Genomic DNA, 144,179 nt, shown 5'->3' with positions numbered 1-144,179 from the left:
AGGAGGAGGAGGAGGAGGAGGAGGAGGAGGAGGAGGAGGAGGAGCGTAACAATGACCAAGGCCCCATTCTCATCTCAGGCTGGCAGATGGGACCCTGCAAGAGGGACCCATGAAATGGCACGGCCCTTCCATCGTTATGGGGTCTCGCTCACCATGGCTTTGATCTCCCTCTCTGGACCCACAAGAAGAGGCAACAACGCGGCCCAGGAAAAAAGAGACGACGGCTTTGCAAGGCTTAAAGAAACGCGGACAGATGGTTTCACGTTTGCTCAATTGCACGAGCCAGGAGACCAATAATCGGTGGGCTTTCTTAGCTCGGCGGAAAAAAAAGCACCCAGTGGTGAATATTCTTTTATTCCCTGCCAAAAGACATCCCCCACCCCACCCACAACACACACTCCCACTCAAGGGTGTGAAGCTTCAACAGCTGTTGCTTGGTGGAGGCCATATTGGACTCGCTGGTGCCAACCACAGCGGGAAGATTACAAATTTGCAATTCAGATCGCCCCACGCCCTCCCTTCCCTGCCCCTCCTCCCCAACTCTCATCCTGCAAGTTGGCTTCGTCTAGGTTGACTGTAATTTAAATAATAAGCCTCCTCGGTATTTCTCCAAAATAAAAAAGGTTTTTCTCACGGTTGAAAGTAAGACCCCCATCAAACGATCAGGGTTTGCTCGGTTCTCTTGAAAAGTGGAACTTGTGGGGGGCGGGGGGAATCTGTTGAATCTACGCAGAATTCTTAGGGAAGGGAGGAAACGTCACAATAAGAATGGTCTCCTGGCGGTATATGAGGAGCTGTGCTTCCCAGGTCTGCATAAGGGGTTCATATTCTGCTTTCAGAAGGACTTTTGGGGCCTCCAAGAAAAGAGGGGCTGGCTTGAAGGCATTGCAAATAGGTAGTAACATACCTGCTTCTTGTGTATGTTGAAGAATTTTTAGGAAGTGAAATTCACAGAACATAGAATAACTGAGTTGGAAGGGACCTTGGAGGTCTTCTAGTCCAACCCCCAGCTTGAGTAGGAAACCCTCGACCATTTCAGTCAAATGGTTGCCCAGCCTCGTCTTGAAATCCTCCAGTGATGGAGCACCCAAAATTTCTGGAGGCACATCCTTCCACTGGTTGATTGTCCTCACTGTCAGGAAATTTCTCCTTAGTTCCAGGTTGGTTCTCTCCTTGATGAGTTTCCATCCATTGCTTCTTGTCCTACCCTCAGGGCAATGGTGGGATTCAAGTAATTTAACTACCGGTTCTCTGTCCTAATTATTTCTTCCAACAACCAATTTGCCAAACTGCTCAGAAAGTTAACAACCGGTTCTCCCGAAGTGGTGCAAACTGGCTGAATCCCACCACTGCCTCAGGGGCTTTGGAAAATAGCTTGACTCCCTCTTCTTTGTGGCAGCCCCTCAAATATTGGAAGATGGCTATCCTATCACCCCTGGTCCTTCTTTTCATCCTTACAGCCTGAGCCGCGGTGTGGCTCAGGCTGTAAGAAGCCTGTTATTAAAACACAGCTGCCTGCAATTACTGCAGGTTCTAGTCCCACCAGGCCCAAGGTTGACCCTTCCATCCTTTATAAGGTAGGTAAAATGAGGACCCAGATTGTTGGGGGGGCAGTAAGTTGTCTTTGTAAATATACAAATAGAATGAGACTATTGCCTTACACACTGTAAGCCGCCCTGAGTCTTCGGAGAAGGGCGGGATATAAATGTAAATAAATAAATAAATAAATTTTCATCAAACTAGAAACACCCAGTTCCAGCAACCGTTCTTTATATGTTTTAGACTCCAGTTTCCTAATCACCTTTGTGCACTTTTCAGAAATGAAATTCCAGGCGCTAATGATATGGGTTAAGTATAGCTGCTTGATCAAAACAAATCTCTTAAGCTCGTATATTTATGCATACTTCTGCATGCTAATTGTCATTACTGTGCACTGAGAAGCCAATTACGGCAAAACTGCACGTCCATGCATGTCCATCTAAGAATCCCAGGCGGTTGACAGAACTCCAGATCAATTGCAAGACTTCTATGTCTTTTGGCTACTGCAAGGAGGAGGTACTCAAACGGACCACGTATAATTATTTGGCAGCTTTTTAGTATTTTGCTGCTGTGAATTACCCAGCCTGGCAGAAGACGCAAGGAAATCTACATTTTTACCATCGATATCTACCTACACATTTGTGGTAATCTTAATTTCTTGCTTATAGCAATAAAAGAGAATATTTTTAGTTTAGGGTTGAACTATGTGGTCCTTGGTACTCTCTGAGCTTGGTGGTTTTCTTGCTGACATTTCATGATCCAACTAGGTCATCAGTGCTAGAAGGGGGGAGGAGGAGGAAAAAGGAGGAAGGAGGAGAAGGAAGAAGGAAGAGGAAGAAGGAGGAAGAGGAAGAAGGAAGGAAGGAAGGAAGGAGGAGGAGGAGGAGGAGGAGGAGGAGGAGGAGCTGTTTTTAATATCTCTGCAAGACATGCATTCACAGTGCTTGGATGTCCCCATCGAAGGTGCCATCTTGACTTTTTGACCCCTTCATTCTGCAGATCGACAGACGCAGCTTCTCTGCAGCGCTTCCTGAGCTCTGCTGGATGTTGATTTTCAGGATTCTCCACATGAGTTGAATTATTAGGAATTAATTACAAGCGGTTTGTGTAAACGTGCCTGCTGCAAAGAGCGCAACGAACATGATTACGATGCATGGCTGTTCCATATTTTATTAAGTACTAATGTGGTGTCGATATTCTGCTATATCTCCATTCCAATTTTATATAGGGGTGAGGAAGATTAGAATAGTTGGACGCCTACAAAATTCCACAGTTTAGGAAGGAGAAATTTTGATAGACAGCCCCTTCTGGCTGTAGGGATCCAAATTCTATTTTGTCTATTCTAACTTTGTGGAACTTTGGACCAGAAAAACAGCCGATGTCTCTCTTATCATAACCTTGGATGTGCTTCTTTTCTTGTATTCTTCATATCCTCCAAAGGAGGAGATTCCTACGGGCACAACTGGGGGCCCTGTTCCTCAATGCTCACTACCAGCAGATGGACATCTCAATATCCTCAATGGGACTGTCCTTGCTTGGGTTCTGAGCCCAAGGTGGGATATGTGTCAATCATCTTGATAGACTGACCCTTATAGCAGAGGCCCCCAACCCATACCATATATCTGATATCAATATAGTTGAGCATGTCCAAAGGTATTTTACGAGAAGAGTTCTCCACTCCTCCGTAACCAATAAAATACCTTATTCCACCAGACTTGATATCCTGGGTCTAGAAAACTTGGAACTTCGTCGCCTTCGACAGGACCTGGGTTTAGCTCATAGAATCATCCGTTGTAATGTCCTTTCTGCCAATGACTACTTCAGTTTCAACTACAATAACACAAGAGCTACCAGCAGATTTAAACTTAATGTCAACCGCTCCAGTTTAGATTGCAGAAAACATGAATTCTGTAACAGAATTATCTGTGCTTGGAATGCATTACCTGACTTTGTGGTCTCTCTTCTACAGAGGAATTATTGAGTCTGTCATTTGCACCTCTATAACTGTCTGGTTCGGTTCTGCAACCCAACAAGAAAGACACAGACTTCAGAGGATAATTAGAACTGCAGAAAAAATAATTGCTACCAACCTGCCTTCCATTGAGGACCGGTATACTGCACGAATCAAGAAGAGGGCCGTGAAAATATTTACAGATCCCTCACATCCTGGACATAAACTGTTTCAACTCCTACCCTCAAAACGACGCTATAGAGCACTGCACACCAGAACAACTAGACACAAGAACAGTTTTTCCCCGAAGGCCATCACTCTGCTAAACAAATAATTCCCTCAACACTGTCAGACTATTTACTGAATCTGCACTACTATTAATCGTCTCATAGTTCCCATCACCAATCTCTTTCCACTTATGACTGTATGACTATAACTTGTTGCTGGCAATCCTTATGATTTTATACTGATATATTGATCATCAATTGTGTTGTAAATGTTGTACCTTGATGAAGGTATCTTTTCTTTTATGTACACTGAGAGCATATGCACCAAGACAAATTCCTTGTGTGTCCAATCACACTTGGCCAATAAAAATTCTATTCTATTCTATTCTATAATCCCAAAAGCTTTAACCATAAACTATCCACTATTGACCTCACCACATTTCTAAGAGGACCATAAGGGGCGTGCATAAGAGCACAAACGTGCCTACCGTTCCTGTCCTATTGTTTCTTCCCCTATATATATATATATATATATATATATATATATATATGCTTATACTACCTTGTTTCTCCTCATATATATGTTTATATATTATATAATTGTTTGTGTTATGCTTGTGTATATTGTTATGACAAAATTAAATAAATAAAAATAAAAATAAATGAAACCTTTTGGGGACCAGGAACCGGTTCCATAGAGAAAGGTTTTTCCATGGACCGGAGGGAGTGTGGTTTCAAGTGCTGCCTGCATCCTTCTCTCTCTTTCTCTTTCACCCTCTTTCTCTTTCTCCCTCTTTCTCTTTCTCTTTCTTTTTTCTTTCTCTTTCTACCTTTCTCTTTCTCCCTCTCTTTTTTCTCCCTCTCTCTCCCTCTCTTTCTCTTTCTCCCCTTTTCTTTCTTTTTCTCTTTCTTTTTTCCTCTTTATCTTTCTCCCTCTTTTTTTTCTCCCTCTTTCTCCCTCTTCCTCTCTTTTTCTCTTTCTCATCTTTCTTTCTCTCTTTCTCTTTCTCCCTCTCTTTCTTTTTCTCTTTCTCCCTCTCTTTCTTTCTTTTTCTCTCCCTCTCTCCCTCTCTCCGTCTCTTCTCCAAACATCTTTACCTCTTGATCTTTTATGCCCATGGTGACTTTATTGTCACAAACGTCACAACTCGTATCCCTTTCTTGGATCTGTCAGGGTATCATAACCACCGACTTTGCACGAGGGAAAAGAAAGAGACAATTCCCAGGCAGGGACTGATGGAGAACTATCCATAAAACGAAAGTGTTGATGCTGGAGCTGGCAGGAATCGCCTCTCCTGCACTTCAAGGCTCTGACAGATGGATTGAATGATGCTGCAGCTTTCAAAGCAAATGCAATAACACTTCCAAATATTGCAATCCACAGTTCGCTGACCCCTGACTCTCGAAAAGGTGACCGCGATCCTTTCTCCCAGAGAGCAATATCTGGCCGCCTTCGGGATGATGCTCAAGGCACCGGAGCCTGTTCAATGACACCTTCAGGCACCTTTAGCAAAAGTAATAAAGAGGGGTGGTTTTTTTTCTTAAATGGATGCCGTGGGTGAGTTTAAATTTTAAATGGGAAAAAAAGGAGGAGGAAGTGGGTGGATTTGCTTTCCCTACTGCCGAAGGGTTACGGGGTACGAAGGGTTGCAACAGTTAAATTTTCCAGTATTTGAGGGGCTGCCCCAAAGAAGGGGGGGGGTCAACTTATCTTCCAAAGCACCAGAAGTCAAGAGAAGAAACAATGGATGGAAACTAACCCAGGAGAGAAGCAACCTGGAATTAAGGAGAAACTTCCTAACAGGGAGGACAATTAACCAGTGGAACAGCTTGCCACCAGAAGTGGTGGGCGCTTTGTCACTGGAGGGTTTTAAGAAGAGACTAGACAGCCACTTGTCTCAGATTGTATGGGGCCTCCTGCTTGAGCAGGGGGTTGGACTAGAAGACCTCCAAGGTCCCTTCCACCTCTAAGCGAGACAGTTATTAAGTGAGCTTTCTCCTGTTTTATGACTTTCCTTCCCACTACTGTACAGCCATTCTTGTAGCAACTTCTGGGAATTACAGCGGCAGTGAAAAAAAATGACTGATGACCAGCCTCACACTTATAATACTTGCAGCATCCCTGTGGTCACCTTCCGAGCCTTGGAAACTGGCATGTACTTATGTCGGTTGCAGTGTTCCCCCCCCCCCGGGTCACGTGATCCCCTTCGGCGACCTTCTGACAAGCAAAATCGGTGGAGGAAGCCAGATTCACTTAACAGCCGGGTTGCTGACTTAGCAACTGTGGTGATTCGCTTAAGAACAACACAACCGAGGCAAGAAAGGGGCAAAATTCACTGAACAAATGTCTCACTTAACAACAGAAATGTTGGGCTCCGTTGTCGTAAAACGAGGACTTCCTGTATTTAGCAGACGGAAGCTACGTGGGGATGACGGCTGTGGACGTGGGGATTTACTAGAAAGCATTATTTTTAGAGGGATTCTTAATTTTCATTCCTTTAAAAATGCTTTCCGGCAGCGAAGTTCGGTTACGGATCTGCTGTATCCTTGAGGCAGATGGCAGCTGAAGGCGTTATTTCCCCTAAATGCTACAGGCCCCACTTCGGAGAGTCCCCACAAGGTATCAGCAGAGGGGATTTCTCAAGAAACACACACACACACACACACCAAGACAACACCCCGCCCCAGCAACCCCACTCAGGAAAAGCAGCCATCCTTGCTTAGCCGATCGGGATCTGACATCCTCCGTTTCCCTCAATAATAATTCACAAGAGAAACGCTAATTAGCTGGAAGGTAACAGAAGCCAAGGACTCGCTTTGTGGTGTCCTTTTCAAAGGTGACCTCGCAGGAATCTCGCAGGAATTGGAAAGAATTGCCATCCCACCGTTCAGAAAAAGACCCTAACAAAAAATAGGAATACTTCGTTTTGATTTCTGCCATCCATCTCTCTCTCTCTCTCTCTCTCTCTCTCTCTCACACACACACATTCATTCATTCATTCACTCACTCTTTCTTGCTCTCTCTCTCTTTATCTCTCTCACTCTCTCTCTCTGTCTCTCTTTTTCTCTCTCTGTCTCTCACTCACTTGCTTTCTTTCTCTCTTTGTCTCTCTCTCTCTCTGTGTCTCTCTCTATGCCTCTCTCTCTTGCTCTCTCAGTCTCTTTGTGTGTCTCTCTTCCTCTCTCTCTCTCTCTTCTCTCTCTCTCTCTCTCGCTTTCTCTCTTTCTCTCTCTTCTCTCTCTTGAGCTCTCTTCTCTTTTTCTCTCTCTCACCCTTTCTTTCTCTTTCTCTCTTTCCCTTTCTTTCTCTTTCTCTCTCTCTTCTCTCTTGAGCTCTTTCTCTCTCTCTCTCTCTTTCTCTTCTCTCTCTCTCTCTCTCTCTTTCTCTCTTTCTCTCTCTTCTCTCTCTTGAGCTCTTTCTCTCTTGAGCTCTCTCTTCTCTTTCTCTCTCTCTCCCTTTCTTTCTCTCTTTCTCTCTCTCCCTTTCTTTCTCTCTTTTATCTCTGTCTCTTTCTTTCTTGCTCTTTCTCTCTCTTCTCTCTCTTGAGCTCTTTCTCTCTTGAGCTCTCTCGCCTCTTTCTCTCTCTCTCCCTTTCTTTCTCTCTTTTATATCTGTCTCTTTCTTGCTCTTGCTCTCTCTTTCTCTCTCTCTCTCTTTCTCTTCTCTCTCTCACTCTTTCTCTCTCTTGAACTCTCTCGCCTCCTCTTTCTCTCTCTCGCTTGCTCTCGCTCTCTTTTATCTCTCTCTCTTTCTCTCTCTCTATTCATCTCTCTCTCTCTTTCTCACTCTCTCTCTCTTTCTCTTTTTCTCTCTCTCTTGCTCTCTCTCTTGCTCTCTTACCCACGCGCACACACACACAAATCCCCCCACAATCCAACCAAGTGTTAATACGCACATCAGGTACCCATGGCAACCCCTTCCCTACCGCATCCGATGGAGGCGTCCTTGACGGGAGGTTTCCTTTGGAACTAATGGCTGGAGAAGTAATGGGCCACAGCATTGTTTTGAGGCGGGGGGGGGATGATTCATTAAGGAATACGGTGGGCTTTGACCATTTAGACTTCATTTTGTTCCCCTTAATCAGAAGCAGGGAAGGGGATTCAGGCCCCCTTATTCCCTGCCTGCGTCCTTGTACCCACTTTAATCTATCAGTGGCAAACACAGACTTCCAACAGCTACTAATCCAAACATATGTTACACAACAGCTCCTCATTAGGGTTGGGTTTTTTCCTCCCCTTCTTTTAATGGGAAGCAAAACCTGAAGTGTGGAAGAAACAATGCAGCTCCGGGTGGGAAGGTTATTATGGGCTGGGCTTTTAGTCGTAGTATATTCCCAGGTGGGATGGGTTCACCTTGGGGAGGGGGAGGTCTGTTTTCAGCAAATGCATCTCCCTCGTCTACAAATCGTGCCATTACAGTTACAAGCTATTGTAACCCCACTTCTTAATTTGTGCATGTGTGTGTCGGGATGTGTGCTGGACATGGGTTTCCTGCCTGAGCTGGGGGTTGGACTAGAAGACCTCCAAGGTCCCTTCCAACTCTGCTTTCTTTCGTTAGAGCCCAATACGTATTTTTATGAAGTTATGTGGACTGTAGTTATATTTTCCCTTTTGCACCAGATTCTTTTAATTGGTTAATACAAGAAATATTGGTTTTTGGATTATTTGCTGCCCAGTGAATTGGTTAATACAAGAAATACTGGTTTTTGGATTATTTGCTGCCCAGTGTACTTAACATTTCTATATGGTTCATAGAGACACAGCAAACCGCTCCACCAATTAATTGTTCTCACTGTCAGGAAATTTCTCCATATTAGTAAGGTTGACTAAGTTTCCATCCATCGTTTCTTGTCCTGCCTTCTGGTGCTTTGGGGAATAGCTGGACCCCCGTTCTTGTCTGTGGCAGCCCCTCAAATACTGGAAGACTGCAGTCATGTCACCCCTAAGCCTAAACATACCTCCTTTTAAGGGCGAAATTCAGCAGGTTCTGGAGAACCGGTAGCGGAAATTTTGAGTAGTTTGGAGAACCAGCAAATATCACCTCTGGCTGGCCCCAGAGTGGGATGGGAATGGGGATTTTGCAGGATCCTTCCCTTGCCACGCCCACCAAGCCATGCTCACCAAGCCACACCCACAGAACCGGTAGTAAAAAAAAACCGAATTCCCCCGCTGCCTCCTTCTCTTAGCCATTCGGCGTACATATTTAGCCTTCAGACACTCTTATAATCTTTGTGGCTCTTCTCTGCACTCTTTCTAGGGTCTCAGCATCTTCCAGTGGGGAGTAAAAATTCCAGCTTCAAAGCAAAGAGCAGCTATTCTCATCCGTGCTTTGCATATCAACCAGATGAGGAATTAAGTAGCCCCTTGGCAATGAAGAAGGCAGTCTTAAATGTACGGACAGACAGCTGCAATCTAGGTGTCAACCGGCTGATGATGGCATAAACGTGTGTTACTTGAGATGCAGAGCAATCCAATTTCCCAACCCTGAAGGTGAAATGACACCACTTATCTCCTGTAATCTAAATGATGTCTTAAGGCTCTCAAATGAGGCTCAGTCTGTTAAGCACAAGAAAAACCAAGGAATGAATTTATGGCGAGTAAAATGAAGCTCTTGTTTGGTTCACCCAGTTTCCTCTTGGAAAAGGAGACCCCGTTTGGTTGTTTACATTGATCTATAATTGGGGAAAAGGAATGACTGCTTACTTCAACTCTCTCCATACTTTTTATTTAGGAACTCAATCTTCAGGCAAGTCATCTTTATCCTTTACCAATTCCTGAACAGAATAATCTAATGCCGTCATCACCTTGTACAAATGTGACAGTTGGACCCAATGGTGTTTTTTCAAAAGGCAACTGGACGTTGTTTTTCCTTGAAGAGGTTTTGCTGCTCATCCAAGAAGCTTCTTCAGTTCGTCCATCCTCCATCATTCACCCTGAACTGAAGAAGCTTCTTGGATGAGGAGTGAAACCTTTTCAAGGAAAAAAAAACCAAGAAAATCCAATTGCCTTTTGGAAAAAAAAACACCTTTGGGACAACTATGACCGACCTGGATGATGGAGAACCTCCACAGCCATTTAACAAGTTAGAATTTTATTATTGATAAATTTGACATTTCTGTCTAGACTATGAAATGCATTTGGGGTAGTTTGATAAATCAAAATATGCAGTCAAATAAGCATCGCAAGAGGGAGTTACACAGATTAAAAATGCATTTCAGGAACCAGCTAAAAACACTCCCAGAAATATCAGCTCATGACATCTTTCTGTGTGAGACTCTAGATTTCAGATTTAATGTGAGATCTCACAAGCTATAATGATATGGTAGACTTCAGCAATACACACACACATACATACATACATACACAGAGAGAGAGAGAGTATATAAAATTATTATTTTACTTAACAATCAGGTGTTATGGATGCTTGCTGAGGGTTCCACAGATTAATGGGCAATTATGGGCAGTGTGTAGTTAATTAATTTAATTTAATTAATCCTGTAATTGTTTAATAGTGGGGAAAGGCTATTGAAAAAATGAAGGGTTGGAACATGCAAAAGCGACTTCCATTCCATTGCTATCGTTCGGTTTGGGTTTCTATTGACTTTACCAACCCATTCGCGATGGCCAAGCCCCCTCAAACCTTCCTTCCTTGTTATTCATTTATGAAACACACATACCACATTAATTCAGGTGGTTTCTAGGTGGCTTACAACTTTAATAGTCATAGTAATAAATTACAGGTGGATAAAGTGACAAATCCATCCTAAACATCTGGCAGGCTGTGTCACAAATCATAGCATTGTATATTTACATATAAATGATATATAACTATAACATCTATAACTTATAGCAACTCAACAACTAAAATAACAACTAAAATTTCCATTCCAAGTTTTTAAAATTTTCTGGAAGACTATAAAAGGGGACCTATCCTGCCCCCAGAAGGAGATACAGTTCCAGTTGAAGGGAAGCCCTTCTCTTGTTAATATAATATAATAATAATATAATAATAATAACAGAGTTGGAAGGGACCTTGGAGGTCTTCTAGTCCAACCCCCTGCTGAGGCAGGAGACCCTACACCACTTCAGACAAATGGTTGTCCAATCTCTTCTTAAAAATTTCCAGTGTTGGAGCATTCACAACTTCTGCAAGCAAGTCATTCTGCTTATTGATTGTTCTCACTGTCAGGAAATTTCTCCTTAGTTCTAAGTTGCTTAGAACTAAGTTGCTAAGTTGCTAAGTTGTTGACCTCCTCGTAGGTGGGGAACTTGGTTAGGTGTTGGTTGGTTGTCTGGACTGGGAAAGTACTGGTAGATCTTTTCAAGGAAAGATAGACCATTAGATGCAGAGGTGCCAAAACTGGGTAAACACCATATCTGAACGTTAGCAACTTTAGGATGTGCGGACTTCAGCTCTTGGAATTCTCCCATCACAAGTTGAAGTGAAAGACATGGAGTTGAAGTCCACACATCATAAGGTGGCTGAACAGTGTCTGAAAGTCTTGAAAGGTAGCAACCAGGTACAATTTAAGATTCTGGTCATCACCTTTGAAGGCCTACAAGGCATAAGGCCAGGTTACTTGTGGGACTACCTATCTCCAAGGGTTTCTTCCGTTCCACCAGGTCCAACATGCAAAGCATATTTCAAGTCCTCTTGAATCAACAATGCCACCTTGCTGGGCCAAGTAAGTCTGGCTTCTCTTCCCTATGCAGCAAGCTCACCCCTAAGATTCAGTCGGCCCCAACATAATTGATCTTCTTGAGGGCATCAGGTGTTAAGAGCAGGACTGAATGGATGGAAACTAATCAAGGAGAGAAGCAACCTAGAACTAAGGAGAATTAATTTTCTAGCAGTGAGAACAATTAATCCGTGGAACAGCTTGCCTTCAGAAGTTGTGGGTGCCCCATCACTGGAGGTTTTTAAGAAGAGACTGGACAACCATTTGTCTGAAATGATATCGGGTCTCCTGATTGAGCAGGGGGTTGGACTAGAAGGCCTCCAAGGTGTTTTCCAACTCTGTTGTTCTGTTATGCTGTGATCCTTCCTTCCTTCCTTCCTTCCTTCCTTCCTTCCTTCCTTCCTTCCTTCCCTTCCATCCTTTCCTCCCTTCTCCATCATTGGAGGTTTTTAAAAAGAGATTGGACAACCATTTGTCTGGGATGATCCAGGGTCTCCAGCTTGAGCAGGCGGTTGGATTAGAAGACCTTGAAGGTCCCTTCCAACTATGTTTTTCTGTTAGAGCCCAATACGTATGTTGGTTTTTATGAAGTTATGTAGACTGTGGTTATATTTTCTCTTTTACACTGGATTCTCTTAATTGGTTAATACAAAACGTATTGTTTTTTGGATTGATTATTTGCTGGCCAGTGTTATATACTGAAGATGGAATTCTATATAAATTTCCTAAAGAAATTAGCTCCCAATGCCTATTTTGCCACACAGGCGGTGCAAAGAAGTGGTCCATTTTCCTGCATGTGAAGTACAGCTGCCACTCCCACCAATCTCTGCTTCTTCTTCATATCCTTTTTTTAAAAAATCCTTTCCTGCATTCACGAAATCTGCATTTCACTTCCCTGAAGTGAAATGAGTGATAGGCAACATATATGCCTGTCATTTGCTCATGGACAAATCCCATTTTATGCCCTGGTTTTTTTTTTTAAAAAATAGGAAAATGTTGTCCTTCTTTCCCCCCAATTTATTTTAAATTGGTCCCCCAATTTAGTTTGCTGGGGGGGGGGGTTGCTTAGGAAAAACTGCCAGTAAAAAAAGGGTTCTGATTTTAAAGGTTTCCCCAGGCCTTTACATCTCTATCCCCGCCTCCATCCCCTGTAGAACGATGCACACAGTTCCTAATAAAGCCTCCCGTTATTTTTATACCGTCAAAATGCCCCTGGGATTCCTATGGAGCCCTGAGACATTTCTGAAAACAATAATGCTAATGATTATGCTAATGCAAATAATGATAATGTTGATGCTTTGCAGCACACCAACTTCCCATCTCATTCAATTTCATTAATTAAAATGCTCTAAAGTTAGACGCAGCGAAGTCTCCAGCAGACACTTAGGACAGAATTGTTGATGTATGACACCGATGGTAAACAGGAGCCAAATATAGAAAAACAAGGACGTCAGCCTGACAAGCAAATCTGGGTTAGTCTGCTGTGTTGTGAGAATGGGACCTTAAAAAAGCAAGGCAGGAAGAAAATGGACTCATTTTGAGCTGTGAGGCTGGAGAAGACTCCTGCCTGTTCCTGGGACAGCAAAGATGACCAACAAGCAAACACTGGAGTGCATATCACAAGACATGTCCCTGGAAGGCAAAACCACAAAACTGAGTCACACTTACTTTGGGAATTCACTGGAGAAAGCAATTAATGTATGTTGGGTTAGATGTAAAAGGAAACCAGGCCAGCAAAGACCAGGGTGGTTGGACACCATCGAAGCTGGACACCAGCCAGAATATAGAACTACTCAAAGAAGTAGTGCAGGATTGGAAGATGTGGAGAGACCTGGCCCATAGAATCACCAAGAGTCAGACACAGCGGAATAGATAATCACCTCCTCGTCCTTCTCCTCCTCCTCCTCCTCATCGTCATCACCATAGAACAACTCAAAGAAGCAATGCAAGGTCAAAAGATGTGGAGAGACCTGGCCCATAGAATCACCAAAAGTTGGACATTGAATGGATAATTTCCTCCTCCTCCTCCTCCTCCTCCTCATCACCCTAGAATAACTCAAAGAAGCAACGCAAGGTCAGAAGATGTGGAGAGACCTGGCCCATAGAATCACCAAAAGTTGGACATTGAATGGATAATTTCCTCCTCCTCCTCATCACCCTAGAATAACTCAAAGAAGCAACGCAAGGTCAGAAGATGTGGAGAGACCTGGCCCATAGAATTGACAAGAGTTGGACATGATTGAATGGATAACCTCCTCCTCCTCCTCCTCATCATCATCATCTTCATCATCATCATTATCGACATCACCATAGAACAACTCAAAGAAGCAACGCAAGATCAGAAGATGTGGAGAGACCTGGCCCATAGAATAGAATTTTTTTATTGGCCAAGTATGATTGGACACACAAGGAATTTGTCTTTGGTGCATACGGTCTCAGTGTACATAACAGAAAAGATACATTCATCAAGAATCATAAGGTACTACACTTAATGATAGTCATAGGGAACAAATAAGCAATCAAATCATATTAGGAAACAGTCAATGTAAATCGTAAGGATACAAGCAACAAGGTTACAGCCATGCAGAATCACCAAGAGTTGGAAGAATAGAATAGAATAGAATAGAATTTTTTATTGGCCAAGTGTGATTGGACGCACAAGGAATTTGTCTTGGTGCATATGCTCTCAGTGTACATAAAAGAAAAGATACGTTCATCAAGGTACAACATTTACAACACAAATGATGGTCAATATATCAATATAAATCATAAGGATTGCCAGCCACAAAGTTACAGTCATACAGTCTGAACGGATAAAAAATCATCATCATCATCATCATCTCTATGAAAATGCCTTCAAAAATATTGGACCGAGATAAGGAACACTCAGGTTTAAATTCTCACTTAGTCTATTAAAAATGTCAAGGTTTCCCTGTCCAACTCATCTCCGTTTCTTGGCTGAGGGAGCCAGCCTTGTCCAAAGACAATTTCTGTGATCTTGTGGCCAGCATGGCTATATGCCAAAGACACACAAAACACTGTTATCTTCCCACCAAAGTGGTACTTCTTTATCTACTCGCATTTGCATGCTTTCAAATTGCTAAGTGGGCAGGAGCTGGGAGCTCACCCCATTGTGCAGTACTCGGGTCTCGAACCTGGGCTGTCAGTTTTCCAGCCGACAAGCCCAGTCTCTTTAACCACTGAGCCACCACATCACTAATACTGGCCAGTTATTCTTCCCCATCCCATTGCACCTGAAGACTATTGCTGGAAAGATAAAATCAGGGCAGTGTATCCTCCACGCTGATCCTATTTCTCAGGGGAAAGATTAGATGGACCTGAGCCATGCAATCCATCAGCCAATTAGGATACATCATTTTTGTTTTATTTAGGCTGAAATGTTGATGCGCTGATGCTATTAGAATGTGTATCATCTGGACCAGCCATCATTCCAAAACAGCATTTAAATGTCTTGCTGAAAGGCATTTGTAAAAAGGTCAACTGACTTCCCTCCCTTACTCACTGTGCGCAGTCCAGAATAAAATTACGTGGATAAAACTCAACATTATTTGTTGAGCATTAAGTTCTTCGATATTATTAGTGTATTCCAGCCAGGGAAACGACCCGAACAAAAAAAAAAACAACGAAACAAAAACCCAGCATAATTTCATGCCAATTATGGCTGGTGAGCAGAACAATTTACCCTGAAAGCTTCAGGTTGACCGCACGCCTTTAGAAAATTGGAAGGCAAACTCATTTCTTGCAACCAACCCAAAAGATTTCAGGAATTTTGCACGCGCCAACGCGTGAGATCATTGCACCCTCCCCCATCCTTGACTTAGCGGTTGGGAAGGCGGCTACGCCAGACGTTCCCAAGATCGGATTTGATTTGTCGATTCCACTCAAATGGAAGTGCCTTCCTTTCAAAGAGCTGATTTGTTAAAAAGGGCTTTGGGAGCCTGCCCAGAAACCCATCACATCATTTGATCGATTCAGAAAGACCTGCATCAAATCAACCCGGCTTCCGTTTTGAGGGCTGATTTGATAGCGTCGCCTTCAAACCAAACATTCAAATCAGAATATTTTCCAAGGTTGAAATCCAGCAGGTTCCGACAGGTTCTGGAGAACCGGCAGCGAAAATTTTGAGTAGTTCGGAGAACCGGCAAATACCACCTCTGGCTGGCCCCAGAGTGGGGAGGGAATGGGGATTTTGTAGTATCCTTCCCCCAGGAGTGGGGAGGGAATGGGGATTTTGCAGTATCCTTCCCCCAGGAGTGGGGAGGGAATGGGGATTTTGCAGTGTCCTTCCCCCAGGAGTGGGGAGGGAATGGGGATTTTGCAGTATCCTTCCCCCAGGAGTGGGGAGGGAATGGGGATTTTGCAGTGTCCTTCCCCTGCCACGCCCACCAAGCCACACCACACCCAACAAGCCACGCCCACAGAAGCAGTAGTAAAAAAAAATTGGATTTCACCACTGATATTTTCACAGCTCCAGAAGACACAATGAAAGTGAGATGCGCTTAAAGTATCAAATCTGGCAGAAATGGCAAAAATCTCTGCTTACTTGAAAGACTATACACAAGAAAAATATATTTTAGAATGGAAAATGTGGATTGATTATATTCAAAATAAGTATCAGATAAAAAAATATCAAATAGCATATGAGTAAATTTAGGAAATAATTTGTATTAGAAATTAGTGTGAATAAGCGTGGAGAGACTAGAGATTATAATTTAGGATTTTAGATTATGATTGTTAGTTTTGATACCCTGCATTTTGTTCTGGGAAGTCGGGGTGGGGGGTGGGGGGTAAAGGGGAAGGGAATTGGGGGGTTGAGGTTAGTGATGGAGTGATGGTTAATGTACAGGGATTATTGAAGATGTATAAATATAATTAATGTAGGGTCGGGTCTGACCAGTTGCCATTTTAGAACGGTGGGGAGGGAAAAAAGAGAGAGTAGGAGGTAGGAAAGAGGAGAAGAGGAAGGAAGAGGGGTAGAAGAGGGAGAAGAGTGGAGGGTGGAGGGAGGAGAGGAGGTAGATAAGAGAAGGAGAGGAAGGTTTGGAAAGTAAAAGAAGGTAGAAGAGGGAAGAAGGTTAAAAAGGGGGGTGGTGACTGGGCAGGCCCGACTAATTGTATATAACTGTACATTGGATGAATTATTTGATAAGATTGTAAAAATAAAACTTTTTTTATAAAAAAAAAAAAAAAAAGTGAGATGCGCTATGAGGAACTGCCATCCCCTCTTCTGCTAAATTTAGCAATGAGGTGGAGCTGATCTTAATTCTGTAAAAGGAATTGCCTTGTCAATCCTCTCCCACCCCCACCAGATCTTCCCAAGAGTCAAATAAGTCAGAAGGTCTACTTACTGTATAGATGGAACTTCACCCCAAAATCAAATTATGTAAATATTTGAGGTTTTTTCAAAATACTAATGTCTACCTCCAACATTTCAGTCAGGGGAACAGAGTAGGGTTTTATGGATTTTTACATTGTATATTTTTAATGTTGTATGTCACGCAGAGTTACCTGTGTGTGTGTGGTGGGCGACCATAAAACTTTCATCAATAAATACAGAATAAATTTCAGAAAAAAGCAGGCTTTTTTGCAATTGCTATACAAATTTACTCCTAAATCTGGCAAATGTCTACGGAGATTCTCAGTCCTCCAGGTCATGGCTATCCCAAAGGGGCTTTTTTTCAAGAGGTAACTGGATTTCCTTGGTTTTTTTCCTTGAAGACGTTTCACTTCTCATCCAAGAAGCTTCTTCAATTCTGACTGAAGTCTTCGGTTCTGACATTCAGAGTATATAAACAGAGATCAACTCTCCCTTCCTTCTAGCACCGAAGGTGTTACCTAGTTTGGTAATGAAATGTCTGGAAGAAAACAACCAAGCTCCTAGAGCACCGTGGACCCCCAATATCTCAGAGGTGTTCTCAGGGATCTTTGAGACAGGCAGGCCTCTCCCACTCAACAAACAGACAATGATGGTGAGCATTTGGGTAGTTGCTAGGAAACATCTACCATGACACACAGAGCCCATTTAGCTATTTAAAAAACCATCGCCCGAGACTTCTCCCTTGAGCCCAGCATATAACGCTCATGTTACCAGAGTGCGACAGTGTAAAAAGGTTCTATTAGCAGATTTCACAGTGAGATGAATGATAGAAACACTATAAAGTGGAAACTATTTAGAGATGAATTTGAATGAGATGGAATCTTGAAAGATATAGAAAAACCATTTATAGTTGATTGGGATACAGATGGATTAGATAAATAGGAGATAGAGAGAAATAGGGTCAAATGGACAGATGGATAGATAGATTAGATAGATGAGGGAGGGAGGGAGGGAGATGGATAGATGGACAAATGAACAAATGGAGAGACAGATTAGATAGGAGAGCTGGATGGATAGATGGACGAATGGAGAGATGGATAGATAGATGAGACAGATGAGAGAGATGGATGGATGGGTGGATGGATGGATGTGTAGATGGATAGATTAGATAGATGAGAGAGACAGAGTGAGACAGAGATTGGATGGATGGATGGATGGATGGATGGATGGATGGATGGATGGATGGATGCAGTGGTGGGATTCAGCTGGTTCGCACCACTTCGGGAGAACCGGTTGTTAACTTTCTGAGCAGTCTGGCAAACGTGGTTGCTGGAGTAAATCATTAGGGCAGAGAACCGGCTGTTAAATTAAATTACTTGAATCCCATCACTGCATGGACGGATGGATGGATAGATGGATAGATGATGGATAGACAGATGTATCGATAGACAGACGGACAGACTGCACGAGTACTCATGCATTAGGAGCAAGGCCGGCTTAGTCAGGATTTCCATTTAACCGAAAAGTTCACTTTTCCTGTTACCCTAATAAAAATTACAGTCAATCTACCATCTACTTTCAGCAGCCGTAGCTTCACCTAAAAGTGTTTGCAGAAAACAACGTCTCACTGAGATTAATGAGTTTAGTCTCCAAATAAATACGTTGTACGGCAGGCAGACAACCGGTTCACACATGTACATTGATTGCTGGTAATCTGCATGTGTGAATGAAGGCCAAGGGCTCCATTCACGACATTGTGAGATTTCACGCCATGCAGAATTTAATGCTTTTCAACAAAATTGTTGCATATATTGAAGTGGAAAGACAGCGATCGGTTATCCTGAGCATCTCCGAGGAAATTATGAAGTTCTCCCCAAAAATATTAAAACACAATTTATGCATAATATGGAAAGGACAGAAATCTACCCTATGGGCTAAAAGACAAATAGAAATTATGAAAATAAAAAGAAATTAATAACTGCAAAAGAGATACAAGGTCCTATCCTGGTAGAATGTGAGGAACTAAACATGAAATGAATATAGAAGGACCTGGGAGAAGAGAAATAGGTCAACAGCTAAAGGGGCAATTGTGTAAGCACAAGGCACGTGTTCCCAAGAAAGTGCCTCATAAAGTGGGATGCCATTCTCTTCCTTACACTTAGTTGACAGTGATACACAAAAGAACAACTCAGAAGGTTACCAAAAGAAGAGATTCCTTCAGGAACGCTCCAGGACTTGACTTCAGATGTCCATGAGATCTTGGATGAATGAAGGTGACCCAAAATGGATTAGTATTAGTTGACAAACTGATTCCATGACTCTATTGGCCAAACCTACTTTATATAGAAATAGAATAACAGAGTTGGAAGGGACCTTGGAGGCCTTGTAGTCCAACCCCCTGCCCAGGCAGGAAACCCTACACCACTTCAGACAAATGGCTATCCAACATCTTCTTAAAAACTTCCAGTGTTGGAGTATTCACAACTTCTGGAGGCAAGTTGTTCCACTTATTGATTGTTCTAACTGTCAGGAAATTCCTCCTTAGTTCTAAGCTGCTTCTCTCCTTGATGAGTTTCCACCCATTGCTTCTTGTCCTGCCTTCAGGTTTTTTGGAGAATAGTTTGATTCCCTCTTCTTTGTGGCAGCCCCTGAGATATTGGAAGACTGCTATCATGTCTCCCCTGGTCCTTCTTTTCATTAAACTAGGCATACTGAGTTCCTGTAACTGTTCTTCATATGTTTTAGCCTCCAGTCCCTTAATCCTCTTTGTTGCTCTTCTCTGCACTCTTTCTAGAGTCTCCACATCTTTTTTACATCGTGGCGACCAAAACTGAATGCAGTATCTTTGTGGACGTTGCCTGTGTGGAACTAATTACATCTTTTTGTGGCCACTTCCCAGTCATAGTCAATACCCTGAAAAGGTTGTAGGAGATTTATCAACAATCTGATCAAAAATATTCTTGGTCACGGAAGACATTTTACTTGTAAGGACAGAGATAGACTCAGATCTGCACCCAAACTGCGTATCTCCAGAAGTAGCAATTCCCACTTTCTGGGCAGACAGATAAGAAGAAAAGTTATGAGTTCAAGCGATATGTATACATTTACATTAATGCGTTTGCAGCCGGTGGAATTGCAATAATTGAAGGCAGGCACATTTGAATTCATAGACATGATTCAGTTGATATTTCTTGTACTGGCAATTTAACAATCCCGAGAGATACATTCTTTGTGTGTATTAACATAAAATTCCCTGCTGCTTTTGCTAAAAGGTGCCAGTAGTATATATTGTTACTAAATACTCACAAAAGGAAGGAAATACATATGTATGAAACGGCCTTTACTCAAATAGTAGCAAACTCTCAGTCCTGGCTTCAGAGGTGCCTGCAAGGTTTGGTCTAAAAAGTCAAGGAGGCAACTACAGCAGTGGGATCAAAGCCCCGTCCATTTTTAAAATGTATTTATTTATATTTTCTATTTCTAACCTTTCCATCTCCCTCGGAGGGAGACTCTTGTGCGTGTCACACAAAGTTGGGCTTTGATCATACTTTGTATGGCTGCCATCTTGATTTTTTTTTAAAAAACCACCCTCTGCAGATACCCACATCTAGTTCTGCCATAATTTCAACATCCTCTTAAGTCACAAGGTCCCTTGGACAATTGAATCCATGCAGGCATCTGCGCCAGCATGACCTTGGTAGATAGTCGATTATCCTCTGCGAGAAGATAGTGAGCAAAGTGAAGTTCACCAACTCCTTCAGTCAATGGTTGCATTATTATTTTCACCATTATTTAATCTATTGATTAAGAAAATCTACAGGACCACCCATCTCACTCATAATCGTTACCGGCGGCTTCTAGAAATAAAATCCCAATACAAGACCAATAAACCTCCACCTTCTTGATGACAACAATCAAACCAACCACTTGTTGGGCTTCATATCACCCTGGCTTCCCCAGGCCTGCTGGCAAAAACCAGATCTTCAGGTCCTTGCAAAAGAGTGCCAAGATGGGAATCTACCTTATCTCCAGATGGAAGGAGCCACCGTGGACAAGGCCCTTCTCCTTGGACTAGATGGACCTGCCAATCTTCATTGCAAACTGCTTTTCCACAGTTTAATGTGTTCTACGTTTTGCACCCTGGGCCAACAGAGAATATTTGTTGACTCTTTTCTATCTGACTTCCCTTTCAAGAACACTTGAAAAATCCGGTCTGATTTTCCCTAACTTCCCCAAATGAAATCTAATTTCATTTAGATTTAGATTTCAGCTAAACTCACCAAAGGGGCCCTTCAGTCTTCGACTACCAGCTCTGACCATTCTGATTTTCTTTTTCTATGCATCCCTGAATTCAGCTTCTCTGAAAACATTTTTAAACTGAAAATAATTTGTGTTGTGATCACCAGAGGGAGTATTGAGAAATTTATTTTATGTGATTTTGGAAGCTCTACTTTCATACAAGCGTGGGCTTCTCTTCGGAAGACCTGTTGTCACATCGACTCCTACTCAGTTTGCCATCAGCTTCACCTCCAAGATATTTTCCAAGACTTTTTTGTCTTAAATGAACAAATAAACTCCCTTCTATTAGTTTTGGCCGGTGGTGAAATCCAATTTTTTTTACTACCGGTTCTGTGGGGGTGGCTTGGTGGGCGTAGCAGGAGAAGGATCCTGCAAAATCTCCATTCCCTCCCCACTCTGGGGCCAGCCAGAAGGGATATTTGCCGGTTCTCCGAACTACTCAAAATTTCCAATACCGGTTCTCCAGAATCTGTCAGAACCTGCTGGATTTCACCCCTGGTTTTGGCCCAACTTCTGTAGTCATATATCAGACCCCTTTTCCATTCTGTCTTCTGCAAGACTATCTCACCCAGTTTTGGGTTATCTTGCAAATTTAGCCAGACGTCCTTCCACCTTTTTTCTAACACATTCGAACAGCCTTGCTATCAAACTCAAATTAATTCTTTGTATTGGTAGAATAGAAAAGGCAGACAAACAGAGGAAAACACGGATGTTTTGATATTAGCATACCAACAGAGATGTGTGAAATTCATCCATCCAGTAACAGAACTAGATGGATCCGCCTTGGGCCAGGAGTTGGACTAGAGGACCTCCAAGGTCCCTTCCAATCCTATGATTCTATGAGAATGCTAGGTTTTTTTTGTGGTTGTTGAACATGTTGGAGGACTCCACAACCAGAGGTGGGTTTCTGCAAGTTCTGACCAGTTCTGGAGAACTGGTAGTGGAAATTTTAAGTAGTTCAGAGAACCAGTAGTAAAAATTCTGACTGGCCCTGCCCCATCTATTCTCTGCCTCCCGAGTCCCAGCTGATGGGGAGGGAATGGAGAATTTACAGTAACCTTCCCCTGGATTGGGGAGGGAATGGAGAATTTAGAGTATCCTTCCACTGCCATGCCCACCAAACCATGCCCACAGAACCTGTAGTTAAATTTTTTGAAACCCACCACTGTCCACAACCCTCAATTTTCCTCTGAACTATACCAAATGTCCCCCGGGATATTCTGTGAGTAGCTTGGAAGTTTCTGGAAGTATATCATCTGAACCAGAAGCAGGTCAAGGTGTTCCAGACATGATATTCCAGATAACATGGATCCATATTCTTCAGAACATTCTGTTCCTAGATCAAGAAATGTTCTACACACGTGAAGAAGAGAGGAAAGAGAATGGAGAAGGATCTACAACATTCCAAACCAACGCCCAATAAAATATCAATTCATTATGTTCACTTTATTGGACATACCAATATTCTATATTGACGGAGCAAGCAGAAGATAAGGGACCTTTTGTCATATGGTTAAAATAAGCGGAAACTAGAAAAATAACCTTTAAAAGCATCTGAGGGGGACAAAAAAAACCAAAACCAAATTGCTGCAAGTCGTTTGTGGTGACAGCCGATGATAAATATAATTGCAATGTACATCAGTACATTGAATCGAGCATTTAATAAGTAGATATAAAATCTGCTCTTCTCTGACCTTTTTCTACCCACTGGAGGACATGACCTATAGAGTCTCATCAAGTCTGAAAACGACGTGTTCCATTTTTTACGCGATCAGAAAACAGGCAATCAAAACAATATACCATTTTGTCTTTTCCAGTCTTCGAAGAAGATGGATTCCACTTCGAGGAAACCCAATACCCCAAAAAATGTTCCTGGTTGAGCGACTGAAAAGCCAAAGAAATGGATCATTCAAAATACAATCCCAGGACAAATTCAAGGTTTTTGTTTTTGTTTTGATCAATGAAAGCCAAAAATGTCACTTCTTTCTAAATGACAGTCTTGGAATCCGAGACCAAAGTCCGCATCTTGTAGGAACGGTATGAAATTCACATGCTTGTCATGCAGATGGAAACAGCTTCTATGCGATCATGAGTCCTTCCATAACCTCCAAACCGTTCCCTAAAGCAAAGCCAACCACAGTTAAAGGCTCTTGTAACCCTTATGTAGCTATGGCACCTATATTCCATAGGCAAAGCCAGGGATGCTAAGTGTTTATTGATTGAATATTGCAAACATTCGGAGGCTAAAACTAAGCCAATAAAAGCAACTGAATACCCACGCTGTTGTAATCCCATGCTGTTATTCTTACCATTTTGTGTTCTTTCCCCCCTAATTAAACTCTCCCGACTGTGCACACACAAGATCTCAACAGATTAAAAATAACAACAGTAAAGTCGCAACACCTGTGCATTTTTTTTAAAAAAATGACATTTCCAATTATTGCCAGTGGCTTCTAATAGGGAAAAAAAAACATCACATTCATTTCCTTGTTTACTTGATCTATCTATCTATCTATCTATCTATCTGTCTGTCTGTCTGTCTGTCTGTCTGTCTGTCTGTCTATCTATCTATCTATCTATCATCTATCTATCTATCTATCTATCTATCTATCTATCTATCTATCTATCTATCTATCTATCTATCTAAAACAATGCCCCAACGTTGCCCCACTCTAGTCCCCGATCCTCTCCAGAGCTCCACATTTTGTAAAGTCACTCACCATGAGTAAGCTGAGAGCAGATTCCGACGTTTTCTGCGTAGCCATTTCTTTCATATAAATCCTCTGCTCGATGCAGCCAGCGCTGGGCCTTCCTCTCAAGGGCGAAGTGTCCAGCAACACACACACATCAGTCTGGAAACACAAACATCCAAAATCAAGCTCAGAGGGGGAAACCCTTTCGGGAAGGAAACCAAGGTGCCTATGAGACCTTCAAAAAAAACCAAAAAAACCCAAATCCTGCAAAAGAGAAACGCAGCTAGGCCAGATAGGGAATAAATCAGGATGCTGGCAGAAGAAAAATAACCACCACAGACCAGCCTCTGCAGGATGTTTTTTAAAAACACAATTTGCACACAGGCAAAGGAGGCGACGACGACACTCCATCCTAACACCTACCTCATAGATCAGGTTAAAATTACAGAAGAGCTGACTGCAGAGCTTCACATTCTCCTACGATGTGGGATGCGAAATTGAGAGCTTTGCCCTGTCAGAAGGAGAGCAGATGTTGCTCGCACCACCCTTGAGCTTCTCTTTTGCAAAGGTGCAACGACACCGACCCCCTCCCCACTTTCCAAAAATGAGAATCTACTGCTCGCAAAGCCAAGGTCTCCTTCTCTTCCCCAAAGCAACGGTGCCTCCCTATTTCCAACGCGAGCATCTGCATAATTCTGGGATGAGCAATGACAGAGCAAAAGCTCAGAGCAACAACAATTACCTTTATAACACAGGGACGACAACTGGGGTTCAGGGTTGACCCCTTTCACCTTACTGGAGGAAAAAAAAAGAAAGAGAGGAAACTATTTTGCTTTCCTGAAATGAATTCAGCTCCCCATAGAGCTAACATGCTCAGGAGAAACCTGTAATTACACAGCCTGCCCTTGTTAGCGTTCAGACCACAACTGGTTGCAACACACACACACACACACCCCAGCTGCAGCATTGTGTCTTCCTCTTGGGCTTCCAAACAGAAAAAAAATCCGTGAGAGGACTAGAGAGCATGAAAGGCACCAAGATCCATCAGCCCAGATCCAAAACTTTTCATTTGGGACACAGAAATAGGTGGGGAAGGAGAAGCAGCAGCCACAAAAGGACCTGAAATGAAAAGGACAGAATAACAGAGTTCAACAGATTAACATAATTGGAAGGGACCTTGTAGGTCATCTAGTCCAGCCCCCTGCTCAAGCTGGAGACCCTCTTACCATTTCTAGCAAGTGGTTATCCAGCCTCTTCTTGAAAGCCTCCAGTGATGGAGCACCCCACAGCTCCTAGAGACAAGCTCTTCCATGATGTAAAACAGAAGAGAATAACAGAGTTGGAAGGGACCTTGGAGGTCTTCTAGTCCAGCCCTCTGCTAGAGCAGGAGACCCTCTGCCATTTCAGGAAACCAGCTGTCCACTCCAGCCTCTTCTTAAAATCAAAAAGGTGATAGAGCACCCACAACTCCTGAATTAATTGTCCATGGATTAATTGTCCTCATTGTTAGGAAGTTTCTTCTTATATCCAGGTTGCTTCTCTCCTTGGTTAGTTTCCACCCATTGCTTCTTGTCTTGGCCTCAGGTGCTTTGGAGAATAGCTTGACTCCCGCTTCTCTGGGGCAGCCCCTCAAACATTGGAAGAGGCTATCATCGTTTCCATCACCAATCTCTTTCCACTTATGACTGTAACTTTTTGTTGCTATCATTAAGGGTTAAATTGCAACCTATGACCATCATTTGTGTTGTAAATGTTGCACCTTTGATGTATTTTTTTTCTTTTTCTTTTATGTACACTGAGAGCATATGCACCAAAGACAAATTCCTTGTGTGCCCAATCACACTTGGCCAATAAATTCTATTCTATTCTATTCTATTCTATTCTATTCTATTCTATTCTATTCTATTCTATTCTATATCACCTGCTATCATATCCAAATCCTGCAGCTGTTCTTCATATGTTTTAGCCTCCACTCCTCTAATAACCTCATTGATTCTCTTTTTAAAAAAATAAATAAATTCAGTGATTTATCCAAAGCTCTTTTTTTAATTTTTACCTCAAAAAGGGTTTCCATAAGAAATATTTGCCTCCATGTTGGGAACACTGAAGAAAATAGGAATTGCCTGTGTTAATTGGTCGGCAGGTGAGACCCATAAAAGTTAATGGTCTTTATGGCCCTCAGGTGTGTTCCCAGAAAGAAGCCAACCAATGAGCATCTGGAGGGGGTGGGACTCCAATTCCCAGAATTCCAGACTCAGCTTGGGCATTGCTGAGAATTCTGGGAAGGGAAGTCCTCTTTTTTTAATTTTTTTTATTTGCATTTATATCCCGCCCTTCTCCGAAGACTCAGGGCGGCTTACACTGTGTTAAGCAATAGTCTTCATCCATTTGTATATTATATACAAAATCAACTTTTATTGCCCCCAACAATCTGGGTCCTCATTTTACCTACCTTATAAAGGATGGAAGGCTGAGTCAACCTTGGGCCTGGTGGGACTAGAACCTGCAGTAATTGCAAGCAGCTGCTGTTAATAACAGACTGTCTTACCAGTCTGAGCCACAGAGGCTCAGCATCTTCTATTGGAAGTTGGTGATTACCAATGTTCTTATGATGTTACCATCAAAAATTAGAAAAAAGAAACAGAACACTGTATTTTCTCCCAAACCAAGGACTTTTTTTTTCATTGTTCAGCGAAGATATATACAGGTAGTCCTCGACTTACAACCACAATTGAGCCCAACAATTTTTGTGGTGACGCAAGACATTGGTTAAATGAATTTTGCTCCATTTAATGACCTTTCTTGCCACAGTTGTTAAGTGAATCGCTGCAATTGCTAAATTAGTATTATGGTTGTTAAGTGAATCTGGTTTCGTCATTGACTTTGCTTGTCAGAAGGTCACCAAAGTGGATCCCATAAGCCCAGGACACTACAACGGTCATACAACGGTGAGTCAGTTGCTAAAGATGTGAATTTTGATCACGGGACAAAAAAAGTGACTTAAGAGGACTGTTTTTCATACTTTCAGCGTTGTGGCATCCCCTGTGATCTCCATCATCAAAATTCAGATGCTTGGCAACTGGTTCATACTTATGACGGTTGCCATTTCCTGTGCTCCCGTGATCTCCTTTTGCGAACTTCTGACCAGCAAAGTCAACGGGGGATCCGGGTTCTCTTAACAGCCAGGTGACTCACTTAAGAACTGCAGTGATTCACTTAACAACGGTGGCAAGAAAGGTCGTAACATGGGTCAAAACTCCCTGAACAAATGTCTCACTTAGCAACTGAAATTTTGGACTCCATTGTGGCCGTAAGTGAAGAACTATCTGTATTGAATTTTTAAAAATTTCTTTTTATCTTACTAACAGGGTTGGAGTTGTTTTTTTCCTCTTTACAGATAATTTCTTTCTTTTTTTTTACATTTACAGATATGCAATCCTGCAAAAGATCATCATATCATCTCTCTAGAAAACTTGAAGGTTTATTAGTACATTGGGGGAAATACTTTAATCCGTGTAAAGTCACTAATTTGCAACATAAAACCAGAGAATTAGTAAGCCAGCAAACCGGAGGGGAGAAATTAATACTATGGAAGGTTTATAGCCAGGGCCTAAACAAATCGTAACTATTTATCACTCACAGCATTAATGAATCGCCGTATGATCTTTAAATGGCATAAAAGGTTTTTGCAGGATATGAACGCAGAAAATGGGACACATGAGACGGATTCTATTAATTTTAATTATTAGGAATGAAATATAGGCAATCCTTGACTTTCAACCACAACCGAGCCCAAGATGAATAGAATAGAATAGAATAGAATAGAATTTTATTGGCCAAGTGTGATTGGACACACAAGGAATTTGTCTTGGTGCATATGCTCTCAGTGTACATAAAAGAAAAGATACGTTCATCAAGGTACAACATTTACAACACAATTGATGATCAATATATCAATATAAATCATAAGGATTGCCAGCAACAAGTTATAGTCATACAGTCATAAGTGGAAAGAGATTGGTGATGGGAACTATGAAACGATTAATAGTAGTGCAGATTCAGTAAATAGTCTGACAGTGTTGAGGGAATTATTTGTTTAGCAGAGTGATGGCCTTCGGGAAAAAACTGTTTTTGTGTCTAGTTGTTCTGGTGTGCAGTGCTCTATAGCGTCGTTTTGAGGGTAGGAGTTGAAACAGTTTATGTCCAGGATGCGAGGGATCTGCAAATATTTTCACGGCCCTCTTCTTGATTCGTGCAGTATACAGGTCCTCAATGGAAGGCAAGTTGGTAGCAATTATTTTTCTGCAGTTCTAATTATCCTCTGAAGTCTGTGTTTTTCTTGTTGGGTTGCAGAACCGAACCAGACAGTTATAGAGGTGCAAATGACAGACTCAATAATTCCTCTGTAGAACTGGATCAGCAGCTCCTTGGGCAGTTTGAGCTTACTGAGTTGGCGCAGAAAGAACATTCTTTGTTGTCCTTTTTTAATGATGTTTTGATGTTAGCTGTCCATTTGAGATCTTGCGATATGATAGAACCCAGAAATTTGAAGGTTTCTACTGTTGATACTGTGTTGTCAAGTATTGTGAGAGGTGGAAGTATGGAAGGGTTTTCCTAAAGTCTACCACCATTTCTACGGTTTTGAGTGTGTTCAGTTCCAGATTGTTTTGGTTGCACCACAAGGCTAGTCCTTCGACCTCTCGTCTATATGCGGATTCGTCATTGTCTCGAATGAGACCAATCACTGTTGTGTCATCTGCGAACTTCAGTAGCTTAACAAATGGATCATTGGAGATGCAGTCATTGGTATACAGAGAGAAGAGAAGTGGGGAGAGCACACAGCCTTGGGGGGCCCCTGTGCTAATTGTACAGGTATTTGATGTGATCTTGCTTAGCTTCACCTGCTGCTTCCTGTTTGTTAGGAAGCTTGTGATCCACTTACAAGTCTGTTCCGGTACCTGTAGCTGGTTTAGCTTAGTTAGAAGAATGTCTGGAATGATGGTATTGAATGCTGAACTAAAGTCTACAAAAAGGACCCTTGCATAGGTCTTTGGAGACTCAAGATGTTGTAGGATGTAGTGCAGAGCCATATTAACAGCATCGTCTGTTGATCTATTTGCTCGGTATGCAAATTGCAAGGGGTCTAAAAGCGGATTCGTGATGGTTTTCAGGTAGGAAAGCACTAGCCTTTCAAAGGTTTTCAATGTTGCTAAGTGAGAAATTCGTTAAATGAATCTTGCTCCATTTTACAACTTCTCTTGCCACGGTTGTTAAGTGAAGCCCTCTCAGTTACGTCAGTCACACGGTTGTTATGTGGCTTCCCCCATGGTCAGAAGGTCGCAAAAGGGGATCACACATGACCCCGGGATGCTGCAACCATCATAACTATGAGACTGTGGCTAAGAGTGTCAAAACCAATCCCTTTTTTCAGCGCCGTCGTAACCGCAACAGTCATTAAACGAATTGTTGTAAGAGGAAGACTACCTGAAAAAGCAATCCTGATTCCTCAAACTCATCTCCAACGTTGCTTGCAAGGGAGAGATTTGCATTTTTCTGGGCCATCCATTGACCATGTTGTACATGAACTCTGGATCGTCCCTTGAACTTCCTCGCTATGGGAAGAATCCAAATTTAACTCCTCCAGAGCTCACAGGATGCTGTCCATCAACTCCAATCCTTTTCTGACTCTGCGCCAATCTCCTTTTGCCTCGCCCATCAGAGCAGAGGAGCTGTTTCCAACCACCGGGGTTTTTTAGCCATGGCGCTGCTAAAACAGGTGATTATCCTCCCCCCCACAATCGGTATGGAAATTCCTATTAATGGCGCTATAATGCACGTGGTGTAGAAAGCGTCGGGGGGGGGGGAGATCCAGGCATTTTATTCTATTCTTCATTCCCCCCACCCACCCACCCGCATCAATCACAGCTGTGTGGTTCCTGAATGTGAGCAGCAAGACACCAGCAAATGCCCCCCACCCCAATTCTCCCCCCCCATTCCGCCTGGGGTTGACGGAATCTGTGCCTGTGGGAAATCAATCAAGAAGCAGGATTTGCTTTGTACGCAGATTACCAGTCGATTCTCCAGACAGGGGGAAAAGCTGCTATTCATCAGGTCTCAGCTGCTCTCAACATCTGGCCACCTTGTCAGAAGCAAAACAAGAACCAGGCCTGGCTAGGAGTGGCATCAGGAGGCCTCCGAGGAATAAATAGCAAAGCTGGGAAGAAAACATAATAAAGCCACTGGACAACGGCTTCGGCTCTCCTGAGTTCATGACGTGACTAGAGAGGGAAGCAAGATCAGCGCAAAGGATTTGATCTACTTTATGGCAGTAATTGTGTCCACACAGCGTATTAATCCATGCTTCTCAGCCGTGGTGTGCTGAATTAGCCCAATGCCTGAGTATGTACAACTCCTTGTGGCATAAGCTAAGCAGCCTGACTGAGTTTGTGCCCTGGAGGTTTGCACAATGCAATAGCAGTAGCACTTATACCACTTCCCAGTGCTTTTACAGCCCTCTCGAAGCGGTTTACAGTCTCAGCACATTGCCTCCCAACCATCTGGGTCCTCATTTTACCCACCTCGGAAGGAGGGAAGGCTGAGTCAACCTTGAGCCGGTGAGATTCGAACTGCTGGCAGTCGGCAGAGTCAGCTTGCAATATTGCATTCTAATCACTAAAGCACGATGGAGAGAGAGAGAGAGAGAGGGAGGGAGAGGGAGAGGGAGAGGGAGAGGGAGAGAGAGAGAGAGGTGGATGGATGGATGGATGGATAGATAGATAGATATGATAGAGATAGATAGATAGCAATATCACTTAGACTTATATACCGCTTCATAGTGTTTTTACGGCCCTCTCTAAAGAAATACTGAATTCTAACCACTGCGCCACCACAGCAATACACTACAGGTAGTCCTTGAGTTCCGTAATGATTGAGCTCAACATTTCTGTCGTTAAGTGAGACATTTGTTAAGTGGGTTGTGCCCTGTCTTACAACCTTACTGGCCACCGCTCTTAAGTGAATCACTGCAGTTCTTAAGTGAGTCCCATGGACGTTAAGTCAACGCGGCTTCCCCGTTGTCTTTGCTTGTCACAAAAGGGGATCACATGACTGTGGGACAACCATCCTAAATGTGAGCCAGCTGACACCAAGCATCTGAATTCTGATTATGGAACCCTGGGGATCCTGCAAAGGTTGTAACTGTGAAAAACGGCCCTAAGTCACCTTTTGCAGCGCCATTGCAATTTTGAATATCACTCAACGAACTGTTATAAGTCAAGCACTGTGTTGTGACTCCGGCCCCCAAGCCTGTCCTCATGGAAGAGGATGACTCTGAGAGTGATGGGGAGGAGCCGACAAGGCCTCCCTCTCCAGGACCCTCCTCTCTGGCACCGGCCCAGGTTCCAGCTGCTGGCCAGGAGGAGGAACTGACAAGGCCTCGCTCTCCAGGACCCTCCTCCTCCCTGGCAACACCTCAGGTTCCAGCTGCTGAAGATCAATCTTGGATTGACCCAAGGCAGCGACGAAAAGATAAGCGTGTGCAGCAAAGGAAGAGGTGTGGCAGGCCCAGAGATTGCTGAGTCACTGAGCCACACCCCACAGGGGATAAAAGCGGGTGGAGTTGCCATCTGGCCCTTGTGACGGACAAAAAGCTACCAAGTGTGAACTGCAGATCGGTTGTTTGGGAGTTAAAAGGCCTGGACTGTGCAAAGGATTTTTCTGTGAGCTCTTGGCAATGGATTTTGGACATGTGGGCTTCTGTCTCCGTAAGAGATAAGGAACTCGGAACTTGGCAGGCCTTTGCACTGTCGCTGCCAAGTCTGTCATCCACTACAGAAAGTCCGGTCTGTTGTAAATATAAAGGACTGTGGGACACGTGTCTCTGCATCTTCTCTGTGAGGTGGGGAGGGGGACAGAACAGATTGCCTGCATAGACACGACAAATTGTTTGCACAAAACTTGAACGTCCACGCGCTCAAACAGGTCTATAAATCAAATAAACCACATTTAAACCCATCAAGTTTTGAGTCCCAAAGTCTCTCACTAACCCGGTTAATTGTGCCACTGACTGCCAAACAGCCAACAATGTTTTGGCCTAGAAGAACCAAAACCAGGGTTTGTAACCTAAACCAGGGCTCTCCAACCTTGGCAACTTTAAGACTCGTGGACTAACTCCCAGAATTCCTCAGCCAGCAAAGCAAAGCTCCTGTGCCAGCCCTGCAGGAGTGGGATTTGGGGGCTCTCCAAACTGCACAGAAGCTTAGCTAGAGGTTCTCCCGAACCCCTGCGAACCCCCAGCCGCATCACCCAGTGGTGAAATCTGAACTGGTCTACTACTGGTTCCCTGGCTGCACATGCGCGCTGTGCATTTTTACTACCGGTTCTCCAAACCACCCACTGCCATTGCTAAAGGGTCAGCTGATCCAGTCCGAACCGGGAGCATTTCACCCCTGGGCCCACCCCTCTACAATAGTCTTGCTACTGTCGAGATGTATAGTAACGAAGTTCCAAAATTTTTCTCCAGTTTTTTTTTTCCATTAGTCCCCAAAGGAAAAATTCTAGTTTCATTTCTATCTCCATTTTCAGGATTTTCTGTATTAGGGTATGAAATATATTCCAAAGTTTGTTTGTTTTTTGGCTTAAAGCTAATTGTTGACCAAGAATATAATTACTGTTTTTTTTTTATTATGGGGGGTGTCGGGGTGGGGGGTGTATTTATTTTTTAATGGACTCCTATTGTTTGCCAAACACCAAGCGGATCACGCACAGCCTCTGTAATTCACAATGCATCCCAGCCAATCAGTCTGTTCTTGTTTTCTAAATATAGCCGAATGGTAATAATTTGGTTCAAAAGCAGGAAAAGTGGTTTGTGGGCACAAGGCCATCTACATACGGAAGGATGCAGGAGTGAATTACCATAAACCAACATCCGAATAAACATGCAACGTTTACGTCCATTTTTTTCCACTGCAGAAAAAGGGGGGGGGGGGAAAGCTCGTAGCAACCTATCGAGAAGGCAAGAAGCCTGCATTAGTATTCAGAAATAAATGCAGCTGGAAATAATAATTTTCAAATTGCTTTATTAAAAGCAGACTAAAGACGGAGCTAGCCAGGATTGTCTTGCCGTGGCAAACAATTTGCAAAACAATGATAAGTTTTAATCATGCTACAAGGCATTTTAACAATAATCGTCACTATCGATGTCGCTTTGGGACAATTCATTTTCTTTCATTTTATGCCAGAACTGCTGCTGCAAAACAAACAAAACAAAAGCACCACTGATCATCATTTGAGCCATTTCGGGTTTTTAATGATCCACGCTGCCTTTCATTTTCATAGAATCTGGGAAACAGAACTTCTGGACAAACAGCACATGAAATAGGGAAATAGGTAAAAACTTGGTCCGGAAAGTTATAGATGAAATGAAATTTTTTTGTTGTGGTGGGTTTTGTTTTCACACAGCTGACATTATCTATATATTGTATCATTCATTTCTGGATGTCTGTTTAATAACAGACCCGTTCTGTCGCATAAAGCTGAGACTGTGTTACTGCAATGCCCTCATTGTGGGGCTGTACTTGAAGACTATCCTGAGGCTTCAGCTGGCCCAGAATACATCAGTTTCAGCCATGAGCAGTGGTCGGTATGCAGCCAGTTCTAGCAGGTTCGGGCGAACCGGTAGCGGCAGCTGTGGGAGGCTCCGCCCACCCACCCAGATGTCATCGTATCCCATCTTTGATGCTCTGTGCATAGTGTGGAAGTGCGTGCTCACATTTGCGAACCAGTAGCAAAAGTAAGGAAACATCACCCCTGGCCATGAGGGCTGCCTCAAAGGTGTTTTTTTTTCTCTCGTGACACCTCTTCTTTGAGAGCTGCACTCACGACAGGCAGTCCTCGACTTACGACCGCAATCGAGCCCAACCTTTCTGTGGTTAAGTGAGACATTTGTTTAGTGAGTTTGGCCCCATTGTACAGCCTTTCTTGCCACCCTGGTTTAAGTGAATGTGGGTTTGCGCGTCAGAAGATCGCAAAAGGTGACGACACGACCTTGGGGCACAGCAACCGTCATAAGTACGAACCCGTTGCCAAGCGTCTGAATTCAGATCACCTGACCATAGGACGAGAAATGCCGGAGCAAGCAGGCTTTTCATCGGGATGAAATTTGGACCCGTCTTCTTATCTTCATCCCAGCTTCTGAAGATTGCAAGAATCCATTCCTTTCCACCTTCCAAAAATTTGGGAGATCGAAAGAAGAGTTTCCCATCTTTGGGGGGAGAAATGAGATCTTTTGCCGTATAAAACTGTAAGCCGCCCTGAGTCTTCGGAGAAGGGCGGGATATAAATGTAAATAAATTTTTAAAAAAGTATAAAAGATGGATGGCAAGAAAGAGGATTTTGAAGCGGGAATGTCATATTCTCCCTAGAGTTAGCTTTATATTTTGCCAAGCCAGCTTCGTATCGGAGCTCAGCATGTCGGAGGCTCTGACATGTTCGTATGTGTTAAATGAGTCAAGAAATTGCATTTTACTCAAGCAAAGTTGATTGGACTTAATGCCTTGCTGACATTTCTGGTTCACGGAAGGCAGCTTTAGTCTTGAGGTGCATCTAAGATGCCAACTTTAGCCAGAAATCAGAGGAGGGGGCTCTTGCAATGGAGAATCAAAAGAGATCAGCAAGGAGTTACAGGAGATCCTCGAATTACGACCACAACTGAGCCCAAAATTTCTTTTTATTGCATGAAACATTTGTTAAGTGAATTTTTGCTCATTTCATGACCTTTCTTGCCATGGTTGTTAAGTGAGTCATTTCAGTTGTTAAGTTAGAAACACAGCCGTTAAGTGAATCGGGCTTCCCCATTGACTTCGCTTGTTGGAAAGTTGCACAAGGGGATCACGTAACTCCGGGACACTGCAACGGTCATAAATATGAGTCAGTTGCCAAGCACCTGAATTTTGATCACGCAACCGTGGGGATGCTGCAATGGTCGTAAGTGTGGAAAACGTCCATGAGTCACTTTTTTTCAGTGCTGTTGTAAATTTGAACCTTCACTAAGCGAACTGTTGTAAGTGGAGAACTATCTGTGCTTTCACATTCAATGGGAACCATCTAAATTTGATTGCTTAGTTCAGAATGATTTTATAGGCAGTGAAAAAAACAAGAGGGAAAGGAATTTTTTTTTTTAATATAATTTTTTTTTAAAATATAAAATTTTAAACTGCTCATACAGTCATCACGCAAATGTACACATATTCATATTATATTATACAGTTGAGTAATTGTAGTTTAAGTGGGGAAATGGGAATGTGAATAGATAAACTAATATATGTATGCCGATTTTTTTTTAAACATCGCTACAGTCAGGACAGCTGGTGGTAAAATGCTTCTTCCAATCTAGAAAAATGGGTACTTTCTAATTACTCATCCTTGCAAAAGGTAACATACCAGGAAAATATCTTTGCACTGAGTTCATCTTTGCACAATGACAGCATGAAATGATGAATCAATTGCAACCCACTCATGTTAACAACGTTTTCTGCGGTGTACTAATATCAGAAAAAGAATTAAAAACTAACAGGCAAGATTATAGTAGGAAAATGCTAGCAGCACCTCTTTGTACCTCTCCTAATCTAGAGGGAATCTAATAATTCTGGGCAAGGTATTATTTGAATGCATTTCTTATTCAGAAGCCTATTTTTCCGTGTGACCTTTCTAAAAACTTGCCAGAGGAAAACCGAAATGGATGCCATGCGGTAAGATCAGCTTTAGAGTAGCTCTTTCTGAAAGAAATAATAATGATATTCACTAAAATGTCAGTCAGTTAAATCAGTTTATAAACTGGAATTGGGATTTCGTTCACCTGGTCCACAGGTCCCATTTTGCTCATTTGATGCTACTTGATACAAACAAGATTCAGCAAAAAAAATTTGCAGATGTCCTGATGATGGATTGGAAGAAAGGATTTTTTTAAACGTACGGTAGGTTTATCCTGCCAATCAAAGATGTTTTTCGATGATGATGAATGATAATGATGACAGAATAACAGAGTTGGAAGGGACCCTGGAGGTCTTCTAGTCCAGTCCCTTGATTAAGTAGGAGACCTATCCCATTTCAGACAAGTGGCTATCCAGTCTCTTCTTAAAAATTTCCAGTGATGGAACATTCACAACTTCTGGAGACAAGTCATTCCACTGATTAATTGTCTTCACTTTTAGGAAGTTTCTCCTTAATTCCAGGTTGTTTCTCTCCTTGGTTAGTTTCCATCCATTGCTTCTTGTCCTGCCTCCAGGGGCTTTGGAGAATAGATTGACCCCCTCTTCTTTGGGGCAGCCCTCCAAATGCTGGAATACTGCTATCATGTCATCCTTAGTCCTTCTCAACTTTTACAGAATAACAGAGTCGGAAGGGACCCTGGAGGTCTTCTAGTCCAACCTTCTATTCAGGCAGGAAACCCTATACTATTTCAGACAAATGATTGTTGAATCTTTTCTTAAAAGCCTCCAGTGTTGGGGCATTCACAACTTCTGAAGGCAAGTTATTTCATTGATTAATTGTCCTCCCAGTCAAGAAATTTCTCCTTAGTTTTAAGTTGCTTCTCTCCTTGATTAGTTTCCAGCCATTGCTTCTTGTTCTACCCTCAGGTGCTTTGGCGAATAGGTTGACCGCCTCTTCTTCACAATGATGATGGTGTCTATTCCATCATGTCCAATTTTCCATCTCTCACTTGTTCTTTGAGTTGTTTGATGCTCTGGAGGGTGTCACCTTTGATGGTGACCCTATTCTTCGGTGGCCTGGTTTCCTTCTACTGCTTCCAAACCTAATTACTTTCTTCAATGAATTCCCCTGCATGACACGGCCAAAGTAAGCAAGGTGCAGTTTTGTGACTGCATTGCTAAAAAATGGCTGCTTTGCTACCGAATTTATTTTTATAGTCCTAAATTGCTTCCACAAAAAGTAACATTAAGAACCATGCACCCGTGTGCTTTTGGGAAACAGGTGCCTATGATTAACTATCTCAACGTATCTATAAATACATTGAGCAAAGTAATTTTAGCAAACGTGTCACATTGCCAATGGCACTCATTAAAAAAATATCTCAATGGAAGCAAACTCATGTTTTAGGAATAACGGGTCTACCTCAGAAATGTGGGTTGTGGTTGAATAACCATAATTGCATGTATAGAAAAGATTTATTTATTCATTTTTTTTTTAAAAGGAATTGCTTGTATGAATAGCTACAGCAGAAATTTAAATCCAGATTTTTTTCCCATGTATTTAAAGCAGATATGAAATGAGGAATGATAAAGTGTCCATGAACCTATGTAATAGGAATGTAACCAGCGATGGTTTATTCAGTTGGCTGTCAAACAGGGCTTTAAGACAGTATATGAATTTAGTCATCGTCTCCAACAAATTCTTTAGCTGTCTTGGACCATCAGCAGTCATGAAGAAAATGAAGAAAATGGCACAATTGTAATCACAAGAGGGAAATTTGAGAACTAAGGACCAATAGTTTATGGCAGCTATTCAAGGGGATTGATAGAAGGAATTGCAAAAATTACAGTAGGGTGGCAACTATAACTGCCAGATTGACCCCCCCCCCATTTTGTCTGTCCTTCTGACTGACTGACTGTCTGTCTGTCTGTCTATCTATCTATCTATCTATCTATCTATCTATCTATCTATCTATCTATCTATCTATCTATCTATTTATGAGGTTTAAATCGTTGGTCGTGGCTGCCATCTTGCTTTTTGACTCTCTCCTCAATGAATACAAGAAGTTTATTGTTGTTTGTTTCATATCTGCTCTAAATACGTGAGCAGATGCTATTAAAACACAATTTCCATCGTTCGTTGTGGTAATCCCCAGGATGTCAGCCAATGTACAAGTTTGAAAAACACTGCCGTTTATGAACTTCCTTGATGTACTTTGATTATTTCTCTCCTACTTTGTCAGTGTTTAGCCCCGTGGCTCACGAGGGCATCCTACATGAGCTAAATTACTCAAGAGGGCCAAATTAAATGTGAATTACTCTCGCTTGCTACCCCGGGGGACTATCTTGATTTGGGACTGTCTGTCAAAACAATTGCCAGAATCCCCGATGCTTCCTTGTCTTTACCAGATTGTTTTCTTGTTTCAAGAAAATTGCAATTATCACTGGATTGCGGTTCTCTTGTTCAGCGTTCAGCATCCAATCCCTTTTTAGATTTTAAATGGATAGGGGCCGAAGCATTTTGAAGCAAGGAAGATGAACTATGAAGCCCTTCGGAAATCTAACCGAAAAATAAATCAATAAGGCTTTAGAAAGTCCCCCAAATAATCCTGGCCCACTTCCTACCTAGAGGCAACTACAGAGGTTGCAAGTTGTTTGAAACAGAGAAATAAGTTACTGAGTTTGCACAGAGAAATAAGCACTTAATTAGTAACACAGAGAGAGAGAGTGAAATTAAAATTCTAACTTAGTTTTCTGCCTGGACAGGTTTTGTCTATTCTTTAGCGGCAAAGAGTTGTCCAATATAAAACCCTTCTTTGTTTTTTTCCCAACTTCTTGTCTATTCCAGCTCAAGAGTTACTTCACTTCTTTTCCTAATTGTGGTTCACAGCTTCTGCTTTTATTTCTAAAAAGACTAAAAAAATGGTTACTCTTCCAGGAGAGAGCAGTGGTGAAATCCAATTTTTTTTTACTACCAGGTCTGTGGGTGTGTCTTGGTGGGCCTGGCTTGGTGGGCATGGCAGGGGAAGGATACTGCAAAATCCCCATTCCCTCCCCACTCCAGGGGGAAGGATACTGCAAAATCTCCATTCCCATTCCACTCTGGGGCCAGCCAGAGGTGGTATTTGCCAGTTCTCTGAACTACTCAAAATTTCCGCTACTGGTTCTCCAGAATCTGTCAGAACCTGCTGAATTTCACTCCTCGCTGGGACGATCTGCAGGATAGAAAAAACCGTGAGAATTCAAACCCAAGACTGAAATGGGTTTGTTGCCTGTGCGGGGGGTTGGACTAGAAGACCTCCAAGGTTTCTTCCAGCTCTGTTATTCTATTTTCTACTGTCTAGTGAATTAGGGCAGGTGGATTTTCCATTCCATAGGGTCTCCTACTTGAGAAGAGGGTTGGACTAAATGATCTCCAAGGTCCTTTCTAACTCTGTTTATTCTATTCTATTCTATTCTATTCTATTCTATTCTATTCTATTCTATTCTATTCTATTCCCTATATTTTATATTTTATATTCTATTCTGTATTCTATATTTCTATTCCATTCCATTCCATTCTATTCTATTCCACTATAAAGAGAAATGATCTCTATGGCCAAAATGTTATTGCTATTCTACTCAGTGAAGAATACAAAGCATGCCTTCATTTGCCTGAGGTTCCATAATTCAAGATAATCTTCACCAGAGGGTAATTCTGAGGTTTGGGCTGCATCTGTTTCATCATTTATTATACAGGCTTTTTGCAGCAACAGGAGAGAAATAATATTATTTAAACCTGGAGGACATAGGTCTATGGAGAGAGGCACGGATAAAACCCCAACTCTATGAATTCCAATAATGTCTCACATCAAAGAAGAAATAATGGGAAAATATACCAATCTTCAATTAATTTTCAGGCCGAATGCAATGTTCAGGGTTTTGGGTGTTTTTTTTTAGCATTTTCTTAGTGGTTTCTTTCTGCAGAATCTGCAGAAAAGGGTCACAGGAAGGCAAATCTTCTGAGAACTTAAGCCCAAGATGCTAGTTATCTTTTGCTAGTATTATCTTCTTCCTGGACTCTTGGCTTTGTTAGAAAATCTAAAAAATAACAGCTTAGTCAGCATTTTCAGAACATAAATACCTAACCCGGGTTATATATTTAAAAGCTTTGTAAATAAGAGAGGAATTCTATCAGTGGTGGACATTTAGCTCAGATGTAGAGTGTAATGTATTACTGTAAGTTTTGGCGGGAGTTTTAGGCGGGAAATATCTCGTTTCTGATTGGATGCAGCCTCAGGCTGAAGTGTATATAAGGAGAGGTTTTTCTCCAGAGTTTTGCTGGGTCACACTATATTAAAGAGCTGTTGTCACTAACCTGGTCTCCTGCCTCGTCAATACCCAAACTTAACATTGGCGACGAAGGTGGGATCTTGAGGCAGAGCACCAGAACAGAGCTGAACTCACTACGAGAATCAAACCCAGCAAGGTGACGGCCATTGCAGCGATGACCGGCTACACGCCACCCACTCCGTTTGACCCTGCCCAGGAGACATGGGGAATATATATGACCCGTTTCGAAAGTTTCCTGGAGGCAAACGAGCTACAGGGAGTCTCCGACAACCGCAAACGGGCTTACTTCATAAGCCACTGTGGGTCAGCAGTCATCGCCGTCGCAGAAGCCCTAGCGGAGCCAACACCGCTACACTCCGTGTCGTGGCAGACCCTTCAGACCCTCCTGAAGAATCACTACGCACCAGCCCCGTCCCAAATACGCTCGACGGTACGAGTTTGGGGAGCGAGGCAACAAGAAGGCGAGTCTATCAGCGACTACATGGCAGCCCTGAGACAAGCCTCCAAGCATTGCAGTACCGCGATCTGGACGAAGAGCTGCTGGAACAACTTATACGGGGGTCAGAGACATCCGTTTGAGGAGACGGTTGCTAGCCAAGAGCAACCTGACATTGGCAAACGCCTGGACGAAGCCAGAGCCCATGAGATGTCCAACCATGCAGCAGACACCTTACAAAGCGACTCACGCCGATGGCGGGCGCAAAGCCGAGCACAGTCCACCACGAAGAAACCTATCGTGAGTCAACCAGCGAAGAGGAGGAAGAAGTCCACTACACCGGAAAATCGACAAGGAAGACCCGGAGGAATGCGGAAGTTGCGGGCGACATCAGCGCCAAAGATGTAAGTTCAGGGCGCCATTTGCGGCGGTGTGAAAGGAAGGGCACCTGGCTCAAGTCTGCCGAGCACCCCAACCTTCCCGCCGAAAATTCAAATCGGCCAATCAGAGCGGCTCTGAGTCAGAGATGCAAACCCCACATTCCGAAATTTCAAACCAGCCAATCAGAGCGCGAGATCGGCGAGGCGACCCGCGATTGGCCAGGAAAGAAAGAGCGCAAGTCAAACCGAATGACTGTTACCATAGACCACGCAGCTACCCGCATCAAGAAAAGATCTTCACAAACCCGACAATTGAAGGCGTACCGTGCCGACTGGAAGTAGACACAGGATCAGCTATCACAATCATGTCCTGGGACACTTTTGTGAAAGCCTTGCCGCACATCGCAAAGCGCAAGCTACAGAAACAACGGCTCCGGGTGCAGGATTACCAGGGCAACCGCATCCCTGTTCGAGGGACAACGACCGTCGAGGTCAAGTACGGGACATACGAAAAGACCCTGCCCATCACGTTAGTCGAGGAACCTTGCCAAGCTTGCTGGGGCTAGACTGGTTCCGGGCGTTGGGAATGGGGTGACTGGCGTCCACGGAGCGGATGCAACCTGCAAAACGCCCTACTGGAGGAATTCGCAGACGATTCGAGGACCGTTTAGGCAAGTACAAGGGACCCCTATCTCCTTCAATTTAGACCCCCAAATAGCTCCCATTAGGTTAAAGGCAAGGAGGGTTCCTTTTGCACTCAAACCTAAAATCGACAAAGAGTTAGATAAATTAGTCAGCCAGGGGATACTAGTGCCAGTTGACCATGCCAAATGGGAGACGCCAATCGTCACCCTATAAAACCAGACGGGTCCATAAGAATTTGCGCTGATTACAAGGCTACCTTGAACAAAGCATTGCAAAGAGCGCCTACCCAGTTCCAGTAGTGCAACACTTATTGCACTCACTAGGGCACGGACAAGTTTTCGCCAAATTAGACTTGGCACAAGCGTACCAACAGCTACCCGTAGATGCTAGCACAGCTGAAGCCCAGACCATTGTAACGCACCGGGTGCCTTTAAGTGCACCCGGTTACAGTTCGGGTGAGTGTGGCCCGGCTATTCCAAAATTTGATGGAGCGGCTCCTACAAGGGTTACCGAGTCGTACCCTATTTCGATGATGTGTTGGTATCAGGGAAGATTTAAGAGAACTGGGGAAGCGATTAAGGAAAGTTTTGGCCATTTTAGGTCGGCAGGATTAAAAGTCAAAGCAAGCAAGTGTCAGATAGGGTCGAATCTGTTGAATTTTGGGCTATAGAATAGACAAAAAGGGATTCACCCCACTGAGAGCAAAGTCAAGGCGATAAAGAGAGCCCCAGCACCCAAAAACAAGACAGAACTCCAGGCTTTCCTGGGTCTGGTAAACTTTTACGCCGTGTTTTTAAAAGACAAGGCAACCGTTGCTGAACCGCTGCATAAATTGCTTGGAAAAAACACTGTTTGGTCGTGGGGGAAGTCAGAGAATAGGGCATTTGAGGCAGTAAAAAGTTTGCTATCAAGCGATAGCCTGTTAATACAATACAACAACAGACTGCCGTTAGTATTGGTTTGTGATGCGTCCCCCTATGGAGTAGGAGCGGTACTTAGCCACAGACTCCCAAACGGCACTGAAGCCCCTATAGCGTTCTATTCACGAACGATGTCCCCGGCTGAAAGGAATTACAGCCAGCTAGATAGGGAGGCTCTCGCAATAGTGTCAGGGGTGAAAAAATTTCACGAATACGTTTTTGGGCGAGATTTCGAAATTGTCACTGATCACAGACCGCTATTGGGGTTACTGGCTGGCGACCGCCCAACGCCAGTAGCACTCTCACCTAGACTGACCAGATGGACTATTTTTTTGGCCGCATACTCCTACAAGCTGCAGCATCGGCCTGGAAAGGAGCTGGGGCATGCGGACGCATTGAGCAGATGCCCATTGCCAGGGGAAATCGAGGACCCCACCCCGGGCACACCGTTCTACTAATTGACTCTTGGACTCGGGGCCAGTCACATCGCAGGAAGTGGCTCGGCCTCCTACCGGGACGTTGTTTTAAGGACTGTAATCAGTTGGGTTCAAGGGATGGCCGCCGGGCGAACGCTTCAAGGAATTTGTAAAGAAAAAGGGAATTGTCTGTGCAAGGGGTGCCTGCTCTGGGGGATAGGGTGGTAGTTCCAGAGAAGCTGAGAAAAAGTTCTGGAACTCCTGCATGAGGGTCACCCAGGAATTGTGAGGATGAAGGGTTTGGCTAGGAGCTATGTCTGGTGGCCCCTAATGGACAGGGAAATCAGTGACAGGGTTGGCCGATGCCAAGTATGTCAGGAATCCAGACCACTACCACCCACGGCCCCAGTGTTGGAGTGGGAGAAACCCCAAGGCCCTTGGTCCCGCATACACATTGATTTTGCCGCCCTTCCACGGCCAAACATTTCTAATTGTGGTGGATGCATTCTCCAAATGGCTGGAGATCATCCTAATGAAATCCACAACCGCTGGAGCTGTCATCTCAGCACTAAAACACCTTTTCGCCACGCACGGGCTACCGGACACCCTCGTGTCCGATAACGCCCACAGTTCACCGCAGCATTATTTGAAGGGTACCTGGCTGAAGAGGGCATCCGACATGCCCTCTCAGCGCCGTTCCACCCTGCGCCGAACGGCCTTGCTGAACGTTTGTCGGAGTGCGAAGAAGCGCTATCACGAAGCGGCCCGGCGATTGGCAGGCACAAATCGACGCATTCCTAACCGTCCAACACAGGACCCCTGTGTGGCCACCGCCGCAGCCCAGCCGAGCTATTAATGGGCGGAAGCTACGGTGCCCGCTAGACCGGCTACACCAACTACGTACAGGACGGGTTCAAAACAAAACCAGATAGAATCCGAGAGTTAAACATAGGAGACTCAGTGTGGGCACATAATTACAGCGACGGCCCTAACTGGAAGAGGGGATAGTCATAGACAAACGGGCCCCAAATCTTATCTAGTGGAACTAGACGATGGCAGAATCTGGAGGCGCCACATAGATCAATTAAGAAACAGATTGAGCGATAAGGCAGAATTAGGCGAGACAGCCCTGACTATGATTTAATTAACCCCACAGCTGACTGGAGCCGAGAACAAACAGAAAGCGTAAGCAAAGAACCAAACAGAGACTTATCTGAGTCAGGCGAGGTCCAGCGACACCCTCCGGTCCCTCTAGAGGACAGCAGGTCCGAGCCGGCGAATAATCCAGGGCCGGATGGCCGGGAGGAGGAGCTCAGAGGAACGAAAAGTCCCTCCGGCAAGCTCGACTCAACTCCAGAAAGTGAACTGCGCAGGTCCGGGAGAGTCAGGAGACGCCCCACGTACCTGCAGGACTACGTAGAGAAGTAATATGCAAATATTGGCAAAGTGCCTTCTGGGAGGGAAGGAGTGTAATGTATTACTGTAAGTTTTGGCGGGAGTTTTAGGCGGGAAATATCTCGTTTCTGATTGGATGCAGCCTCAGGCTGAAGTGTATATAAGGAGAGGTTTTTCTCCAGAGTTTTGCTGGGTCACACTATATTAAAGAGCTGTTGTCACTAACCTGGTCTCCTGCCTCGTCAATACCCAAACTTAACATACACCCTTCGTTAACTTTGGTTACTTTATTAGTTTGCTGTCAGCCAGATCTGATTCCTGGTGACTATATGAAATAGCAATAACATTTAGAGTTATATACCTTTATTTATTTATTTATTTATTTATTTATTTATTTATTTATTTATTTATTTATTTATTTATTTATTTATTTATTTATTTTTGTCACATAGTGTATATATAAGCATAAGCATGAAATAATTATACAATATATAAGCATATATGAGTATCAGTATGTACTAACTATATTAATTAGATATAACGAAGGAAAACAATAGGACAGGAACGGTAGGCACATTTGTGCTCTTATGCACGTCCCTTACAGACCTCTTAGGAATGGGGTGAGGTCAATGGTAGATAGTTTTTGGTTGAAGCTTTGGGCATTTTGGAAAGAGAACACAGAGTCAGGTAGTGTATTCCAAGCATTATCAACTCTGTTACTGAAGTCATATTTTTTGCAATCAAGATTGGAGCGGTTAACATTAAGCTTAAATCTATTGTGTGCTCGTATATTGTTGCAATTGAAGCTGAAATAGTCTTTGACAGGAAGGACATTGTAATAGATGATTATTTATTTATTTATTATTTTATTTATTTATTTGATTTTTATACCGCCCTTCTCCCGAAGGACTCAGGGCGGTGTACAGGCAAGATAAAACAATACAATATACAGATTAAAATACCATTTAAAAAACTTATTTAAATTAGCCTAAAATTAAAAAATTTCCATACTAAAAACCCCGTTTAAAAATTGATAAAAGATAAAATTCAATTTAAGACAGCCCCACAAATAAAAGATGCGTCTTCAGTTCATGACGGAATGTCCGAAGGTCAGGTATTTGGCGTAAACCCGGGGGAAGTTCGTTCCAGAGTGTGGGAGCCCCCACAGAGAAGGACCTCCCCCTGGGGGCCGCCAGCCGACATTGCTTGGCGGACGGCACCCTGAGAAGTCCCTCTCTGTGAGAGCGTACGGGTCGGTGGGAGGCATGTGGTAACAGCACATTCTATGAGTTAAACTCAGGTCATGTCGAAGGTGGCGTAGTTTTAAATTTTCTAAACCCAGGATTTCAAGTCTGGTGGCATAAGGTATTTTGTTGTATTCGGAGGAGTGGAGAACTCTTCTTGTAAAATATTTCTGGACACGTTCAATCGTATTGATGTCAGAAATGTGGTATGGGTTCCAGACAGGCGAGCTGTATTCAAGAATTGGTCTAGCAAATGTTTTATATGCTCTGGTTAGTAGTGTTTTTGGAGAAGAAGCTACCTGTTCACAATCCTTTACAACCCTCTCTAAGCAGTTGACAGAGTCAGCCTATGGCCCCCAAACAATCTGGGTCCTCATTTTACTGACCTCAGAAGGGTGGAAGATTGAGTCAACCTTGAGCCTGTCAGGATCGAACTGCTGACAGTGGGCAGAGTCAGCCTGCAATATACTGCATTCTAACTACTGTCCCACCATGGCTCTTGTGTGCTATCTCAACCGTCTCTCATTAGATTGGGACAAGGTTTGAACTGAAGATCCAGGAAGAGAAAGCACCAAAAGGCAAGACAGGAAACAATGGTTGGAAACTAACCAAGGAGAGAAGCAACCTAGAACTAAGGAAACATTTTCTGACAGTGAGGACAATTCATCAGTGGAACAGCTTGCCTCCAGAAGTTGTGGGTGCACCATCACTGGAGGCTTTCAAAAAGGGATTGGACAACCATTTGTCTGAAATAGTCTAGGGTCTTCTGCTCAAGCAGGGGACTGGAACAGAAGACCGCCAAGGTCCCTTCTGACTCTATCGTTCTATATTCTATGTTCTACATACAATCAGGGTGTCTCCCAAGGACAAAGTTCATTAGATTGGGACAACACATGCTATATCAGAAGGTTTGAACAGAAGAATGAGAGATCCAGGAAGACAAAGCACCACAAGGCAAGATAAGAAACAATGATTGGAAACCAACCATTGAAGCAACCTAGAACTAAGGAGAAATTTCCTGAGGACAATTAACCAGTGGAACAACTTGCCTCCAGAAGTTGTGGGTGCTCCATCACTGGAGGCTTTCAAAAAGAGATTGGACAACCATTTGTCTGAAACAATATAAGGTCTTCTGCTCAAGTAGGGGGCTGGACTAGAAGACCTCCAAGGTCCCTTCCAACTCTGTTATTCTATGTTCTATATACAGTCAGGGTCTCTATGTGGAACAGTGTGGATACATTTCTTGATGGTCCTTTTCTGCCATCAGTTTTCTATGTTTCTATTTAAGCAGTGGCAAAAATACATGTCTAGATTTATATGGCTGGGGGAAACAACAACTGATAAACATAAGATTCTCCCAGAAGCAAGAGAAAGAGGAGGATTGGGGTTACCTTTATTTTAAATTGTATTTTGCTAGCTCCTTCTTTTGTTTGGATGAAATCACAGCTTGTTAAGAAATGAGATACTTTTAGAACTGGAAGTTCATGGTCCGAGGTTTGGATGACATGGTTATGTATGGTGTAATAAACACACAGATTTTAAAAATCATTATATTTGGGAATAGATTGGGAATCTAAGTATGAATTTATTCTATGAATATGGAATAAATACAAACCCAGACTAGGCTCAAAAAAACCACCCTTTGATGGCCTCAGGTCAAGAAGTGTTTTATAGAAAAGAAACAATGAAGAAAGAACATTGTGAAAACCTGCTGGTTAGGAAACCGGGGAGCTTAAAATGAAATTAAGAGAACAATTGACTGCAGAAGGTTTTAATTTTCAGTGCTTCTCATATACATAATTAAGAGAAAGATCTAATCTAGATAAAAATATTTGGAATAGAATGTGATAAAATGGAATTTGAAAGTGGCTTGGGATTGCTAAAATATATAAACTTTTGTTGAGATTTGAATAACAGAATAACGGACAACCCCTGATAATAAGCCCAATTGGGCTTTTAAGGGCATGGCAATAAGACCAAAGGCTTATTTCAGGGTTTAAAAAAATATAAGACAGGTTCTTATTTGGGGGGAAACACGCTATCTATCTATCCATCCCAGACTTTTTACCCAGGTACCTTATTTATTAATTGACAATGTGAAGGTGAGAATAGAGTGATCACTTCTTTGAAGAAATTGCAAATAATAGAGAATAAGACTAGGTATGATTTGCTTATAAGTACAGTGGGCTGTACTATATCAATATATTTTGTTATGTAAAAGATGTTAAAGATTCAAAGTATGAAACCAGATTTTAAAAATGTTTTGATGCTCTTTTCATTTCAGAGTTAACTGATGTTTGGGGATATTTGTTTTAATCTTAGCCTTATCTCTTCAGTCCAAATTCCAGGTTCAAGGTTCTACATTGCTAGATTCTGTAAAAGTTGGTAATATGACTCTGTGCTTTATGTGGTCACAACAGAAGTAAATTAAGAGGTCTGGGAACTTTGGCTATCTTTTTTTTAAAGTATTAAGGTTTGTTTTGCAGGTGAAATACAATCCTGGTGCATGAAATATAGTACTTTTAGTGTAGTTTTGTAGTCCTACCTAAGATAACTATCCACTGGTTAAAGGAATCCACTAATGTGGGATAAAAATCATTTTTATGAGTTTATCTCTTATGTTAATGGACACTGCATGAGTTCTTTATTGAGAGTTCTTACAATAATCTCTACAGTGTAGTTATCCTGGTTTTTAACAGAATAACAGAGTTGGAAGGGACCTTGGAGGTCTTCTAGTCCAACCCCCTGCTTGAGCAGGAGACCCTATCCCATTTCAGACCAATGGCTGTCCAGTCTCTACTTAAAAACATCCAGTGTTGGAGCATTCACAACTTCCGGAGGCAAGGCGTTCCACTGATTTATTGTTAATTGAAACGGAGGAAGAACAAGTTAAAGAATTTATGCCCCAAGAATTTTGGTTAAAATATTCAAATGGATCAACGGGAGAGAATGTGATTAAAAGGTGTGAAACTCACTTTGTCTTACAATTTAAAAGAAAACTTTTTAAAACCAATGTAGTGTTGGTATAGGATGCCAGGGGAATTCTCCAAGACTGTGATGGTGAACCTTTGGCACGTGTGCCACAGGTGGCACGTGGATCCATATCTGTGGGCATGCCAGCGTTGCCCTAGCTCAGCTCCAGACGGCTGGCCAGCTGATTTTCAGGCCTTTCGGGCCCACTGGAAGATGGGAAATGGGCCATTTCCAGCCTCCGGAGGGCCTCTGGGTGGGTGAGGAAGGCCATTTTCGCCCTCCCCAGGCTCCAAGAAAGGCTCTGGAGCCTGGGAAGAGCGAAAAATGGGCCCATTGTGCCATCACGTGCCAAAAGCGGGGGGGAACAATGATGGGGTCGTGCACGCATGTGTGTGGGAGAGGGGCGCATTGAATTATGAGTGTGGGCATGCACGCACATGACCCCCCCCCCCGTGCTCCCCTGCTTTTGGCACGTGAAGGCAAAAAAAGTTGCCCATCACTGGTTTAAGTTATATAAAGGTACTTCTAATCACCGGTGGAAATATGAACAAACACAGACATTTTATCGTGGATGGTGGACCTGAGTCAAAGCCATGAGATCCTGGACAGATGCATGTAACACGAGGCAGAAAGTTTTGAAAATTAGCGTTCAGATGGAAACGGAACTTTTCTTATTAGGACTTATGGACCTTCAGCTAAAAAAAGGCTCCTGGTGATTAATTTTATATATGGTACCTGCAACAAAGTTATGATGTGCACACAGAGGGACAGCTATGGAAACACCAAACATGGAGGACTGGCTTACAAAGACAGCTGACTTTGCAGAAATGGCTAAATTGACTTGGAGGGATCTAAGCTACTTTTAAAATAATTTTTTTTAAAAAAACTGGCAACCTTTTACAGACTTTTTGCTGAAAATGGATAAAAAAATTGAACTGCTGATTTTGGGATTTATTGATTAAAAAGGTCTGGTTATGAGAAAAGGGGAATTAAATGTATGCAATCTGGGACGGCAGAGATGCTAATTGCTATGTTGGTAATATTGCAAAGATCGAAAGTCACTTTTTTAGCTATCCCTTTCCTTGCCTTTTTTGGGGGGTTGTTCTTTTAACTTTACTTTTTCATATCTTCCCCTTCTCCTCCTCCTCCTCCTCCTCCTCCTCCTCCTCCTCCTCCTCTTCCTCCTCCTTCTACTTTGCTTCTATAGTTTTTAAAAACCTTTTTGTAAAATCTTTTTAATAAAAAATATTCATAAAGAAAGAAACCGAGCTATAAACCATTACTGCTTTGTTGGTTCTTAAGTGGGGTTACCTTGGACCTCACTGATCAGCCCAGCAAAATTTTATGAGGTATGTATTGAATTGAAGGAATAAAAAAGTCTTGCAAGGTCATTTCTAAGCATTTCCAAACCTATAAAATTAAAAGCACGCATCAAGCTCTTTTCAATAGTCTCAGATCTGCACTTGAATTTTAGTCACCATGCTATAACAAAAGATGCTGAGACTCTGGAAAGAGTGCAGAGAAGAGCAACAAAAATGATTAGGGGACTGGAGGCTAAAACATATGAAGAACGGTTGCTGGAATTGCGTATGTCTAGTCTTGACGAAGAGAAGGTGACATGACAGTAATATTTGAGGGGCTGCCACAAAAAAGAGGGGGGTCAACCTATTCTTCAAAACACCTGAAGGCAGGACAAGAAGCAACAGATGGAAACCGATAAAGGACAGAAGCAACCTGGAATTAAGGAGGAACTTCCTACCAGTGAGGACAATCAACAAGTGGAACAGCTTGTCTTCAGAAGTTGTGGGTGCTCCCTCACTGGAGGTTTTTAAGAAGAGATTGGACAGCCATTTGTCTGAAATGATATCGGGTCTCCTGATTGAGCAGGGAGTTGGACTAGAAGACCTCCATGGTCCCTTCTTACTTTATTAGTGTCTGTCTGTCTGTCTGTCTGTCTCTCTCTCTCTCTCTTGTATTTTGTGTCACCTCCATGTTTCCTAAGCTATTTAGCTAACTCAGTTTATATTACTTGTGTCCAGAACAGAAATTACCTAATAAAAACCAAAAATGTTCCAAACAAGCCTGAGCTTCATCTTAATATAAAGATTCACGCGAACGTATTCACAGCATCAAAAGGCAGCATCTAACCAATAACCTGAGTTTATCAAGAGTGCGGCCTGCCTAACGTGTGTTTGTCTATGACTGATTATCAGTCAGCCCCGCCGTGTTTTCATTATTAATTGAAATATGCTTTCAAGCTGTTAAATCTCATGGTCCAACGATTACATTTGACCTACATATGGAGACAAGCGCAGAATAATACAATTTCCAAGTGTCCCTGCAGTCGTTTTAATTAGTCGATGTGTCACGCACTTTTGCTCCGGTGTAGAATTGTAATTCCTGCATTTTTCCACTCAACAATTGATATATAAGGTCCAGTGGGAGAAAGAAGGGGGGGAAAAGAAATAAAAATAAGACTTTGCCAATTAGGGAAAACTCAATTGCATTCAGGTGCTAAGTTCATCCATTGAATTAGGGCTCAAGGAAGTAACTGGTAGAATTTTTTTTTTAATTTTTTTTATTGGCCAAGTGTGATTGGACACACAAGGAATTTGTCTTGGTGCATATGCTCTCAGTGTACATAAAAGAAAAGATACGTTCATCAAGGTACAACATTTACAACACAATTGATGATCAATATATCAATATAAATCATAAGGATTGCCAGCAACAAGTTATAGTCATACAGTCATAAGTGGAAAGAGATTGGTGATGGGAACTATGAAACGATTAATAGTAGTGCAGATTCAGTAAATAGTCTGACAGTGTTGAGGGAATTATTTGTTTAGCAGAGTGATGGCCTTCGGGGAAAAACTGTTCTTGTGTCTAGTTGTTCTGGTGTGCAGTGCTCTATAGCGTCGTTTTGAGGGTAGGAGTTGAAACAGTTTATGTCCTGGATGCGAGGGATCTGCAATTATTTTCACGGCCCTCTTCTTGATTCGTGCAGTATACAGGTCCTCAATGGAAGGCAGGTTGGTAGCAATTATTTTTTCTGCAGTTCTAATTATCCTCTGAAGTCTGTGTTTTTCTTGTTGGGTTGCAGAACCGAACCAGACAGTTATAGAGGTGCAAATGACAGACTCAATAATTCCTTTGTAGAATTGGATCAGCAGCTCCTTGGGCAGTTTGAGCTTACTGAGTTGGCGCAGAAAGAACATTCTTTGTTGTCCTTTTTATATTGTATATAATATACAAATGGATGAGACTATTGCCTTACACAATGTAAGCTGCCCTGAGTCTTCGGAGAAGGGCGGGATATAAATTCAAATTAAAAAAAAAAGATCTGGTCTTCACCATAGCCTAAAATCTCATTGCATAGGAACTGGATCAATTCTTAGAACTCTTCTTTGCATCTTCAAAAACTCAGCGTTCAGCTGAGTTGCGGTAACTGGATTTTCAATCCTAGCAAGACTTTATGATTGTGGATGTTAGGGCCACCTGGATCTGGAGATGTTCCTTCATTAACTTTGGTTGGATGGGCTAGCGCTTTAAGAGATGACAAGTGTGGCCAGGAAGGCTTTGCACAGCTTCTTGTGGCGCACCAGTGTCATTCTTTCTTAAATTAGGGGAACTATCACAGTTCTATTTCCATAACGCATTGAACATGGGGCTGCTTTGGAGACCACCCAGAAGCTTCTACTGGTCCAGAATGCAGCAGCAAGCCAGTGATGGACATCTTGATATGTCTAGGTGACATCCCAGCCTAGTTACTTGAGATAGTCACCTACCTCTCATAGGGTTTTGCCCAGACAGCTCATTCTTTCAAGATTGGCATGCCTCAGCTTGCCTTGATCAAATAATGTCAACTATCAGGACCTACGAAGTGCATCTTCTCTGTTGTAGGACCTCAAATGAAGTTCCCACTGACATTGGGGTGGTTCCCACGTTGATAGCACCCCAAGAGAGCCTTAAAGTCTTAGGTCTTTCCCAGACTTTGGGCTAAGAAGCTTGCAGCCCCTTGATGGTTATTTGCTACATTGTGTTGACCAACCTTCCATCTGTTTACTACTGGATTTAGATTTAGATTAACATTTTTTGCTTCCTGTTGCCCAGAGTTGATTGGAGTCAGGCAGCACCTACGCTGAAATAATAAAACAAGAAATGGAATGGAATGGAATGGAATAGAATAGAATAGAATAGAATAGAATAGAATAGAATAGAATAGAATTCTTCATTGGCCAAGTATGATTGGACACACAAGGAATTTGTCTTGGTGCACATGCTCTCAGTGTACATAAAAGAAAAGATATGTTCATCAAGAATCATAAGATACAACACTTAATGATAGGAATAGAATAGAATAGAATAGAATAGAATAGAATAGAATAGAATAGAATAGAATAGAATAGAATAGAATAGAATAGAATAGAATAGAATAGGTTGACTCAGCCTTCCATCCTTTATAAGATAGGTAAAATGAGGACCCAGATTGTTGGGGGCAATAAAGTTGACTTTGTATATAATATACAAATGGATGAAGACTATTGCTTGACACAGTGTAAGCCGCCCTGAGTCTTCGGAGAAGGGCGGGATATAAATTCAAATTTAAAAAAAATAGAATTCTTTATTGGCCAAGTGTGATTGGACACACAAGGAATTTGTCTTGGTGCATACGCTCTCAGTGTACATAAAAGAAAAGATACCTTCATCAAGAATCATAAGGTACAACACTTAATGATAGTCACAGGCTACAAATAAGTAATCAGTAAACAATCAATATCAACATAAATCGTAAGGATACAAGCAACAAAGTTACAGTCATACAATCATAAGTGGAAGGAAATGGGTGATGGGAATAAACCAAGAAATGGAATTGAAAGATAAACATGCTACTTCAATCAAAATCAAAGTTTGCAAACCTAACATTTGCTAAACAAGTAACAAAGGGCTGGCAGCTGGCAGGCACACAGGTAAGCAGAGACATCCCCATCTGGCCTGACTTGTGTACTTGTCAAGAAACATCTGGATGGGCATCGCTGATGTTCTGGCCCCTGGCCACAGTCCAGCAAAGCTATTAGTTTATTGACAGCCAAGGGAGATGAGAAATGTGAAATTCGGGAGGAAGAACAAAAGATGGATCACTTCTTCGTTCCTCTTTCCTGGCTGACCTCATAATTCAGAAGGGATGACAGCCTCCAGTGGGATCATCCCCAATTATTTTGCACATACAGGTGGAAAAATAAAGTGTGTTCATTTAGTGACCGTTCAAAGTTACAACAGCCCTGAGAAAAGTGACTTACGATCATTTTTCACTTTTACGACCCTGCATCCTCAGGGTCACGTGATCAAAACTCAGATGCTTGGTAACTGGTTCATACTTATGACGGTCACAGTGTCCCGGGGTCACGTGATCCCCTTTTGCGACCTTCCAACAAGCAAAAGTCAATGGGGAAGCCAGATTCACTTAACAACCAGGTTACTAACTTAACACCTGCAGTGATTCCCTTAACAACTGCAGCAGGAAAGGTCCTAAAACAGGGCTAAATTCACTTAGCAACTGACTCGTATTTATGACAGTTGCAATGTTCCGGGATCACGTGATCAAAATTTGAACGCATGGCAACTGATTCATACTTATGACAGTCGCAGTGTCGCGGGGAAGCCAGATCTGCTTAATAACCATGTTACTCCTGCAGTGATTCACTTAACAACTGTGGCAAGAAAGGTCATAAAATGGAGCAAAATTCAGTTAACAACTGTCTTGCTTAGCTACGGAGATTTAGGGCTCCATTGTAGCTATAAGTCTAGGACTGCTTGTAGTTTGAAAATTAATTTCGCTTCGAAAGTCCTGAATGCGTGACAAGCAAATCTTTAAAGGTCTCAGAGGGCTGATTTCTTAACCAAGTGAGAAACCTTGATTAAAACCAACACATTCCTCCTTTAAGATAACGGCCATTCTTGTATACACACAAAGGACATTTTCCCCTTGAGTTGATCGCTCAAAGAAAGAAGCAATTATCTTCCCGAACAACTACAAGAAGAACAAAGAAACCAATGATTTCCCCCCCGCCCTCTATTACTTCTACCCTGCTGAAATAAGCCGCAATTAAGCCTGCATTTCTCCGAAGCCGCCCAGCCTTCCATTCCGTGTTTGCGTCACATGAAGGTGGACAACTGTTGCCGATTGCCAGCCGTGGCACCTGTTTGGTTGCCATGGCATTTATATCAAGGAAATCTCAATAAAAATCCAGCAAGGGGTCCGATTTCGCCTGGGGGGGGGATCAACAGCCCAGCGTGGCCCCCAACTCAGATTCAGGAACTCAGATCCTATTCGAAGCAATGGCCCTTCGTTTTCCAAGCAAGCCATAAGGGCATTTAATTTTGAGAAAGCAGATGAAACAGTTCAGCCTTTGAAAGAATAACCAGGTACTTAAATAAACGTATTACTTAGAACAGGGATGGCGAACCTATGGCATCTCTCTCTGGGCACGCCAGCTGTCACCCGTTGTCCTTCAGGGTTCTTCAGGGTTCTGGTGCATACATGCACAGCAGCCAGCTGATCTTGGCTTGTGCATGCGCACCGGAAGCTGGAAGACCAGGGTCCCGGTGCGCGAATGCACGCTGGGGAAACGACTCTTCCAGTTTCTGGCACTTCCGCGCTTACACTCTGGGGAGCTGCTTTTCTGGTTTGGGGCGCCGCCCTGCACTCCCCCACCTCCCGTTTGTGTGCGCGCTCCCATTTCGGCACTCGGTGCCAAAAAGGTTCACCAACACAGACCGGTGGTGGATTTCAAAAATTGTTACTACCGGTTCTGTGGGTGTGGCTTAGTGGGCGTGGCACAGGAAGGTTACTGCAAAATCCCCATTCCTTTCCCACTCCAGGGGAAGGATACTGCAAAATCCCCATTCCCTCCCCACTCCAGGGGAAGGATACTGCAAAATCCCCATTCCCTCCTCACTCCAGGGGAAGGATACTGCAAAATCCCCATTCCCTCCCCACTCCAGGAGAATGTTACTGTAAAATCCCCATTCCCTGGGGATTTGGGAGGCAGAGAATAGATGGGGGTGGAGCCAGTCAGAATTATTACTACCAGTTCTCCGAACTACTCAAAATTTCCGCTACCGGTTCTCCAGAAACTGACTGAAACCACCTCTGAGATTGACCTAGAAGAACAAGGGTTTGCACAAGTCCTTGAGGCTTATAAAACCAACGAATTCTCAAATTAGAGTAAACACTTAAAAAGCACACACACACAAATATTTGCAAGAAGTATGCGAAGTACAAGGAAATTATTTAAAATACAGGTACTCCTCAACCTGACAACTGTTTGCTTAATGACAGTTTGAAGTTACAACAGCACTGGAAAAACGTGACTTATGACCGTGTTTTCTTGGTACAGTCGTTAAGCAAGTCACTTGGTTGTTAAGTGAACCTGGCTTCCCCATGTTGGTCGGAAGGTCACAAAAGGGAATCGACATTGCAACAGTCGTAAATATGAATCAGCCGCCAAGCGTCTGAATTTTGATCACGTAACCCTGGGGATGCTGTGATGGTCATAAGTGTGAAAAAAAAATCATAAGTCTATTTTTTTTCGGTGCTGTTGTAACTTTGGATGGTCACTAAACAAACTGTTATAACCAGGGGTGGGCTTCAAAAATTTTAGCAAGGGGTTCTCTGTCTGGTTGCTGGGTGGGCATGACCATGGCGGGTGTGGCCTAGTTGACCTCCTGCACCATGGGGGGAGGAGCATTTTTGCTCTCCCCGGGCTCCAGAGGCTTCTCTCAAGCCTCTGAGAGGGCAAAAACTGACTCCCCAGGCTCTGGAGGCTCTCTGAAGGCCAGAACTTCCCAAACTTCTGGTAGGCCCATTTTTCGCCCTCCCCGAGCCTGATGTGCACCCTGCACTTACCTGCATCCCAATCAGGCCACGTGGGGACTCCTGGGAGGGGCAGGGTGGGGTGAGCGGGGCCAGCCAGGAGTGGGATTTGGGGGGTTCTTCGAACTGCACAGAATCTTAGCTAGAGGTTCTCCCGAACCCCTGCAAACCCTCCAGCAGCCCCACTCTTGGTTGTAACTCCAGGACTACCCGCCAGTTTGCCCTCCCTGATCTCACACAAACTCTACGTTCAGCAAGGATGAGCCCGACAGTCAGATTAATATCCCAAATAAGGGGTTAAATGAATGTCTTTTGACCAAAGGACAAACTGATCAAACTTAATGCGTCTAGGCAGGGCTGATGACATGAAACCCAAGGAATCGGTGTCATCAAATTCTTCTTATCTCCGTAATTAGGTTCCCCCCCCCATTCTTTTCAATTAAGACTCTTCATCTCATCTCCCACGTATCTTTTCAGATTATCACAGCGGGTTGGACCGGGAGAACCGGCCTTGTCAGGTAATTTACGCAGAATTATGTTTCTGATTATGGCGATTCAGAACTGTCCCTCATCATCCATCACTCGAAAAGTAATCATTTCTCTGTAGTTGCTGATGGATTTATCCTGGGGGAAATGTTCCTGCGAAGATCATTCTCTTTCTCTCTCTCTCTTTTAAATTTTATTGATTTTTTTTATTAATTACATTTCTAAGTGCTTAATAAACATCATGTCTGGGTATTTAATTTGCTTAACAATACTGATTATATTCTTAATCTCCACCCCTTTTTTCCAACCACTGGTAAAATTGATTCCATGATAGATAGATAGATAGATAGATAGATAGATAGATAGATAGATAGATAGATAGATAGATAGATAGATAGATAGAGGATGGATGGATGGATGGATGATAGATGGATGGATGGATGATAGATGGATGGGTGGATGGATGGGTGGATGGATGGATGGATGGATGGATGGATGGATGGATGGATGGATAGATAGATAGATAGATAGATAGATAGGTAGATGGATAGATAGATAGATAGATAGATAGATGGATAGATTTGATGGAATTCTGTGACTTCTTTCTGCTTAATTTTCAATGTCAATCTATCCATTTCTGCACAGTCTAGTATCTTCATCTCGTGGTGTTTCTTCATTTTTCCTCTCGTGGTGAAGCCCCCCATTCAATTCTGGAGCTGACCGGAAGTCCAGTTCCCCCACCATAGAGTCTCCACCTAGCCCCGCATCCTTTTTCCTCCACCTGTCCTAACCAAAAACTTTTATCAATTGTGGAGCCGGCCAGCAAACCCACCCCTTGCCATAAAGTCACCTCCTAGCACACCGTGTTTCCCACCACCCCAACCAGAAGCTCCTCTCAAAATTGTGGCACCGACCGGCAACAGGGAGCCACAGCAGAGGAATGAAAGAGCCACATGCGGCTCCAGAGCCGTGGGTTGCCGACCCCTGATCCTGACAGGCAGCTGTAATTGAGTGGACTGTTTTTAAAAAATAGTCTCTCCAGCCCCCTTCCCACTAAATGGAACCAGCTGTCATGGTATCCCCACTCCCTTAAAAGCCCAACCCCCAAATAAAGAGACCTTTTTAATAAAGAGAAGGGGGAGAGCCTTCTCTGTGGCAGCACCGGCCCTTTGGAACTAGTTGCCTCCGGGTTTACGTCAACTTTCCGACCTCCGGACCTTCAAGCGGGAATTGAAGATGTTACTATTTCATCTGGGGGGACTAGCCTAAGTATATCTTAATGTGTATTTTAACTGTATTTTAAGGGGTTTTTAAGTCGGTCTTTGACCGTTTTAGTTGATGTCCTTGTTAATATTTGTTTTTAAATTCTTTTAAATTTGCTATTTATTTGTTGTATTTTAAGATGGCTGTCTCCTCTTTTCTCCCTCCCCACCGTTCTAAAATGGTAACTGGGCAGACCCGACCCTACATTAATTATATTTATACATATTCAATAATCCCTGTACATTAACAATCACTCCATCCTCTACCCTCAACCCCCAATTCCCCTCCCCCTTACCCCCCACCCCGCCTTCCCAGAACAAAATGCAGGGTATCAAAACTAACAATCATAATCCAAAATAATTCCTAAATTATAATCTCTAGTCACTCCACACATAATCACTCTCTCAATTCCCCTCTCCTTCAGAAATATATCTAATACAAAATATTTCCTAAATTTACTCATATGCTATTCGATATTTTTTTATCTGATACTTATTTTGAATATAATCAATCCACATTTTCCATTCTAAAATATATTTTTCTTGTTTATAGTCTTTCAAGTAAGCAGAAATTTTTGCCATTTCTGCCAGATTTGATACTTTGAGTGTCCATTCTTCAATTGTAGGTAATTCTTCTTTCTTCCAATATTGAGCAATCAAAAGTCTTGCGGCTGTTATTAAGTTCAAAATCAATTTAGTCTCTATAGCTGTACAATCCATAATTATTCCTAGTAGAAAGAACTGTGGAGTAAACTTAATCTTCTTTTCAAAATATTCTGCATGATCCACCATACTTTAATCCAAAATGCTTTAACTTTTTACAAGTCCACCATATATGGTAATAAGTGGCATCTTCACAATCGCATCTCCAACATTTAGCCTGTACATTAGGATACATACATGACAACTTTTGGGGTCTAAATGCCATCTATAAAACATCTTATAAAATTTTCTCTCATATTTTGCGCTTGTGTAAATTTAACATTCCTCACCCAAATTCTTTCCCAAGTTTCCAACATTATTGGTTGCTGAAAATTTTGTGCCCACTTAATCATACAATCCTTAACCAATTCAGTCTCTGAGTCTATTTCTACTAATACATTATACAACCTCTTAATATGCTGTTGACCTTGATCTCTCATTTGTTTTAACAAATTATCCTCAGTTTGCTTAACACCTATTTTTTGATCTAATTTCCATCTAGCTTGTAATTGTCCATATTGGAACCATGTATAATTTTTCCCTTCTTCCCCCATCTTTTCTCTGGATTTTAATTGTAATTCCCCCTTTTCCATACAAAGAAGTTCTTTATAGGTAACTACCTCCATCTTTTGATATATATTTATATTTTCTATCATGTGTCTCGGATTGCCCATATTGGAATCTTTCCATCTAATTTATATTGATATTTCCTCCAGACCCTCAATAATGCATTTCTAATTATATTATTTTTAAATATTTTATCTACTTTCTTATCATATAATAAATAGGCATGCCACCCATATAACAAACCATAACCTTCTATATTCAAAACTCTTTCCTCAGTTAAATTAATCCAATCAGTAATTAATGATAAGACAACTGCTTCATAATACAATTTTAAATTAGGCATTTTAAGACCCCCCCTTTCCCTTGTGTCCTGCATTATTTTTAATTTTATTCTTGGTTTTTTGCCCATCCATACAAAGTTATTAACCCCCTTTTGCCATTCCTGTAATTTGATATCATTCTTAAGTACCGGTATCATTTGAAACAAAAATAGAAACCTGGGCAAAACATTCATTTTTATAGCCGCTATTCTTCCCAGCAAGGATAGTTGTAACTTCTTCCAATTCTCCATTTCTTTCCATACCTTCTGCCACAATACCTCATAATTATTTTTGTATAATTTGACATTTGAAGCTGTAATATATATTCCTAAATATTTAACCTTTTTAACGATTTCAAAACCCGTAGTTCTTTCTAACTCTTCTTTTTGTTGTATATTCATATTTTTAGTTATCATCTTTGTCTTTTGCTGATTCACCTTAAATCCAGATACTTTACCATACTGACCAATTATGTCTTTTAAACCAGTAGCTGAGTATATTGGTTGAGATACAGTAACAACCAAGTCATCTGCAAAAGCTCTTAATCTATAATCTTGATGTTTAACTCTAATTCCCTTTATTCGATCGGAACCACGTATTTTATTCAGAAGAATTTCTAAGGTTAAAATAAAAAGTAATGGGGACAGGGGACATCCCTGTCTCGTCCCTTTCCCAATTTTAAAAGTTTCTGTTCTGAGGGAGTAGGAGGTAGGAAAGAGAAGAGGAAGGAAGAGGGGTAGAAGAGGGAGAAGGAAGGTGTAGGGTGAAGGGAGGAGAGGATGTAGATAAGAGAAGGAGAGGAAGGTCTGGAAAGTAGAAGAAGGTAGAAGAGGGAAGAGTGTTAAAAAGGGGGGTGGTGACTGGGCAAGGCCGACTAATTGTATATAACTGTACATTGGATGAGCTGTTTGATATGATTGTAAAAATAAAACTTTTTTATGAAAAAAAAATGGCTGTACACCGCCCTGAGTCCTTCGGGAGAAGGGCGGTATAAAAGTTTAATTATAAAATAAATAAATAAATAAATAACCAAAGTAATTACAGCACTGAACCTCAAGGCCCAAAGCAACTGGGGATGTAAACATCGGACTCTTCCATCAGCTTCGTCTAAGAAACAAATATATGAGATTTGGTCCCCGCAGGTGCCGCCTTCAAAAAAAATAAGGCAGCTCCAACTACATTCTTTGCGTTCGATTTGGACGTCAAACGAACAACCCCACTTCTCCAAAAGCATCTTAGAGGATTTTCATCCTTAGAAAGTTCAGCAAATAAACAACAACTAAGAGGAATCACTCCAAAGAAAACAGTCAGCAAAAGAATTTACCGCAGGGAAAGAACTAGGATTGCAAAGCAATATTCTGGGATCTGATTCCATTCCTCTGGCAGGAACCAGGCGAAGACTTCATGCACCGTAACTGCACGAAGGTTATGCTTTGCCAGAAGCCAGGCATCGCCTTTCTCCTCATTTGCTAGCTTTTGAATTGGTAGCTGTTCTTACTCGGAGCTGCGAAGGCCGAATTGGGACACTGGATGCAATTAAAACAGTCGAGAGAAATGGGCTGAAGGCTACCAGTGTTTCCCTTGCAACGGCTCTTTGTGGTTTTTGTACAAGACCCAATTCGCCCTTGGGCCAAACGATGTTATACACAGCACCGAAATTAAATCAGAGGCAACCAGACAACAAAATTAAAGATGTGAGATAAAGGAAATATAGCCAAATCGACTTCACACAACTAGACCTCACTGTAGCTCCCTATATTCTTGATTCTTGCAAACTACAATTGCACTAAATATCAGAATAAGAGAGTTGGAAAGGACCTTGGAGGTCTTCTAATCCAACGACCTCCCCCCCCCCATTAAGCAGGAGACCCTATACCATTCCAGACAAGCAGCTGGCCAGTCTCTTCTTAAAAGCCTCCAGTAATGGAGCACCCACAATTTCTGGAGGCAAGCCATTCTACTGATTAACTATTCTCACTGTCAGGAAAGTTCTCCTTAGTTCTAGGTTGTTTCTCTCCATGATTAGTTTCCATCCGTTGCTTCTTCTCCAGGTGCTTTGGAAAAAAGATGGACCCCTCTTCTTTGTGGCAGCCCCTGAGATATTGGAAGACTGCTATCATGTCTCCCCTGGTCCTTCTTTTCATTAAACTAGACATACCCAGTTCCTGCAACTGTTCTTCATATGTTTTAGCCTCCAGTCTCTAATCACCTTTGTTGCTCTTCTCTGCACTCTTTCTAGAGTCTCAACATCTTTTTTACATCGTGGTGACCAAAACTGAATGCAATATTCCAAGTGTGGCCTTACCAAGGCATTATAAAGTGGTATTAATACTTCACATGAACTTGATTCTATCCCTCTGTTAACACAACCTAGGGCTGTGTTGGCTTTTTTCCCCTCCAATTCATATATTTGTTTTGTTTTTTTCTATCTTCTCACATTCGTTTTTGAAGAAAGAAACATCTTCAATCAAGACAACATGAGGACATACTTCACATACTCCCTGGTAGGTGTAGAACCATTTATTAAGCATTCCATTAATTTGGCTGCCTGCTTTAATTTCATCATGTTCTGCTCTTATCACCTTCAGCAATCAACCTTCAACTCCACACTTATGAGAATCATCCATAATTCAAATCAATTCACTTTGTGAAACATTTTATTACAAAGATTTGTATGCCATCTAAGCCTCGGGCGCTAGAAATAAAATTTGGTTTGCACAGCCCTGCTAGGCATGATTAATAAACAAATCCCACAATAGTTTTTCATTCCTTCTTCCTACCTTTCTCTTGGTACGGGAGAACCGTAAAGGCCATCTTACAATTTTCAGGTGTAGCCTTCACAGCCTTTAATGATCCCTCTTCACCAGAAGTGGTACTGAACTAGCCTGGGTTTTTATAATCATATTTTTCAGAGTTTCCCAAGCTTCTTGAATTGATTTCCCCTGTAAGAGTTTCATACATGAGTTCCTTTCCAAGTTCTGAGTTTGTTAGAATCAGCTCTTTTAAAGACTGAAACCCTGGTTTGATTATGTTCTATTGCTTGTCCCTGTGTTATATTGAATCCTAATATAACCTGGTCACTTTCCCCTAAAGTTCCTGCAACTTCAATTCCCTCTTATCACCTTTTCTCAGTTGGTAAGAATAAAATCCAGTATAGCTGTCCTTCTAGTTGCTACCTCTACCTTTTGGGTGATGAAGTTGTCAGCTAGGTTGGTCAGGAATCTGTTTGATTTCCCAGTTGATCTAGAATTTGTCTCCCAGTTGATGTCAGGGTAATTAAAAGTCTCCCATTACTACCATGGTGTGTTTCCTGCATATGTTGGTTAACTGATTAGCTAAAAGTTCATCTATTCCTTCTGCTTGGTTGGCTTGTACAGGGTAGACCTTGAGTTACGACCAAAACTGAGCCCAAAGGAAGGTGACCAAAGTCACCCAGCTGGCTTTAATGTCCAAGGCAGAACTAGAACTCACAGACTCCTGGTGATTGGCCCTACATCACCCAGCCAGCTTTCATGCCTAAAATAGGATTATAATTCACCATCTCCTGGTGATTGGCCCAAAGTCACCCAGCTGGCTTTCATGACTAAGGCGGGATTTGAACTCATCTCTTCTAAGATAAGGCAGCATCTCAACTAATTCCAGTACTACTGCTGCACATTTTTTTTTAAAAAAATTGCAAATTGTCATACTGCATATCATTCTTCAAGAATGCAGAGATCTTGAGAAAATTGCACCATTTCACAAAATTCTCTGTCTTAGATTGTGTTTTTAACTGTTCATACTAAAAAGATAGAAATTGGTGGGTGCCACCTAAAGACTTTGTACAAGTAACATCACAAACAAAACCATTCAGGGTCAAAAAAAATTTTTTTTGAGAGAGAAAGAATAGAAACAAAGAGGTAACCAGGTTTTGGGAAGAAGAATTGATTTTATTTTGTATCTGTAAAACAAGATAACATACTGGCATGATTTCAGGAACACTGAACCTAACTGTTCTAATTTTTAAAACATGGTGCAAAACTTGTCCATATTAACAGAAGTATTGCCAGAAGCAAAATATTGTCCCCTTTGAAAATATCGTTTTGCCTTGTCATTTGAAAATGGAAACAGTAAACAGCCTTCGGAGTGTTAAGAAGACAAATCTGAGATCACAAATCCTGTATTTCAATTTCTGATTGTCTTGCACATTTTATACACAAGACACACAAACACACATACACTTAAAAAAAGCTTGATGCAACCTTTCTTCGATTGCTCTCTCCCCCTCCAAAACCTTCTTGTTCAGTTTTAAATCAGCACCTGAAAGAATGTTTAGCTCAGCATTAAATGCAACATCCTGTACAAGGAAAAATCTCCCGCTCAGAAGCACCGTCTTTTAAACACAAATCGTGTGTTTTACAAGATTGGCTGGCAAAACCAGATTCTTGAAGATGTTCTCATCATCATCCTAATGTAGCCAGCAGGGGATACAACTTGTAGCCTCAAACGATTTTCACAAAGCCCTTCAAAATCTTGCCGATATTCAGCTGCTCCGGATTTTATTTAACAACAAATGTTTCATGCTTTGTGGCTGCAGATGAGACACACTTGGATGGGACAATTAATTTTTAATAGTTACGCGTGCTTCTAGTCCCGGTGGTTGCAAGTACAGCTAGTCCTTGACCTACGACCAGAATCTTTCAGTACCAGCTCCTTGCCCTACCGAGAGTCACAAGCCGCAGTCATCCCTATCTTCAGAAAGGGAGACCCTAGCCTAGTTGAAAATTACAGACCAATCTCTTTATGTTGCATCACCTGCAAAGTCATGGAATCAATCGTTAACCAATCTATTACCCTCCACCTAGAGACAAACAGCCTACTCTTTAATAAACAATTTGGTTTCAGAAAAAAAATTATTCTGTAATCTACAACTACTACATTGCAAAAACATATGGACTACACCTCAGGGCAAAGCAATAGATGCAGTTTACATAGACTTCTATGTAAGATTATGAAAGATTTTAAAGTAAGATTTTAGTTTTAGAAGTAATTTGTCGTGTACCACCGAATCAAAAGCTTTATTCGGTGGTACACGACAAATTACTTCTAAAACTAAAATCTTATGGCATTTCTGGACTCCTACATGAATGGAGAGCTGCCTTCCTGTCAAACAGACAAGTGCTCAAATCCTGTACCTGTTAATAGTGGTGTTCCCCAAGGCAGCGTTTTAGGTCCAACACTCTTCATACTTTACATAAATGACCTTTGCAATCATATTAAAAGCAACTGTGGGCTCTTCGCTGATGATGTTAAACTATTCAACACCACCGTCAGTGCAAACTACCGTTCAAAAAGACCTTGACTATGTGTCAATTGGTCTAACAAGTGGCAACTTCAAATCTCAACCAACAAATGCTCTGTCTTGCACATTGGCAAAAAAAATCAAAACAAAAAATACAAATTAGATGGACATGACCTTGTAGATGACCCTCGCTCTTCAAGGACCTTGGAGTACTCATTTCTAAAGATCTAAATGCCAGAGCCCACTGTAACAACATTGCCAAAAAGGCATTAAGAGTTGTTAAGCTAATCTTGCGTAGCTTCTTCTCTGGTAATATTGTACTACTAACTAGAGTATACAAAACATTTGCTAGACCAATTCTCGAATAGAGCTCGTCTGTCTGGAACCTGCACTGCATATTAGACATAAATACAATCGAGAGAGTCCAGAGATATTTTACGAGAAGAGTCCTCCATTCCTCTGCTCGCAATAAGATACCTTATGCCACTAGACTCCAAATTTTGGGCTTAGACAGCTTAGAACTATGCCGACTTTGGTCTGACTTAAGTGTAGTACATAAAATTATCTACCACAATGTCCTACCTGTCAATGACTACTTCAGCTTCAACCACAACAATACACAAGCAAATAATAGATACAAACTCAAGGTAAATCACTCCAAACTTGATTGCAGAAAATATGACTTCAGTAACAGAGTGGTCAATGCCTGGAATGCACTCCCTGACTCTGTGGTTTCTTCCCCAAACCCCCAAAACTTTAAGCTTCAACTGTCCTCTATTGACCTCACCCCATTCCTAAGAGGTCTGTAAGGGGCGTGCATAAGCGCACCAGTGTGCCTACCGTCCCTGTCCTAATACTCCTTTTTACTCTTACTCTTTTCATGTGTTCAAATTATGTTTATATTTTCACCTGTTATCTTATATATGCTTGACAAATAAAAAAATAAATCACACTCCCTTCCAGCACTGATGATGTTATCTAGTTGGATCATGAAATGTCTGCAAGAAAACCACCATGCTCAGAGAGCATCAAGGCCCCCAGAGTCGTCCTCCTCTTCCCCTCAAACTCCACTCCCTTCTATCACTGATAATGTTCCCTAGTTGGGTAATGAAACTCTACAGGGGAAAAAAAACACAAGCTCAGACAGCATCCTGCATTAAAAGATCACAGACAAACAAGGCTTTGCAAAGCATTCACAAGGGAATCTTTGTGGAAGGCCCAATTACAAAGTTGTAAAAAAAAAACACCACAAACTAAAAATCTGAGACCCTCGCAGAGCCCCCTCTAGGAGGATCCAGGAGAGAAGTCTAGGCTGTTTCTCTTCCACCTGCAGGCATGAGGTTTTAATTGGAAGAAAAATCAATACGTGTATTGTTATGGGATTAGACTGAACCCTAACAGCTTAGAACCGTGATAGCGAACCATTTTTGGACCGAGTGCCCAAAGCGCCCATCCCCCCCAAAATGCAATGCACATGCAGCCCCCGTGCATTCATCCTGCCCCTGAATGCCCCCCACCCCCCACATGCTCCCCACCCACCCCAAGTGCAGCTGGGGGGGCACATGTCCCACCCCATGTGCATGCGTGGCAGAGCTGACCGGCGGGAGCCGCACGCACATGCACAGCAGAGCTGAACTGGGGCGATGACTCATGTGCCATCATAGAGGGTGCTGCGTGCCACCTCTGGCACGTGTGCTATAAATTCACCATCACGGGCTTAGGACATACATATTGATTATGTTGGATCCTAACCATCTTATCTGTATTATTTCAATGTATTTTTTTGCAGAGTTTTTCACTCTTTTGTTGTTGTTGTTAAATGTTGTCTGCCGAGCAAGCTAGGATCTTCCTTTGATTTGTCCTCCTGAACCTCCTTCTCTAGGAATAAAAAAAAGTCGTGAAATCAGCAGCAACCCCCAACCGATAGTCTTGCTGTTAGGCTGGGCCCGTTGGGGGCTGTTGGCCCTTGAAGATGACCACAGGGTAGCTACATAAATGCATTCGGCAGTAATTTCATCTCCTTTGCTCTCTTGGGGTCAGCTAAGCCTCTTTCTTCTCCCAGATTAAGTTATTTGGAAAGGGATCCTGCAAAAACATTGAGATGATGAGGGATGCTATATTGGGAGTTAAGGAAGCCTTAGGTCCAAAATGAACACAAGACAACAGCATCATAGAGTTTGCCGTCTTCCCCAACAATAGCAAACCTCTCAAGTGTAGGGCATTTGTGGGCTGGCACAGCAAACTCTTGCTAAGTCATTTAAGTGAACGTAACCATGGGTTGTCCTAAGCCAGGGGTCTCCAACCCTGGCAACTTTCAGACTTGTGGACTTCAACTCCCAGCTTTGCTGGCTGAGGAACTCTGGGAGTTGAAGTCCACAAGTCTGAAAGTTGCCAAGGTTGGAGACCCCTGTCCTAAGCCACAATGCGGCTGGCTAGCATAATACATGAATTCAACCCTTGCGGCTCCAGAGAGGAGATACAGAATACAGAACAACAGAGTGGGAAGGGGCCTTGGAGGTCATCTAATCGAACCCGCTGCTCAAGCAGGAGACCCTATACCAGGGGTGCCAAACCAGCAGCCCGCGGGCTGGATGCGTCATGTACAGGCCACGCCCACCCCAGCTCCGTGAATGGGAAAACCGTCGTGAAATGTCGCATCACAGCAACGTGACGCGGTGGGGTTTGGTCTGTGTGCCCTAAACCATTCCAGACAAGTAGCTCTCCAGTCCAACTTCATCAGTCAAAAAGCTTTTTCTCAATTTTGATTCCGACTGATGAAATTACTTGTTGGTTAATCTCAGATTAACAAACTTTGGTCCAGTTGCCACGATTTAACTTTTTTTAGAAGTAATTAAATAACTTTTGTGTGTGTGGTTTTTTTTTAATTTTGCTTAACGGGGACCCCTTGTTTGTGCACAAGATTCTGACATCATTTCCTGTTAGATGAACAACAAATAAAAATACTTTTAAAGTGACAAAAGATTAGACACCAGAGAGATGGAGCTCACACAATCACACCATTGCATATTCCAAGCATGTAATACATTTTTATTAAGTAGTAACTTTGGTTCTAAGAATTCCACCCTCATTTTCGTAACACTTTGTTAAAAACAAGTAGGCAAGAGCAAAATACAAAAAATATTAAATTATGAAAACAAATCCCCTTAAGGCTCCCTTTTTAATATTTATATATGTACACTGGGAAACAGGTAAAGACATGAAAGAATAGCCTAACCTAGAGGCAGCACTAATTTGCCACCTTAACCAACTAAAAATTCTTTTAAAAGCATTTTAAAAGACAACGTTTCTAAAAGGAGACAATATCACTTTTAAATTAACATAGCTCAGCGGAAGATATCCAGGTACACTTCTGGAAAAAAATGGGAAAGTTTTGACTGCTTTCTGCTAATAAAAGAGAGCTGAACGCTGCCAAAATATTTGTCAAAAGCTGACTTAATGTTACACTGATGGTTTGGGTGTTGTCACGCTGACTTAAAACAAAATTCTGAATACCTATACGAAACAGAAATATAAATTCTCGCAGCGTTCTTCGATGACCCAAAAATATTACATCCTGCCAGAGGGACACAGTATCCTACCTTTTTCCCTACCACTGCCGTGAAGGGTGTTTTGCAAAATTTGTTTTTCCGTTGTTTTTGGAAAAAACATCTTTTTAAAAATCCAGTTGATTTTATTCATCACTAAACCAGGAGTAAATTTTATGTTCATTCAGCAGACGGTCCGGTTTCAATGAAGTTGAAGAAGACTACGATACACAAAGGACTAAAGGACAAACATTCATTGGGGATTATGATACCGAGTGTTGTGAATTCTTTGATGTCCACTGAGCCAAGCGGTGGTTATGGAAGCGGAACCTCTAGAACTTTTAAGGGATTCAATGGCACAGCTGGAGAAAGACACAGGAGTAGGTGGATCCATTAAGGCAAGTCCTTTCCCCAGAAGAAAATCCACAGTGTTAGAAGCGTTCTCACCACCTCCAAGCCCCTGCTGCAGTGACCAGGTTAATGTAGAGAAAGGGAAGGTTAGTGGTTAGTGGCATAGAATCTCATCACCTCTGGTCCCAAAAGAAGAAATTAAAGCTGGAATTGTCACCTACTGGCGTGACAAGAGAAAGTCACCTTTTCAAAAAAATAATAATAATCAAGCTCTCCCATTTCCCATTCATGTGGCAAACCCATCCACCAGCGCACACACACATATATACTGTATATTTTATCAAGCCCTTTAAATGTGTCCTTCTAAAAAGACACAAACCTATAAATCCAAGTCAGTGACAAAAATAACTTGTGTCAAGATGTAAATTAGAAGCAAATGATATCTCCCAGAAACCTTTTTCTTACTGGCTGGGATGGATAATGTGATTTTATTTTGATAGCTTGCGGTCGGTCACAAGAAATCGGTCCGAGAGGACGAAACACGTCACTTACTTGTATCAACCGATATAAACTCTGTCAAGGATTTTGCTTGGATGTAACAGGAAGATGAAATGGACCTGGTCCTATTTGAGGAGTTATTGAATGTGATTTTTGTACTGCTAATGTTCTACCTACCTATTGTGATCACTAATGAAAGCTTGCTCAAAGGGTTTCCAGCCATCCATAAATCCCAACGAACAAGTGCAAGAAACAAGACACACATGTGACAAGCACTCACAGAAATGAACTAAAATCAAGGTTAGGCTACCCTGCTCACCCTTGCTAAAAGTTCTCCCTATCCAGGTTAGCTTTGTTTCCTCAATGCAGGGGTTCAAGGTTCAATGGTTTTCTGAAACTAAGGCTTTAAAAAAATAAAATGAAATAAAATGCCACCTTGGTATCATATGCCACAGATGATATAACAGGATAAGCATTCCCAAATTATCTTTTCCTGAGGGACTCTACTAAAATCCCATCAACGCCCCATAAAACTCAGCCAGAAGAGTAAGTAGATGGATTTCCTGAAATTATTAAAAAAAAAAAATATGTAGGAAACTATGGCTTTCTCTCTGAATTCTTATAAAGGACCGATGGTCAAGAGGTCATTTTAAAAGATGGTTGAATCCAGTCAGGAACATTGGACAAAACCTTGGAGCCAATTCAGGATTTGTCTTGGGGATGGGGAGATTTTTAGAAATTCAAGATGGCAGCTAAAACAACGTGATCAAAGCTCTGCTCCTTTGGTCCCATGCAAAAAAAAAAAAGGAGGGAGGGGCTTTGGTCACATGGTCACGGCTGCCATCTTGAATTTGTTGACTTCTCTATTGGAGATGCCACTGGACAAATTGGAGCTTAGGACTGTTGGAGGAAAGTCCTACCCTAAGATTTTTTCCTGGAAATCCATAGTTTTTGTCCTGGCCTCTCACTGGGATTCTCACTAGTTGAAAACAGGAATGAGATAAGAATCGGATGGTGGACAATTTAAGAAAAAAATATATACCGAGATAAATTAATCTACAATTTGATTTCCATTTGTCGAGAAGTGAGTTGCTCTGGCATTAATGGGCTTTTACCTCCAGGTAGAAATGTAACTGGATTTCATAGAGAACAAAGAAAATAAAGAAAATTTCATGTTCGTTTAAACTCCCGCTCCCTGGCCAAGCCCTAACAGTGTTATCGCAAACTTGCCTGGTTTTGTTAATCTTAAAAGAAAGTAATAAATCTACACAGGTGATGAAGAACGATGGGTTTGTGGCTTCTTCTTTGAAACAGATGTTCTCAGGCTGTCCCATAAAATATTTGCAAACTCGGGGTTAGAAGCAAAACACTTGAGAATCAGAAACCCAGATATATAGTTTTGGAAACCCTGATCGAAGTAAACATCAGCTGCGATGTAGATCTAGCAAACACAGCATGTGTCAAGAGGAATCAATAATGAAGTACAATGTTGTTTAGCCAAGTTGGGTTGGAGAGAAGGGGGGGGGGGAAGAGTTGCATTGCAAAAACTACCCATTTCCTTACAACCCCAGATGTGGTCAAGAATATATTTTAGCCATCTAATGACTGGGAATATTGCATTTGCCTCTCTTTCTTTCTTTCTTTCTTTCTTTGCTTTCTTCCTTCCTCACAGCTGTGGTGGTTCATCCTGCTTATGAGAGATAAATGGGAAAAATCCAGCTTCAAGTCTAAAGGACTTTTCTATTTACACAAAAGATCCTCGTGGCCAGCTCCATTCCTGAAGCCAAGTTCTCACACAGAACGTAACTCAAAAAGTGGTCTCAAAAAAAGCACTTTGTTTTTTTTCCTGCATAGCAGAATTCCACAAAGTAGGAACGAGGAGAGGGGGGAAAATGCAGACATATTAGCCTGAGAATGCTCACTTAAGCACGATCAGCAGTAAAAAAGCAACCCGTCTCCTCAAAATAGGTTCTCCATCTTATCTTAGATAGGAAAAAGAGGGTTGCTTGTTTATCCTCTGATCTCCGTATTATTACTGGCAAGTTTTGACTTCTAAGCAGTCACCCTTTCAAAACAGGATCCAGAAATTGACCTTGTATTGACCATGTTTTTGCATCCGCTCCTGGGCAAATGGGTTGCCAGACGTCTTGCAGAAGTCCCTTCCCCCAATGCCCACTGGAGCTGCAGCTTCAAGTCTCAAAAAAAATGTTTTTCTTTTCTAGGAGTTTGGAGCTTCTGAGGATTCCTGGGCTGTTCTTCTCAAGTTGCCTTTCACCTTGACAAATTCGGGCGCGTTTTCTTGCTCCTCGTGGATCTTCTGCTTCTCGAGTTCAAGCTAGAAAAGAAAAGCGATAGATAGTTAGATAGATTTTAAGAAAAGGAAGAGATGGAGTTTTTTGTCTCTCCAGGGGTTGATTCCAGAAGGAAGGTATGAACCAGGAGACCTCAAAATAGCTCAAATTTTTTTCAAAACCCAAAGGGGAGACGTAGTAGTAACTGTGAAAGGGATCTTGGAGTCCTACTGGACAACCGTTTAAATCTGAGCCAGCCGTGTGCAGCAGCTGCCAAAAAAGCCCACACAGTTCTGGGCTGCATAAACAGAGGGATAGAATCAAGATCACGTGAAGTGGTGGCTCAGCAGACTAAAGCAGTCGGTTATTAACAGCAGCTGCTTGCAATTACTGCAGGTTCAAGTCCCATCAGGCCCAAGGTTGACTCAGCCTTCCATCCTTTATAAGGTAGGTAAAATGAGGACCCAGATTGTTGGGGGGATATAAAAGTTGACTTTGTATATAATATACAAATGGATGAAGACTATTGCTTAACACAGTGTAAGCCGCCCTGAGTCTTCGGAGAAGGGCGGGATATAAATTCAAATAAATAAATAAAAAAGTGTTAATACCACTTTATAAGGCCTGGGTAAGGCCACATTTAATAATAATAATGATAATAATAACAATAACAACAACAACAACAATGAGTTGGAAGGGACCTTGGAGGTCTTCTAGTCCAACCCCCTGCCCAGGCAGGAAACCCTACACCACTTCAGACAAATGGTTATCCAACCTCTTCTTAAAAGCTTCCAGTGTTGGAGCATTCACAACTTCTGGAGGCAAGTTTTTCCACTCATTAATTGTTCTCACTGTCAGGAAATTTCTCCTTAGTTCTAGGTTGCTTTTCCACCCATTGCTTCTTGTTCTACCTTCAGGTGCTTTGGAGAATAGCTTGACTCCCTCTTCTTTGTGGCAGCCTCTGAGATATTGGAAGACTGCTCTCATGTCTCCCCTAGTCCTTCTTTTCATTAAACTAGACATACCCAGTTCCTGCAACTGTTCTTCATATGTTTTAGCCTCCAGTCCCCTAATCTTCTTTGTTGCTCTTCTCTGCATTCTTTCTAGAGTCTCAGCATCTTTTTTACATCATAGCAACCAAAACTGGATGCAGTATTCCAAATGTGGCCTTACCAGGGCATTATGAAGTGGTATTAACACTTCACGTGATCTTGATTCTATCAAGATAGAATACTTGGAATACTGCATCCAGTTTTGGTCGCCACGATATAAAAAAAAAATGTGGAAATTCTAGAAAGAGTGCAGAGAAGAGCAACCAAGATGATTAGGGGACTGGAGGATAAAACATATGAAGAACGGTTGCAGGAACTGGGCTTGTCTAGTTTAATGAAAAGAAGAACCAGGGGAGACATGACAGCAGTCTTCCGATACTTGAGGGGCTGCCACAAAGAAGAGGGGGTCAAGCTATTCTCCAAACCAGCCAGAAATAATCAAACCCATCCTCCATTCAGAACCTTTGGGCTCTGAAATAATTCTGAACTATTTTGAAGTCTCTGATTCAGGAGATCCCTTCTGGAATCAAGATCAATACAGGTAGTCCTTGACTTATGTTCTTTAATGACCATCCAAAGTTACAACAGAAAAAGTGACTTATCATTGTTTTTTACACTGACGGCCATTGCAGCATCCCAGGGGTCACGTGATCAGAATTCAGACATTTGGGAACTGACTCACATTTATGACGGTCACAGTGTCCCTGGGGTCACGTGATCCCCTTTGGCGACCTTCTGACCCGCAAAGTCAAGAGGGAAGCCAGACTGGCTTAGCAATCATGTTACTAACTTAAGAACTGCAATGATTCACCAAAAGAGACCCTCTGCATAATCTGGGGGTTCTCCTGGACTCGCAACTCCTTCTTGAAGAGGAGGTGGCGGTTGTGGCCAAGAGGGCCTTTGCGCAACTGCGGGTTGTGGACTAGTTACACCCTTTCTTGGATTGGACAATCCCTACTCACAGTCACTCAGGCCCTAGTCAATTCCCGTCTTGACTATTGCAACACGCTCTACATGGGGCTCCCCTTGAAAAGCATCAGGAAGCTCCAGTTTTGTGCAGACCCCCCAATGTGCAGATGCGTCACCTCTCCTGCGGGAGCTGCACTGGCTGCCGATTTGCTTCCGGCTGCAATTCAAGATGCTGGTGGTCACTTTTAAAGCCCTTCATGGCTTGGGACCGTTTCCTGCCGGTCACACGTACCTGACCCATCAGAATGGGGAGGCAGGGAATGTTGCGGGTCCCATCCCCGAGGGAGATACACCTGGTGGGACCCAGAAGAAGGGCCTTCTCCATGGTGGCCCCCTCTCTCTGGAACATCATCCCCCCCAGAGATTAGAATGGCCCCCATTTTAATATTCTTCTGGAAGGCGCTGAAGATCTGGTTCTGCCAGCGGGCCTGGGGAAGCCAGAATGGGAGGGAGCCCATTAAATGGCTCGTGTGAACTGCTCTCGCTGGGGTGAGGGTGATTTTATTATATTTTATTATATTAATTTATTTGATTCTTTTTTATTAGTTTTATTGTTTTAACTGAGGTTTTATATTCTGCGTTGAGTCGCCATGTGCAAACAGGCGGCGATATAAATTCCCTCAATAAACAAACAAACAAATAAATAAATAATTCACTTCACAGCTGTGGCAAGGAAGGTCGTAACACGGGGCAAAGCTCCCTTAACAACTGTCTCGCTTAGCCACAGGCTCAACTGTGGCCATAAGTCGAGGACTATCTGTGGACCGATAAACCTTCTTCCTTCCCTCTTACTTGTTCCAATTTCTGTTGCCTCTTGAGAAGTTCTATTTCCAAGTCGGACTTCTTCTTCTGGGCTTCCTCTTCCTTCTGCTTGAAAACCAGGTCTCTTTTTCGTCTCTCCATCACTTTCTGAAGCTCTGGTTTGTTCTGAGGAGCCAAGCCCCTTCGCAAGAGGAGAGACAGACGAGAGGGTGAGCTGACATTTATGTCACATGTTGCCGGAAAACAAAATTCATCCAAAGAAAAGTCAGTTGTATAAATACAATTGCTTCTACATTTCATTTAAAAAAAAAACAAACCACAATTTTCTGAGAAGAAAAATGATTTCTAGTTTTTTACTTCATGCACCTATATTCTAAAACTGTGGAAACCTTTTGGGAAAAGTGTATTTTTTGAGGTTTGATGGCTAATAACGCCACTTTTTTGGGAGGAAGTTTCAAGATCATCCTATTCCACTGCTGGAATGGCCTGGGAATAGCCCAGACCTTCACCCAGTTGAAAAACTATGGAGCACACTAAAGAAACTTGCTAATCAGAAGCGACCCAGCAATAAAACCCGGTTAATAGAAGCCATCATTCAATCTTGGTTTCACATGATAACAGCTGCAGAACTAAAAGACGTGGTTCACTCCCTGGGAAGATATTGTAAGGCCGTAATTCATGCTAAAGGTTACCCAACTAAGTATTAACTGACACGGAGATAATTTTTGTATATCTCGTTTTTTCTACATGTTTCATTTTTCTTCTTTATAGTGTAACTTCTATTCTAACAGCAAATATTTCATAAAAGTTATTGCATTACATTCTTGATTAAATTATCTTTTCATTGATATATAATTTTAAGGTACTACTGTAAAACAACGGGGTGTTCTTAGCTACTTTTTTGAAAATACACTTTTCCCAAAAGGTTTCCACAATTTTGGTCACTACTGTAACTTGGAAGGTTTTCTCCATGTTTCATATTGGAAGGGCAGAAGTTCTTCAAAGATGATGGCCATAGGAAAATGGAGGGGTTTTTAAATCTATACTGTATTAAAATTTATTCCCAATATATATATTTTTCCTAAATGCATCTTTTATATTTTTCCTCCTACTTCAGCGTATATGGCTTTCATAATTTAAGATATAAATACAAGTTTTCAACTAAGTGTTGTTTTCTGGCATCTTAAAAACTAGCATCACAGTCCCAAGACTATCTCATGGTCTTCTAAAAATTCTTATTTAGAAAAATAAGGCTGACCTTCTACCCCAGGTCCTAAAAAACTACTTCTAAATTAGGATTTAAGGCATAATAAAAAGGATCACCAGAGAGACTTTGACAAGAAATTGTGGGGGGGGAAGGGGGAATGCCATTGCTACAATGACAAAGAATAGATCTGCCACTTTTCAGACCCATTAAAAGGTAAAGGTAAAGGTTCCCCTCGCACATACGTGCTAGTCGTTCCCGACTCTAGGGGACGCTGCTCATCTCCGTTTCAAAGCCGAAGAGCCAGCGCTGTCCGAAGACGTCTCCGTGGTCATGTGGCCGGCATGACTCAACGCCAAAGGCGCACGGAACACTGTTCCCTTCCCACCAAAGGTGGTCCCTATTTTTTCTACTTGCATTTTTATGTGCTTTCGAAACTGCTAGGTTGGCAGAAGCTGGGACAAGTAACGGGAGCTCACTCCATTACACGGCAGCACTAGGGATTCGAACCGCTGAGCTGCCGACCTTTCGATCGACAAGCTCAACATCCTAGCCCCTGAGCCACCGCGTCCCTCCTTCAGACCCATTTAGACAAATGCAATAGGAATTAGACAAGTAAGATTTTTTTTAAAAAAAGATGAAACCATAGAGAGGAACTGAAGGGAAAGGACCCTGAGAGCCAGCTCACTTCCTGGTTTGGGGTTAGGTCATCTTTTGGCTCCAGCTGGAAGAAATCCAAGGACTTGCAAAGCCACCTCGGCGTGCAGCTTATGCATTTCATTACGTTGCATTTTTGTTTTTTTTTTGCAATGTCAGAGGCTGAGAGCTTCCAGCAAATGCAGTTGTTGGAAAGCCAATATTGCCCAGAGATAACCTGGCTAGCAAATGACAAATGATTCCTAGTCTCAAACTCTCCCTGAGCACAGAGAGAGGGGTGAAAAACACAATCCAGAAAGCTTCATTCATAAAACCCCAAAGCTTATATGATGAATATGAATCTTATTGAAGTAGTTTCAGGATTAGTTCACTAGATGGCGCTGGAGTGCAACATATAATGATGGGAAATCGGCAAATGCTTTTCATGAATAGAGCAGAGGTCTCCAACTGGGTCCCTTTAAGACTTGTGGACTTCAACTCCCAGAGTCCTTTGCTGGCTGAGGGACTCTGGGAGTTGAAGTCCACAAGTCTCCCAGGTTGAAGACCCCTGGAATAGAGGACCATTCTTGGCCCTCTCAGCATTTCTTAGTTGTGATTTTTCAGTCAGACCTCAAATCTATTTGTATCACTGATTATTTTGACCCATATTACTAAATTGTCACACACACACACACCACCACAAATGAATAGATGCTTCGGCACTCCAGGTTGAACCGTTTAGAATAGAATGGAGTAAGCTGGAAGGGACCTTGGAGGTCTTCTAGTCCAGCCCCCTGCTCAAGCAGGAGGACCTATACCCGTGAGGGCGAACCTGTGGCAGGCGTGCCAGATGTGGCACGCAGAGTCCTCTCTGCTGGCACCTGCTCCATCGCCCCAGCTCAGATCTTTGTAGCGTTTCTCTTGTGAGCTTCGGTTTCCCTGAAAACGACGAAACAGAAGCTCACGAAAGAAAAAGGTCTTCCTGTTGTGACCCAGACTCGAGCAGGTTGCAACAAACGCAGCCCTTAATGAAAATAAACTTTATTCAAGCAGCTGGGAATTGACCCATTCCCAGCGTCGTGAAACGTAAAAGAAAGCAAAGGCTTCTCACACAAAACAATCTGTCATTATTTCCACCCTGGTCCAATTTAGGCCATTGCCAAAGTCCTTTGCAAGATAAGCGTCTCGAGCAGAGACTGGAGAGCTGCCAAGGTCTTCTCGGAGAAACATCCAGAGCAGAGAATGGGACGAGCGCAGCTCCCAGGCAAACTGAGACACCGATGCCGGTCTCCTTTTAAACCTTATGGGAGGGGCCAATTATCTCTTAGCCCTGCCCCCGAGGGGACCTCTCTCCTTGAGCTGCTCCTGCCTCTTGGCAGCTCTTCTCATTCGGGCATTAGGGACAGGCTCTCCCAGTTCCTCCTCCTCCTCCACGCTACTCTCGACCTCTGGAGGCTCTGGAGCCCACACCCCATTTCTCGATGGCCCTGGCCTCGCCTCCGCCTCATCACTGTCCGATTCTGCCACCAGCACCATCGGCTGCTGACGGACCACAACACTTACCTCTTGCTGTGCTGCCGGTGTTGGGATGCCCCACCTCCCACTGGCCAGCTGGTCTATGGGTCTCTGCTGCGCATGCAGGCATGTCCATGCATGTGCATGGTCGCGCACACCTTTCAGTTTGGACACGCGTGCATGTGCAGTTTGGGCACTTGGTGTCTAAATGTTTTGCCATCACTGACCTATACCATTTTAGACAAGTGACTGTCCAGGCTCTTCTTAAAAGCCTCCAGTGATGGAGAACCCACAACTTCTGAAGGCAACTTCTGTTCCACTGATCAATTGTCCTCACTGTTAGGAAGTTTCTCCTTAATTCCAAGTTGCTTCTCTCTTTGGTTAGTTTAGGGTTAAGGTGTTCTAGATCAGGGGTCTCCAACCTTGGCAACTTTAAGACTTGTGGACTTCAACTCCCAGAATTCCTCAGCCAGCAGAGCAAAGCTGGCTGAGGAATTCTGGGAGTTGAAGTCCACAAATCTTAAAGTTGCCAAGGTTGGAGACCCCTGATCTAGATGTTAGAAACAGCAACAGGACCATCTCTCTCTCTTTCCCTCTCTCTGTCTCCCCCTCCCTCCCTCCCTCTCTCTCTCTCTCTCTCTCTCTCCTCTCTGATGAATAGTTGTCTGCCACACCTATTCATCTCCACCCCCTGCCTTTTATCCCCAGAGCTAGGGTGGGGCTTCACTAGCAGCGGTGGTTCTTCCATCCCAAGGACCAGCCCATAGATTTCCACTGCTCTCCTCTCCTCTGCCTTCTGTGCATCTGAGCATCAGACACTGGAGCCAGCTGTTCCTCCTCTTTCTCACCAGCCACCTCCAAACATGGGGGCTGTTGACTCTCCATCTGAGGGCTGACGGACGGCCCAGGCTCTGCCTCTCTCTCTCTCTCTGCCAGCTCCATTCCCTCTTCCCCCTCGGAGCTCTCAGGTTGCCTGGATGCTGACCCCAACTCCCAAGCCTCCTCCTCCTCTGATTTGGCTGCTGGAGGGGCTGATGGCTGACAGGCCACAACATCACTCTTCTAGTTAAGAACCAGAAGTTGCCAGCTCTCCTAGTCGGAAGCTCATTCAACGCAAGACAGGGATTAACTTCATCCATTTTTCAAGGGCAGAAAAGGCTGAAGGACAACTCAGAAGGTGACCCAATTGGTGGTAGTGGTGACAAGAGGGACATTTCTGCGATTTAAAGTCACTGAAGCTGAGAAACACTGGTTTAAGTTAGCATTTAGCTCATCACTCTATCGTTTATTTTTAAAGATGAATGCCGGGGTTGATACACAGCTATCATAAGATATTTTTGGCAGGTGGTAGCGGAAGCTGTCGCCCTAGAGGGCAGAATTAAAATACAGTAGATAAAGTGGGACTTGATTGCACCGAAATTAAATATTCACAGCTTGATATTGGAAGCTTCATTCCTTACTGCTTTCAAGCAAGCAGATGGGTTTTTTTTTTTAAAGTCTTGCCGTTTCCAGCAATGAGAGAACCAGCTAAAAGCTATACGTTCTCTAAACTAAGTAAATAAGTACACTGAGTTGCTTTGAAGAAAAATGAAATTTGTCATCCCGATCTGAGTACAGAAAGATTTGTCTTTGATTTGCTCCCTTCACAAGAAAAAGAGAAATAATGCTTTGTCTCTAATCCAAAATCAAAATGTTTTAACATCCACAATTAGATATTTGATAAACCAGGAGGCATTTCTCCAAAATATCATATTATTGATTTTTCTCAGCATGATGGTCACAGTTTTCCTTATAATGATGGCCTTATTTACAGGATTACTCCCCCCATGGAAGAAGGCAGTCAGATATTTTGGATGTTTCCACAGGTAAAATTTTATTTAAGATGAGCTTCACCTCACCCAAAGTCATTCCAACTTCAGAAGAAGTCTTCTGTGGCAGATTTTTAAGAAAATAAAGATTCACTGCACCTTAAAAACTAATGAGCTTCTTACAGTGTTTGGGATGTAATTATCACATAACCGAAGGTTCCAATCAGATTTTGGTAAAGATGATTAATATTATGGGTTTAAGATTTTGCTCGATTCTGGGATTGTATTAAGAGTTTTAACAGTTTAGGTCAGGGATCACCAATCTTTCGGACCTCAGGGACTACTAAATTCATAATTTTAAATCCTGAGAACCACTAATATGAATTTTTTAAAAAGATAAATAGTATTTAATGCAATATAAAAAATGCAAATAATTTTTCTGCGGACCACCAGTGGTCCACAGACCACTGGTTGGTGACCACTGGCTTAGATAGTCAAGTGACATTTCTTTGTGGAAAATAATACAGTTAGTCCTTGACTTATGATCAAAATTGAGACCGGAACTTTAACTGCTGAACGAGGCGTTCAGTATGAAACCTTTTTTCTATGGCCATTAAATGAATCAGTCCTTAAGTAAGCAAATCCAGTTTCCCCCGTGGATTTTGCTTGTCGGAAGTGGCTGAGAAGATTACAAATGGCAACCGCATGTTTCTACATGCCAAGCATCTGAATTTTGACCGTAAGCACACCGACTAGTTGTAAGTCACTTTTTTCAATGTGTCGTAGCTTCCCGCGTACACTGAACGAATGGTCATAAGTGAAGGACTACCTATAAGCGAAACATTATTTAACTCAGGATTGCAGCCCAGCCATTCGACAGTTGGATTACGGGAGCAAGTCTAATAAGCAGAGAAGAGTCTCTGTTTGCTCCTTATTATTTTTTCATTATTACTAAATGAATTACTACATTCGTTACTAAAAAAAAAAAGATTTACCCCTTCCTCTCTTACCTTTTCTGATTCATACGGAGTTCTCGATGAAGATCTTGATGGTTCCGGGATGTTTTTACAGGATTAATGAGTTTCTGAGGCTTAATGAGTTCAGGATTGTCTTCGTCTATGTAATCTGGTTCAGCCATGATAGTTCTGGGTATCTGAGGAGGGTCTCTGGATTCCCAGTCCTCACTTAGGTGATCTGGAAGACACAAAAAGGGTTCTTGCTTCATAAATTAAGAAAATATGGCCAACCTATTTTCAGAAAGGCATTGTTAAGCTTTTAGTGCCGCGATGGCGAACCTACGGTATGCGTGCCAAAGGTGTCACACAGCGCCAACCTGGGGGCATCTGAGCCATCGCCCCAGTTCAGCTCTGCTGCGCATGCGCCTCCCGCTGCTCCCAGCAGGTCTGTGGGTCTCTGCCATGCATGCCAGGGCGGGGCGCATGGGGGGGGCATGCGCGCATTGCATTTTTGGGGTTTTGGCGTGCGCACACACAAACATGCGCTTTCGGCACTCAGTCCGGAAAAGATTAGCCATCACTGATTTAGAGGCTGTTTTATTCATTGCTACCAAGTCGATATCCCCGTTTTCTATTCATTACCGACAGCTAAAGCACTTACAACAACAACACAGGCAGAATATGAAGTTTCACAAAAACACACCCATAAATTCAAACCAAAAATTGAAATCAGATCCTTAAAAGAATTAAAAGAAACCCTACAACGATGGAGATCTCAACCATCGTTCAGTCTGGAGGGAAAAAAAAGGGAGTTAAGCTTTATTGGTACACTGGCTCTTTTTTTTCCGTGGAGTATTTATTGAGTAGCAAGCTGACCAGCACTTAAAGCATCCAATCGGATCGATCTATTTCTCAATGCTTGAGACCAGGGGTATGTGGTCATGCTAGCTGGGGAATTCTGGGAGTTGAAGTCCACAAGCCTTAAAGTTGCCCAGGTTGGGACATCCCGGCTTCAGTCTCTCTCATGAATTAGTCTTTTTAACCTTTATAAGAATAGCTTTCTGGCGGTTAACATCCTCCTTCAAGCTGAGCTCAATTCATGAGGACTTCAGAGACGTGGCCATAAAGTTTTCAACCCTTTGAAAGTGGACTGGCTCTTTTAATCTGGGAGATTAACTTCCCCAGTATAGAGTAAGGAAGATATGCCAGGTTTATTATGCAAGCAATAAGGAAGGATCCTTTTTTTCCCCCTAAAGCAATTTAAAGACCATCTTACAACTTTGGGTTCAGACAGATCCATGTTTTTTTTTTACATTTATATCCCGCCCTTCTCCGAAGACTCAGGGCGGCTTACACTATGTCAGGCAATAGTCTTCATCCTATTTGTATATTTATATACAAAGTCAACTTATTGCCCCCAACAATCTGGGTCCTCATTTTACCTACCTTATAAAGGATGGAAGGCTGAGTCAACCTTGGGCCTGGTGGGACTCGAACCTGCAGTAATTGCAGGCTGCTGCTGTTAATAACAGACTGTCTTACCAGTCTGAGCCACCAGAGGCTTGACTTGGATAAATGGCAAGAGTGGAGCTGAGATCAGAGAAAGGGCAGAAGGATTGGCTTCCAATGAGCAAAACCTTCAGCAAAAAAATAAATAAATCAGGTGGCTTCTTATATTTATAATCCCTTCACCCCGTGAGCATATTGTTTACCCTGAGTGAAGGCAGGCAAAGTTCTTTCCATAGATCGATTAGGGGGTCCTCGGTGCTCTCTGAGCTTGGTGGTTTTAATGCAGACATTTCATGACCCAACTAAGTAACATCTTCAGTCCTAACACCTTGAAGGCATCAAACTCCCTTTCCTTCCAGCACTGATGATGTTCCCTAGTTGGGTCATGAAACGTCTGCAAGAAAACCACTGAGCTCAGAGAGCACCAAGGACCCCACAGTCCTCCTCCTCCTATCCACAAACTCAACTCCCTTCTAGCACTGATGATGTTCCCTAGTTGGGTCATGAAACGTCTGCAAGAAAACAACCGAGCTCAGAGAGCAGCAAGGCCTCTATAGTCCTAGTCTTTCTCCTCCTCCTCTCTACACACCCCTCTCCATTCCTGCACTGATGACATTCCCTAGTTGGGTCATGAAACAACTACAAGAAAACCACCCAGCTCAGAGAGCACCAAGGACCCCACCGTCCTCCTCCTCCTTCTATCCACAAACACAACTCCCTTCTTGCACTGATGACGTTCCCTAGTTGGGTCACGAAACGTCTGAGAGAGCACCAAGGATCCCACAATTCAACCCTGAGCTACAAATATCCTCTTTTATAGATTGCCTTTTCATACTTTGTTAACCACAACAAGTGAAGCGCCAACAACTTTGGGAGGGCGGTGGTGGGGGAGCAGTGAGCGAATCAACAGCCATCGCACCAACTCCTTCGGCACCCGCCTCTCCAAATCCTCTGCACAGAATGAACCCAGAGGGAAATGCAAGTGACTAAATCCTCCCAGGGGCATAGTTTGCAAAACACTAAGAGCAGCTTCTCTAAAGGGAAGCATTCCATCAAGCTGCCATTTTCAATCAATAACCATAGGAAATACAGAGCTTTTAATCCTTTTCGTAGGCTCTGAACACAGCACACACACGAGTCTTTCCACCCATGGCGGAGGGATGTAGAGCTGGTCCCACAGGATCCCTTCTTTTCCTGCCTCTCAATTTCTCCCCCCCCCCCCATCAAAACGTCACAAAGAGTGAACGTTACCTGTCCGACACAGGTAGAGAGAGACAGCCTAAACAGGGGGACGAAGCCTTCGGAGGTATGCGAAAGTCAAATTTGCTTAAAATTTGTTTCTATTTCCTATGCAGGAAACGTTTCGTTTCGCAGATAATTAAGAATTGTAAAGCCAGCGTTCAGAACAATTTACTCTTCTTCTCTTTTTTTTAAATGTTTTATTAGGTTTTTTTTTATTTTTAAATATGCATCCATATCAATACATGAACAGTGTGGCCCCTGGGTATAATTCATTTTGATACAAACATCAATAATGATAACCGTAATAATTATTATATTAATCAAACTTATAGAATCCTAGTATTACTATACATGTTATTAACAATTTACTCTTCTAGGCAGAGGGATTCTACGCACATTTAAACCAAGATGGGATTTCATTTACGGCTATTTAGGGAACACGAAGACAAGTGTCGCTCCAATGCAATCGTTACCTTGGAAATACAATTTTTTCCCCATCAAAAGTAGCTTGGAGATCTTATCGATTTATTAAAATATAAAGGAGAATATCCCAAGTAAAGCAGTGTAGCAACAAGTACCTCAGTTACAAAGATTTGAATCTAAATTTTATCCACTGAATCTGCAGGTGCTACTGTGCTAAAACATTGCTGCTAGATTCTCTCCCTCTCTCCCTGCCAGATACACAGCTAAACGCTATCCCAAACTCAGTTAAATGCTTGGCAATTGGTTCATATTTAGGATGGTCGCAGTATCCGGGAGTTACGACCTTTTTTGCGACCTTCTGACAATAAAGTCAACAGGGAAGCCAGATTTTTTTTTAAATTTGAATTTATATCCCGCCCTTCTCCGAAGATTCAGGGCGGCTTACACTATGCCAAGCAATAGTCTTCATCCATTTGTATATTATATACAAAGTCAACTTATTGCCCCCAACAATCTGAGTCCTCATTTTACCTACCTTATAAAGGACGGAAGGCTGAGTCAACCTTGGGCCTGGTGGGACTTGAACCTGCAGTAATTGCAAGCAGCTGCTGTTAATAACAGACTGCATTAGTCTGTTGAGCCACCAGAGGCCCCTAAGATTTGCTTAACAACCGTGTGACTCACTTAACAACTGCAGAGATTCACTTAACAAATGTGGCAAGAAAGGTCACAAAATGGGACAAAACTCGCTTAACAAATTTCTCACTTAGCAACATAAATTTGGGGCTCAGTTGTGGTCATAAGTCAAGGACTACCTGTAAAAGGTTAGTCAGGGCATTTATAGAGGTTGTCTACTCACTGAAAACATGACATTGGCTCATCCTATTCATCCTAAACTCGGGGAAAAAGGCTAAATGTTTAAAATTAAAAACTTTTAAAAGTCTCGGCACAAATAAAGTACATTCTTTACTTGGTTTGTGATGACTTCAGGGACACAATATTTTGTCACTGTGTTTTGGGGGATTTTTTTTAAAAAAAAAGATTCGCAGTTAGGCAGGATTTTATATCTGTTGCCCATTTAGAAAACTACATCTGTCCATTTATTTTTTTCAAACAAAAACTTCTGAAATAGCCAAAGTTAAGTTTGAGGCTGCCCCCTGGTGTAACATCTGTGCAAAAGCTTTAATAAAACAATCCTTTCCAAATTGTTGAGGAAGAGGAAGGCCAACATCACAAGCCTAGTAAGTGACGCCAAAGTCATAAAACCCAAGGAATATCTCCGAAGGCTTTCTTAACCAAACTGTGGCAAAACCCTTAAGGTAGACACTCCTCTTAGAAATAAGACACAGGTCGTCCCAAACATCCTTTTTTCAGGAGGCAACTGGACTTACTTTCTTTTTCCTTTTGAAGACATTTCACTTCTCATCCAAGAAGCTTCTTCAGCTCTGGCTGGATGGTGGGGAATGGAAGAATTTATACTCCCACAACTTCGAATGGTGCGGGAGCAGGAATGGATTTCCAGAGCAAAAAAAACTGCAGACTACAAGAACCATTTGCACCACTCAGGTGACGCTGAGGACACAGGTAAACCTCCAGGTGGCCTCAACGACCCTCTAACAGGATGCAAATGTCTGCAAGAAATATAAATCCTTCCACTCATCACCATCCTTGTCAGAGCTGAAGAAGCTTCTTGGATGAGAAGCGAAACGTCTTCAAAAGAAAAAAAAAACAAAGTCTAGTCGCCTCCCGAAAAAAGCACCTTTGTGACAACCATCACCTGGACGGCTGAGAATCTCTACAGACTTTTAAGAAACAGGTCCTTTACTTTCGTGATAAACGGAGCTGTTTCCAATAAAAACCCTATTTTAACAGGCTAATCAGGAAAGGACGTTGAGTGGTACAGTGGCCTAGAGGTGGCGCTCCCTCCTCACAATCAGGAGGCTGTGAGTTCGATCCTAGGTAGAGGCAGATATTTCTCTCTCTGGGCACACTAAGAATCTATCTGCTCATCAAAACTCCATACTGGCGACAGGGAAGGGCATCTGGCCAGTAAATAATCAGCTCCATTCAGTTGCCCAGACTCCACCCCACCAGGGATTATAGGGTCATTAAATGAAGTTGATGATGATTAAAAGACATTAAAAGGAGTTGAATCAGGAAAGGAGGTGTTTGAAATTCACAGCTGTTTGTGAAATATGATATCCTTGTGCCAATTGAAACTCGCTTTGTGAGCCCGTCACTCAAATAGCACACTGCATGCAAACAAGGCTGTTTCATTTGCATTTATTTAAATTGCATACAGTGAAAGGAATGGCATCGTTTATGTAACGGCCTCATCACATCAAAAATTTCATCTGTTGCATGAAGAGCTTGCGAGATGTTTTCAGGGTGAGATTTCTGAACTCTATTGCACTGTTGAACATCCGCACAGGAAATATTTATGACATTTTGTAGTGTGTCATAAAATGCTTTATGAACATGTCTGTGTCATAAAATGTTTTATAACGTTTGCCAAATCATCTATCGTAGGGAGAAGCAATCCTATGCTTTGATGGTTTCGATTGGTCCCAGCAGCAGCTTAAAATTAAGATAATAATCATCTCCAAATAAACAGTTCTGCTCTTTTAATGAGATTTAAAGCTTATAAAAGCTTGAAAATGTTTTGGCTCCCAAGAATCAGAATTAAACCAACCTATCATACCAGCTGCACTGAAAGTCAAAACCAGAATTCCTTCCAAGAGTTTTAGAAGAATAATTTGCTGATCTCCTATTGGAAGTCAGTAATTTCAGTATTTTTTAAAGTCACCAGGTTGGACTATAGATAAATTCTAAAATATACCCCAAACCAAATAGCCTACAGCATACATGAAGGATAGAAGGCTTCGATATGGAAAAAGAGAAACACACAACTTCAAATTACTATAATTTGGGAAATAAATTTGACAGGTTAATTTACGTGAATGCTGCTCAAAAAAATAGAGGTTCATTAATATACCATTGAAAATTTAATCTGTGAAAAACAGAGTCCAAATTATCTGTGGGTGACAGATGACTCCAGCATTTCAAAGACTGAAAATTGCAGAAATTTAGCTAGGGGACAGATCCAGAAAGTTGTAAAACTGTAACAAGTAGCCCTCAACACATTAACACAAAATCCAATTATGACAACAATTATGATAATAAAGCGGCTATGTTCTTAGCTCCCCTTCTGCCAGTCATAAGGATATTTTAGTCACCATGCTGTCATTCAGTGGAGGAGGGCTTGGGAGAATTGCTGTCACCAGGGAAAAGGAAAAGCAATTAGAATTTTATATGGATTTGATGAGTTAGACGCTGAATCTCTGCAACACAACATCAACCTCAATCACTTAAGCATGTGCCAGCATTGTGCTGCAGCTGCCAAAAAAGACAACACAGTTCTTAGGCTGCATTAACAGAGGGATAGAATCAAGATCACGTGAAAGGTTAATACCACTTTACAATTCCTTGGTAAGGCCACACTTGGAATCTTGCATCCAACTTTCGTCACCATGATGTAAACAAGATGTTGAGACTCTAGAAAGAGTGCAGAGAAGAGCAACAAAGATGATTTAGGGGCTGGAAGCTAACAACATGTGAAGAACGGTTGCAGGAACTCGGTATGTCTAGTTTAATGAAAAGAAGGACTAGGGGAGACATGATAGCAGTCTTCCAATATCTCAGGGGTTGCCACAAAGAAGAGGGAGTCAAGCTATTCTCCAAAGCACCTGAAGGCAGGACAAGAAGCAACGGGTGGAAACTCATCAAGGAAAGAAGCAACCTAGAACTAAGGAGGAATTTCCTGACAATTAGAACAATTAATCAGTGGAACAGCTTGCCTACAGAAGTTGTGAATCATGCCCTCATCACTTCCCGCCTGGATTACTGCAATGCTCTCTACATGGGGCTCCCCTTGAAGAGCATCCGGAGGCTCCAACTGGTACAGAATGCGGCCGCGCGGGGGATTGAGGGAGCTCCTCGCAGCTCCCATGTAACACCTCTCCTGCGCGGGCTGCATTGGTTGCCAGTGGTCTTCTGGGTGTGCTTCAAGGTGTTGGTTATCACCTTTAAAGCGCTCCATGGCATCGGACCGGGATATTTACGGGACCGCCTGCTGCCGCCGGTTCCCTCCCATTGTCCGGTGCGTCCAGTCCGCTCTCACAGGGAGGGCCTCCTTAGGGTGCCGTCAGCCAACCAATGTCGGCTGGCGGCCCCCAGGGGAAGGGCGTTCTCTGTGGGGGCCCCGGCTCTGTGGAACGAGCTGCCGGTGGGACTCCGTCTTCTCCCTGATCTTAGGACCTTTAAACGCGAGCTCAAGACTTTCTTTTTCCACCAAACAGGGCTGGCCTGATTGATTGATTTTAATAATTAGGGATTTTAGCGGGTTTTTAACAGGGGTTTTATCTTTGTATTTTATTCTAATAGTTTTAAGTATACAGCAGTTTAATAAGTTTTTTAATTTTGTTATGGTATTTTAAATGGTTTTTTGTATTATTGTTGTTTTATTTGCTGTACACCGCCCTGAGTCTTCGGAGAAGGGTGGTATAAAAATGTGAATAAATATAAATATAAATAAATGAATGCTCCAACACTGAAAATTTTAAAAATGATGTTGGAAAACCATTTGTCTGAAGTGGTGTAGGGTTTCCTGCCTGGGCAGGGGGTTGGACTAGAAGACCTCCAAGATCCCATCCAACTCTGTTATTCTGTTCTATTCTGTTATTCTAAATGTACCATTATAATTTTTTTTTTAACTGAATTTGCTCCCATCATTTGGAAAACACGCAGTTTAGCAGGCTTCTCTTTAAAAACCTGCCTGCAGTTTCTTTCCCCTAACTCCAAATTAAAGGAAACAAGATAGGTTTTGCCCCCGAGGCTGGCAGCCACGGTGAGCTCATTAACAGCGGGGTTCAAAATATGTATTACAAACACAAAAGCTGGCTGGCAGAGAAAGCGGAAGGTTTTGCTTGTTTGCGTAACTAAAATCAACCAAGAGGAACTAGCTAGAGAAGAGTAACTTTCTGGTAAGCTTTTCAATTTAAATTATTCTGTCCAAACCCTGATGGGACATAGTAGCTAGAAGTAGTACAGGGAAGGGAAAATTCAGGTGGAAATAAATATGAAACACCATGGCCTAAGCTTGCTTATAGTCCTGAAACTCAAACAATCAGAAGGGCACACACATTTCCCCACTAAAAATGGTTTTCTCTAACATATTTTCAAAAAGCAAACTTTGACGTTAATTTCCTTTAAGTGTAATCACCACATCAAACATTTATCATCTTGATTTTTTTTCCCCTAGCACCATCCGGCTTCCAAAATGTAAGTAAACACATCTGTAAACCTTTATGCAATATAGCAGTGATGGGTAACCTTTTTGCCCTCGTGTACCAAAAGCAGATAGATTCCTGGCAGATAGAGGGGGAAGAAATGGAGGTAGATTTTATTTTCCAAGATCACCGCAGACGGGGACTGCAGCCAAGAAATTAAAAGACTCTTGCTCCTGGGGAGGAAAGCCATGGCAAATCTAGACAGCATACTAAAAAGCAGAGACATCACCCTGCCAACAAAAGTGCGTATAGTCCAGGCTCTGGTTTTCCCAGTTGCAATTTATGGCTGTGAAAGTTGGACCATAAGAAAGGCTGAGCGCCAAAGAATGGAGGCATTTGAACTCTGGTGCTGGAGAAGACTCCTGCGAGTCCCTTGGACTTCAAGGCCATCCAACCGGTCAGTCCTAGAGGAGGTCAACCCTGACTGCTCTTGAGAAGGTCAGATCCTGAAGAGGAAACTCAAATCCTTTGGCCACCTAATGAGAAGGAAGGACTCCCTGGAGAAGAGCCTAATGCTGGGAACGATGGAGGGCAAAAGAAGAAGGGGAGGACAGAGAATGAGGTGGCTGGATGGAGTCACTGAAGCCATCAGCGTGAGCTTAAATGGACTCCAGAGGATGGTAGAGGACAGGAAGGCCTGGAGGAACGTTTTCCATGGGGTCGTGATGGGTCGGACACGACTTCGCAACTAACAACAACACCAAAAGCGGGGGGAGTGGGGTTTGTAGTGCGCACGTATGGCCACACCCATAATTCAATGCGCCCCACCCCCTGTGCATGCGCATGTGACCTCCACGCTCCCCCCTCCCACTTTTGGCACATGATGGCATGGTGAGGCCTGGTAGGGCTGTTTTTCGCCCTCCCCAGGCTCCAGAGCCTTTCTAGGAACCTAGGGAGGGCGAAAACATTCTTCCCCACCCACCTCGGAGGCCCTCCGGAGCCCGGAAATGGCTCATTTGCTGAACTAGGGCAACGCTCGTGTGCCCACCGATATGGCTCCGCGTGTCACCTGTGGCATACGTGCCACAGGTTCGCCATCACGACAATATAGGATCAAACAGCCCGAATCATCTCCACTTTTATTATTAAAAATACAAGAGAATTCAGGGATGGCTGCCTAGCTCTTAAAATTTGGGTTTGAACTTGCAAACTTGAGTGCTACAAACCTGGTTCTGAGGAAGCCGTCTCCAGAGTTAGAAGTGGCTGGTTTCTCTCTTGAGATAAACGGTGCTGGATCCCGATGTAAAATTTTGCAACCCTTCCTAGCGCTTGAAATATGAAATAAGAGTCTGGGAATCAGAACGCCGTTGTCCAAAGACTAGTGAAAAGCATGACCAGACAGAGATGAAGAACTAGACAAAGTGTATCCTTTTCTGGATACCGAAGTCCAAGGACAGGGTGGAGTTGCCCTTACTAGCTAGATAAGTCTCTTGGCAAAGAACCAAGTTCCCCTTTTGTCTGTAAATACAGGGGGAAAAGCAACTCCTTGGGGATTTCTTAAACCTTGTGGTTTGTACACACAGAATGGTTTGTAAGTTCTAAGTTTCCTCACTTCTTGGCTAATACGTTGCATTATACAAATTATATTGCATACTCTCGTTCTGGGGTTTTCCGTTTCATGTTTTACACACATTCATGTCCCACAAATAAATTCTTGATCAGAAATCCCGCCGTCTCCTTACTACATTTTAAGGATGACATGAACGGATTATTTTTGTGTTTGAGTGAATCCCAAAGGCACTAATTTGCATTTTAGCAACCGCCCTGTAACTTGGCCATTCTAAACACCAGGTTCAAATAGAATAGAATAGAATAGAATAGAATAGAATAGAATAGAATAGAATAGAATAGAATAGAATAGAATAGAATAGAATTCTTTAGTGGCACACAAGGAATTTGTCTTGGTGCAGATGCTCTCAGTGTACATAAAAGAAAAGATACCTTCATCAAGGTACAACACTTACAACACTTAATGATACTCATAGGGTACAAATTTAACACTTAATGATACAACACTTAATGATAGTCATAGGCTACAAATAAGCAATCAGGAAACTATCAATATAAATCGTAAGGATACAAGCAATAAAGTTACAGTCATACAGTCATAAGTGGAAGGAGATGGGTGATGGGAACGACAAGAAGATTAATAGTAGTGCAGGATAACTAGTTGGACAGTGTTGAGGGAATTATTTGTTTAGCAGAGTGATGGCATTTGGGGGGGGGGAACTGTCCTTGTGTTTAATTGTTCTGGTAGTCTATAGTGTCGTTTTGAGGGTAGGAGTTGAAACAGTTTATGTCCAGGATGTGAGGGGTCTGTAAATATTTTCACAGCCCTCTTTTTGACTAATCCAGACGGTCTATAATAGTTATTGATGGACCAAAATCTGATTCATATGGGAACATATTTGCTTTTTGGGGGGTTACCATCTTTAACAGCCTTGTCACTAGAAGGGGGACGAGTGAGAGCATTTCTAATTCCCGCAGCCTTTTATGAACCTCTTGCTGGTAAAATATCTTTAGTCTGCTTATTAGGAAAACTTGTTTTTCCTGGACCATAATTGGAGGATACTCAACTGATTATGGGAAGAGTTTTTATAGGCTGGCAGCTTTCCGACATCTACGACTTAAGCGCACTGCATGAGAGTTCCCACAACTGGGTACTGTGTGTCTCAGAGTCCACGCTTCTCCCTTCCCAAGCAATGGTGCCAAGGCTTATTGCTGCCCTCTGAATGGCCCAGTGGGGGTCCCCTTCATTCTCATCCTACTCCAGAAAAGAAATCAACAGCGTAATTCTGCTTAATGCACACAGAGGCCCAAAGCAAGGAGGAGACGAAGCTAAGAAGGCTTTGGATTCTCTTCCAGTTTAGAAGCATTCGGGTTTAGGTCTCAGTGACAGCCCTGCGTTTTCTTCAGGCTGAGATGCACATCGGTTGAAGCTGTTACCCTACCCACCTGTGAAAAATGCCCCAAAGATTTCCATATTTCATCTTCCTCATTTGGGGCATGGCACAATGTTCCAAAAATGTGTGAGGAGGCTTCGGTCCCATGGTGACAGCCACCGAGAGGACTTTTGGGCAACCAGGCTTTGGCCAAACCTTTCTGACTGAAATTCTTAACAGTTTTATCGCACCGAGTGTGTTTATGCATGTGCACAAAGAGATGAGATAGATAGACAGATAGACGGATGGATGGATGGATGGATGGATGCATGGATGCATGGATAGAAAGAGAGAGAGACAGAGAGAGAGAGATAGCTAAGAGATGGAGATGGAGAGACAGAGGGGACAGGGAGATATAAGAATAGATAGAGATGGATAGACATAGAGAGATAAGAGAGTGAGACAGAGAAAACTGGAAATATAGAGATGAGGGAGGCAGGCAGGCAGGCAGGGACAGTACATGCCAAACACTGCACATTCTGGAGAAATATCAAGTTCTTGAGTCACACAAAGGAGACCTCCGAAGGTCTTCTGTATCACCACTATGCAGTCCAAAGCACGATGAGAAAATAATGAGCCCTTCCATCTACATAATCTGGGCTCTTCATCGCTCCCTTGTTCCACCGTGGCTGTCTACGCTGAGCCAAGTACAATGAGAGACACGGGACCTGGTGCATAAAGAACTTCATATTTCTCCTTTTCAGCCCGTTCTTTTACGTGCAACATCCGCACTGCCAGCCTATGCCCATCTCCTCCTGTACGCTTGCAGTTTTCCTGTGTCCTTGTCAACAGGGCTTTTGAAGAAGCAGCTGACAATGGGAGTTACATAAATGGTCAGGCTTACACAAAAATGCCAGCAGGCAAGGAGAAAGGGTAGGAAAAAAACCAACCTCTGATAAAATCCTGCTAAAACACTGACCCAGCAATCTGTTTACAGATTAACTTTCCAGAAAAACCCTGAATATTTTCCATGAGTATCTTCCCAGCTGGTACTTGAAGGTATAAATAGTCTGCTATAAATTAAGGAATTTAACTTCATGCTGGCATGTTAGTTATATTTCTAGCAGCATATTCATTCTCCTTTTAATATTCTTTAAAATCTGGAAATGTCAAGGCGAATAAATATAATGGCCCAAATTAGAAGTATGGGAGATATAATCTAAGTATAGCTATCAGTCTTGCAATATTTGAGGGGCTGCCACAAAGAAGAGGGGGAGTCCACCTATTCTCCAAAGCACCAGAAGGCAGGACAAGAAGCAATGGATGGAAACTAACCACAGAGAGAAGCAACTTGGAATTAAGGAGAAATTTCCTAACAGTGAGGAAAATTAACCAGAGGAACAGCTTGCCACCAGAAGTTGTGGATGCTCCATTGGAGGCTTTTAAGAAGAGACTGGACAGCCACTTGTCTGAGATGGTATCAGGTTTCCTACTTGCGCAGGAGGTTGGACTAGAAGACCTCCAAGGTCCCTTCCAACTCTGTTATTCTGTTAAAAACCAGGATAACTACACTGTAGAGATTATTGTAAGAACTCTCAATAAAGAACTCATGCAGTGTCCATTAACATAAGAGATAAACTCATAAAAATGATTTTTATCCCACATTAGTGGATTCCTTTAACCAGTAGATAGTTATCTTAGGTAGGACTACAAAACTACACTAAAAGTACTATATTTCATGCACCAGGATTGTATTTCACCTGCAAAACAAACCTTAATAGTTTAAAAAAAAAGATAGCCAAAGTTTCCAGACCTCTTAATTTACTTCCGTTGTGACCACATAAAGCACAGAGTCATATTACCAACTTTTACAGAATCTAGCAATGTAGAACCTTGAACCTGGAATGTGGACTGAAGAGATAAGGCTAAGATTAAAACAAATATCCCCAAACATCAGTTAACTCTGAAATGAAAAGAGCATCAAAACATTTTTAAAATCTGGTTTCATACTTTGAATCTTTAACATCTTTTACATAACAAAATATATTGATATAGTACAGCCCACTGTACTTATAAGCAAATCATACCTAGTCTTATTCTCTATTATTTGCAATTTCTTCAAAGAAGTGATCACTCTATTCTCACCTTCACATTGTCAATTAATAAATAAGGTACCTGGGTAAAAAGTCTGGGATGGATAGATAGATAGCGTGTTTCCCCAAAAATAAGAACCTGTCTTATATTTTTTTAAACCCTGAAATAAGCCTTTGGTCTTATTGCCATGCCCTTAAAAGCCCAATTGGGCTTATTATCAGGGGATGTCTTATTTTGGGGGAAACAGGGTAGATGGATGGATGGATGGATGGATGGATGGATGGATGGATGGATGGTAGATAGATACCATAGATAGATAGATAGATAGATAGGTAGGTAGGTAGTAGGTAGATAGATGATTGATTGATTGATAGATGATGGATGGATGATGGATGGATGGATGGATGGAAGGTAGATTGATATAGATAGATCTATCTTCAGTGCTAACCAAGTGTGTCTTAAATGCTAACCAAGTTTGCCCTGAATACCTTGATGAAAGAAAGCTTCAGCTATCTTTGTTGTTTTTAGAAAATTTGTACGCCTTGTTTTTCTAGACAAGTGTTCTTTGCCACACCTTCGTTATACCCATTTGCTGTATTTTCCAGGAAGTTATGAGGTTGAGATAAGGTTTTTGAAACCAGACCTGGAAACAGAAGGTGAGGCTCATTCCCAGAGAATGGAGTTCTTTTACTGTCTACAGAAGAGTTGGCTTTGCGTTCTTCATCCAGTCTGTTTGACTAGAGGAAAGTTTCTGAGCTTCGTCTTGGGAAGAAAACCCTGTCACAACTCATCTTGAACCACAAAGGCTGTTCTTGTATGTAGATTAAGGCGGTGAAGAGAGGAACCAACACTTGACGAGAAATCAAGAGCCTTGAATCGATTTTGAACCCGTTGGCAGAGTATGCAAAATAATGAAAACAGTCCACAAAGATTTATCACCCGGAAATTACTTGATCAGTTTGTAACTGGGTTGAAATGAGTGACATATTCCAGGCATCTTCAAGAGCAAGGATATTCAAACCACAAGAGTGAAGGGAGAAACACAGAAGAAGAAAAAGAATGAGAAAGGCTTAAAATCGACTGATTTTTTTTTTAAAAAAGCAAGCACCCTACTACCATGGACAAACATTACACAATGAATGATTACTGTCACTTAATGGGACTGGAATCAGATGCTTGCCTAACACCTGGCACAAGATAGTGAAAATGATCTAGAAATATCAGAATAAGGCTGATGTTACAAGGCTGGCATCCATAAACCTGAGAATTGTGGTCCAAAGAATCCAAGTTGATTGTTCATCAACACTGATGACCCTGCTCACAAATCATCACAAAACTCAGACCTTGATTTTCAGTGTGCTTGCGTGACACAGAGATGCTCAGCAGAGGTAGACACAAAAGTAAACCATCCAACTGACCCATCTCTGGAGTGTTTTTAAAAAAACCTGGCCATTTGTGCAATTAGAAAGGCCTGAACACTCTTATTAGGTTTTCAGTGATTTATGAAGCCCCTAATTTGCTGGTATTTGATGATGATCATTTATGAAGCCGGTGCCACAAGGGCCAAATGTTCATCCAAAAATGGACAAATCCTTGTGAGAAAGAAAACTGCAGATACCATACTTCTTGATGCAGAAAAAGGTGCAGAGAAGAGCAGCCAAGATGATTAGGGGACTGGAGGCTAAAACATATGATGAACGGTTGCAGGAACTGGGCATGGCTGGTCTAATGAAAAGAAGGACCGGGGAGACAGGATAGCAGTCTTCCAATACTTGAGGGGCTGCCACAGAGAGGAAGAGGGGGTCAAGCTATTCTCCAAAGCACCTAAAGGCCAGACAAGGAATAATGGATGGAAACTAATCAAGGAGAGATTCAACCTGGAAATAAGGAGGAATTTCCTGACAGTGAGAACAATCAACCCATGGAATAGAAGTTGCCTTTGGAAATTGTGGGTGCTTCATCACTGGAGGCTTTCAAGAAGAGACTGGACTGCTATCTGTTAGAAATGGTGTCGGGTCTCTTGCTTGGGTGGGAGGGTGGTTGGACTAGATGACTTCCAAGCGCCCTTCCAACTCTGTTAATTTGTAAATGTGGTGCTTTCTGAGTTTGATTGTTTCCTTGCAGACATCTCATTACACAAACTAAGTTACAACACGAGAGCTAGGAGGGAATGGGGGCCGCTCTCAAGGCCCACCGATGATGTTACCTAGTTTGGTCATGAAATGTCTGCAAGAAAACCACCAAGCTCAGAGAGCACCAAGGACCCCTCATTTCAAGAGCTATAAATATTCTCCTTTATCGGTAACACTCTACTTCCTCTGCAAGGTTTGTAGAGCATGAGATACTCTGATACAGCTCAGCAGGAAACAGGTCCAGCAGCTGTTTGGGGTGGATAATCCTCCCATCCTGGATGCTCGGTCAGTTGCAGCTCAACATGTTATTTTATTCATCATGTTGCTTCGCTACTGTATATAAACTATATATTCGTGATGGCAAACCTGTGGCAGGCGGAGCCATACCTCTGGGCATGTAAACCTTGCCCTAGCTCAACCCTCCATTGACTTCGCTTGTCAGGATGTCACAAAAGGGAATCATGTGACCCCGGGGGACATGGCAACTGTCACAACTATGAATCAGTGGGCAACTGGGTGAATTTTGATCGTGCGACCCAGGGGATGCTACAACGGTCGTAAGAGTGAAGAACTGTTGGTTTTTTTCCAGTACCATTGTAACTTCAGATGGTCATTAAGTAAATGGTTGTAAATTGAGAACTACCTATATGGTGGTTCTGCTGTATCAGTTGGGAAGGCTCCCAGCTCCCAACACATAATGAAGCCCTGAGATAGATTAGATAGATGATAGATAGATAGATAGATAGATAGATAGATAGATAGATAGATAGATAGATAGATAGATAGATAGATAGATAGATAGATAGATAGATAGATAGATAGATAGATAGATGATGGATGGATGATAGATAGATAGATAGATAGATAGATAGATAGATAGATAGATAGATAGATAGATAGATAGATAGATAGATAGATAGATAGATAGATAGAAAGATAGATAGATGGATGGATGGTAGATAGATAGGTAGGTAGGTAGGTAGGTAGGTAGGTAGGTAGGTAGGTAGGTAGATAGATAGATATAGATGATAGATAGATAGATAGATAGATAGATAGATAGATAGATAGATAGATAGATAGATGATAGATAGATAGATAGATAGATAGATAGATAGATAGATAGATAGATAGATAGATAAGATAGATGATAGATGGATGGATGGATGGATGGATGGACGGATGATAGATTAGATAGATAGATAGATAGATAGATAGATAGATAGATAGATAGATAGATAGACAGATGATAGATAGATAGATAGATAGAGAGATAGAAAGATAGATAGATGGATGGATGGTAGATAGATAGGTAGGTAGGTAGGTAGGTAGGTAGATAGATAGATAGATAGATAGATAGATAGATAGATAGATAGATAGATAGATAAGACAGACAGACAGACAGACAGATAGATACATAGACACAAATGCTACTACTTGTAGTTTGGATAGCTTTCAAGGAAGAATGTGAAATTATTCTAGCCCGTTTCTTCCTTTTCATAGTTTTCCCTTCCCCCCACCTTTCTTATGGCTTTATAGATGCAAATTTTCTGTAATGGGAAACTGTTTGTGGGCTTTCGGATACTAGTTCAGAATAAAGACAGAATAGTCGACTGTTTCCCAAAATTTCCTGCTCTGCACATTCCTGGCGGTTAGGTAAAAACTATACAAGGATTTCCTATTGACTGAGAAAAACGCACATTTCGTATATTATGTTCCTTTGGTACAGCAAGATATTTTTTTTCCTCTTGAGAAAAACTACTCAAAAGTAGTAAAAAAATAAAAAAACAAAACCCCTACCTTTTTTTGCTGAGATTCTACTTGGTGAAAGGAAACCCCAAACTCCACCCTATGAAACCTGGATTATTTTCACCTCTTTCCTTGAAAATATTCCATAGTTTTGGGTTTTTTTGTCAATAAAATTACTGCCAACGGTATTTTTTAGATCCTTAAAGCTAACAACCAGCAAAACATTTACCAGAAATCCTGTAAACTTCTGAGTTCTCTATTTTCTAATATCCTTGTGGATCAAAATCAGCTTTTTCATTCTGTCTTTACAGATTCCAGTATATATATATATTTAACAGAGGAATTGGAGAGACTTCAGAAACAAAGCGTTTGAACCCACTAGTGTGACAGCTTGAAAAACTATCTCTGAGAGCCACATTTGAAGCATTTCATTATTCATTCTGGAAAATGGATGCAGCCAGGCTAATAATAAGTTTCGGGGGTTTGTTATAAACTCAAAAAAAGAAATGGCTGCAGAGATTAAAGCATTAAACTCAGCAGGGATGATAAAAAAAACGTTAAGTCAGAATTTCTTGGCTAAAGGGATTCCAGAGGTTTGAAAGCCAACTCTCAACATCTGGAATACCCTGAAGGTGAACTCTGCAAAAAGTAGAATCATTTGGAGGTGTGAATTTCGTTTAGAAATCCATCAAGAGAGATTTGTAAAAGCCAGCTTTCTTCTCAAAGAAATTAATTTTTTTTTAAAAAAAAAAAGAACAATCAAGAAGCCAATTTTCCAAACTCAGCATTATTATGCAAGAAATGCATTCAGGAATTACACCCCAAGAATAACAAATGCTCATATCGCTGATTAAACCTTCAATCAAACATCAGCCAGGAGGAAATTGGATTCATGTTTGGTGCAGAATTTTTTTGCACGCTCCTTGTTTCCCTGAAAAATAAGACCTCCCCAGATAATAAGCCCTCCCGGAAAATTAAACCATCCCCCCAAAATAAGCCCTCCCCTGAAAATATTTAACCGCATCCGCAGCCGGTCCCCGCCATTTCCTCTGGTTAGGTTTAGAGAGACAGAGCTGGAAATCAGGTAAGACGGCAAGAGGAGCCCCAAAATAATAAGACCTCCCCAAAAATAAGGCCAAGCACTTATTTCGGGGTTCAAAAAAATATAAGACAGGGTCTTATTTTTGGGGAAACACAGCATATACACTTCCGACAGAAAATGGTAAACTAAGATACAGGTAGACCTTGACTTTTCAAGCCCAAGATTTCTGTTGCTAAGGGAGGTATTTGTTAACTGAGTTTGGTCCCATTCTACGACCTTTCTTGTCACGGTTGTTAAGCGAAGCACTGCAGTTGTTAGGTTGGTAAGACAGTTGTTAAGTGAACCGGGCTCCCCCATGGACTTTGCTTGTCAGAAGGTCACAAAAGGGGATCACGTGACCCCGGGACACTGCGACCGTCATAATTACGAGTCAGCTGCCAAGCGCCTGAATTTTGGTCACATGACCATAAGGATGCCACTTATGACAACGGTCGTAAGTGTGAAAAACGTCATAAATCATTTTCTTTTCAGAGTCGTAACTTTGAACAGTCACTAAGCAAACTGTTGTAAGTTGAGCAGTTACTCTAAAGTTTAAAATTTCCTCAAGTGTTTCTGAGTACAAGGGGGTGTTTATTTTAATCGTTTGGACCCAGGGCCGAAGTGGCTTGCTTGCCCAGCCTGCCTTCTTGGGTGTCCTTTTTTTCCCCCTCCAATTTTCCAGTCTGGTTTATGAACCCGTTTTACCCAAAAGGCAAGCTGGATTATAAATAAATCACACTCATGCTTAACAGATCAGGACAATCCATCTCAATATAACCCAGGATGATTAAAAGCTTATTTAGAACAGAGATATCTTTGTGACTTGGCCCAACACCCAAAGTAGCCAACTCTGACAGATTCCTCCAAGTAAGGTCACACACTTTAGGACAAGGGTCTCCAACCTTGGTCCCTTTAAGACTTGTGGACTTCAACTCCCAGAGTCCCTCAGCCAGCAAAGCTGGCAGTTGAAGTCCACAAGTCTTAAAGGGACCAAGGTTGGAGACCCCTGCTTTAGGATCTAGGAGGAGAGCCAGGTGAGAGCCTCTATCGTGGCACAAAAAATCATCAAGAATCCAGTAGCACCTTTTTCCAGGTAACACATTTTATCCAAAGGCAGAAACTTTCACAAGCTATGTAGCTCCCTTCATTACATAAAGTTAGTTGTACCGCGCTGGCTTTTTGCCAGCATAAAGGCTTGGAATGATCTTCAAGACCGACATTTCAAGTTTAAATAGTTATTTAGTCCCCATTCCATCTTATGCGAGATCCTCCTGGCTTGGCCAGAAAAATATAAAATGCCTCAAAATAGAAGAGAAGCAAGGAGGAAGCATTGTGTGAACAACGGCGTGGAAGGAAGGAATCTTCAGGTGCTCCTTGACTTATGACCCCCATTGAGTCTAAAATTTCCATCGCTGAGCAAAACAGTTGTTAACTGAATCTCTGGAATTGTTAAATTAGTAATAGGGTTGTTAAGTGAATCTGGCTTCCCTAGACCGGCCAAATACAAATCCTGCAACCGTTCTTTGTATGTTTTAGCCTCCAGTCCCCTAATTCTCTTTGTTGCTCTTCTCTGTACTCTTTCTAGAGTCTCCACATCTTTTTTACATCGTGGCAACCAAAACTGGGTGCAGTTATTCCAAGTGTGGCCTTACCAGGGCCTTATAAAGTAGTATCAACACTTCACGTGATCTTGATTCTATCCCTCTGTTTATGCAGCCCAGAGCTGTGTTGGCTTTTTTGGCAGCTGCCGCACATGGCTGGCTCGTATTTAAGTGATTGTCTCTACTAGACTCCAAGATCCCTCTCACAGTTGCTGCTTTTGAGCCAAGTATCTGGTCAAAGAAATCTGAATTATGCACGAGCATTACTTCAAGGGAGGATCCAGTGCAGAGCCAGACGTTCTCTCCCTGCAGTTTTCATATGGTTTGGAAGATGTACAATATTGCAATGCTCGATGCAAATCAGTCAGGTTGGTCTGGCGAGTGAGGCAGACAATCTCCTCAATCGTACATATAGGAAAATCTGTGGTCAGCATTTATGGATGTGCTGTTACCCAGAAAACCAATCGGGAAGAAAGAAAACACGCAAAAGAATTACAAACCCAGCTAACATTTCTCGTGCCAATGAATCACCCACATTTGGCTTTGTTAAGTAGAAAGCAACATCTTAGAAGAAAGTAAGTAAAGAAGTATGACAGAGCATGGCTGGCAATGATGCCACCGACCACGTTCCTCTACCCCAGTACCATCCATCCATCCATCCATCCATCCATCCATCCATTCATTCATTCATTTCGTCAAACAAAAATTTCCAATTCGAACGAACAACATGAGAAAACTAACACATGACAGGGACAATAAGCACGTTCCAGACTTTGACAACTCCATTACAAAAATAAAACTTTTTTTTACAATCAAGTTTAAAGCGGGTTATATTAAGTTCCAAGCCGCTGTCTGCAGACGTTACATTACGATTAAAACGAGAAAAAAAAAAGTCATTTACAGCTAAGATGTTTGTTTGTATGAAGCATTATTTCTCTGCCAACTGTACAAACTGCCAAAAGGAAGGTCACACACATTCCAGAAACTCCAGTTTCAGCTGCCTGCTAATTGTATGAAATGAGAAGGTTTTGCGACTTCAGAGAGTCCTGCGAGACTTTAGAACTGGTTCACCCCTACATCCTATTCAATGAAATATTTGCATGGAAGTTGCTGGTTCATAACCTCTGCACCTCCAGACGTCTACTTGGGAGTTATTTATTTCAATAACTAAGTTATTAAACTAAGTTGTTTAACCAATAGCATACCGATAGCTGAATAAGAAAAGGAGAGAGTGAATTTAAGAAGAATTAAAACAGAACGTTATTTCTTCCAGGAAGGGAAAAAGCAAATCTTAAATGCTAGGAGACTTTTGATCGGTGCAACGCTATACATAGAATGCACTTGAATGAGAAACCGAGTTGGTGAAGGCTGCAAAATATATTCCTTCCTTCCTTCCTTCCTGCATTTAGCTGACTTCAAAAGCAGATCTAGCCACCTTTCTTAGCTAGATGGAGGTGTATCTTTCAGATAGTTAGAACAATTAATCAGTGGAACAACTTGTTGTGAATGCTCCAACACTGGAAGTTTTTAAGGAGATGTTGGATAACTATTTGTCTGAAATGGTGTAAGGTTTCCTGCCTAAACAGAGGGCTGGACTAGAAGACCTCCAAGGTCCCTTCCAACTCTATTATTCTAAATTCTAAAAGATAGGAAACTGCAATAAGTCAGCCTTTCTTAATTTCTGAAAGTGAAATTGGAGAACTGTTTAATATGTGGAAAACGTAGATCCCATTAAGACCACCCTCCCACAGTTAATCGATGATTCAATTTGATTAATAGATTAAGGACTACATTAATTGAGCAAAGACTATCCCTAAGTCATTAAACAGCTGCAGATCTGTCCATCTTCATGAGCTTGGAATGGCAGGAAAAAGACATTTCTCATCCTAACCCTTGTCCTATTAAGCCGGTATGAGTATTATCAGCAAACCTGGTATGGGGCTATCACACCAAGCTACAAAAATCGGCTACAAAAACCATATTGTGGTTTAAATGACTGTATGACTATAACTTGTTGCTGGCAATCCTTATGATTTATATTGATATATTGATCATCAATTGTGTTGTAAATGTTGTACCTTGATGAACGTATCTTTTCTTTTATGTACACTGAGAGCATATGCACCAAGACAAATTCCTTGTGTGTCCAATCACACTTGGCCAATAAAATTCTATTCTATTCTATTCTAAATGCAATCGGACGGAAGGCTTTATTGCTCAGTTTGTGTAATGATTGAGTGCATTATTATTTCATTGGCAGGCTGTGTCCTACTATCTCACACATGGTGCCTTTTTCCTCCGTGCTGTATATATGCTTGTAATTAGTTAAACCTTTTTAAAAAAATGCAAGGTCCAGAAAGGAAAATAATCAGAATGAACTTTTCCCAGTTCCACTCAAACTGTGTTTGAAAGGTTAATCCCACACAGAGCAAGAAGGCTGGAGCAGGGAAACAACAAAGCCATATTTCTTCAAAACAAAAGACAAGTTCGGAACAACCTTTAGACCTGGGATTTTATCAGTGGATCTTTATTTTTTTTACTCAAAACAGAGAAAGAATAAATCTGAAAGATAGACATGAGCCTCTGCAAGGCTACTAGGAAAAAGGATATTCTTTGTTGGTTTTCTGCTGACTGGGAATTATAGCATCCAGAGCAAACTAATGCAAATGCAACAATAGAATTTCCTTTTTACAAATTTAGGCACTGAGGATTCTTGGATCCCCTTCCTCCAGTTAAAATCTACTTTTATTTTTATTTATTTTTTTGCAAGGACCAGGCTAAAAAAGTTACAAACACATTGATGAAGAAGATTACCAAGCAGTATTGAAGTCACCTTCAAGCTATTTCTGAGACTATCTGTCCTATAATAAAGTCCATTCCAGAAAACATTTATTAAAAATAACTGCACAAAAAGAGGGACTTTTGACCGGTTTGATGCAAATCCAAAACTTAGCTTTGCAAAGCAGTTCTGCTTCAGCTACCCCAGGCAGCTATTTCAAGCCTATTACATATTTGGTAGGGAATCCCTGCCCTATCATTAGTGGCCCAGAAGGTCCAAAATTATGACCATAAGTGGGAAATATTTCCATATCTATCAACTTAGTATAGAACAAAAAAGGCTTTAAATAGAAGGCATAGACCATGTGCCATGTGCCAGACCTTCAGGAAAAAAATGTCAAAACGTAGCTGTAGTTTTCAAAAGCAGAGATGAAATAAACGAAGCTGCCTTTTGCAGTGGGGTATTCATTTTAGTGCAAAGTTTCAAACTTGCTACGGAGATTAGAAACGGTGGAAAATATATAGAAATATATAGAAATGGTGAGATGACCCTCACACGGTGTGAAGGTCACATAACCAGCCAAGGTGACCTTCACCACCTGATGACCCTCACACAGTGTGACCAGTTGATTAAAAAGTTAAAGGTAAAAGTTCCCCTTGCACGTATGTGCTAGTCGTTCCTGACTCTAGGGGGCGGTGCCATTTCAAAGCCGAAGAGCCAGTGCTGTCCGAAGACGTCTCCGTGGTCATGTGGCCGGCATGACTAAACGCCAAAGGCACACAGAATGCTGTTCCCTTCCCACCAAAGGTGGTCCCTATTTTTTCTACTTGCATTTTTTACCTGCTTTCGAACTGCTAGGTTGGCAGAAGCCGGGACAAGTCACGGGAGCTCACCCCGTTACGCAGCGCTAGGGATTCGAACTGCTGAACTGCCGATCTTTCCAACGACAAGCTCAGCGTCTTAGCCACTGAGCCACCATGTACCAGTTAATTACATGACCAAGACTTCTAAAAGCAGAAGAGAATTGAAACAAGACACTTCAACCCAACTTCAGCTGATGTTACCTAGCCTGGTGATGAAATGTTTGTAAATTAAACAATAAATTCAGAGAACAAACCAACAACAGCATTCTTAGAGAGATGATGGACCTAAACATGGGGAGATTTGAAAGAAGAGATTGGACAGCCATTTGTCCAGAATGGTATAGGCATTCTGGTGTTGAACCTAGGGCACACGTGCCAGAGGTGGCATGCAGAGCCCTCTCGGTGAGTACATGCGCCGTTTCTAGGAGCTGTTGTGGTCCGCCAGCAGCCTGCGGAGCTGGTAACGGAGTCGGACAGCGATGAGGCTGAGGTGGGGCCAGGGCCATCGGGGAGTGAGGTGCGGACTCCGGAGCCTCCAGAGACTGATAGTAGTGAGGCAGAGGAACAGGAGGAGCCTGTTCCTAATGCACGCATGAGAAGAGCTGCCAGAAGGCAAGAGCAGCTCAAGCAGAGAGGACAACTCGGGAGTAGGGCCAAGAGATGATTGGTCCCTCCCATAAGGCTTAAAAGAGCAGTAATGGTGTTTGGGCTTTGCCGGAAAACAACATTGGTAGCTTCGTCTTCTGCTTCGTCTACGTCTTGCCTTTATTTTTGTGACTTCTGAACGTTTGCCAAGAAAGGCCTTTGGCAATTTGCCTAATTGGACCAAGGTTTGCGATAGGACTGAGGAATTTGTGTTGGGAGGAATTTGTTTTAATTTGAGTTGAACGACGCTGGGAATGAAGTAATTCTCAGCTGTTCGAATAAAGTTTGTTTTTTGACAGACTGAGTTTCCTACGACCTACTTGGCCTGGGTCACAACAGCAGCTCTTCCGGGTTCTGCCATAGTCGTGCGTGCCGGTCAGCTGGTCTTTGCACGAAGACCAGCTAGTCAGTGTGCATGTGCATGATGGAACCCGGAAAAGAGCAGGTGGCCAGTGTGGATGCGCGCAACACAACCTGGAGGAGCAGCTGGCCGCCACATGCGTGTGCACACTGGCCAGCTGTTTTCTTTGGGGTTCTGCTCGAGTTTCGGCACTCAGTGCTGAAGAGGTTATCCATCACTGGTACAAGCCCTATATAGACGGCATTTTTGGTTTGCTACAGGCGGATAATTTAATTTGGCTTTTTATTGCATGAGGACGACTCAAATAGACATCGACTATTTTATTTGAAAGTAACCTTCAACTCAGCGGGGGGGGAGGTTTCCCGGAGTTCAAAATGTTTTTGTTGCATGCAGAAATAAAATTCATTTTCTCTGTAGCAGTTCATTGATTTCATAAATGCAACACACTATAGGTTTTTTTATACATAGCATAAAGGTAAAAAACCAGGGGTGAAATCCAGCAGGTTCTGGAGAACCCGTAGCAGAAATTTTGAGCAGTTCAGAGAACTGGCAAATACCACCTCTGGCTGGCCCCAGAGTGGGGTGGGAATGGAGATTTTGCAGCATCCTTCCTCTGCCATGCCCACCAAGCCACACCAAGCCCAGCAAGCCACATCCACAGAACCGGTAGTAAAAAAAAATTGGGTTTCACCACTGTAAAAAACAATATATGCAGTGTTATCTTCATTTTAGATGTCAAAAGGGTTTTGTGGTGCCCGGTGTTTTCTTTTCTGTGAGAAACGGGTCCAAGTGTCTCTTTGAGTGTTTAAAGTGGCAGGCTCCTGGTATAGGGCCCCCTGTTTGTGCAGGGGGCTGGACTAGAAGACCTCTAAGGTCCCTTCTAACTCTCTTTTTCTCTTAATGATAGCCTGGGTTTCAAGGCATGCACACAGGATCCTGAAAGAGAGACGTATTTGTCGCCTTGAAGTTACAGATTCTCTCTAGGATTCTATTAACTGCTAGCAAGGAATTCACTGTCTGGAAAATATAAATTTGCACCAGTCGGGGTGCAGAGAGGACAAAGAAAGCCTATTGTACATGAACTTGGAAATGGCTGAGCCAGAAGGAGTTTTGAGTGACATGTCCTGAAGCACCAAAGGATAACACATCTGTCTGGATGGGCAAGAGCTGGCAGTTTCAAGTCTGGTGAGCAAACTCAATGAATTCTTTCCAAAAGGATTTTGCTCCTATCGCAGCAAACGCTTCCAATGTGGACCGAAGATTGCCGAGAACGGCAACGAGCTGAAAAACACCAGTTGCCGAACGCAACAGCAACACAAATTCCTGGCCTCCCTGACCCCAGGTAGTCCTCGATTTACGAGAGCCCATTTCGTGACTGTTCCAAGTTACAACAGCACTGGGGTGTGTGTGGGGAAAGTGACTTATGACCGTGTTTCACACTTGCGACCGTTGCCGCATCCCCAGGGTCACACGTGATTTACATTCAGAGGCTTGGCAACTGACTCATATTTATGACGGTTGCGGTGTCCCAGGGTCACGTGATCATATTTTGTGACAAGCCAAGTCAAAGGGAAAGCCAGATCCACTTGACAACTCGGTTACTAACTCAACAACTGCAGTGATTCACTTAACAACCGCGGGAAGAAAAGTCATAAAATGGGGCAAAATTCCCCAAACAGCTGTCTTGCTTCGCCACAGAAATTTGGGGGTCAATTGGGGGTCATAATTCGAGGTCTACCTGTATAAGAAACACAGAACTGGGTTATGCTAACACACGTATTATTATAAAAATAAACACACCCACAAATGAAACATACCTGGACTGACTCAATGCACGGAGAGGGGAAACTTGCTTCTACCAAATACCTTCAACAAAGCGACGTGGCGGCTTTTGAACTACAAACCACTCGCTCTGCAATGACCTGTTGCTATTTTGCACACACCTTCCTAATTGTCGCTAATCCAAGAAGTGGGGGGAAATGTTAGCCGGCCTCCTCTGAAGTCATCTTACTCCGCCGCTCCTTGCAATCTACTTATTTGAGCTCAATAAAAACTTAGCTGTTCCTCTGAACTTAGCAATTACAATACAATACGGAAATGTGAGGAAATATCAGGCCTCTGTACATATTTCGCAAAGGTGTGGCGGTTATCTGCCTCTCTGGCTGACTTCTAACATTTCCATATTGAGAAAAAACAACCACCTCAATGCAACAGTTTGCCAAAAAGAAAAAAATATATATTGATATAATCCACAGTTCTAGCTGTCCAGAGCAGCTGCGAGCTACAATATTGGAGAAAGACACTGTAAATAAATTGCAAAACTCTGAGGCTGTTGAGACAACTCAGGCTTAGATCAACTTTGGACGCCCACTATACGGCACTAAATCTTTAACGACAAATCATATTTTTTTAGAAGCCTTTTCCAGCTCAGTCAGGGCTCAGTCTAGAAGTCTAAAGCCTGGTCCATCTGTTGCATTGTCTCTACCAGGACTTGGTCCAGCCTCCTTCCTTATCTGGACTGCTGGTTCACCTCTGTTTCGCCGTCCAGCAAGAAATCAGAACAAAGAATCTTAAAAATAAAAACATGTGGGTGTGTTTCAGTTAACGTTCCCGTGACATTGCACAAAGGAACATTTCTGTTTAAACAATATTACTGATAGCAGAAAGGTAACAGGTGAGGGACTTCAAGCCAGCTCACCTAATCATCATTCTCTAAGCCAGAGGTCTCCAACTTTGGTCCCTTTAAGACTTGTGGACTTCAACTTCCAGGGACTCTGGGAGTTGAAGTCCACAAGTCTTAAAGGGACCAAGATTGGAGACCCCTGCTCTAGGCTACCTATTACTGGGGTTAAGGACAAAGCTAACCTGTTGTGAGAATATCCTCCAGTAGAACGGATGAGCCTGATGGGCCAGGCTCCCCCATGAAATGAAAACCACAGGCATCGCTCTTAAAAATGAACAAGAAATGTACAAAAAGAACAAGAAAAAATGAACAAGAAGAACCATAATTGAGAACGAAGCAAACATATATTTTTTAAAAAAATAATTCAGTGGGATCTTTGGCACTTTCTGAGTTTGGTGAGGGTTTTTTTGCAGATATTTCATGACCCAACTAGAGAACATCATCAGTGCTAGAAGGCAGTGGAGTGTGCAGAGAGGAAGAAGAGGACTGTGGGGTCTTTGATGCTCTCTGAGTTTGGTGGTTGTCTTCATGACCCAACTAGGTAACATCATCAGTTTTTAAAGTCAGTGTTTTTCAAACTTGGCACTTTAACCTTCATATATACTGTACATCCCGTCCACTTCGCTGAGCCACCAAATTAAACATTATGTCTACGTTTTGCAAAGGTGCTTCATTTTCCTGGTCTTTTCTGTCCTGCCTTTATTGTAACGGCTTCGGGTTCAAATATTGTGAAATACGAAGAAAGGTCTCCATAGAGCCGGGGTGAAACTCAAAGCCCGCAGGCTGCTTCTGGCCTCTGATGTGGTCGGATCTGGCCCACAGGACCGTCCTGGAAAATATAAGGGGCCAGCCCACGTCGCTTTGGCCCGGTCTACCCAATGCGAAGAGGTAAAATGCCAGCAGTTTGGGAAGTGGCGTCAAGATGGCCACGCCCACTCAGCTGGCCATGCCCAGTGAGCGGCATCAAGCTGGCCATGCCCACCCAATCGGCCACACCCACCCGAGCCCCTGAGGTCAACCACAGCCCTAATGTGGCCCTCAATGAAATGGAGTTTGACCCCCCCTGCCATACAGTGTTTGTGTGTCTCCATCAAGTCTCCTCACACGGCCTTCTCCCTGAATAGAATAGAATAGAATAGAATAGAATAGAATAGAATAGAATTTTTATTGGCCAAGTGTGATTGGACACACAGGGAATTTGTCTTGGTGCACATGCTCTCAGTGTACATAAAAGAAAAGATACGTTCATCAAGGTACAACATTTACAACACAATTGATGGTCAATATATCAATATAAATCATAAGGATTGCCAGCAGCAAAGTTACAGTCATACAGTCATAAGTGGAAGGAGATTGGTGTTGGGAACAATGAGAAGATTAATAGCAGTGCAGATTTAGTCAATAGTTTGACAGTGTTGAGGGAATTATTTGTTTAGCAGAGTGATGGCCTTCGGGAAAAAACTGTTCTGATTGTGTTTTTTTTCCCAGTAAGAACCAGCTCTTGTCACTTGAGCTTTCTCCAGATGCAAATACACAGGTAGTCCTCTACTTACAGCCGTCCATTTAGTGACCATTCAAAGTCACAACGGCCTCAAAAAAGGAACCCAGGGCTGGTTTTCACACTGACAACCACTGCAGCCTCCGTTCGTGGTCACGTGATCAAAATTCGGGCACTTGGCAACTGACTCATATTTATGACGGTGGCAGTGTCCCGGGGACACTTTTGCGAGCCTCTGACGAGGAAACGCTACTTGCTTAACAACTGCAGTGAGTCACTGAACAACGGTGGCAAGAAAGGTTGCAAAACGGGACAAGGCTTTAACACCTGTCTCCCTTAACCAGTAGAAATTTGTGGTCATAAGTCGAGGACTACCTATAAATAATATTCCAGGAGGTTTTAGAAAACCCTCAAGGAAGCTGCAGGAAGCGGCTTTTTGGCACAAAAGATACAGCCGCAAAGATAGTAAAAAAAAAGAAAACTTAAAAACTTTGGAAGAGCTTTTGAAGACTTTCTAAAGCAGGGGTCTCCAACCTTGGCAACTTTAAGACTTGTGGACTTCAACTCCCAGAATTCCTCAGCCAGCTTTGCTTTCCTGGCTGAGGAATTCTGGGAGTTGAAGTCCACAAGTCTTAAAGTTGCCAAAGTTAGAGACCCCTGTTCTAAAACATCCTAAGAGAGAGAGAGAGACAGACAGAAAAAAAGTCAGTTTCATCTGGCATTTCTTGATGACTCAACATTAGTACAAACATGGAATTGTTTGGCCGAGATCTAGAATCACAGATCTGTGGATTTGGGAGGAAAGACAAGCATCCGCGCATCTTGGAAATTATTTTGGATAAAAAGACCCTTCCTGCAGCTTGGAAAAGCAACTACTATACTGTATCTTCAATATACCGCAGGGCGTCACTATGGAAACTTTCCCCTCTGCTGGAGAATCTTTGGGTGGTGCTATTTCTGTAATTGACACAATCTAAAAATTAACTCATCAATTAAGAGTGGATGGCAGAAGTGGATGAAACTCTCGAATTAAAAAAAAAATAGTGAAAAAATAAGTTCAGATGATCAAATATTTGGGCATGGAGAGAGCACCCACAAAGAGTTGTCAAAATCTCCTAGGGGTTAGATGCAAGACCATAACCGCCTGCTACATACAGGTAGTCCTTGACTTATGACCATTTGTGACAGATATAAAAGTATTTATGACGCAGGTCCTAAATTCCAATGGTTGTGTCCCTCTCCTGCTGTCACGTGAATGTATTTTGGGCACTCAGCACCCCAAAATCAGGTTGGACGCATGGGTGAACTGCTTAATAAGCATAATGAGCAGAGTCCATTGCGGCCATAAATCTAGGACTGCCTGCATACGAAGTGGTGGGGGCTTCCATTGGAAAACCAGACCCACTTTCTGGCAGATGTTGATGTCCCATTTGGGTAGCCCGAAAAGGGAAAACTGCACCACAACATGCTCCGATATCCAGCTGCAAGACTCTCAATTTCAAGGCCTGCTTGAACTTAACTTTAAGATTTATTGATTTCCTTCTATTTCAAAGAACTAAATATATTTAACTATTTTGGGCTTTTTAAGGAAATTCCCCCAAGTATTAGGGGGTCCCCCCCCCTCCGAAAAGCCCCTCCACTTTCAGCGATTGCTCAGAGTGAAAGAAACAACAGAGTCTGAGCAATCCCAGTCTTACTCAAACCACGTGGGCCTTCTGCCGGTAGCAAAAGACAATAAAAGCAACCGGTAAGTAAGTTGGAGATGCGAAGGTGACTTGGCGTCTCCATGCTCTCCTCTTATCAGGGCAAAAAAAGATTGAGGGGATGGAAGGCAGGAATATCAAGGAATCAGGAAAGAGATGAAAGGGAGGAGGAGGAGGAGGAGGAGGAAGAGGAGGAGGAGGAGGAGGAGAACAACTATGGGGTCCTTGGTGCTCTCTGAGCTTGGGGGTTTTCTTGCAGACATTTGATGACCCAAACTAGGTAACATCATCAGTGCGAGACTAGTTTGGGTTATGAAATATCTGCAAGAAAACCGTCAAGCTCAGAGAGCACCAAGGACCTACACAATGCTCCTCCTCCTCCTGCAAACCCCATTCCCTTCTACTACTGATGCTGTTCCCTAGTTGGGTCATGAAACGTCTGTAAGAAAACAGTCAAACTCAGAAAGCACCAAGGACCCCACATTTCAACCCTAACGTACAAATATTCTCCTTTATTGCTCACTCGCTCGCTCGCTCTCTCCTTCCACCTCTCTCTCTTTCTCTCCCTTTTTACATACATACACACACACACGTCAGAAACTATATTTATAGATAGACTCTCTCTCACACACACAATCATTCTTGTACAGGATTCCCATGGAAAATCACATTCTGAAGCATTTTTCCCAGACGGTTGGCCAAATGGAAGCTGGCCTGAGATTTCTTGAGGGGGAGACCCTGGACGTCTAATCTGAAGTTATCCATTTCCCAGGGTTTATTAGGCTGGGAACTGGGTTTATTCTTTGTACCCTGTTTCTTTCACGGTGCCTCTGCCAGGATGCCAGGATTCATGCAATTCTTAAAACAACAGTATCCATCAGGAAAACACCGACGCTTCTACTAAAAATATGTCCGCTTTTAATCTCCCAGCAATAACTCTGCTTCTCTGAATGAATTCTAAGGAAAGTGAGATGGAGAAGATAAGGCAAAGTCTCCTTTGATTTGAGATGGTTTTGCGACGATTGCGGGGATAATGTTCAGACAATAGTCAGGGCAGAAATACAGAATTGGTTAGCCGTTGTCTTCTTTCAGGATTTTTTTTTCAAATTTTCTTTTTCTATTGTTGATGTTCTCCTTCTAAGCATAGTTTATTCCTGCTTAGTCTTTCAAGAACAAGCAAAGTTGAAGGAGAGGGGAATTGAGAGTGTGATTATGTGTGGAGTGACTAGAGATTATACATTGGATGAGTTGTTGGATATGAATGTAAAAATAAAACTTTTTTATAAAAAAAAAAAAGAACAAGCAAAGTTGGTTAGATGGAGCCAAACCCATCTAGCCAGGTTTGAGAACTAGACCTTCTGTAAAATTTTAAGTTCTAAAATATCTCTCTAAGCTTTATTATATAAAACAAATAATGGCCAAGTTCCATCCTAATTTACACTAAAAAAAATAGTCTGTTTACATTGCCTTGCCTCTGAGTAACTCCTCAGGCATCGCCAACTCTCTGTTCTTGCTCAGCACCCATTTTCGCAGCAGAGAAGTTTTTTTCCCCATCCTGTCTCTCATCATTTCCTCCCCCAAATCAACTGTCTTTGAAATCTCAGTGATTTCTGGTCAAACTGCCATTATTAGCCTCCTGGGTCTATTAAAGCACAACAGTACTTTACTTCGTGCAAGTCTGTTTACGTACGAGACTGCTTATTAAATGCTCAAAGCATTTGTGGCGAGCAAATTTAAAAACCACTTTTGCAAAATTAATAGGCCCATTAATAGCCAAGGTGCCACTTAGCAAGCACGTAGAGTAATCCCATTCTTTGGGGCAGAATCTGGTTGTTTTGGCCAACCACGATGCTCGGAAAACTGCAATGACATCACAAAACTGTACTGTAGGCACCGAAATAAGCTTGTCGGCGGCAAAAAAGCGAAGCTGAATGAACTGCCCTGGCAAAGGCAATCTGCCCTTGAAATTCTGAGTGACTCCAAAAGTGCTTTTCAAAAGGCAACTAGACTTTCTTGGGTTTTTCCCTGAAGAGGTTTCGCTTCTCATTCAAGAAGCTTCTTTGGTTCTTCAAGTTCTCCTTCAAGAACTGAAGAAGCATCTCGGATGAAAAGCAAAACCTCTTCAAGAGGGGAAAAAAACCCCAAGAAAGTCCAGTTGCCTTTTGAAAAACCCCTTTAGGACAACCGTGACCTGGAGGACTGAGAATTCCCATAGAAATTCTGAGTGTTGATTTTAAAAAATGCATTTTCTATTCACAACTTGCTTTAATCAGTGTATTTATCCCAAAGTCTTCTCTAAATGTTTAAGTATCATGCCAGCTTGAGGCTACAGATGGATATTGTTCAATATATACAGTGAAGACTTCTCCTATTTTCAGGATAAAAACAATACTGTAAGCAAACACTATAGTACTATTAGATTATAAAAAAGGCATTGTTAAAATGGGCCTCTGGTGGCTCAACGGACTAAGTCTGTCTGTTATTAACACAGCTGCTTGCAATTATTGCAGGTTCAAGTCCCACCAGGCCCAAGGTTGACTCAGCCTTCCATCCTTTATAAGGTAGGTAAAATGAGGACCCAGATTGTTGGGGGGGCAATAAGTTAACTTTGTATATAATATACAAGTGGATGAAGACTATTGCTTGACATAGTGTAAGCCGTCCTGAGTCTTCGGAGAAGGGCGGGATATAAATGCAAATAAAAAATAAAAAACAACATCGTGTCAATCATATAGTTTTATGCCACGTTGAGCTGGGCCAGTCAATGCTTGTTTTCAAGAATGACTCCCAGAATATCTATTAAGTCAGCGGTTCTCAATCTGTGGGTCGGGACCCCGTTGGGGGTCGAATGACAATTTGCCAGGGACCATCGGAAATATGGGAAGTATACTTGCGAGTCGAAGAATTGCGCTCCAATGGTTGACTCCACAAGCCAGCTGCAGGCTCTTCAAATCGCTAGCCGAATTCGGCTTCAGGCGCGATGAATTAAAAAAGAGAGAAATCTTTGCTCTGATGTCTCCCTCCCAAGCCAGCTGCAATCACTCCCAATCGCTAGCCTAATCTGGCTTCAGGCGCGATAAACTTAATAGGGGAGGAGTCTCCGCTTTAATGCCTCCGTCCTCAAGGCAATCGCAAGCAGTTCAGATCGCTAGCCAATACGGCTTCAGACGCCATAAATTCAAAACGAAAATAATTTTACGGTTGGGGTCGCCACATCGTGGGGAATTGTATTAAAGGGGTCGCAGCACTATAAAGGTTGAGAACCGCTGTATTAAGAGGATCTCCTCTCTACTTTTTTTGGCTACTCCTTGATTTACAACTACAATACAAGTAGTCCTTGACTTATAACTATAGTTGGGAGCAGAATTTCAATTGCAAGGAAGCAAATCCCTCGGCCAAAGTTATGAACTTTTTGCCTCACTGTTGTTAAGCGAACAGCTGCAGTGTTAAGTAAATCATGAGTTCGTTAAGCAAATCCAGTTTCCGCCATGGACTCTGCTTGTCGGATTTTCCTTGGGGAAGGTTGCAAACGTGATCACATGACCAGGAACATTGCAATCAGCTGCAATTACATGGAAGTTGCCAAACATTTGAATTTTGATCAGGGGATCCTGCAACGGTCACAAGTGACTTTCTTCCAACAGTCACTAAACAAGCGGTTGTAAGGGCTACTTGCAATTACAGCCAATACCATAAACCGGATTAGAAGCCCAGAGTAACTTATTTCTGGACTGTAATAACTTCAGGTCTACGTGGTAGAATTCGGTTCCAAGATTATTTGATTTGAAAAACCAGAAAGTGAAAATACAAAGCACTTACGGGGAGGGAAAAAAAAAGAAGTTTGCAGAATCTTGGAATGATAACTATTGTTTTAAAAAAATATCTCATTTTAAAAAAATTATAATAAACGATTCTCAGTTGAAGAACTCTAGGAACTAAGTAACATTTGCATCACATTTGTAACTTCTGGCACAGATTATTTCTGAAAAGTCTTTTTTAAAAACAAAAACAAAAAAACTTATGTTACAAACTAGCTTTGTTCTTGTTTATGGAAATTAACTCCTTTGGACCTGGTACTGGTTTTGTTCCCTAGGAGGGTCTAGACCAGGGGTCTGCAAACTTGGCTCTTTTAAGACTTGTGGACTTCAACTCCCAGAGTTCCTCAGCCAGTTTTGCTCTTTAGGTTTGTACAGTTTGGGGATTAGTACAAAAGTTGAATATTTCCTAAGGCAGAAATCAGCCAAGGAGGGCTAGAAGAAGCCTTCCCTCCAGAGGTTATGGGTCTCCTTGTTAAGATAAAGCAAATACAGAAGAACAGCGAGTTTCCGATTCTTCAGTTGCTTATGAGAGGCTCAACTACGTATTAGGTTGTAATAAAGGAGGGGCGAATATTTGTGGCGAGAGGAGCAGCAAACAAATTTAATAAATAAAACCAAATAAATATCTCAGATGTTTTGGAAAGACTGAAGCTCAGAGGAAGGAGATAGGCTAAGAGAAAAAAAACATTTTGCCTAGGAATTCAGAAGAAGAATAAAAAGTCACCTCTTTACAAAGACTTTGTACATTTCTTGCACTTTGTCACTCCACACTCATATAATTGTAGCAGGGCTGCAAATGCTTTTAAATACGTTTTTGGGTGGGGGCATTTGTATGCATCTCTCTCTCTCTCTCTCTCTCTCCCTCCCTCTCTCACTCCCTCGCTTTCTCGCTGTCCCTCCCTCTCCCTCTCTCCTTCTCTCTCTCTTTCTCTCTCCTTCCGTCCCTCCATTCCTCCCCCCCCTCTCCTACTCATTAAAGCAGCTGAGTCCTCCTCTCCCTAGGAACCTAGAAAAAAGAATGAGTCTGTTTTAGTGAGTCTTCTAATGCAGGGGTCTCCAACCTTGGCAACTTTAAGCCTGGAGGACTTCAACTCCCAGAATTCTGGGAGTTGAAGTCCTCCAGGCTTAAAGTTGCCAAGGTTGGAGATCCTTGCTCTAATGCAACTGTCAAAGTAGCTGCCTTGACAGACTCACTCAGAATCCTGAACAAAAATCACAACTGCTTTTAAGAGCAGCAGAGTAAAGCTGGGCTCACACCAGTTCTGAAGTCCTTTTTCTAAAGTATTTTCAAAGTATGTGCCACCGTAATTAATAACCTAACTCCTAATCTGCATTATTTCAACAAGGATAATGCCACAGTACTTAAATAATTTCTCCTGCCTTATGGGTGCCACGTGTCTACACGATAACCATTATCAAGGAGATGGCAGCAAAGGAATCAAACATGAAAACACACACACAGACACACACAGCATGTTCTCATTTAGGGATGGGTGGTATGTTTATCAGCATTTTTTTTCCATGAAGACTCTCACTTAAGGGCTCAGCCCCTGTCTACTGCGTACCCTCCAGCACAGTCGTCCCAGATCTACCACAACTGAGATTCCAGAATTCCCCGCTCACCAGGATAATTGTTTCCACCATCCCAACTGGAATTCCAGAACATCTGGAGAACACAACTTTATGCAAGGCTGCGCGCAAGTTATCCATTTGTGCAGACCTTCTGCTGCTCAATAAATCGGGCCTGAACCTTCTGCCTAGGCCAGGCATGGTCCCCATTGCCCCTGGTGGCATGCCAGAAACTGGGCCACGGAAACATGGGAAGCTCCAGCCGTAGGATGCAGAGGCAGCATGTGAAACCTCACCCCCCTCCGGTCCATAGAAGAACCTCTCTCCACAATCCCTGGGGCCCAAAAGGTTGGAGACCACTGGCCTAGCAGGTCCATCCATCAGCTGTTCCTATTGAACTCAAACGTTTGTTGGTTTTTCTATAAAGTACCCAAGTTAATTGCAAGCTCACATAAGAGTGTGGCAAGTCTTCCCCCCCCCCCCCCACACACACAACTTTTAATACTTCAAAGCAGGGATCTCCAACCTTGGTCCCCCTACGACTTGTGGACTTCAACTCCCAGAGTCCCTCAGCCAGCAAAGCTGGTCCACAAGTCTTAAAGGGACCAAGGTTGGAGACCCCTGCTCCAAAGTGATCATTTTCCAACTGTGATCCAGATTCCAACAGACAGCCCTTCCTGACAGATCTACTTTTTGAGAACATTCAAAGAAACTCTGCTTCTAGGTCAAATTAGTTATTGTCCTATTGAAGATCAGAGGAGGAGGAGGAGGAGGAGGAGGAGGGGGAGGGGACCTGAAAAGGGAATGTGGGGTTTGAAATCCACGTTTGGAAGCCTAAACTAGGATGCAATTTCTAAAGCTCTCAGCTTTCATCAATAATTGCATGTCCATGAATTAAACCATCATCCAGCCTGTTTTGCATCTCAAGCCTGTTCCAGCCGGCCAGTTGGCAAGCCAACATTTTTTTATCGCACCCTTAAGATGCTTCCTCCACGCTACCTTTGAAGATCGTCTCGATATAAGCCCGAAGAGTATTCAGCTGTGTAAGACAATGCCACCTCTCACAAACACCGGACACCTCATTTGCAGGACATTAAAAATAAAAACATGGTCAATGCTTATATAAAACAACTATGCTACACTGGGGCAACCGAATTAGATAAAAACCCAATTCGTGTATACCGTATTACCAAATTTCATTATAATGTAGAGTTCTCAGCATGACCAAAATAGTCCACAGTCCACCCTGCACCTGTCAACAGGTGGGGATTGTGATGTATGTATATATGTATGTATGTACCCTGTTTCCCCCAAAATATGACATCCCCTGATAATAAGCCCAATCGGGTTTTAGAACGCATGGCAATAAGGCCAAGCACTTATTTCAGGGTTAAAAAAAATATATGAGAGGGTCTTATTTTCGGGAAAACACGGTATGTATGTATGTATGCATGTCTGCCTATCTATCTATCTATCATCTATCTATCCTCTCTCTCCTATCTATCTATCTGTCTATCTATCTATCATCTATCTCTATATCTATCTATCATCCATATCTCTTCTCTCTCTCTCGCCATCCATTCATCCCAACTGTTGACAGGTGCAGGGTGGACTGTTTTGGTCATGCTGAGAACTTTATATACTGGAATATATTTTTTTGAGGGGGGGAAGCATCTGTACCTTTTCTGCAGGTTCAGCCATCCAAAAAAAAAAAAAGAGAGCAGTTTTTGAAGCTGCCAAGATACGAAACGGGCCAGAGTGAACTCCAGTCAAAAGGCGTGGCTTCCAATTTAGCCAAACACATTTAAGCTGCTACAAAAGAAAGTTTGCCAGCAAATTGAGGTAGTAGATATTCAAAAGAGCTGATAGTATAATCGGATGGTTTAGCCTTTATAGCTTCAGAAGTTCTGGTTGGTTCTCTGCTTGCACAGTATACCACACACACACAAACACCCACACCCACACAAATATATATATATTAATTCACTTCCTGTCTGTACATCTGCTTCCTCTAAGCAATCATGCTTGCAGTTTTAAAATATCCTTTGCAACTTAGAAGCCAGACTGGTGAAGAAAACCCAACGCCTAGTAGTCCTGATTCCACCACAGATAACCAAGTGTGGCTTTAATGCACAAGGGAGCATTCTGGTTATTCATAGGAATATTTTCCTTCCCTGTAGCTCTTGTGTGGGAGAGATGGGAAGAGAGCAAGGAAGGAAAAAGAAGGAAGGAGAGGAAGGGAGAAGAAAGGAGAATGAAGAGGGAAGGGAAAAGAAAAGGAAGGAAGGAAGGAAGGGATTATAATGAGGGGGGGGGAGGATCTCAGGGAAATCCTGCCTTAGCACTAGGCCACCACAGGTGCTCTTGACACAAGTGATTTTGGGCTGGCCATGCCAGTGGTAAAATCCAATTTTTTTTACTACCGGTTCTGTGGGCGTGGCTTGGTGAGCATGGTGTGACTTGGTGGGCGTGGCAGGGGAAGGATGCTGCAAAATCTCCATTCCCACCCCACTATGGGGCTAGACAGAGGTGGTATTTGCCGGTTCTCCAAGCTACTCAAAATTTCTGCTACCGGTTATTTATTTATTTATTTATTATTTATTTGATTTATTTATTTCTCCAGAACCTGCTGGATTTCACCCGTGGGCCACGCCCACCATGCTCACGCCCCCCCCCTCCCAGCCAAACACAACTGTGATGTGGCCCTCAATGAAATCGAATTTGACAGACCCCCTTGGTGTTCAGAACTGCCGTTCAGTCCCTCTCCCATCAAGACCAACCGAGGTTGTGGCTGGATGGGATCAAAGGCCTCAACTTTGAACAAGCCTCTTTGCAATCAGATGAGTGCAGAAGCATTTCTCTGATCCAACTCCAGTGATTAAAAATATAAACTCCTCCATCACTTTTTTTTTTTTTAACTCGGACAAGCACAGCCTGGAACAAAAACGATTGTAACTATTAATAAAAAGTTGTCCTGCAGGAGGAGGAATAATTTATAGCTCTTGCTTTTTTCCAAAGGACAAACTGACTCTTGTCATTTTTGACTTTCGGCAAATTTAAGCATCTTTTACTTTGGGGAGAGAAAAAAGGGCTAGGGATAAAACCCACAAAAGGGGCTTGTTTAAAAGCAGGAAAGATGCGTTTTTCTATGGCTAATCTGTACCAGCACCTGATAAAATGGCAAAATGCTATTTCATGCCATAACCAACTGGGTGATATTAGGTGATATGCAAACAGCCGTTCCCTTCCTCAAAGGGCTTTACTATAACTGCAGGTAGACATCAACTTACAACCATTCGTTTAGTGGCCACAGTTACAACTGCACTGGAAACAAAATAACTGAGAAGCCCATCCTTGCAAATTCCAACATCCACCCAACATGCCATGGGTGGCAGCATCCCCATGGTCACGTGATCAAAATTTGGGTTGCTTGGCAACTGGCATGTATATTTCAAGGGTCTCCAACCTTGACAACTTTAAGACCTGTGGACTACAACTCCCAGAATTCCTCAGCCAGCACAGGTCTTAAAGTTGCCAAGTTTGGAGACCCCTGATATATATGACAATTGCAACATTCTGGGGTCATGTGACCCCCTGTTGCGACCTTCCCAGCTGGTTTGCGATGAAGTCAATGGAGGAGGCCAATTTTGCTTAACGGCTGCAGTGACTCACTTAACAACCGTGGGAAAAGGGGTCATGAAATCGGGCGCGACGCCTTTCACCAACACCTTGCTTAGCAATCAATGGAAATCTGGTCCCAAATGGTAGCCATAAGGTGAGGACTACCTGTACTTAAGTCTAGCTTACTGACAGTCTAGCATTTCCTGGTGGTCTCTTTTCCAAACGCAAGCTAGGTCTGTCCCTGTTTTCTGACACCAGCCAATGTCGGAAAGCACAAGGACATTTCAGGCAGGCAGACCACAGCCACCAAATGCAATAATGAACATCTTCCACAGGTGGAAAACAAACCTAGATTAATGCTAGATTGCAACTACTCCTGGTGGGCAACCCGAGTAACCATGAGCCACAGCCAGGAAACTGCGATGGGAAGTTCAGGGACCATTTAATCCAGGAGACCCATCGCAGGACAAACGGCTGGAACAGAAATGAGCCAGCCAGAGTTTTGGCGTTGATGACATGAGATTTAAAGTTCTGGATCCACACTATTTCAAACAAGGATTGCAAAAATACAGGCAGTCCTCGATTTATGGCCACAACCGAGCCCAACATTTATGTTGCTAAGCGAGACATTTGTTAAGTGAGTTCTGCCCCACGTTACGACTTTTCTTGCCCCGGCTGTTAAGTGAATCCCTACAGTTGATAAGTTAGGAACCCGGTTGTTAAGTGAATCTGCCTGGTCAGAGGGTCGCAAAAGGGGAACACATGAACCCCCCTCCCCGGACACTGCAACCGTCATAAATGTGAGTCATTTGCCAAGTGTTTGAATTTAGATCATGTGACGACAGAGATACTGCAATGGTCATAAGCGTGAAAAACGGTCATAAGTCACTTTTTTCAGTGCTGTAGCAACTTTGAATGGTCACTAAGCAAACTGTTGTAAGTTGAGGACTGACTACCTGTAGTTGGAAACCCTTCAAAAGCACAATCATCATTTGGTGCCGATCTCCTGCAAAGAGGAACCAATCAGATATAATGAGAATATGACCATCAACAGATCCAAAGACAAAGGAGGAAAATCCAGACACAGGATTTTACTACAGGATGGGAAGCGACCGGATTAAGGGGACGGAGTTACTACTCTGCGTTGGGCTCCTGCCGTCCATATGCTCAACACATGTAGCCAGTAATCCCTTCATATTTGAAGTCCATCTACACACACCCACAACTCATCACATCCAAAGTCCAAATTAAGTTCAAATGTCTTTGATTAAAGGAGGGGGGGGCGCAGGGAATACACTCCAGTTTAAGATTTAGGTCCGGAAGACAGTTTCGTTTAAGATTGAGGTTTGGGATACGACACAGAACCACCAACCCTATTTTCAAGGAATACTTTAAAAACAAAATACACACACAAAACCCCATTTCCAAGACAGTCACTTAAGGACCCAAACCCCAGGAAAACGTGTCAGGTTCAGAAGTAAGAGAAGACCCGGAGGGGAAGTGAAGAGCCAGCTCACAGGTGGGTTTTGACAAATGCTAGCTTCTGAAGGGCAAAAGGGGGGGGGAGAACTGTGCTGCCTCTCCCCCCACCCCCAAGACCCCTCAAAGGCCCCGCTACTCCTCACCTCTGGCTGGCTCTCCGCGAGGGTTCCGGGCTCTTCCCAAGGCGCACAAGCCGAGAGGCGCAGCTCCCGTCTCAAAAGTTTCTTAAAAGGGGGGGAGGCAAAAGGGGGCACCAGGTAGAACATCCGAGCGCCCCGAAAGGCTCTTGAAACTGCTGGGGAAGCCGGAGCCACCCCAGGCGGGGAAGCCAAGAGCACTTCGCCCCCGGAGGGCTGGCGAGATCAAGTGAGGCAGCCCGGCCGCTTTCCAAACGCGCCCCGAAGCCAACCACGTTTGGCGAGCCAGCAGCAGCAGCCGCCTCGGCCGGGACCCCCAAAGGTCCGTCGCCTTTGTCTCCACCGGCCACAGATGCCGGGGGGCGGGGGGGGGGTCCCCAGAGAGGCGCCCCAACCTCCTGCCCGCCGCGCCCAGACCCAGCCACGCCGCGCACAAAGCCGGGGGGTGGAGGTGGGGGGAAGCGGCTGCCCTGGCCCCGACGCCTGGCGCCCCCAGAGCCGGTAGGCATGCTTGGTGGGGAGGGAGAGGGAGACGGGGGGGGGGGTCCGGAAAGGCAGCGACCACCCCCAAGTCCAGGTCTTGGCCGTCGGCACCAGCCTGGAGTCCCTCCCGCGCCCGCCCCGCGCCTCCGCCCGCTTCCAGCCTTTGTGCGCCAAGTGAGGGCGAAAGACCCCGCTTCCCTCCCCGCAGCCCCCTCCTCAAAGAAGCGCCCAGCCCTACCGGCAAGCAGAAGGAAGGGCCAAAGTCGGGCCCCCTCCCGAAGCCAGCCGCCGCTCCGGCTGGGGTCTCCCTGGCGAGTGGGTGGGTGGGTTCTCTCCTCCCGGGCGCCGCCAGCCAGCCAAGCCTCCCTCCGCCTGGCCGGGCGAGACGCGCCTTGTAAGGGCTGCGGGGCGGATCAGCCCCGCCCGCCTGCTGAGTCACGGGACAGGGACCTCCCCCTTCCTCCCCCGCCCCCTCCCCACCTACCCCCCACCCCCCACCCCCCGCGGCCAGCCCCCCACTCAGGGTCCACAGCTTTGGTGCCTTGAAAGCCGGGCTGAAGCCTTTGTTTCCGCGGGCGCTGGGGAGGAAGAGGGGCTCCCGGGGGGGGGGCTCGTGAATTGGGGGCGGGGGTCGCGTGGGAAGGCCACGCGGAGGCTCCGAGCGAGGGTCCCCCGTTGAGTTCAAGGCGCGGAAACAAAAGGCCGGCTTCAATCGGTGGGTGAGGGCGGGCTTGGCGGGCGCCCCTTCCCCCAAATCCCTGCAGCGGCCATTCGGACCCTCCCCAGCCTCTCCGACTCCCGAGGAAGCCGGCTTCCCCCACCCACCCCCGTGTTTCTTGGGCAACCAGCCGCCCCTGGATTCTTAATTTCCCCTCAAATTATGGGGACCGGAGAAGAGCCAATTTTATCTCTCTCTCTCTTTATCCCCCTCTCGGATGTCATTCAACGCAGCTGGAGTCGTGTTTTGCAAGCATCTGGAAAGGGGTTTTGTGTTTTTTTGTCTTCTTCTTAATGCAACATGGCTGCATATATGTGGGCATAGGGTATTATTTATTTATTTGTCTTGTCTTGTTTCTGTTTGCATTAGAGGTGCAGAGCCCTTTTGAGAGCCGGATGCAATGTCATTTCGTTTTCATGGTATGTCGCCGAGTCTACCTTCACAGTGGCCATAAAGCTAATTCTCCTTCTGTTCTGCTTGGTGGGTCAATGGGGCTGCCTCCAACAAGCCGTGGTTTAGTCCTGGTTTAGCAGGATGGGCGAGCCTAGGGTCACTGAAGTTGGCTTTGCAAATCCCCCCCCCCACAAAAAAAACCCAGCAACAACAATGTGAGTCAGGTTGGATGGAAGATCTTTTGTTGAGGAGGCCTTTGGGAAGTTATTCAATTATTCCATCGTTAAGAAACAGGGTTTGGATAGGGCTCTGTATGATCTCATTACAGGATTATTTTATTTCCAAACAAGGGACATGGAACAAAGTCATCTTGATGATCTAATCTGGGTTTTTTTCATCAGACAGTGGGGTTATGAGAAGAAAAATGGGGACTAGTTTTGAAATACAGGCAGGCCTCAACTTACGACCATAACTGAGCCCAACGTTTATGTTGCTAAGTGAGAAATGTGTTACGTGAGTTATTTTATGACTTCTCTCTCCACGCTTGTTAAGTGCATCCTGCAGTTCTTGAATTAGTCACACGGTTGTTAAGTGAATCTGCCTCTCCCCATTGAGTTTGCTGGTCACCAAAGAGGATCACGTGACTCTGCAACCGTCATAAATGTGAGTCAGTGGTCATCCAAATATAAATCACGTGGCCACGGGGATACTACAAAGGCCGTAAGTGTGAAAAACAGTCGTAAGTCACTTTTTTCAGTGCTGTTGTAACTCTGAATGGTCATTAAATGAACAATAGTAAGTCAAGGACTATCTGTGATCGGTTGGCTAGCAGTGTGTAACTTGTAAGTTTCATTTTTGGTTCAGTTTATGCCTATTGACTAAAAGAATAGTAACACCTCTGTGTTTCTCAACTTTGGCCACTTTAAGATGGGTGGACAGCTGGCTGGGGGATTCTGGGAGTTGAAGTCCACCCATCTTAAAAAGTGACCAAGGTTGAAAAACACAGGTTAAATAGCTACCTCCTTAGCAAAGCCTGTTGGTTGCCCATCTAAACACAAACCTATCCCTATTTCCCTACTTAGCTTTCAAAGGTGCTTTTATGAAAAGGCAACTGGTCTTCCTTTGGTTTTCCTCGAAGACGTTTCGCTTCTCATCTGGCAAGGAGCTTCTTCAGTTCTTCACTACAGAACTGAAGAAGCTTCTTGGGTGAGAAGCGAAACGTCTTCGAGGAAAAACAAAGGAAGCCCAGTTGCCTTCTCATAAAAGCACCTTTGGGATAACCATGATTGAGAATCTCCATAGATACTTCATCTTTAAAGGTGGGGTTTTTCCTCCCCTATTTTGCTCCTATTTGGAGATATAAGAACCTTGATTGCTTTCATCGCTCTCTCTAGTAGAGAATCCTTCTTTATAACTGGTGTTTGGTCTTGGGCGACAAGAGAATTATTGATTTCTCTAATGAGTAACATTTCCTTTGAGATGGTGAGATTGAGGCTGGAAGGGGAGGGGGAGGTTTCTTTTACACGAGCAGATCTATGTGAGCAAAGAAAAACAAATTGGCCGGCTTTTTAATTAAGATTAGTCGGCTGATATATGGAGGAAGGAAGGGCGTTTCCTGTAATGGTACCCTGCGGTTCAATTTGAAGGGTGGCATTGGAAGGGAGGAAGAGCCAGCTTGGTCTACCACAGTGATAGCTAACCTTTTTGTCATCTCGTGCCAAAAGCAGGGGGAGTGCTGGGGGGGTTGCGCGCATGTGCGCCCACACCCATAATTCTATGCGCTCCACCCCCTGCGCATGCCTGCACGACCCCCCCCCATGGCTCCCCCTGCATTTGGCACGTGATGGTACAGTGGACCCTGTAGGCCCGTTTTTCACTATCTCCAGGCTCCAGAGCCTTTCTAGGAGCCTGGGGAGGGCAAAAACAGCCTTCCCCACCCCCCCTCGGATGCCCTCCGGAGGCCGGAAACAGCGTGTTTCCTGACTTCCGGTGGGCCCAGAAGGCCTGAAAATCAGCTGGCCAGAGCTGAGCTTGCGTGCCCACCAATATGGTTCCACATGCCACCTGTGGCCATCAAGGGTCTAGCGATTGAGGTAGTGGTGGGATTCAGCCAGTTCGCACCACTTCAGGAGAACCGGTTGTTAACTTTCTGAGCAGTTTGGTGAACTGGTTGTTGGAAGAAGTCATTAGGGCAGAGAACCTGTTGTTAAATTATTTGAATCCCACCACTGGGTTAAGGTACCAGGCTAGAAAGCTAGAAATGGTGAGTTCTAGTCTCTCCTTAGCCATGAAAGCCAGCTGGGTGGCTTTGGGCCAATCACTAGGAGACGGTGAATTCTAGTCCCACGTTAGGCATAAACACCAGCTGGGTGGCTTGGGCCAACCACCAGGAGACAATGAATTCTAGTTCCCCCATGAAACCAGGAGACATTGAGTTCTAGTCCTGCCTTAGGCCTGACAGTCGTCTGGATGACTTGAGCCAGTTTCTCTCCCTCTTTCTCTCTCTCTCTCTCACCCCAACCCACCTCACAGGTTGTGGGGGAAATAGGAGGAGGAAGATGTGTTGGGTATGTTCGTTGCCTTGAGTTATTTCTAAAAATAACAAAAGTGAGATAGGAGTAAGCAGGACCAAAGAGTCATTATGGGTATGGTACCGCATGGGTGTGCATATCTTCGAGTCAGTTTTGGACTTCCTTTGAAAGTCCCTGCAGTTTTCTTGGCCAGGTTTTTCAGACGTGCTTTGCCATTGCCTCCTTCTTAGGGCTGTGAGAGCTTGACTGGCTTAAGGTCACCTGGCTGGCTTCATTTCTAAACCTGGACTAGAATTCACAGCCTCCTGGCTTCCAGCTTGGTGTCTTAACCAACCACACCCAGTCACCCTTTCATATCATATCAAATTATTGGATGGGTGCTGTGATATCACAATGCACATATGCAATTATAGTGACAGCTGGCATTGGATGTCTATGGAGTGAGCTCTGTTAAGCCAATTTCTTCTGTTTCAGAGACAGCGGTGGTGCAGTGGTTAGAGCACAGTACTGCAGGCTCCTTCTGCTGACTGCCGGCTGACTGCAATTTGGCAGTTCAGATCTCACCAGGCTCAAGCTTGACTCAGCCTTCCATCCTTCCGAGGTGGGTAAAATGAGGACCCAGATTGTTGGGGGCGAGATGCTGACTCTGTAAACCGCTTAGAGAGGGCTGTAAAAAGCACTATGAAGCGGTATATAAGTCTAAGGGCTATTGCTATTACTGGTTTCTGCTTTTATTGTCTTGTTTTAGACCTTATTCTGGTCGCAATCATGTGATGGATTCCTTTCTTGAGTGCTTGTAAATAAAGCAAAAGTAAAAAAGAGAACTGGGAGATCCTGTTAGATAAATTATTCGTACAACTGTAGCAGATGTTGAATTTTCTTTTGGAGAAGAATTTACCCATAAAATGCTATTGTGCAATTAGAAACTTGTTTTTTACTTGCTGATTGCACAATAGCATTTTATGGGTAAACTCTATTTTTTCCCCAAATTTATATCTTCCCCTGTGACTTTAGGCTATTCACCGTCCGTAGTATTCAGACAAAATCCACAAATTAAGTCCTTAAACTTCTGAAACAATTCAAAAGCCTCTAATTAGAACAGTGAAAAATTAGGAGGGAAATATATATATAAAAAATTTACACTAGGTTTGTAAAAAAATTTTTTACATTCGTTATGATGATATTTAAAAAGGGAGAAGAAACAATAAATGTTTAGATCGCGATTTTAAACGCTAGAAAATATAGTAAGCAAGGAGAAAATATAAAACCAATAGAATCCAAGTGACAAATCTTGAATAGCCCGCAGACGCAGATGTAAAATATCACATGGCCAATATATTCTACTCCATTAATAGAAGAATATCATCAGGCACTTCATAACCTAATTTCTAATCAAGAGATATTTCTATTAAACTGCAAAACATTTGATTAGCACAACTGAAATCAATGAAGGGGAGAAGGACAGCTATAAATAGATATACAAATGTCTTAACAGACCAACAACCAGGGTTAAGGCCCAGACGGTTGCCAGACCCTCTATGATGGGGCAAACCCAACGAAAATCACTGTCTCTGGGTTGGTTGGTTGGTTGACTTTTTTACTTACTCATTAGACTTGGGTGCCACCATCTTGCCCGGAGGTGACTCTGGGCAGCTTACAAACATTGAAAGCCAATAAAATGGAATGGAATTCAAACTTATCCCCCAGATTTAATTCATAAATGTTTGGGATGAAGTTCATGGAAGGCACCATTTTGATCTTCCTTATTTTGAAAGGCCATTCCTTCGTTTTCTTTTTCATGTTTTCACAGTGTAAAGGAATTTCTGCAAGCAAATGACCAAACTCAGATGGCACCCAGGACTCCACATTTATCTTTTGAATGTAAAATCTGTCAGCTAAGATGCAATATAAATAATCTGTCCATCCATCCATCCGTCCATCCATCCATCATGTATGTATGTATGTATGTATATATATATCTATATGTACCTAACTACCTAACTTACTAACTAACTAACTAATCTATCATCTATTTCTATCATATTTGTCTATCTAATTATCCATCCATCTATCTGACTTCTATCCAACTAATGTCTGTCTGTCCGTCCATCCGTCCGTCCGTCCATCCATCCATCCATCCATCCATCTACCTACCTATCTATCTAATCTACCTACCTACCTACCTATCTTGTCTGTCTGTCTGTCTGTCTGTATATCTATCTATCTATCTATCTATCTATCTATCTATCTATCTATCTATCTATCTATCTATCTATCTTTGTTCACGTTCTTAGCTGATAGAGGACAAAGGCCTCCCTGGAGCTTTAGAGGTCTGTTTTGACAGTCCTTCCCACCAAATGTTCTCTCCTTCCTTGGTGGAGAGAGCTGGCAATCTCCATGAAAGCCTCCACTGAAAAGCATCTGCTGCCGTAGCCTCATGTAAAACCTGATCTAATCTTTCATGCCTCGTGCAATTATCCACTACTGCTCCTGAGTAAGGTTCCTGTAAGTGTAAGAAAGAGAAACACTCAGGAGGAGTCTGGCAAAAATCTGTCCAAGCCCAGGCGGCCACACACGCGCTGCTCCCTGATATGATTCATCACTGCAACTATTATTACCTAACTTTCTTTTCTTTTTTTTGTTGTCGCTGTAGCACAAATCTGCCACAAGTTCAGGACATCACGAATAATTCTTAGTGCCAAGGAACAGGCGTTCCCAAAATAGATCAATAGGTGGATTTAAGCCAAGGGAAGTCCATTAAGAATGTTTCCCTCACTCGCGACTCAAAGTGAGGCCATCAAAGTCAATCAATCAAGCATTAAAGGGTTGCCGGATGCAGTGAAAATGGCCACGTGTGTCGTTTGCGTAGGAGATATATTTGCAGGTGGCTGAATCACCTCTCAACGACTTGCCTCCAGACGTTGTGGAAGCTTCAACACTGAAATTTTTAAAGAAGAGACTGGACAACGGTTTGTCTGAAATGGTGTAAGGTTTTCTGCCTGAGCAGAGGGTTGGACTAGAAGACCTCCGAGATCCCTTCCAACTCTGTTATTCTGTTATTCTCCTTAGCATCATCCTAGCTGAAGACGTATCTGTTTATTCGCGCAGGACTGGCATAGGAATTTTAAATAGTTTTTAATATTTGATACAAATTTTATGGGGTTTTTATAGTTTTAAATGTTTTAATCTGGCCTTATATCTAATAAGTTTTTTAACTATTGTTTTATCTGTATATTATTGCTGTTTTATCTTGGCTGTGAACCGCCCTGAGTCCTTTGGGAGAAGGGCGGTATAAAAATTCAATAAATAATAATAATAATAATAATAAAATGCTTCAAGCTTTGGAACTTATGGATAATGTTGGTGTTAGGAAGTGGTTCTATATTCGACTTATAACAATTCCTTTACTGACTGTTCAACATCACTGAAAAAGTTACTTATTATTCACACTTAAAGCCATTACCTCATCCCCATGGTCACGTGGTCAAAATTCAGCCGCTTGGCAGCTGACTCATATTTATGACGGTCGCAGTGTCCCTGGGGTCAAGTGATCTCTCTTTGTGACCTTCTGACATGCCAAATCAATGGGGAAGCCAGATTCACTTAACAAACGTGTTTCTAATATAACAACCACAGTGATTCACTTAACAAATGCGGCAAAAAAAAAAAAGCCATAAAACTCACTCACTGAACAAATGTCTTGCTTAGCAACAGAAATTTTGGGCTCAACTGTAGTCATAAGTCAAGGACTACTTTATTAGCTTAAGAGGAACAACCGTTGGATTCACCTATCACTCGATTGTTAAAAAGAAGGGAAAAAACCTGCCATTTTATAGGGCTAGATCTCACTCTATAGATCAAAACACAATTAAAAAATTTACCTATTTAACTAAAAATTCCTTTCTTGAGTTGATGCCCTGCTTTTCCCTTTCAAAGATGTTGAGACTCTAGAAAGAGTGCAGAGAAGAGCAACGAAGATGATTAGGGGACTGGAGGCTAAAACATATGAAGAACGGTTGCAGGAACTGGGTATGTCTAGTTTAACAAAAAGAAGGACTAGGGGAGACATGATAGCAGTCTTCCAATATCTCAGGGGTTGCCACAAAGAAGAGGGAGTCAAGCTATTCTCCAAAGCACCTGAGGGCAGGACAAGAAGCAATGGATGGAAACTAATGAAGGAGAGAAGCAACTTAGAACTAAGGAGAAATTTCCTGACAGTGAGAACAATTAATAAGTGGAACGACTTGCCTGCAGAAGTTGTGAATGCTCCAACACTGGAAGTTTTTAAGAAAATGTTGGATAACCATCTGACTGAGATGGTGTAGGGTTTTCTGCCTGGGCAGGGGGTTGGACTAGAAGGCCTCCAAGGTCCCTTCCAACTCTGTTGTTATATATATTATATAAAGGAGGCCCTCGAAAACCGATAGAGAACAACAGAGAAAAATAAACCGGGAGCACAATGAAAAGATAATTTAATCAAAAGATTAACCAATGCGTTTCATCAGTAAAATTATTCAGACAACTAAATTGAAGCTACTGATGATTCAATCATCTGTTCCAAACGCTACCCCTGTTTTATGAGCCATGGCTTAATATTCTCTAGATGCACTTACACTAGAAACAACACTCCGCAGGGAGATTTCATATTTCCCAGTAATTGCTGGCAAGGAAAACAGCCACAAGGAATGCTTTATGGGAATGTAAGTACCTGGTCTACTGATGTTCTTGAGATATCGCAATGGCAAATGGCAATGGCAAATGTTTGGCAAAGGTCAATATGATCACCATCACTTATTAAAACATTGAAATGAGGTTCGGTTTGGTGAAAACCTTTAGCTGCTGTTCTCTGGAGAGTTGGCAGAGCATTTGAGCTTTCCCACAAAGTGGTTTGGCTTGAAAGACAAAGGTTTTTTGATGGGCTTCAAACAAAGTTTGGAATCCAGTTCAAGGAGAGACAGTTCCACAATCTTCCACAATAGCTCACGCCATAAAATTTTCCAGTTCTATCTTTAGTTCTACCTCCTAAAGAACTAATGGAATAGAATATCCTGCTTGATCAGGTGGTTGGACTAGAAGATCTCCAGGGTCCCCTTTAAGCCCGATTATTCTATGTTTTAGTCCAGCGGCCCCCAACCTTATTCACCATTGTGAAAATATTGTCTTTTGTTCAAAGGTCAGGCTGGCATAGCTTCACTCAGAGAAACTCCAACAAATAAATAAATATTGAGCAAGGAGAGGAAATTCAAACTATAAAGATTTGGGGAAAGGTCACTGATTTGTTTCTCAGTCATTAAACAAGTTTGTTGAAGTATCAACTGTATAAACCTATATAAAGCTAGATTTATGTTTTGGGGGAGAAAAATCACTTGAGTTTCTTCCCATTTCCGGACTTCCAAAGTAAACTTGGACCATGGCCTGAAATAAGAGCGATAATGTATTCTTTAAAATATTTACGCCATAAGTTCATCATAGATCAATGATTATACAAATTCCCGCAAACAGGGGAAGGCAGCCTCTTAAACTAAGCAATTCCCAGATCCAGTTAGAGCAGGGGTCTCCAACCTTGGTCCCTTTAAGACTTGTGGACTTCAACTCCCAGAGTTCCTCAGCCAGCTTTGCTTTGCTGGCTGAGAGACTCTGGGAGTTGAAGTCCACAAGTCTTAAAGGGACCAAGGTTGGAGAGCCCTGAGTTAGAGGAAATATTAATGTTTGTTTTTTCCTTAATCAGAACATCACTGCATATGCATCTATGGTTGCTGTTTTTGTGCAGGTTCTTACAGATTCAGTGCAAGAAAAGAGCACATGAGATTTGCACACTCTCCAACTGATTTAATGTTTCTTTTATTTTATGTACACACACTCTCCAACTGATTTAATGTTTCTTTTATTTTATGTACAATAAACTTATTAATAAAGTTGATCGATTCATTTGGCCTCCTGTAAAATAAGCCAGGTGAAGGCAATTCCACAGGTCAATGAATACTCTTGGACAACCTTCCCATCTCTCAAGTTGTGGTTGCTGCTGTGACAAGCGAAGGGGCCTCTGTCCTAGTGTCCAAAAACGAGGATAATTCTCTCTGACCAAGACAGGAAAGACTAAACAAAATATCTGAATGCTTTTGGCGAACGCTTCCCACTGTGAGAAACGTGGTTAAGGAATCACATGGCTTGGCTCCCTTGAAGTAAGAGAGAGAAGAGCTGGAAGACCTAGAACTGGCCTCAAATGCAGAACTTGCAAATCACTGCCAAACAACAACCAGTTGCTGAGTATCAATATGCATATATACACAATTCTTTCTCAGACACCATTTACACCAATGACCAACGGAAAGATAAAACACACTGCAGTGTTCAATGATAGGAAGTAGGATAACAACCAAGGATATTCTCCAGAGAATGTTAAAAAAAAAAGTCAAGATCAAGATGATCACAATTTTGCAAACGAAACTCTGTCTGGGTTTTTTTATGTGCCACACGGATAAAAAGGGCAAAGCTCCCATCGTACCATGGTGGCTGCCATCTTCACATTTTGGATACCCCCTTAACAAAATTAAGGTTTGAGAATTCGTAAACGTCCCTCAGATTGTGAGGATCTGCTGAATTGAAGCAAGAGAGCAAGAGGAAGGTGACCAAGTATCCCAAAGATGCTTTTTTTCATCTGGACAACTGGACTTCCTGGTTTTTCTTTGAAGATGTTTCGCTTGGAAGTTCATCCAAGAAGCTTTTTCAGCTCTGACTGGATGGTGTGGAATGGAAGGATTTATACACCTTGCCGACAGCTGGTCATTTGCATCCTTTTTAGAGGGTCGTTGAGGCCCTTGGTGGCTTATCTGTGTCTGTTTCTTGAAAAATAAGGAAGTCCGGTTGACTTGAAAAACATCTTTGGGACAACCAGGAGCCGAATGAGTGAGAATTCTTCTCTGGTAATATTGTATTACTAACTAGAGCATACAAAACATTTGTAAAACCAATTCTCGAATACAGCTCATCTGTCTGGAACCCTCACTGTATATCAGACATAAATACAATCGAGAAAGTCCAGAGATATTTCAAGAGAAGAGTCCTCCACTCCTCTGCTCGCAATAAAATACCTTATGCCACCAGACTCCAAACGTTGGGATTAGACAACTTAGAACTATGCCGACTTCAGTCTGACCTAAGCATAGTACATAAAATTATCTACCACAATGTCCTACCTGTCAATGTCTGCTTCAGCTTCAAACACAACAATACACGAGCAAATAATAGATACAAACTCAAGGTAAACCGCTCCAAACTCGACTGCAGAAAATACGACTTCAGTAATAGAGTGGACAACGCCTGGAATGCACTCCCTGACTCTGTGGTTTCTTCCCCAAATCCCCAAAACTTTAAGCTTAGACTGTCTACTGTTGACCTCACCCCATTCCTAAGAGGTCTGTAAGGGGTGTGCATAAGCGCACCTGCGTGCCTAACGTCTCTGTCCTAATATTCCTTTTTTACTTGCTCTTTTCATGTATCCAAATCATTTTTATACTTTTACCTGTTATCTTATATATGATTGACAAATAAATAAATAAAATAAAAAATGACCAACTGTGTAAGAAAAAATCCTTCCAGCATGAGGGAGGTAGGGGGGAAAGAGAGATAAATATTGCTGGAAACTGAAATAAAAAACATTTGGGGAGGAAAAAAAAAACCTTGCAATAAAATTCGAAGTGGTCTCCCACAGGCATGTGCCAAATAATTAAAAGGGGTCTGATTGCACAGAATACTTTACAATTACTGGAAAGGGAGCTAAATGCCTCTTATAAACTCAAAACTATTTAAATCGTTTTAAGAGGAACCATCCAGTCCCTCCCTTTTTCCAATACCTCCTACTGGAAAGGACCTCACAGGGAAGATTGTAGATTTTGCTTTCCCAGATCCAGAGAGCAATCAAGATTTTCAAAACATCCTGCCACATCTGGCCAGAGCGGTTCATTATGTGTAAAAAAAAGAAAACCTCCCACACGGATTCAGATTTTTCAGAGCTGGTTGCTGCAAAGGATTAAAAATTGGTTGTGCCTGCCCGTTTCAGGCTCGCTGGATCCCACAAGTATTCGGCATATTTAAAGAGCGATCTGGCATTTTTCACCCAAAAGATTGGCAAAAATGCTTAAAGACAAATCAACTAAACGTTGGAAATGTCATCAGATACCGGGATCATATTATCATATGTGGTGGACGTGTGTAGAAGCACAAAAATATTGGACAAGAATTCCTATGTGGCTGGAGAAGATGACGCAGCAGCATATTGATCTAAAACCTGAGATATTTCTACTGGGGATTTTACCAGGGAATTACAGTAAAGAAATTGTATACTTGATTATTCAGGTAATAACTGCAGCTAGAATTGTATTTGCACAGAATTGGGAAGGTGAAGAGGTCCCTGCAGATGAAAATGTGATTAAGAAGATATTAGAATGTACAGAAATGAATAGATTAACACTTCCTATTAAAGGAAAGGAAGAATCTGATTACTATATCAATGGGTAGAGGATAAATCTGAAAACAATGTATTATAAAGTTAAATAAGCTAAGAAGAGAAATGTCACAATAATAGATATGTTAAGTATTAAGTATTCCTATTAAAATAAGAATAGATATAAATAATGAATACGGTGGTAAGCTGAAACTGTTATGACACAAAAAATGTGTTCCTAGACCGACACACCGTTTAATGAATGGTGGAATGTTTGTATTAAAAGAAAATAAAACTTTTTAAAGAAAACAAAATTAAAGAGTGATCCCTCCTGAGGTCAAATGTCCAAAGCAGAGAGGTACCTTCATGACACCACGTGGATCATAATGTTTGCACTGAGTGTCGCAATGTTGCTTTTATCATTTGGATGGCAGCTTTGGATCCTGGAGACCCGTCCGTCAATTTCCCTCTTCCCTTACATCTTTTGTGTTTATTGGAGGCTATGGGGAGGGGGACGGGGGGCGGGGGGTTAAAATAGCCAAACTGGATTTATGTCTATTTTGAAGACCTGGTTTCAGCAAAATTTCACCGACCGCAGAAAACAAGTCATTGGGATTCAAATGAAAAAGAAAAGCAAGAAGGTGAAAGAGAAGTGGATTGAATCCTTGCGACAGGGAGATGCGCTTTCAATAGAACCAATGATAGAAAAATAATCGCATTGTTCTGAAAACCTGTTATATGCTGCTCAGCCTGTCACTATCATCCATTATAAGTACTCGTCAAGTTACTGGGATTTCCGACGCCAAGTGATGCAGTTATAAAGTGTGACATAAAACTTTAGTAAGGCCACACCTGGAATACTATATCCAGTTTTGGCCACCACGTTACAAAAAAGATGTTGAGACTTTGGAAAAAATGCTGAGAAGAGCAACTAAGTTGATTAAAGGCCTGGAGGCTAAAACATATGAAGAACAGTTGCAGGAACTGGGTATATCTACTTTAATGAAAAGAAGGACTATGGTGACTTGATCTTAAAATATTGGGGGGGGGCTGCCATAAAGAAGAGGGGAGTCAACCTATTTTCCAAAGCATCTGAAGGCAAAACAAGAAACACGGGATGGAAACTAATCAAGGAGAGAAGCAACCTGGAATTAAGGAGAAACTTCCTGACTGTGAGGACAATCAACCAGTGGAACAGAAGTTGGACAGAAGAACTGGACAGCCACTTGCCTGAAATGGCCTAGGGGAGGGGTCTCCAACCTTGGCAACTTTGAGCCTGGCGGACTTCAACAGCAAAGCTGGCTGGGGAATTCTGGGAGCTGAAGTCCACCAGGCTCAAAGTTGCCAAGGTTGGAGACCCCTGGTCTATCTAGGGTCTCCTGCTTGGGCAGGGGTTGGACTAGAAGTCCTCCAAGGTTCCTTCCGACTCTATTCTGAGTTGAATTGAACACTATGTAACCACATCATGGTACAGGCAGGCAACCCCTGTCAACACTGAGACAAATTCCTTGTGTGTCTAATCACCTGTGGCCAAATAAAGTGTTCCCTTCCGTTCTGTTCTAACCAGCGACTCTGTGCATCATTGTACAGGAAGAGGCAGGACTCCCTGGCAGGCAGGCAGGCAGGCAGGCAGATGAGAGCTGAGTAGGAGAGCTACTGGCGAGTGATGGGTGCTTCTGGACATGAATTCTTCCTCAAACATTTTCCTTGGCACCCATCACCTTTTAATTTCTTTAATGAAAAATAAATGAATTGAAATGTATTTCCAGAACTGCTTCGGGTGCTCTCTTTCCCCTGGATGTGTTAAGACAAGAGGGCCGCAGGGCAGGGCGGCGTTTTCCTTGGGAGTGTTTCTACTTGCCCAGAAAACACAACATGAAATACACCCTGGGGATTTGCAGGAAGTTTGGGTGGGTAAATCAGTATTGAGTGAGCCCGGCAATCGCTTGTGAGATTGTACCCATAACATGGTCTCAAACATCCAGATGTGCTCAGCAACCACCCAAGAAAATGGACAATTTTGATTCCGATTGGTAACAGCTTGAATGGGGTGCTAAGGAAGACTCCAGCCTTTGTGTCTTTCAGCTTTGATGCATCTTCTTCCATCAGATACACACAATCAGTGTGTCCTTCTTCACAAGAAAAGCGGGGAACAACACAACACCCGTTAGAGGTTGGCTCACAAATGCTGTCCACTGTTGTGCAAACTGCTAAGAACTGTAGCTTAGCAACATCTGGAAAACAAACCTTTCCAGTTTCTACCGAGTATTATGGGGATTATTTTATGAAAAATATTTAAATCCCTCTTTTTATTTATCTAAACGCCCAAGTACACATTTCTTACAAGTGCTTATTCCAAAGACATCAAAGGAAGGAAGGGGAGAGGAGGGGATGGGAGGATGTGGGGGAGGGAGGGAGGGGAATGGAAAGGATGGAAGGTGAGAAGGAAGGAGGGAGGAGGGAGGAAGGAAGAAAGGAAAGAAGGAAGGAAGAGAGGAGGGAGGGAGGGAGGGAGGGGTGGAAGGAAGGAAGGAAGGAAGAGATGGGGTGGGAAGGAAAGGTGGAGGAGGAAGGAAGGAAGAAATGAAGGAAAAGAAGAGAGGGAGGGAAGTGGAGGGAGGTAGGAAGGGGTGGAAGGAAAGGGAAAGGAGGAAGTAGGAAGGAAGCAAGGAAATAAAGAAGAGAGGGAGGGAAGTGGAAGAAGGAAGGAAGGAAGGAAGGAAGGAAGGAAGGAAGGAAGGAAGGAAGGAAGGAAGGAAGGAAGGAAGGAAGGAAAGAAGGAAGGAAGGAAGGAAGGAAAGTACAATTAGTTATTTACAGGAAGTAGTTTTTTAAAAACTACCCCAGCAAATCTTGTAAGTAGTAAGCTATTGTAGATGCCTAAAAGATAACACTGAAGAATCCTAGGGAGAATATTCTAGAGAAAGACCAACAACAGCAGGTTTGGTGCCAGAGAAAAATATCTTCTTTTTGAGGGAGAAAGCTGGGCATTGAGGCAAGATTTGAAAATGAGCAGACTTATGTAAAAAATCAGGTACTCTTCATTATCTTAGAGAAAATACTCGTTTTCCCATTTGATTTGATTATGGTTTGAAGGTTACACCAGAATGTTGTGAAAAGCAAACTTGAGGATCTTAAATTAAATTCCAAATGCAGCAGAACCTTACGGTGCCCTTGACTTTGACCTGCTACGGAATTTTTTGATAAAAGAAACCAAGCGCCATTCTCGTTCACTGAGCGCCTCCATAAATCATTTCCCTTCTCTTAAAATAACAGAGTGGACCTTTGACTGGGAGCAAGTAAATTGCAGCCTCATCTTTACCCTGCCTGAATTCATTTCTGGAAAACTACCGTAGACGTTCAGCTACTTTGGGTTTGTAGAATGAGGAAACCCGGATAGACAAAATGTCAGAGCTCTGTTTCACTTCTGGATAAACAACAACTCAGCAGAACAACAACCGATCAGAATTGTCGTATTTGAGGAAGAATGAACTCTGCCCAGAATTATTTGTGCCAGGAAGATTCTACCTAATGGTCTAAACTTTTTTTTAAAACGAAGTTTGTTTTTACAGAAAAACAGAGAGTTTTTTTTACAGAGAAAAACAACCTGGACCGAGAAAGTTGCATCCATAGCCATGGGGGTTTGTTTTAAAGAAATGGAAAACTCCTAGTTAATAGATAGAATTCCCTAACGCAGTGTTGACAGCCAATCCACGCTTTAAAGTGTGTGGACTTCAATTCCCAGAATTCTTCTGGCTGGGGAATCTGTGGGAATTGAAGTCCACCTGTCTTAAAGTTGCCAAGTTTGAAAAAACACCCATGTAGATCATCAAAGTGTCCCTTAGCTTTCAAGTGAAGAGGCCCCAGGTTGATGGTAACCTTAAATACACACCTGCTGTCTGTCTGTCTCTTTCTCCTTTGTCTCTGTTTCTGTCTCCCTCTTGCTCTCTCTTTCTGTGTTATGTCTGTTTCTCTTTCTCTCTGTCTCTCTGTCTCTCTGTCTCTCTCTCTCTCTGTGTGTGTGTGTCTCTCTCTTTGTGTGTCTTTACAGAGACACACAGACAGTCTGTCTGTCTTTGTCTCTCTCTCTCTCTGTGTGTGTGTCTGTCTGTCTCTCTATGTGTCTGTCTCTTTCTCTTTATGTATCTCTGTATCTCTCTCTGTTTTCGTATCTCTGTATCTCTCTTTCTCTTTGTGTGTGTCTCTCACTGTGTCTGTCTGTCTCTCTTTCTCTCTCTCTCTCTCACACACACAGACACACACACACACACACACACACACACACTCTGGATGTTTGTAATTTGATTATTTGGGGATTTGCCAAAGGACCCTGATGCCGCTGATTTCTTGAATGAAAGTTATTCGTTCCCCTGAAGCTTCACATACAGAAGACAATATCCTGGGTGATTTTAAAGGGAACTTAAGTGGGCCGATATATAGCTTTCTCCCTTCGCATCCGGACCTGCTCTTAATGCAGTGAAATTCCCCGGCTGATCTAAGCCAACCGCCTTGGCAATGGTTCACCCGCCGTACAAAAGGACCCTATCAGCATCTTTCCAGGGCTGCGAACAGAGATCCGGTTTTGTGCATGATATAATTGCCGAGCCCAATAAATATTTAATGGGTCATACCTGCAAACAGATCATCGTCGGAGGGTGGCAAACCTGAAAGCTTGAATAATTCCAGTTGTTTTCTGTCTTGCTTTTCCTCTCATGTAGTTACCAATGGTAACAAGGAAAAGAGAGAGAGAGAGGAAAAGAGAGAGAGAGAGAGAGAGAATAAAAGCAACATATTAATAACATTGTTCATCAATTAAGAATCAATGTTGTTCTTGCCTTCAGGGATTAATATGCTTTGGAAATAACCTTTTAACATCTTTTCTCCTTTTAAGCTTATAGAAGATATTTCTATAGTTGCGGCTGTCTGTCGGGGGCGAGTTATTGGCCCCGATGGAGAGGGTATGCAACTTGGGCGTGCTCCTGGATGGGCGGTTGTCTTTTGAAGATCATTTGACGACCGTCTCCAGGAGAGCTTTTTACCAGGTTCGCCTGATCCGTCAGGGCGTCCCTTCCTGGACCGGGATGCCCTATGCACGGTCACTCATGCTCTCGTTACTTCTCGCCTGGACTACTGCAATGCTCTCTACATGGGGCTCCCCTTGAAGAGCACTCGGAGACTCCAGTTAGTTCAGAATGCAGCTGCGCGGGTTATTGAGGGAGCATCACGGAGCTCCCACGTAACACCTATCCTGCGCAGACTGCACTGGCTGCCTGTTGTCTTCCGGGTGCGCTTCAAGGTGTTAGTTACTATCTTTAAAGCGCTTCATGGCTTAGGACCGGGATACCTACGGGACCGTCTTCTGCCGGCTTCAATCTCTCAACGACCGGTGCGTTCTCACAGAGAGGGTCTCCTCAGGGTGCCATCTGCCAAACAATGTCGGCTGGCGGTCCCCAGGGGGAGGGCCTTCTCTGTGGGAGCTCCTTCTCTGTGGAACGAGCTTCCCCCTGGACTCCGACAACTGTCTGACCTTAGGACCTTTCGCCGCGAACTTAAAACCTATTTGTTTCATCTTGCTGGACTGGCTTAACTTTTAAAAACTTTTAAATGGTTTTATTGGGGTTTTTTAAATTTTAGTGATTTTATAGGGTGTAATTGTATTTTTAGCTTTGCCAATTGAATAAGTTTTTTAGGGGTAGTTTTTACTTATTGTATGGGTTTGCTTTGTATTTTAACTGGCTGTTCACCGCCCTGAGTCCTTCGGGAGAAGGGTGGTCTATAAATTAAAATATTATTATTATTATTATATAAAAATATTGAACTTTTTAAAATTTTAGAACTACGGGACGTATACTTTTTTTTCCTCTTATATATCTGAGCTGAATTTCTTCAGCCTTAATCTATTGAGGGCAAGAATGCTCTGAGTTCAACACGAAGAAAATCACTTTTACAATTTTATAATTCCAAGTTAGAAGATAAATAATACAGGCAGCCTTCAGCTCACACCTACAAATGGAATCAGGATTTCTGTTGCTCAGTGAGACACACCTGATTTTATGACCTTTTTGCTTTTTTGCTGTTCAAGCGAACCACTGCCGTTCTTAAGTGAATCATGAGGTCGTTAAGCGAATCCGGCTACCCCGATTGACTTTGCTTATGGGGTCAACTTTGCGGTAGGAAAATCTCAAATGTCAATCATTGACCTCAGGATGCTGCATCCACTGTAAACACACGTGAACTGCCAAACATCCAAATTTTGATCATGTGACAACCCCCCCAGCTGTGACGGTCTTAAGTGTGAGGACTAATTGTAAGTCATTTTTTCCCCATGTTATTGCAACTACAAAGGGTTGCTATAAACGAACGGTCATAAGTCAAAAACTACCTGTAATGTTCTTTGAACGTAACAGGAGGAAACGGACAAAACAGTTTATTTTGTTTCATCAGTTCTCTCCCTGAGCACAGTGAGAATATATCTACTGGAAAAAACTCTGCATTGGAGACAGGAAGGGCATCCGGCCAGTAAACACGCGGCTCCATTCAGTTGCCCAGACTCCACAAGGGAATATGGGTTCATTAAAAGAAGATGAATAAAAATAGAGAACATCATTTAATTATTCCTTATTCTTAAAAGAGTTGTGATGGGTCTTGCAAAAGTTTTGTTCCGTTTTGCCACCTGCCCAGTACCAGAATATGTGCTTATACGCCAGGCTGTTGTTTTGCAGAAGGGTATAAAAATCACATGGGCCGATAAAAGGAATAAATTCTATATGAAGTACCACAGGCAAGAGCCCTTGGAATCAATAAGACGTTTTGGGTATGATTAGGCATGGATTTGCTGTCCAAAATGATCTACTTCATCATGTCATTTATATTATGAGTAAGATTATAATAATGGATACTGTGACCTGAAAGTTTGATCTGCCCCCTCTACAATCTTGGTCAGTTCACCCCTCTCCTTAGGAGTCACTTTATTGATGACAAATTTAATGTGAACACCGACTGGGTCTTGAACCACAAATAAAATAACAATAATAAAATAAAGCAAAATCCCGTGAACTCTGACTTGAGTTCATTCAGTCTTTCAGACTTACATTTATTATTATTTACCTTCTGATCTCTCTTTTCCAGAACCTACTAGAAACAATAATACGATCCCCAAATATAAAATCAATCCTTCCGGTTTGCTGCCCCCCCCCCCACAATATATAAGCAGAGTTTCAGTTTTTTAAGTTTTCCACCTGATTGATAAGCATCTACTACTGATACGATAAAGATAACAATATACTGTATTCAGAGTTATTTGGAAGGTTTATTTATTTTAGTTTTAATGTTCTGTGAAAAATCATCCCTTCTGTCAGGAGCTAAGGATCAGGACCACATATTAAGTTGCCATTCAAAAGAATTATTGATCGAGCCTATGCACAAGAATCTAGTCAAGTAAAATTCAATATTAAACTGATGCCAGATAAGGGTCAACAGAATTCCAGAGCGATTGGATTGTTTGTGGCAACGTAAGGATTCTGAACTGATGGCATTTTTAACTCCGCCCACCCCAGGCCCCCTGCTCTTCTCCTACACATTGTATATTAGTCGTAACACATTCTGGTCTACAGTTGTTCCTGGTTAACTAGGGACAAATATATCATGAAATATTGAGATGTGCAAGCCCACCTTAAGTCTGAATCCAATTCTGATGCCTAAAATTTAGTGCCTGGAGCCATTTTTCAGCTACCCTATTAGCCTCTAGATATCTGCATAAGCATTCTTAGCATCCCAAGCCAGCTGGTAGTTGCAGGCAACTGCACAAAATTTTTCCAAAAAGGGTGAAAAAAAAATATTGTAAAGCTCGAAGGGTAACCAAACAGCCCTTGGTTCTCATATTTCCCTAACAGTTTAAATTCCCTTATGACGGTTCTGTAGGAAGCGAAATTAATACCAGAGATTGACCAAAAAAACCCCCCACCAACGGAGCTAGCACTGCTGTTTTTAGTTCAAGTCACCAGAAAGGGAAAAGAAAGAAAAAACTCCATCTTCCACCATAAGGCAACGTATTTGTACATTTAGCATTTTTCAAGTCTTTTTCCCATGTCATTCATTTCCTGCCTTCACGGGAAATGTGACGTCAGTGGAAATCTTGGTACGGCTGAAGAAAAGAAGAATCGAACTGAAGTCAGATAGAAGTTTAAAAAGATTGCTGTATTCCCACATTTTTTATTTATTTTATTTTATTTTTTTAATTTTTATTTACATATATATCCCGCCCTTCTCCGAAGACTCAGGGCGGCTTACATTGTGTAAGGCAATTATTAAACTGGAGAATGTTCTAGATCAGGGGTCTCCAACCTTGGCAACTTGAAGACTTGTGGACTTCATCTCCCAGAATTCCCCAGCCAGCACAGCTGGCTGGGGAATTCTGGGAGTTGAAGTCCTCAAGTCTTCAAGTTGTCAGAGTTTCTAGGCAAATAAAGAGTGAGTGAGCAAAAGAGTCCATGTATAATATATAATGCATAATATATAATGTATAATGAAGACTACTTCAGCTTCAATTGCAACAATACACGAGGACACAATAGATTTAAGCTTAATGTTAACCGCTTGCAGAAAATATGACTTCAGTAACAGAGTTGTTAATGTTTGGAATACACTACCTGACTCTGTGGTCTCTTCCCAAAATCTCCAAAACTTCAACCAAAAACTGTCTCCCATTGACCTCACCCCTTTCCTAAGAGGTCTGTAAGGGGCATGCATAAGAGCACAAGCGTGCCTACCGTTCCGGTCCTATTGTTTCCTTTCGTTATATCCAATTAATATAGTTATTACATACTCATACTTACATATATGCTTATATATTGTATAGTTATTTCATGCTTATAGATAACTGTGTAACAAAATAAATAAATAAATAAATATAAATAAATAAATAATTCTATATCTACACTTGCTTGCAAAATGATTTGCTGAACAAAACAACTTTTAAAATCCAGTTCGTTCAGCGTTATCAGGGCATGACGTCCGGCCAAACAAACCTACACTTCTTGTAGTGCAGTTTTTTCACAGAGGCATTTCGCCCGACAAAGCTTTGCTTGGAGTGGAAAAGAAATAGCTGAATCAGTAGGAACCAGGGATTGAAGCGTTGCAATCAGTTCCGGAAATGCAAAGAGCTCATCCACGCTTGATGAGTTAAAAAAAAAAAAAGCGCAAATGTACAAAACAGCTGGCTAAATGGAAGAGGTGGAATGTGATCTTCCCAACGTCTGCTTTGATCTGCATCAAAGCAGAGCTTCAGGCTGGATTGCAGCCAGTCAATGGGCCCACACTGGACCAGGATGGTTCCCTGAGAAGGAAGGCAGCCGGGTCACTTCATGGTAGCCATGCTCTGTGCATTAGATCAGCAGTTCTCAACCTGTGGGTCGGGACCCCGTTGGGGGTCGAATGACGATTTGCCAGGGGTCGCCTAAGACCATCGGAAATATGGGAAGTATACTTGCGAGTTGAAGAATCACGCTCCAATGGTTGACTCCACAAGCCAGCTGCAGGCTCTTCAAATCGCTAGCCGAATTCAGCTTCAGGTGCGATGAATTAAAAAAGAGAGAAATCTTTGCTCTGATGTCTCCCTCTCAAGCCAGCTGCAATCACTCCCAATCGCTAGCCTAATCTGGCTTCAGGCGCCATAAACTTAATAGGGGAGGAGTCTCCGCTTTAATGCCTCGGTCCTCAAGGCAATCGCAAGCAGTTCAGATTTCTAGCCAATACAGCTTCAGGCACGATAAATTCAAAATGAAAATAATTTTACGGTTGGGGTCGCCACATCGTGGGGAATTGTATTAAAGGGGTCGCCACATCGTGGGGAATTGTATTAAAGGGTCGCAGCACTATAAAGGTTGAGAACCACTGCATTAGATGAAGTGAGACACCAGTGCACAGAAGTGTAGGTCTTTTAATAATAATAATAATAATAATTTAATTTTTATACCGCCCTTCTCCCAAAGGACTCAGGGCGGTTCACAGCCAAGTAAAAACAACAGTAAATAAATGCAATACAAATAAAATCAATAATTAAAAAACTTATTCAATTTGGCCCCGATTTAAAAATACATTTAAATATTAAATTTTAATCATCACCTTCTTCTTTTAATGA

General features: G+C 42.6%; 1 protein-coding gene and 1 long non-coding RNA gene across 10 annotated transcripts; one reads left to right on the top strand and one right to left on the bottom strand.

Moving 5' to 3' along the window:
• Nucleotides 1-67,696: 67,696 nt before the first annotated feature.
• Nucleotides 67,697-122,330, bottom strand: FAM107B (family with sequence similarity 107 member B). Of its 3 annotated transcripts, none has more exons than XM_058190757.1 (4): nt 122,195-122,330; nt 80,311-80,494; nt 74,168-74,318; nt 67,697-71,398 (listed from the first exon to the last, which is right to left on the bottom strand). In XM_058190757.1, the coding sequence occupies exons 2-4, from the start codon at nt 80,436-80,438 to the stop codon at nt 71,282-71,284; spliced, it is 396 nt and encodes a 131-aa protein (XP_058046740.1). In that variant the 5' UTR covers nt 80,439-80,494; nt 122,195-122,330; the 3' UTR covers nt 67,697-71,281. The 3 variants fall into 3 exon arrangements, with proteins under 3 accessions (XP_058046740.1, XP_058046739.1, XP_058046738.1); XM_058190756.1 differs by lacking the exon at nt 122,195-122,330 and adding an exon at nt 106,780-106,913; XM_058190755.1 differs by lacking the exon at nt 122,195-122,330 and adding an exon at nt 89,945-90,095.
• Nucleotides 121,114-128,936, top strand: LOC131202128 (uncharacterized). Of its 7 annotated transcripts, none has more exons than XR_009156073.1 (5): nt 121,836-121,974; nt 123,044-123,093; nt 123,620-126,199; nt 127,409-127,549; nt 128,252-128,936. It is a non-coding gene; the product is annotated as an uncharacterized LOC131202128 (long non-coding RNA). The 7 variants fall into 7 exon arrangements; XR_009156072.1 differs by lacking the exon at nt 121,836-121,974 and adding an exon at nt 122,444-122,671; XR_009156068.1 differs by lacking the exon at nt 121,836-121,974 and adding an exon at nt 121,114-121,373 and having other exon boundaries at nt 123,044-126,199.
• Nucleotides 128,937-144,179: the final 15,243 nt, after the last annotated feature.

This window comes from Ahaetulla prasina, chromosome 7, assembly GCF_028640845.1.
Source record: "Ahaetulla prasina isolate Xishuangbanna chromosome 7, ASM2864084v1, whole genome shotgun sequence".
Classification (NCBI taxonomy): Eukaryota; Metazoa; Chordata; class Lepidosauria; order Squamata; family Colubridae; genus Ahaetulla; species Ahaetulla prasina.
The sequence above is the reverse complement of the archived record's forward strand: the minus strand, read 5'-3'. Positions and strand labels throughout refer to the sequence as shown.

Excerpts from the sequence above, each read along its gene's own strand:
- FAM107B (XM_058190757.1), bottom strand. The coding sequence starts at position 80,438 with ATGGCTGAACCAGATTACATAGACGAAGACAATCCTGAACTCATTAAG. Across the intron at positions 74,319-80,310 it reads CTCCGTATGAATCAGAAAAG|GGGCTTGGCTCCTCAGAACA; the intron begins GTAAGAGAGGAA and ends CCTCTTGCGAAG. Across the intron at positions 71,399-74,167 it reads GGCAACAGAAATTGGAACAA|CTTGAACTCGAGAAGCAGAA; the intron begins GTAAGAGGGAAG and ends TTTCTTTTCTAG.